General features: G+C 38.8%; 2 protein-coding genes across 35 annotated transcripts; both read left to right on the plus strand.

The window, feature by feature from the left end:
• Positions 1-752: 752 nt before the first annotated feature.
• On the plus strand, positions 753-35,257 carry CYP20A1 (cytochrome P450 family 20 subfamily A member 1). Its single transcript, XM_081096173.1, has 13 exons — positions 753-877; positions 4,142-4,191; positions 5,045-5,211; positions 9,210-9,352; positions 11,778-11,945; positions 14,692-14,770; positions 18,389-18,504; positions 19,500-19,554; positions 23,326-23,446; positions 28,085-28,196; positions 29,773-29,837; positions 33,692-33,781; positions 33,868-35,257. The coding sequence occupies exons 1-13, from the start codon at positions 806-808 to the stop codon at positions 34,013-34,015; spliced, it is 1,386 nt and encodes a 461-aa protein (XP_080952299.1). The 5' UTR covers positions 753-805; the 3' UTR covers positions 34,016-35,257.
• Positions 35,258-48,812: 13,555 nt separating this feature from the next.
• On the plus strand, positions 48,813-113,827 carry ABI2 (abl interactor 2; the record flags this gene model as incomplete). 34 transcript variants are annotated; one of them, XM_081096175.1, is made up of 12 exons in its annotated part: positions 48,813-49,169; positions 68,878-69,045; positions 74,437-74,613; positions 76,132-76,149; positions 82,274-82,371; positions 85,577-85,723; positions 86,426-86,550; positions 87,606-87,788; positions 94,748-94,906; positions 101,437-101,523; positions 104,864-105,037; positions 113,475-113,827. In XM_081096175.1, the coding sequence occupies 12 exons, from the start codon at positions 49,053-49,055 to the stop codon at positions 113,648-113,650; spliced, it is 1,629 nt and encodes a 542-aa protein (XP_080952301.1). In that variant the 3' UTR covers positions 113,651-113,827. The 34 variants fall into 34 exon arrangements, with proteins under 34 accessions (XP_080952301.1, XP_080952312.1, XP_080952329.1 ...); XM_081096186.1 differs by having other exon boundaries at positions 86,429-86,550; XM_081096203.1 differs by lacking the exon at positions 101,437-101,523.
• Positions 113,828-114,060: the final 233 nt, after the last annotated feature.

Raw genomic sequence — 114,060 nt, forward strand, 5'->3', positions numbered from 1 at the left:
ACTGTGAGAATCATTTGTTGTTCTAGAGCAGTGGTTCTCAACCTGTGGGTCGCGACCCCTTTGGGGGGGGTCCAAGGACCCTTTCACAGGGGTCGCCTAAGACCATCGGAAAACACATATATAATTACATATTGTTTTTGTGATTAATCACTATGCTTTAATTATGTTCAATTTGTAACAATGAAAATACATCCTGCATATCAGATATTTACATTACGATTTATAACAGTAGCAAAATTAGTTATGAAGTAGCAATGAAAATAATTTTATGGTTGGGTGTCACCACAGCATGAGGAACTGTATGAAAGGGTCGCGGCATTAGGAAGGTTGAGAACCACTGTTCTAGAGGCTCTAATCTTAAATCCACTGGAAAAAGTGTTGGTCAGGGCAGAGCGATGATAACTGCTAATGGTTTTCAGAAGCCTGGGCTCTGCTTTCCACAGGAACTCCGACCCTGCATCGTGGGCGTGTCCTGAAGTCCTGGCGGTACCCCCGCCTGGGGTTGCGCTTCAGCTCCCGCCGTCACCCCTTCACAATCCACCGCCCTTTCCGCCAGCCCTGGCCAGGCCTTGACCACGCCCCCACCAGGCCCTGGTCCCGCCCCTTTCGCCCCCGCCAGGCCTTAACCACGCCCCACCAGGCCCGGGCCTTGCCCCTCCCGCCCCGCCCCCGCCAGGCCTTAACCACGCCCCCGCCAGGCCCTGGCCCCGCCCCTGCTACCCATTCGCTCCTTCCTCAGGTCCGCCCTGGCCGAGGCGCGGCTGCGGGAGCTGGGGACCCGAGACGTGGCTCCGGGCGGAAGACCATGTTGGACTTCGCGATCTTCGCCGTTACCTTCTTGCTGGCGCTGGTGGCAGCGGTGCTCTACCTCTACCCGGTAACCGCTTCTCGGCCTCCAGGGCTCCGGCCGCCGCCCCCGGCGCAGTGTGCCCGCGTCCACTTTATTCTGCCCGCGCTGGCCTCCGGGGGCGGGCGCGGCGCGCGCAGCGGGACTGGGGAGTGCGGCGCGGGCCCGGCCAGTTCTCAGGCCCCGGGAAGCGCGGGCCGGGGCGCCGGGGAGCCGAGGGAAAGCCGCGGGGCCGGGGGCGGCGGGTGTTGCGGGCTGGTCCTCGGGTCCTTGTGACGGGGCGGGTCTCAGGTTCTTTGGGTGGCTCCTCGCAGGGACTCTGTCAACCGCAAATTTCATTTTCTGGTTGGGTCTGGGAGGAAACTCCGGGGCTCGCCCCTCCCTCCTTTCCTTTCCCGAGGATTCTTCCGCCGTGTGTGTGTGTGTGTGTGTGTGTGTGTGTGTGTGTGTGTGTGTGTGTGTGTGTGTTCCCCGCCTTTCGGTGCCTTTTGAAGCGTTTGAGCTTGACTTGGGCACTGCCCTCTGTCTCGGGGCCTCCTGCCCGTCTTACCGCTCTACTTGCCCCTGTCACCCTCGGAGGGTGGCCCCGAAAGCCAAGGAGGAATCGTCTCTGAAACGTGCTCTGCAGACAAGATAACGGTGTGGAGTAGCTGCTCAGCACCAGATACACCACTGGGGATGGGGGCACCGCAGACAGTGCCCATCTGGCAAATAGGCTGGAATAGTGCAACTGCACAAGCTGGAATTTCCGGTGTATCTTTTTAAAAATACATTTTTAAAAAATTGATTTCAGAGAGGAAGGGAGAGGGGGGAGAGAGAGAAACAGCTGTGATGAGAGAGAATCACTGATCGGCTCGCCCCCACTGGGGGTCCAGCAGAACCCGGTGGGAGCCCTGACCCGGAATGGAGCGTGACCTCCTGGTTCAGAGTGGACACTGAGCCACGCTGCGGGCTCCTCTGTACCCTGTTTTCTCCTCTTTTTATTTCTTCACTTTCATTTTAATGGGATTTCAGAAGCAAGAATAGATGAATGCTACCAATCTATAATGTTTAAAGGGAAGTCAGGAAACTTGCTTCAGTGATTAATAATTTCAGCCTCGCTCCAGCCGGTTTGGCTCAGTGGATAAAGCCTTGGCCTGCAGACTGAAGGGTCCTGGGTTCGATTCTGGTCAAGGGCACATGGCCGGGTTGCGGGCTCGGTCCCCAGTAGGGGGTGAGGGAGGCAGCCAATCAATGATTCTCTCTCATCATTGATGTTTCTATCCTTCTCTTCCTCTCTGAAATCAATAAAAACATATTTAAAAAGTAGTAATTTCAGCCTAGAAAATAAAAATAGGATTTTAAAAATATTCTCACCAGAGGATATGTTTTTCATTGATGCTAGAGGGAAGGGAAGGATGAGGGAGAGAGAGAGACCGAAAAAACATCTATCATTACCTCCGGTAATCGCCTAGACCGGGGATCGGATCTACAACTTGGGTGGGTATATGACCTGACTGGGAATCAGACCTGTGACCCTTCCCAGCACAGGACCCGGGACACTCTAACCATCTGTGCCACACCGGCCAGGGCAATAATAAGACTTTTTATGTCACTGACTATCTTTTTCAAGTTACAGGGTTTCTTCCATCCTTTTCCCCACCATTTATAATAACTTTGAAAAATATTTATTATTGATGAGACGATTACAAAATTATACATTGTAGGTTTCATTGTTACCCGTTAAATGCAAGGTACACACACTATTGTCTAGATCAGTGATGGCGAACCTTTTGAGCTCGGCGTGTCAGCATTTTGAAAAACCCTAACTTAACTCTGGTGCCGTGTCACATATAGAAATTTGTTGATATTTGCAACCATAGTAAAACAAAGACTTAGATTTTTGATATTTATTTTATATATTTAAATGCCATTTAACACAGAAAAATCAACCAAAAAAATGAGTTCGCGTGTCACCTCTGACACACGTGTCATAGGTTCGCCATCACTGGTCTAGATAGCATTCTTGTAGTAATTAGTAGAAACTATAAAACTCTTTAGTTAGTACCCTTTTACCTAGTATTTGTCTTTTGGCATACATACCCCAAAGGAGAAAAAATAAAGTTGTACAAAGATTTTCATAGCACTATGTGTAATAATGAGAAAACTAAAGAAAGAAAAGAGCCCAGATATTTTACGACAGTAGAGTAGGAAAATGAACAAGCAATTCTGGCTCCATGAGGGAACATAGTTTTCCTTTACATGTTCAAATAAATAAACAAGATTCTTTTATTTACATAATGTTAAGTAGAATATGCCAAGTAGATAAACTCTGATTAGTACTACTGAAAATCATTGACAACATTCAGAATTGATTCTGGAATTGAATATTTTAGGTTTATTTTTTTCTATAAACATTTAGTTTATTTAAAAAGTATTTTAGCCCTGACTGGTTTGGCTCAGTGGATAGAGCGTCGGTCTGCGGACTGAGATGTCCCGGGTTCGATTCCGGTCAAGGGCATGTACCTTGGTTGCAGGCACATCCCCAGTAGGAGCTGTGCAGGAGGCAGCTGATCGATGTTTCTCTCTCATCGATGTTTCTATTCCTCTCCCTTCCTCTCTGTAAAAAAAATCAATAAAATATGTTTAAAAAAATATTTTATAAAAGTCTTATTATAATAGTGATATGCTGGTTGTAAAATTAGAAAAAACACTGACCCCAAGCACAGCAACCATAAACCTGATTCAAAATTAAAGAAAATTAAAATTCCCCAATGACATTGATTTATTTTTTAAGCCAAGCCAGTTGGGACCATATATAAAAACTGAACAAAGAAAAATGTACTTGTTTATGTATTAATTTATGTAGAAGGGATGTTAAATCTTCAAACCCCTTAGATTAATTGGCACAGAGGAAGACAAATGTCCTTTTAAATGACAAAGAACCCGGTTTTTGTATTTAACATAGGAATAATTCCTGAGATTCAACCAAATTGGAAAGCCATTATTTTTTTAATATATATATTTTATTGATTTTTTACAGAGAGGAAGAAATGTTTTATTGAGACATCGATCAGTTGCCTTCTGCACACCTCCCACTGGGGATGTGTCCGCAACCAAGGCACATGGCCCTGACTGGAATCGAACCTGGGACCTCTCAGTCCGCAGGCCGACGCTCTATCCACTCAGCCAAACCGGTTAGGCCCGAAAGCCATTATTTAAGGTCCTGCAGATGTCTTAGCAAAACACATCTGACTTATGGGATGTATGATAATTCATTATACTAAATAAACTATTGCAAAATTTTTCTTTAAGGCTTCCAGACAAGCTGCAGGAATTCCAGGGATTACTCCAACAGATGAAAAGTGAGTAATTACTTTTTTGGAATCAAGTAGAGTCAATTCTTAATTTTTGGTATGGAGACTAAGTCAAATTTTTAGAATACTAGCTCATTTAATTCCTTTATTTACTCTTTTTTTTTAAAATCCTCACCTAAGGATATTTTTTTGGCATTGATTTCTTGTAGAGAGAGTGGAAGGGAGGGAGAAGAGGGAGAGAGAAAGAGGAATATCGATGTATATCATTTGCTGCATGTTGATTGGTTGCCTCATGCACGAGCCCCAACAGGCTGGGGATTGAACCTGCAACCAAGATAATTGCCCTTGACCTGGAATCGAACCTGAGACCCTTTGGTCTGCAGGCTGATGTTCTAACCACGGGGAAAACCAGCCAGGGCTCCTTTATTTACCTTTAACTTACCTCTTAGCATACAACCTAAACTTCATTAAGAACAGAAAGGAGGGCTGTATAAATAAAAACCTTCCATTTCTTTCGCTTTCCCTTAATTAGAGAAAGTTGACAATAGAAAGACAGGACTAAGATAGAATGGTGAAAAATTGCCATAGCTAGTCTGATGTTTTTCATCAGTCTCTGATGATGTTCATTGCTGTCTCAGAATGAGGTGCTGCAAAAAAAATTTTTTTTCCAGTTTCAAAATCAGATGTTTCTTACTTGGTTTGAAGTATTATGAACTCTAAAAATATCAGACAAATCTATGTCTAAATACATCTTTAGAAAGCAAGAAGTCAAATATAATTGAGTTTTGGGGTTTGCAGTAATTGAATTTCTTATACCTTTGGTTTCATCTCTTGACACAGTTATTTTTCTGATTCTTCCAAGTTAATTTGATTATTTTGTTCAATGTTGCTCTTTTCTCAGAGATGGTAATCTTCCAGATATTGTGAACAATGGAAGTTTGCATGAGTTCCTGGTAAATTTGCATGAGAGATATGGGCCTGTGGTCTCCTTCTGGTTTGGCAGGCGCCCAGTGGTTAGCTTGGGCACTGTCAATGTGCTGAAGCAGCATATCAACCCCAATAAGACATGTAAGTTTAATTTTTTTTCTAATTAGCTGATCCATATCTTTTAAGAATAACTGTCTTTAAATAAAGAGCTATACACTGTTTTTTTTTTTAAATATATTTTATTGATTTTTTACAGAGAGGAAGGGAGAAAGATAGAGAGTCAGAAACATCGATGAGAGAGAAACATCGATCAGCTGCCTCCTGCACATCCCCCACTGGGGATGTGCCCGCAACCCAGGAACATGCCCTTGACCGGAATCGAACCTGGGACCTTTCAGTCCGCAGGCCGACGCTCTATCCACTGAGCCAAACCGGTTTTGGCCTATACATTGTTTTTGAATAGGAATAGCTAACATTTGTTGAATGCTTTATACTATGGGCCAAGCATTGTGCTGAAGTTTTTATATTTATTACCTGATTTAAGACACAATATTATAAAATGATTATTTTTTCACATATATATTAATTATATGTTTCTCTATATAAATTCTATATAATAAAAGCCTAATATGATAAGTGTTCGGTCGTCCGTTCAACCAATCAAAGCATAATATGCTAAGGCCGCTCAACCGCTTGCTATGATGTGCACTGACCACCAGGGGGCAGTAATTTGACCGGTCGACCAGTTGCTATGATGTGCACTGACCACCGGGGGCAGATGCTCCGACTGGTAGGTTAGCTTGCTGCTGGGGTCTGGCTGATCGGGACTGAGGGTGACGGGCCGGACACACCCTGGTGCCCTCCCGTGGTCCCCCCCAGCTGGCCAACCTCCCATGTCCCTCCCTGGTCCTGATCGTGCACTGGTGAGGTCCCTCGGCCTGGCCTGCACCCTCTTGCAATCCGGGACTCCTCCGGATGTCAGAGAGCTGGTTTCGGCCCGATCCTGCTCAGCGCAGGAGCTGCCCTCTGGTGGACAGTGCGCTCCCACAAGGGGGAGTGCTGCTTAGTCAGAAGCTGGGCTCATGGTTGGTGAGCGCTGCAACGTTGGCCGTCAGTCGGACATCCCCTGAGGGCTCCCAGACTGCGAGAGGGCGCAGGCCAGGCTGAGCGCCCTCCTCCAAGTGCACAAATTTCATGCACTGGGCCTCTAGTACATATATAATTAAATCCTAATGTAAATTTTTTGGGGAACCTGAAAAAATAGTTCCAGGGTACATCTGGAAGAATGGATGTACATGAGCAGCCAAGAAATATCTAGAAGAGAACATTAATGAGGGGAATACCTCTACCATCAGACAGAACAGTGTATCATATAGCTAGATTAATTTAAAGAATCTTGTACTGTGATAGGACTAGACAGACCAATGGAATAGAGTAATTAGTCCAGTAGACAAACCAAGTATACATGATAAAAATAGCATTTTATGATAAAAGGAAAGCTAATAAATGATATTGGGAAAACTGGTTAGCTATTTGGGAGGAAAATCTGCTTTATTCTTTATCAAAGAAAATTCCAAATGATTAAAATATGGAGTCATGAAAGTAATAGAAAAAAATAGCTAAATATTAAATTTTGCGGGTGGTGTTGATGAACATCCTTTTCTTACCATGACATGAGATCTAGGACCCATCAAACACAAATTGGATAAATCTGTCTACATAAAAATGAAAAATTTTATTATAATAGAAACCTTGAAAAAGTATGAAAAAGAGAGAAATGGAAAAATGCTGGCCACTCATTACTATACATAGTGTGTATTAGTTAATGACTATCCTATATAATAAAAGGCTAATATGCAAATTGTCCCCTTAACCAGAGTTTGAACAGGGGTAGGGCTGGTCTGCCAACCGCCTGGGGTCCCTCTCCCTGACCAGCCCTGCCCCCGATCAGCCCCCCACACCCCGATCAGGGGCGGGGCCAGCCAGCCAACCTCCCATGTTCCCTGCCCTCTCTGCCCCCATGGGGGGGGGAGGGCCTGCCGGATCCCACCCCTGCACGAATTTGTGCACTGGGCCTCTAGTATTTTTATAAAATAGAAAAGAATGAAAAAGTTTAAAAGAAATGGGAAAACTATTTCCCACCCATATATTTATAAAGTAAATAAAAACAAATAAGAAAGCCTGGGTTGGTGGTTCAGTTGGTTGGAGCATTGATCTGTACTCTAAAAAGTTTGTGGGTTCAGTTCTGGTCAGGGCACATACCTAGGTTATAGGGACACATACTGGAGGCAACCGATTGATGCTTCTCTCTCAACCATCAATGTTTCTCCATTCCTCTCTCAAACCAATAAACATATCCTCAGGCCAGGATTAAAAATAAATTGTTAAAGTAAATAAAATTTTTTAAAAAACCTAATAAGAAAAAAATAAAATGCAATTGTAGAAAAATGGGTAAAAACAAGGTAATTATAAATGGCCAATAAGCAAATTTCAACCTCACTGATAATCAGTAGTATGCAAATAAAAATGAGATTTTTCCCTCTCTGACTAAAGAGATGAAAAATATTGACCAACTCATTATTGATGAAGGAATGGAGAAACATGGAGTATAAATGGTTTACAAACCTTCTGGAGAGAAGGTTGGCAGTAACATTTGACTTAGCAATTATAATCTTTGAGAATTTATCATGAATTGCTAATCACATAAATGAGAAAAGACATTAGCATTATTTATAATGAAAATTTGAAGCAAGGATATACTTACCAATGGCTATATAAAAGAATACTTTTAATATTACTTTCAGGCCTTAATATGATGATACAGATGTATTTTATTTTGTTTACCAAATACTTGTATAGCAATTACTATATGCCAGCAATTTATTCTAAACCTTTTATAAGTGTTAAATCATTTAATTCTCAGAACAACCTTATGAAATAGGTATTATGGTTATTTCTATTTAACAGAAGACAAAATTGAGGTTAAGAGAAGTTAAATTATTTGCCCAGGGTCACACCACTAATTAATGATGGAGCTGGGACTTGAAGCAAGGCTGTCTGGCCTGAGTTCATGGCCTTAATTACTGAGCTTTCCACATCATAGAAAGATGGCTCTGCCAGGAAATACATTGCTGAGTAAAACCAGATGTGGTCTCTGTCCTGTGGAGATTATAGGTTAGTGTTGGGGACGGGGGAGCATGTAAACACCGAGGAAATGATCACACTAATGAACTGAGACACGTGCTCTGAAAGAAGGGGCTGTAGTTCTTTGTGAAGTCTGACAGAATGTTCTCTCTCTTAAGAAATGGTAACAGCTCTAAAAAAGATCTCTAAAATGTTTACCTGGGTATCTCTGTGGTGAGATTTAGATGTATTTTACTTTCTTTTTTCATTGTTTACCATGACAGTGTATTTTTGTATGTATGTGAAAACAAAGTTATTAAAGAAACACTTCAAATAATGGATAAAGGAGAAAATAATTTTTTTTGAACTCAGCTAAATAATTTTAACTCAAACACTTGACCATTACACAGAATCATCAAATTTGCTTTAAAATCAGTGGCATGAGCTTTGTTGTTGTTGTTGGTAATCCTCACCCAAGGATATTTTTCCCATTGATTTTTAAAGAGGGAGTGGAAGGGAGAGAGGGAGGTGGGAGAGAGAGAGAGAGAGAGAGAGAGAGAGAGAGAGAGAGAGAGAGAGACAGACATTCAGACAGACATTGATTGGTTGCCTCCCACACATGCCCCGACCTGGGCCAGGAAAAGAACCTGCAACCCAGGTACCCTTGCTTGACTGGGAATTGAACCTGAGACCCTTTGGTCCACAGGTTGACGCTCTACCCCTGAGAACACCAGCTAGGGCATGAGGGTTTTTTTTAGAAGTCAAAGATATTGTTGTCATGTAGGTAGAAAGTGTATGCATGTATTAATGGTTTATGGTGGAATTCCCAGTCAGGATATTGTACTTATTCTTGACCATTTTCATTGCTTCTTCAGGGAGTTGTGGGGGGGAAAAGTTGCCATGCTTTCCGTTACAATCCCATAATTCCCTGATCTCTATGTCCTTTTGCTGGAAGTTTTGTTGTTGTTGTTTGAGTGATTACTTTGACTTTGAAATGTTTAATTTGTCTGTTTCAGTGGACCCTTTTGAAACGATGCTCAAGTCATTGTTAAGGTATCAATCTGGTGGTGGGAATGCGAGTGAAAACTACACAAGAAAAAAATCGTATGAAAATGGTGTGACTGATTCTCTGCAGAGTAATTTTGCTCTCCTGCTAAAGGTAAGGTGACAAGTAGTTTGGCCTGGAGTTCTCAATTCAGATAACATATTTTTTAACTGTTGTGTGTTGTTTTCTTGCTACTTTTTTCTTACTTGTCTGTCTAAGCTGATCTTTATTGTCCTGAAATTCTAAAACAAAACAAACAAAAACAAAACAAAAAACTGAACACCCGGACTCCCTATATAAATGGAAATTAGGGGAGTGGAGAGAACCTGAAATTTTTTTCTGTGTCAGTAGATTTGTCCTTTGTTTTCAGGCCAGACTTTAAACCACTGTTTCCTAAAACATGGTCTACGTTTAGCTGAAACTCTCTCTTGTTAAATTTGTAGATTACTTGGAATCTACTGGGATGAATTGAATCACTGGGAAGGGAGCTGACCTTTTGGGGGAGGGGTGGATCTGACATTTTTAAGGAGCTCCACAAATGATTTACAGAGTGTGAAAATAATACTTATTGATACCATTTCCTTTTTGTCTGTAAAAGGGACCCTGTGTGCTTTCTGTTAGTTCTCTGTGTCCTCATCGGATTGTTCCAAACCTTCACCCTTAAAGTAGTATTGCTAGTCCTACCCACCCTTTTTGTTTGCTATGGCTGTCCTTGCCTCCTGCTTTGCTGAGACAATAGAGCCCCTTTCATGTGACTGAAGAATACTGCTGTCTATACCAGTGGTTTTCTTTAAGAGAATAGCTGCTACCTAGAGTTATCACCCCGAATTAAGTTGTATATTTCATGTTGACTTACTAAACCTTTTGCCTTTATTTTTTTGGAGGGGGCAGGTCCAGATCTGAGTTCTGTTCTGACTCTTCTCTCATCTTCACAAACCTCATCCCGTGTGTTCTGACTCCTTCCTGTCTTGACTGTCTCTGTTCCAAGGCTGAGTGTAAACCTCCACTTTAATTCTGTGAGTGTAACTTCTCTCTTCTGTGTGCTTTAATCTAATATTATGCTGTGACTTTGAGTCTAAATTTTGATTTAACAAGTACTTCTGGATTTTAGAATTTATGACTATCCTTTTAATTGACAGCTTAGTGATAATATTAATAGCCAAAATTATTGAGTTCATTGGTTCAATAGCTTCATGAGCTCATTTAATCCTCATAAGAACTTTATAGGTATGTATTGTTATTTCTCTCTTTTTAGATGAAGAAACTGAAGCACAGAGTGGTTAAGTTACTTGTCCAAGGACATATAGCTAGTAAATAGTAGGACTAGGATTTGATCCCAGTCAGTCTGGCACTTTGCTGCTCTATAGCTTGATTCTGCTACCCTGGAATGTAGTTTTGCTTGGCTAGCCATTTTTTCTTCTTCTTTTTAAAAACCTTTTTGAGTATTCTAGTCACAGTAATATCTTAATGTAAGGTGGAATTAAAAAGAATTTGCTTTCTCTGAAATTCTAATATTTTTGCAATAATTACTGATTAATTACCTAAAAACTTTTTTCAAAAAGAAAGTTTGTATTCTTTCAGAAAACTGATATATACTCTAAAATCTTATCTTTTGAATTGTAAGTCAGCTTCTAGGTAGACTGACTTGTTTTCTCTAATATAATTTTATGTTACTTGAAATTAATATGGTATTTTAACATGAACATTCTGAAGAAGTAAGTTATTGTGTATCATGTGTCCTTATTCAGGATAAATGATAAGATTAATAGCATATATTTTTATGGTCTTTATAGTTATGTATCATATATATGTAATTTATTTATCATATAAATATAGCTAGTAAAAGAATATTCCAGCATAAACACATTCTTGTTATTCAACCACATGGTAGTTTTTCATATAAATATACATATATCACACATGGCAAAATTAGAAAGGATATTTTAAAAAGAAATGTATTATGAATGAAATTTGGACATTTCTACCAATAATAAGTTAACAATAATAAGTTAACATATAACACAGATCTGACTATCAAATGAAGCTCATCAACAGATTGAATTCCCACCTAATATAAACTAGTCAAGATTCACATAATCCTCTAACAGAAGATCTAGACGTGTTTGCCTAGAGAAAAATCCTGTATGAGTCATTTATAGTATTTGAATTGATTTAGAGAATAAGGTGCAAAACAAGTGGATTAAGCCATGAGCAAGTCAAAATTCAGTTATGTGATGCAAGTGACAGTATTGGTAACAAGATTTTTATGGTCATAGCTATTTTTAATTAGATACTAAGAATTTAGCCTCTTAATTTCCATTAGCCTTAAGATTTTACCAGCCTTTGAACTTTTAAAATATATATTTTGTTGTTGTGGTGGTGGTCCTGGTTCTGTTTTGTTTCGCAAACCAACCCTTTGAATCTGAACCACTGAGGATGTAATTTTAGGTGGAGCCAGTTAGCCTGACAAATTAACCAATCACTTGAATGCTTATTCAGAAGAGAACAATAAATCATGTGGGCTTCTGTTCTCTTTCAGCTTTCAGAAGAATTATTAAATAAATGGCTTTCCTACCCAGAGTCCCAGCACATACCCCTTTGCCAGCATATGCTTGGTTTTGCTATGAAGTCTGTTACACAGATGGTAATGGGTAGTACATTTGAAGATGACCAGGAAGTCATTCGCTTCCAGAAGAATCATGGCACAGTAAGTCCAGGACCAAATTTAAAATTATTCTCTCATCAAATTAGATAGTTAAATAATGTAGATTTTGCCTCTCAAGAATAAGGTTTAGCCCTAGACAGTTTCGCTGAGTGGATAGAGCGTCAGCCTGTGAACTGAAAGGTCCCAGGTTCGATTCCGGTCAAGGGCACATGCCCAGGTTATGGGCTCAATCCCTAGTGGGGGGCTTGCAGGAAGCAGCCGATCAATGATTCTCTCTCATCACTGATGTTTCTATCTCTCTCTCTCTCCCTTCCTCTCTGAAATCAATAAAAATATATTTTTAAAAAAGAATAATGTTTAAGGTTCTATAGTATAGAATTTCACTGTTCGGGGTTAAAAACAACAATGTAAGTGAAGATAATTGTTGTCTCTTTAGAAAATTTAAATATTACTTTTGAAATTTAAAAATTAGATAACTAAATAAATTTTCTTTTAATACCACATATATTATGAAATAATACTGAATTCTAGAATAAAGAAAAAACTATATTTAATAGTACTAGACTATGTCCTATGTAGAAAGGAATTAAAGCTAATGAGCAAAATAATGCTAATGGGATTAATATGATTTAAAGAAGGGCTAATTCAGTTTAAAATTGATTTACTAGTGCCCTTTCTAGATTCACATATGGAATTGATTTTTCTCTATTTTTTTAAAAAATATATATTTTTATTGGTTTTAGAGAGGAAGAGAGAGGAAGAGAGAGAGATAGAAACATCAATGATGAGAGAGAATCATTGATCGGCTGCCTCCTGTTTGCCCTCCACTAGGCATGTGCCCTGATCAGGAATCGAACCGTGATCTTCTGGTTCATAGGTTGACACTCAACCACTGAACCACATTGACCAGGCAGAAATGTATATTTCTTAACATTAGTAGAAGTTGTCAAAGAAAAGTTTTCAGACTATAAATGTTGGAGGCAGTAGGAAGGGCACCAGGTGTGTTAGACCAGTGGTGTCAGATCAGACCTGGGTTTAGCAATCTCAGTACTTGAGTGTAGCTAGGAAAGAATTCAGAGCCAAGACTCAAACTATAAGAGAACATTTATTTGGAAAAATCACAGAGGTAGAAGTAATTCATAGAAGAAATGGGATTAGGAAACAAGTTATAGAGGCAAAGGAGGGGCCCTTAGCGCTTAGAAGTGAGGAAGGTCAAGGTGATGCACCTGTGGGGAGGAAGAGAGGAGATGAGAGGTGGGGGAGGACAGGTGAAGGGGTGCTCTGGGAGGAGAGTGCACTGGATCCTCTATCTTAAGGGTTTTAAGGGTAGAGATTCAGGGGAGATCCCAGGGGAAGGTTTCAATAGAATATTCAGCAGCTTTCCAGGTGTGTCCTTTCAGGGTCCAGGTCTCCACAGATTGATTGGTCAGTGCCAGGGCAGGGGGTCATTATCCAATGCAGCTTGTCCTGAGGTCAGCCTTAGTGTCACTTGTCTGGTTTTGCTGCTTTTCTGGGCCTGGAGCTGAAATATAGCTGAGGCCTAGATGTTATCTCTAGGGAGGAAAGGCCAGGGTATCCAAACCCCATGCATGACCAGGGAGAAGCTAGTGGAGGAAGAGCCACCCTGAGGGTGAGGTCCCACCCTACATTTGTCCTTTGCTAGGCATTCGAGACTTTTCACCCTGGTGACCTTCTATATCTAGCCGGTCCTCCCTACTCTGGCCGTGTCTGTCTAACTGCCTACCACATAAACATGACTTGAAATCCTACCTCAAATGATCTTCCAATGTTTGAAACACCAAGGGGTGCATGTCACCGGGAATAATAACCACGTTGTGAATGCAGAGGTGATAACAACTTCATCATGACCACTTCGTGGCTGACAGCAGCTGGGAGCCAGCCTCAGTTGTGAGGTGCATACCGATTGCACAGATGTTGAGTGTGAAAAATGTACACCTCACATTCAGTCGCTGACTGTGTTTCTCCAGAAACATTGTCCCAGTTATTTTCTCACCAACATTAGTGTGCTCTTTCCGTGTGCTTTTGACGTTTAGAATTATTGGTCCTTTAAATATTTGCCTACTTAATTGTTCAGAAATGATTTCATGATTAAAATATATACTTATTCTATTGTTTGTGAGGTTACACATTTTTTAATATTTTTGTTGAATACTTGTGTTGTTTTTTTGTGGGGTGCTTTTTCATGTCTTTTGCCCATATTTCTTTCTTTCTTTTTTGTTTTTTATTATTAATCCTTACTGAAGGATATTGTTGCCATTGATTTTTAGAGAGAGTGGATGGGTGGGAGAGACAAAGAGAGGGAGGGAGGAAAGAAGCGCACGCGAGAGAGAGAGAAAGAGAGAGAGAGAGAGAGAGAAAGAGCGAGAGAGAAAGATAGAGAGAAACATCGATTAGTTGCCTCCCGCACACACCCCAACCGGGATTGAACCCGAAACCTGGGTATGTGCCCTGACCCAGAATAGAACCAAACTGGCAAGCTTTGGGTGCACAGCATAATGCTCAGCCACCTGAGCCACACCGGCGAGGGCAGAAAAGGAACTTTGGACTTTTCAGTTATAATTAATTTGAAAGTTTCTTGTTGAAAATTATTAAAATATATTTGTCCTATTCTCATAGACTATGGAGTAAATGATTATGTAGCTTATTTAAAAGTGAGAGCTTCATTATAAGTTCTGTTCGTGAGGCTGGAGTTCAATTATTAGCTTAGATTGTTTTATTATTTAGAAAATCTACATATTAGATAGTAGGTATGTTTTTCTATTTTTAGGTTTGGTCTGAGATCGGGAAAGGCTTTCTAGATGGATCACTTGATAAAAGTACAACTCGGAAAAAACAATATGAAGATGGTAAGTTTTGCCACTCTCAATTTCTAGTGAGGATAAAAGGATATGTGCTTTATTTTAATAGGGCTATTTCGGAACAATGAAATTATAGATCATGGGGTTTTTTTCTCTCTCTTCCCCCCCCCCCCCCTACATTTCCCATAATGGAAGTTCTTAAACAAACGAGAGGAAAAAGCAGTGAATTTATAAATGGAATTCTAGCATTCACTGCAGAATGAGAATACTGTAGCGTTGAATAGCCTACAGGATTAATGGAGAGTGTAAGGGTACAACCCTAGGAAAGCATTTTGATGACACATGGTAAGATTGATAAATGATGGCTCAAATTACCTAGCAAGAGAAAAATATTTCTTGAATATTTCTGTCCCTGCTGTTTCTGCAAGTAGAAAACCAGAAACAATATAAATGTCCAACAACATAGGAATTGTTAAGAAAATCATATCAATATAATTGAATATTTTGTAATATTTGTAAAAAATGTTAGCAACATAAAAATTATTGCCATTATAACATATGTAATTTTGAAAACAATATTTTCAAAAATGTTTGGCATTGGTTGCAACTTTGTAAACTCAGAAAAATAGCAGTTTTAGTTTAAGATGGCTCCCCCAAGTTATTCTCCCCCTTTTTATTTTATTTTACATATTCTGTCAATAATTTAATGATTGTATTGCTTTCATACCTGTATTCTGAGCTGCTTCAGTCCCTTTTGGAGGTAGGCTGGGGTAAGTTAAATCCATAGACTGCATTGGAACAATGGGTTGTTTTCCATATAACAGTATTGCTCCTCGGGATTCTCTTCCTTTATTCTTCCAACGAATGTTTACTGAGGCCCATATGTGCTGGGCCCTCTGCTTTGTATAGAAGACAATAATCCCTGTCCTCACGGGGCTGACCATTTCAGTGATTCCTTTGATGTCCAGACTAAGTCCAGAAAAGCCAATTTAATTGATATGTTTTCTGCTATCTAGTTTTTGTAACCATTCTGATTATCTCGATGGATGCATTTAGAGTACTCCCCTTAATAAAAAATTTATTTCACAAACATTGATTCAATTAATATAAATGGAAATGAATAACTTATAATTTTTTAGATTCTAAATAAAGTAGATTGTATAACAAAGCAAACACAAATTCCTGTCTTTGTGGCAGCACATTCTAGTGGAAAGAGGCAGACAATAATCTAAATAAATAAACGCAATAGTGTGTTAAAAATGCAAAGTGCTACGGAGAAAATTAAGTCAGGAAGCGGGATAGGGAGTTCTAGAGGTGAGGAGGTTACAATTTTAAATAAGGCCATTAGGAAAGGCCTCACCAAGTTAGGTGACCTTTGAGCAAACAGTTGTAAGAGGTAAGGTAACTGTCATGTGGACATCCTATGTCCAAGGAAAGAATATTCCTTTTAGAGGAAAAGTAATTGCCAAGTCCTTGAGGTGGGATTCTCCGTGGTGTATTTGAGATATAACAGGGTGTGTCTGTGGTGAAGTGAGTCAGAGAGGAATAGGAGATGAGTCTAGAATGACTGGGGATAGGGACAGATTTTGTCTGGTTTGTAGATCATTGTGTGAATAGGTTCTTACTATGAGATAGGAAGCCACTGGAAGGTTTTGAGCAGAGTTATGATCTGAATTATGTTTTTTAAAAAAATTTTTTATTGATTCCAGAGAGGAAGGGAGAGGGAGAGAGAGATAGAAACATCAATGATGAGAGAGAACCATTTAACAGCTGCCTCCCACATGCCCCCCACTGGGGATCAAGCCCGCAACCCGGGCATGTGCCCTTGACCGAAATCAAACCCAGGACCCTTCAGACCACAGGCCGACGCTCTATCCACTGAGCCAAACCAGCCAGGGCTGAATTCTGTTTTTAAAGGATCTCTCTGGTTGCTATGATAGGTTGGAGGTACCCAGAACAGAAGTGGGAAGACTACTTAGGGAGCTATTGCAATAAACCAGGCCAGAGAAATAATGTGGTGTGGACTCAGTGTCAGGCAACAAAAAATATAGCAAGAAAAAAAATAAGGGAGAATAATTCTGTATTTGGAAGACAGACCCACCAACATGGGCTGACAGATTAGATGTGGGATATAAGTGAGAAGGAGGATACCCAGATTCTAGGCCAGTGATGGTGAACCTATGACACGCGTGTCAGAGGTGACACGCAAGCTCCTTTTTTTGGTTGATTTTTCTTTGTTAAATGGTATTTAAATATATAAAATAAATATCAAAAATATAAGTCTTTGTTTTACTATGGTTGCAAATATCAACAAATTTCTATATGTGACACGGCACCAGAGTTAAGTTAGGGTTTTTCAAAATGCTGACACGCCGAGCTCAAAAGGTTCGCCATCACTGTTCTAGGCCTAAGTCATTGGAAATTAAAGCTATTGGGAAATAAGATGGACAGACTGGGAAGATCAGCTTTGAGGGGAAAGATCAAGGGTCGGTTTTGGATATGGTATGTTTAATATGTTTCAGACAGCCAAGAGGAGATGCTGAGATGGCTATAAGATACATGAGTCTGGAGTTCAGGGGCAAGGTCCTGACTGGAAATATAAATTTGCGAGTGTTAAGTACATAGATTGTATTTAAAGCCTTGGGGCTGGTGATCACCAATCTAACTGAATGTAAATAGCAACATGGAAGAGTTCCAAAAACTGATATGTGACCTTGGACATTCTACCATGAAAAAATTCTAGAGATGAGAAGGAATTAACAAAGGAGACTGAGAATGGGCAGGTAGGAGAGTGGGAGGAAAGCGTGGAGTCTGGGAGAGTGTGAATCCTGGAAGCCAAATGACCAAGTGTTTCCTGCAAGTAAGTGGTTGACATCATCAAGTGCTGTGATAGGCCAAGTAAGATGGGAACTGAGAAATGACCTTTGGATAATTCTTTTGATTGTTGGATATCAGCTACTCTATATCTTTTAGGTTTTAGGAGTTTTCTTTATATATATATATATATATATATATATATATATATATATATATATATATATTTCAGAGAAGAAGGGAGAGGGACAGAAAGATAGAAACATCGATGATGAGAGTCATTGATAGGCTGCCTCCTGCACGCCCCTCACTGGGGATCGAGCCTGCATCCTGGGCCTGTGCCCTGACTGGGAATCCAACCATGACCTCCTGGTTCATAGGTCAACATTCAGCCATCGAGGCATGCTGGCTGGGTCCTTTTCTTGTTATTTCACATCTGTTTCTGTCCCTAAACTGGGTGATGCCTAATTTGAGAGAAGAATAAAGTTAAGAGGACAGAAATTAGAAGTGAGGTGGATAATATCAGTGGAGAGGTATATGTGTGTGGAGGCCTCTAAGGTGCTGGCATTGTCCTACTTCTTGACCTGGGTGGCAATATTATGGGTGTTTGCTTTGTAATTATTCCTTAGATGGTGCATATATATCTTATGTACTTTTTTGTACACGTATAAAATTTAGTGAAGAGAAGGAAAAGAAAGTAGATGAATTTAAACATAAATTAGCTTTTTAAAAATTGTTGGTTACTACTTTACCTTTGAAAATTTTATTCTGTAGTAATAGCATTGTACAGAAATGTTTTAAAGTTTAATCTTTACAAGTGCATATATTCTAAATTTTTTTTTCTTCACTAAGCCCTTATGCAACTGGAATCTATTTTGAAGAAAATCATAAAAGAACGAAAAGGAAAGAACATTAGTCAACGCATTTTCATTGACTCCTTAGTACAGGGAAACCTTAATGACCAACAGGTAATGTAATTGTTAAACATTTTTCAAATAAAACATAATCACACATGTATAGAGTGTGGTTTTTATTCATTTAATCTAGATGACCTCCAAAATCCAATGGCTTTCTTTTACTGTACATCATACATAAACAGTATTCGTATTTAGTCTCCTGTTATTTAGCTCTTTGAAGCAGCTGTTTATTATTTAATAACTAGAGGCCCAGTGCACGAAATTCATACACTCGAGGCGGGTGGGGGTTCTCTCAGCCCGGCCTGTGCCCACCCATGGGGAGTGGGCCTAAGTTATTAGTTGGATATCCCCCAGTGGGTTCCTTAGCACTGCTGCGGAGGTGGGAGAGGCTCCCGCCAGCTGTGAGCCCGGCTCTGGCTGAGCATTGTTCCCCCTCTGGGAGCACACTGACCACCAGGGGGCAGCTCCTGCATTGAGCATCTGATCCCTCGTGGTCAGTGCACATCATAGCGACCAGTCATTGTGCCTTTTGGTCGATTTGCGTATTAGCCTATTATTATATAAGACCTGGAAGCAAATATTGAGCCAAAAATCTCTGATCATAAAATAGGAGGGCCTCTATAAGCCTTTATTGACTAAGCTGCTCTGCCTGCATGACCAGATGTGCAGCTTGGCTTGTTTCAGTGTGTGTCTGTTCCCCCCAAGCACACCTATGGTGTTGTCAGGCAAAAGACAGGAGGGGAGCCATTTTTGCCACACCCTTTTATTCCGCACATGCAAGTCTTCCTAGTCAGAAGTGGCTTTTTGGTGTGTGTGTGAGTGCAGGCATTGAATCAGGCTCCCAAGACAGTGAGTGGCAGGCTTTCCGTGGTTCCTGAGGCTTCATTGCTGCACCAGGCCAAGCCAGAAAGGGAGGACTTAGTTATGAAACATAATATAGACTTTTCCCCTTACCTTGACCCCTATTACAGAATAGGTCATTTTAGTAGGGCCTGATACAGGCCACCTTGCATTTCATATTTTCTAAACTTCACTTTGTTTTCTAGATCCTAGAAGACAGTATGATATTTTCTCTGGCAAGTTGCATAATAACTGCAAAATGTAAGTATTCCTTGAATCCTTCTGGAGATAGAGTATAAAATATACAAGGCTAAAGCTATTCTAAAATAAAGGAAACACTCTTTATAATTTCCCCCTCTTCTTTTTTATTCTTGTTTGCAATACTTGATTCACACAGTTACATTTTTAAAAACCCCAGGTGTTCTATGCCACCTTTGAACAGTGTCATAAAAATTTTGACACAGTTTATGGATTGTGAATTCTAGTTAGTGCTTTAAAAATGAACTGCTATTGACACCTTTCCAACCGAGCAGTGAGCTTTTCAGTTTCCTGCTGGGGCATTTCACTTTGACTCCGTTTGGGCTGCTATTACTAAGGTTTACCAGCAGAAGAGATGGGCCACAGGAATCATGATTCAGAAGCACTCTTTTGTCAGATTGAAGGTGCTTTTCTTTCAAAATCTAAAATGGTTGTGATATGTTTCTAAGTTTCCTTACTGAATTTTAGTTTAGCAGAGTACCATTCATTCATACGGTATTTATAAAAATTTGTGTATATCTATAAAAATATAATAACATAAAATGTTAAAGGAAGTATTAAAATATTAGTTTAAAACCCAAAAAATTCATGTTCACTTGAAGGATTCATTTACAACTCATTCTGTTGAAGGACCTTTTCTTAAAAACAAAGACTACAAATACAAACTCCCCATCAGTTTTTCTTGCTGTAAAATTTTCAATATTAAGAGAGGTCCAGATGTTATAAATTAAATGGAATTAAGGTAAGCTTGTGTAAATATGATGTATTGAACCTTTTTATTTTTAATCCTCACCTGAGGATATATTTTTATTGATTTTTCATTTTTAGAGTGACAGAGAAAGAGCGAGAGAGAGAGACAGACAGACAGACAGAGACAGACATCAGTTGCCTCCTGTATGAGCCCCAACTGGGGATCCTGAAACCTAGGAATGTGCCCTGACCAGGAATTGAACCCAAAACCTTTTGGTGTAGGAGACAATGCTCTAACCAACTGAGCCACCCAGGCAGGGCTGTATGGGATCTTTTTAAAAAATGCTTAAACTTGTTTTAACATTTTATTGCATTAAAATATATTTTTGCTAAAGTCCTTAAAATAAATCTGAATCAGTTGTCCTTTAGATATCATAAAAAGTGATAATTTCCAAGGTTGAGTTAACATTTTAATCTGATTTGCTGTTTTTAAGAGAAATTTTCAGAGGATTATTTATTTGCATTGGGCTCGTTATTTTATTTTATTTTTTCATATATTTTATTGATTTTTTTACAGAGAGAAAGGGAGAGCGATAGAGAGTCAGAAACATCGATGAGAGAGAAACATCGATCAGCTGCCTCCTGCACACCCCTCCTGGGGATGTGCCTGCAACCAAGGTACATGTCCTTGACTGGAATCGAACCTGGGACCTTTCAGTCCGCAGGCCGACGCTCTATCCACTGAGCCAAACCAGTCAGGGCGGGCTGGTTATTTTTAAGTCACTTCTGAAGTTTTTGAGAGGCAAGATAGGCAGGAAACCATCAAGTTCCTTCTCTGCTGCTGACTTAGCCTTGAACCAAGGTACTTACCTCTGCATTTTCTCCTTTTCTAAAATAAGGATTTAGCTGTGGACGACCTCCAAGGTATCCTCTAACTATAAAATTGTATCTTGGTTCAGTAGTATAATTAAAGAATGTTCAATGGCTTAAAATCACACTTTAAGCTGTCTCCATTCATACTTTATTTTTAATAGAGCTCTGCAAAAGAACCAATGTTGAAATTATGAAGCTTGTACAGTGATGTTAATTTTTAAATGATCATTTAGTCAAGCTGGGTGTACATGTGCCTACTATATTAAAATTTTTGTGTTAAATCTTTCAGTTTTTTACTATGCAAGTTTGTAAAATTGCATACATATACATATTTTACACTATCTGCACTAGTTTTCATGTCACTCGTCTTTTTTTCATCTTAAAATCATTTTTATTTTTCAGTTACAGTTGACATACATTATTATGTTAGTTTCAGGTGCACACCCCAGTGATTAGACATTATATAAGTTACTAATTTTTTTTTAAATATATTTTATTGATTTTTTACAGAGAGGAAGGGAGAGAGATAGAGAGTTAGAAACATCGATGAGAGAGAATCATCGATCAGCTGCCTTCTGCACATCTCTTACTGGTGATATGCCCGCAACCCAGGTACATGCCCTTGACCAGAATCGAACCCGGGACCTCTCAGTCCGCAGGCCGACGCTCTATCCACTGAGCCAGACCGGTTTCGGCATAAGTTACTAATTTAGTTTAGCAGAGTACCATTCATTCACACAGTATTTGATAAATCTTGCACCCATCTGATACCATACATCGTTATTAGAATATTTTTGACTGTATTCCCTATGCTGTGCTTTACATCCCCATGACTATTCTGTAACAACCAATTTGTTCTTCTTAATTTCTTCACCTTTTTCACCATACCCTCACCCCCCTCCCATCTGGCAACTGTCAAAATGTTCTCTGTGTCTGTGAGTCTGTTTTTGTTCTGCTTCTTCATTTATTTTGTGAAACAGAAAGTCTGCAGTTCACTCAAAAGCCATAAGAAGGAAGCATATGTAGGAAAAAGTTAAGGACAGGCAGTTACTCATCATGTGCCTTTTTTGAACTCTAGATGTGAGCAATTATCAAAATAATTGAGGACCAGGTAGCTATTGATTTTATTAGTAATATTTAGTACAGAAAGTGAATTCTGTCTTTTCTAAGCATGGGAATTGAATAATATGTGAGTTAACATTTAAATTTGAGACAAATTTATAGCAGCCCTTACTAGCTCAGGAAAGAAATATTAAGTAGAGGTACAAATTAGTAAATGTATTTTGAAAAGTATTTGACATAGAAAAAGTACAGCTGAGTCAAACATAATCTAGGGAAAGAAGTACTATATAATGTGGATGGTTTAATTCTTTGAATAGTTGTAATCCAAGTGGATTAATAAAGAAAATCTAACTACTTTATTTTCTCTGTTTTATGTTCATCATGTAATTTTCTTACCTTTTCATTGCCGCAGTGAATATAATCCATAAACCATTTTAACCAAAAGTAAGCCATACGCTAGTGATTTTCCAATTTTGGTGTTCATGAAAATAATTGTGGTATTTGTTAGATGCTTCGATCCTACCCTAAACCTACTAAATCAGAATCTGTGGGTGTGAGGGGATTTTTGTGAACCACTGTCCTAAGCAATAACCAGTCCCAGTTCTTAAGCCAGTGTATCTACTCTTACAAGTGAAAATTTAGAATATTGACTTGTAGGTAAAGCTCCTGTTACTTTGATTTGTATGAGTCATTTCATTAGGGCTCTTGAGTGAACTGATAAATCAGTATTTTATTTTACAAGGGTGAGTGAACCAGACAATTGACAACAGTGTGGAGATTGCGGGGGGCAGAGGTGGGGGGAGCGGGTGGAGGTGGAAGAAGGTATAGAGGGGATAAATGGTGATTGAAAAAATAAAGTAAAATAGTTTAAGAAGTGGCTTTAATTGTTTGCCAGTTTAAGAAAGAAATCTTCCAGGTTGCCTTATTTCTTTTGGGGAGTATTCTGTAGATATTTATGTTTTGTTCAGTGAAATATAAATCCTGTGAACAGTCTTGCTTTACTTTTTTGTTTTTGGTAGCATTTATTTATCTTTGTATTAAGGGGGGGGGGGAGGAAAATACAAAAAAATAAAGGTTTTTTTTTTCTTATTCTGCACCCAAACTGTGAGGTAGCTATTTTCATTGTTATTAATGTAAATCTTCACTTAGTGTGCACCTGGGCAATCTGTTTTTTAACCACCTCTGAAGAAGTACAGAAAAAACTATATGAAGAGATAGACCAAGTTTTTGGGAAGGGTCCTATTACTCCAGAGAAAATGGAGCAGCTCAGGTAAGAACACAATAAAAGGAAGAGGAGATCATTAAAAGGTAAATTTGAGCAGTTTGACTATCTCATTTAAAGCTAATGGCTAATATCTTGGAAAGCTATCTATCTTTATAGGACTTGAAATATTCACATAAGATTTTAATAAATTAATTTACTTTCTAAAACCATTCTGGGTAGTTCTGGGAAAGCTTTACATTGGCCTGTATAAAATAGTAGCAGTGATGTCGATCAAGTAAGTGGAACATTCATACCTTGGTGGTGGGAATGGAAAATGGAACAGTCCTGTAGGAAAACAGTGTGGCAGGACCTTAGAGAGTTAAACAAATGCTTACCATTTGACCCAGCAATTCTTTGCCTAGGCATTCACCAGAGAAATAAAAATAAATGGGCACACAAACCTGTTTGCAAATGTTCAAAAGCAATAGTATTTATAATAGCAAAAAACTGGAAGCAGTCCAAATGTTCGTGAACTGGTGAATAAACAAATTGTATTATATTTGTACTATGGAATATTACCAAGTAATAAAGAGTAACCCAGTAATTTGAAAGGAAGTGTAAATTTTTCACTGGTCAAACATCTAATAAAGCAGAGAAATTGATTGTTGGAATACTTTAACCACTGTCTTAGGAGTGATGGGAGGGTCAGATAAAATACAAACTAGGGTTACTTTTTCATGTTAATGTTTGACAATTTGAGAAGCAGATTTCATCAGATCAAGAACAGCCTTACAGATATTATATCAGAAGTGTATACCTGGAATAAACTTTTGTCCTTCTGGGGATACAGCACTGAAGTTAAGCCGCCCACTTATCACTAACGGGAAGTCTTAGGCGTTGAGGTGGCCACACTGTCCTGGGCTGGCCTCTGTACAGACGATTCTCACCCTCTGCACATGTCATTGAACTGCATTTCTTCAGTGGTTTGATTACTCTAAAGAAAAACTTTTTATTTCTACCACATAATTTGACACTAAAAATTATTTAACGGAATTTAACAAAACCAAAGCCAGTAGGAAAAACCAATGTGTTGTGGTATGTATCATTTTTATGTTGGGGACCGGTTTTATTATTTTTGGAACTATTACAAGACTTCTGTTAAACATGTTGAGTGTTAAGAGGAAACAGACTCTTGGCAAATATGGAAAACCAATTACAGAGAAGGTCTCTGCTAGAGCTTCAAGAAACACCAGGGAGGCACAGAAGCTTGTCCTCCCTCCTCTAACTCCCAAAACAGGAGGAGCCGCCTTGGAGAAAAATAGGACAGTTACCCTGTTGTCCTTATTGTTATATTTACAGGAAAAAGACCATGAAATTATACTTCTCAGTTAAATCTACTTATAATGTGGTAGAACACAACATAGAATTACGTTTTTAAAGACAAATCTGATGTAAGGAAATTGATATTTTTAAAATAAAAAGTAACGCAGTATCAATACACACATAATGGAAATCTCATTATGCTAAGTGAAAGAAGTCAAACACAAAGATTGCCTACAGTATAATTTCACTCAGGTGAAATTAGAGAAAAGGCAAAGCTAGGGTCATAGAAAGCAGATCCGTGCTTGTTTGGGGCAAGGAATGTGGATGGGATAAACTATGAAGGAGCGGAAGTAAAGGTTTTTGGGTGAGGGAAGTGTTCTTGTTCTGTGTTTTGCTTGTAGTTTTGGTTACACAATTGTATAAACTCATCAAATTATACAACTGGAAAAAAAAAATAAAAAAAAAAACAAAAAAAAAACATTTATGCAAGTAACCAAAAAAAAAAAAAAATTATACAACTGAAATAAATGAAAAATATTTTAGATTCCACATATAATTGAAATCAGAAACTAATAACGTATGTCAATTATAATTGAAAAATAAAAATTATTTTTAAAAAGATGAATTTTTTACATGTAATAATTTAAAAGATTTTTAAAAATAGTGGCTGTGACTGCTTAGGAATGGATTGGAAGTCTGAGTCTGGGTAACAAACAGCCCTATCTTGGAGCATCTTTCAACCCTAGAAACGAAGATAGGCAGACAGCCATTGGCAAAAACTTGAAGCCATGGACTTCTCAGGGAGGCTTCTGTTACAGAGTCTTCAAAGTGGTGGGAGTTTTATCTATTACACTGAATGTAGCTATTTTTAATTTTAAGAGTAATACATGCTTGTCTTTTGAAATTTTTATAATTCAGAAGTGTGTGAAATAGAAGTTGTAGAAGGTACATTCTTTATAAATGTACCTTTAAGGATAAAAATTGTTAACCATTTTACAATTTTTTTTCAGATTTTTCTATGCACATATACTTACGTATTTAAAACAAAAAAAATTTAAAAACATTAAAAAATATATAACATATAACTCTTCTGTAAATTCCATTTTTTTCTCTAAATATTTTATGGATAGTATTCTTCAATGTAGTAACTCCCAACACAACCAATCAGTGATCAAATTTTATTGATTCTGCTTTCCAAACAACTTCAGTTGGAAGTTTAGTTTTAGTTCTTGTCTGGGACATTTCAACAGTCTTAGATCTTGCTCCCCTCCAATTCATTCTTGAAATTACTACTGGAGCCTGTAAGTCACCTCAGGTGCTTTAAAAATACAGATAACCTGGGAACAGTCCAGAGACAACAAGCTCTGTCATTGGTGGTTTTCAACAGCCTCTCAGATTATTGTAATGTGTAGCCAAAGTTGAGAGTCACTGAGCTAGTGATCTTTATATATATGGGGAGTAACATCTGATTAGATGACTGTCCACTTTAAAATCCTTCAGCGACTTCTGGTTGCCGTTAAGATAAAATTTAAACTCATGAGGCATTTCATGAGCTTCTGAGGCATTTCAATAGCTTAGCTTTGCATTCCTCTTCTACCTTATCTCTTATTACTTGTGCCTCTTCATACTCTTGGATTCAGCTGTACTGAAATTCTTTTGTTTCTTCAAAGGTACAGCACTCTTTCATATCTTCTGGGTTTTGCAGACTGTTTTTTTTTTGGTCTAGATTCTTTCTTTCTCTCTCTTCTAGCTACCTCCTGTTTTTTCCTGAGGGTCTCAGCCCGAGTGTTTACTTTTCTGCATAGTCCTCTCCAGTTAGGTGCTCCTGCCATGTGTTCCCCAATTCCCTGAATTTTCTTTATCATAACAGTTACTGTGCTTTTGTAATTGTTCATCCTTGATGTCCCCACTTTTCTCCCTTCCCCTGTCAACTAGACTTTGAGTCCCTTTGGAGGTATCTGTCTTGTTCACTGCTTTAGCTAAGTATCTAACACAGAACTTCTAATGCAGGACGTACCCAATAAATATTTGTTCAAAGAGGAAAGGATGTTTCCTCTTTTGTTGTTTTTAGATATTATAAACAAAATTAGTATTCCTATGCTTACCTCTTTGCTAATATTTCTAATTGTTTCTAATAATAAATAATGAGATTAGTATTTAAGGATATATGCAATAGTATAGTGCCTCATTAAATTCTTTTTTAATCTGTAAAATTAAAATAATAATGGGATCCTTGAGGTTCTTTTAAGGATCAAAAGAGATACTGCATAGCCCTGCCAGTTGGCTCTGTGGATAGAGTGTTAGCCCAGGGACTGAAGGGTCCTGGGCTGGATTCCAGTCAAGGGCGTGTACCTGGGTTTCAGGTTCCCCGGCCTTGGTCAGGGTGCATGCAGGAAGCAACCAATTTGTGTGTCTCTCTCACATCGATGTTTCTCTCTGTCTCTACCTCTCCCTTCCACTCTCTCTAAAAATCAATGTAAAAATATCCTCAGGTGAGGATTAACAACAACAACAAAGAGATACTCCATAGAAACTATTTAACAGAATGGTTTCGTGGCAAGATTTCAATACATTTTCTTCTCATTGTGATGCATACTTAATATTCTTATACTGTATGTTGCCAAATTATCCTTCAGAAAGGTTATACCAATTTATATTTCCACCAATTGACTATCAATGTCTTTCCCCCATTATTATTATTATTGCCTAATGTTATTCTTTTTCATCTTGGCAAATTTGCCAAGTAAAAAAAATTGCTCTGATTGGCTGTCTTTCCATTGTTGATGAGATTATCATTTCATGTGTTTTCAGGCCATTTGTATTTATTTTGTTAATTGCTTTTCTGTATACTCTGTTCACATATCTGTTGGGGTGTTTAATTATTTTAATTATGAAGTTTTAAAGAGCTTTGATACATTAAATATATATTTACTGTAAATATTTTTTCTAGTCTTTTAAAATTTTTTTCTAGTTGTCTTAATTTTATGTATGATGATTATAAATATATAAAAAATTCCATAATCAGATTGTGTTTTTCGTTATGGTTTCTGTCATTGTGTCAATATTTATATAATTTTTTATTAGCAAAGTCCTTTATTAAAATTTTTATTAATTTCTTTATTAAAAATATAGGATTTTTCTACTAAAAAATTATAAAAATATTGCTTTGAATTTTCTTTGGTACTTTTAAAGATGTTTTTATTTGTTTAAACCTTTACCCACATGGACTTTATATATTTATATAACATATCTTCAACCAATAAAGAATCATCATGTGACTATTTCAAGTTATGAAAGTTGTTGAATGACATTTTGAAATATTTCTACATTTCAAACTGTCTCTCTCATAGTAAAGATCTCAAAAAAAATTTTTTTAAACAGATATTGTCGGCAAGTGCTTTGTGAGACTGTTCGGACTGCCAAACTGACCCCAGTTTCTGCCCGGCTTCAAGATATTGAAGGAAAGATCGACAAATTCATTATTCCTAGAGAGGTAGGAAACATTTAGTATACTTAACTCATTCAGTTATTCTTTTCAACTCTTTTAGTGTGTATTTTTAAATTTTATTGTTTAAAGTGTCCAAAAAATGCTACCTATTATAAAATCAAAGGCACAGTCATTTAAAATGACAAAATAATATATGCCTGTTCTAAAGTTCAAACTATATAAAAGAAAAGCTCTCTTGCCCATTGGTACTACTGTTAATAGTTTAATGTGTATTTTTTTCTTTATTTTATTTTTTTCCATCACCATTTCCCTCCCGATGCCCTCCTCCACTTCCACCCACCACCACACCCCCGCAGTCACCACACTACTGTCCATGTCCATGAGTTCTTTCTCTTTAGTGTATATTTTTATAGATCTTTTTCTGTGTGTGTATATTATTCTGTGTATGTATATACACATAGATATGTGTATATGTTTTAAAAACTGAATTTATATGTAAAAGGTTACTCTTTATATATTGTTCTTTAATTTTCTTTTATTGCGTGTATCATGACTACTAGTACAGCTGGCACTTGATACAGATCCAACTCATTATTATTATTTTTAAAATATATTTTTATTGATTTCAGAGAGGAAGGGAGAGGGAGAGAGAGATAGAAACATCAATGATGAGAGAGAGTCATTGATCGGCTGCCTCCTGTACGCCCCAACTGGAGATCAAGCCCATAACCTGAGTATGTGCCCTTGACTGGAATCACACCCGGGGCCCTTCAGTCCACAGGCCAACACGCTATCCAAACCGGCTAGGGCCAACTCATTTTTAATGGCTGCATAGTAATCCATTACCACGATTTATTTAAGCAGTTCTCAGAGATGGAAATTAGATCTATTTTTTTATTATTTCAAATGATATACTTGGACAGATATTGGATAGAGCTGTAGAAATGGAGTTTTTTGGGTCAAAGTGCATATGTATGTTGAATTTAAATTGTTACCTAAAAGACAATTTATATTGTTAGCAATAAGGTATGAAAAAGCTTTTTGTCTCCATGTCATCACCACCTATAGATTTATAAATTGTTTATATTTTGTGAATTTTATATGAAAAACTGTCTTATGATTTTAATTTGCTTTTCCCTAATTTTTGGAGAGATTGAACAGCTTTTCATATATAAACAGTGTGTATTTCTTGTCTTGTGAATTATCTGCTTGTAACTCACTGTTCTTTCTAGTGAGCTTATATATCTTTTTGTATATTATACATGCTTTTTTGTATATTATACATTTTGTATATTGTACATGACTTTTTGTATATTATACAAGTATTTTTTCTTTCTATTTGATATGGTTTGGTATTTTTTTTGTTTTGACAGGATGCAGTTTTTAAAATTTTTATATAATTAAATCTGTTATTACTTTATGGCTTTTGTGACAGGCTTAGGAATGCCTTCCTCACTGTAAGATTACCAAAGTCATGGCCTCTGCTTTCTTCTGTTGTTTTATATTTTTATTTTCTATTCATTGTCTACATTAAAAGAGCAATTAGGATGAGTTGGCTTTCTGGGAGTCGCTTGCTTTGTTAGGCCTTGACTAACTAGAAGACATTTATGTTTGTTTGCAGACCCTTGTTCTTTATGCCCTTGGTGTGGTACTTCAAGATCCCAGTACTTGGCCATCACCATACAAGTATGAAATATCTGTCACTGTCATTGTGATGATTGATTTTTATGTGTTTTTATGTGTTGCATTACTTTTCTAATTTTTGAGGAGAAAACAGTATGTGACAGTGATACATTTATATCTTCCCTTTGTATCTTCTGCTCACTCACTACTTTTCCTTTCATGAATCTGCTGTCTGCTACTCTATGTGTCTCTCCTGTTACCACTTCCATCCTAAGATCTGTTTAACTACCTGATCTCTACATCTATCTTTCAATTTCAGTGAAATTTTGGAATTTTTTTTTTTTTTGATTAAGTTGTCTCAACTATTAAGTGTTTTAGTCAAATTCAGAAAATAGGTTTTGTGTGTATAAATGTTATATGTGAGAATGGTGAGGAAGGGAAAAGCTGAAGAACAGCTGCTTTTGTCTGCCTCTTAAATAGGCATCTAATAAAATCCTAAGGAAATGGTTAGGATTTACTGTCCTAGAAGAAGGTTATATATCGAGTTGATTGAGAGTAAAACAACTGTGTGAAAATCAGGAGGCAGGGTTGGTGGCATGGTAGAAGTACTAGGAAACCTTCTTTTGGAGGATAAGGATAGAACATATTAAGTGTTTCTACCATTTTGGCTTTTAATATTATAATGATATTAAAGGAAATCTTACCTAATAATAGACAAACATGTAAATTGACCATACCTTCACTATGCTAACCAGCCAATCAGGAGAGTATGCAAATTAACCTAACAAAGATGGCAGTTAATTTGCATACATAGGCTCGAAGCATTGGAGCAAAAGCCTCACGGCCACGGGGCCAGCTCTGGCTGGAGCCCGGCCAGAGCGAAGGCCTGGGTGCCGGGTGCTACAGGAAAACCGGTGCCAGCAACCAGGGGAAAGGAAGGCCTATTGCACGAATCTCTTCATGCAACAGGCCTCTAGTCTATTAATAAATGAAATAGCAATCCTTTGAAATATGCTATAAGTAAAAATTAAGTAAATTTTTATATTCCAAGTGGCTTTTATAGCAAAAGTAAAGATGTGCATTGGTAGATCAGAAAATGTAGGTTGCAAATTGAAAAACAGAGAAAGAAATTGAGGATGTGGAGAAAAGGGAGCACTCGTGCACTGCTGGTGGGAATGCAGACTGGTGCAGCCACTATGGAAGACAGTATGGAGTTTCCTCAGAAAGTTAAAAATGGAACTCCCATTTGACCCAGTGATCCCACTTCTAGGAATATATCCCAAGAAACCAGAAACACCAATCAGAAAGGATATATGCACCCCTATGTTCATATAAGCACAATTTACCATAGCTAAGATTTGGAAACAGCCTAAGTGCCCATCAGCAGATGAGTGAATTAAAAAACTGTGGTACATTTACACAATGGAATACTATGCTGCTGTAAAAAAGAAGGAACTCTTGCCTTTTGCAACAGCATGGATGGAACTGGAGACCATTATGCTAAGTGAAATAAGCCAGCAAATGAAAGAAAAATAACACATGATCTCACTCATTTATGGATAATAAAGACCATTATAAACTGATGGACAAAAATAGATGCAGAGGCAGAGCAGCATGGAACAGACTGTCAAACTACAGTGGGAAGCCCGGGGAGGGTTGGGGTGGGGGGAGGTAAGAGATCAGCCAAAGGACTTGTATGCATGCATATAAGCATAACCAATGGACACAAGACACTGGGGGGCAGGGGAGGCTGGGGGAAGGTCAAGGGGGGTGGGGGAAGGAGACATATGTAATACTCTTTGTAATACTTTAAGCAATAATACAAAATTTAAAAAAAGAAATATATGCTAAATGTAGAGATCATTTTTAGGAATCAAATGTAATTAAATTTAGGAAATGTTAGTGTTACTGTTGTATGCTAAGGAAAAGCTTTCTGAAGTTTGATACCTCCTTATCCATCCCTTTTGAAAAATCCAGAGGTACATTCTTTTTAAAAATATATTTTTATTGATTTCAGAGTGGAAGGGAGAGGGAGAGAAGAGAAACATCAACGATGAGAGCGAATCATTGATCGGTTGCCTTCTGCACTCCCACACTGGGGAGCTAGCCCAAAACTCGGGCATATGCCCTGACCAGGAATTGAACCTTGATCTCCTGATTTATAGGTCAACGCTCAACCACTGAGCCATGCTGGCTGGGCCATTCGTGGATATTTAACCAATCATGCACCCCAGGAATGAATACCACTTGATCATAGTGTGTGATCTTTTTTTTTTTTTATATTTTTATTGATTTTTTACAGAGAGGAAGGGAGAGAGATAGAGAGCTAGAAACATCGATGAGAGAGAAACATCGATCAGCTGCCTCCTGCACATCTCCTACTGGGGATGTGCCTGCTACCCAGGTACATGCCCTTGACTGGAATCGAACCTGGGACCTTTCAGTCCGCAGGCCAACGCTCTATCCACTGAGCCAAACCGGTTTTGGCGGTGTGTGATCTTTTTAATGAATTGCTCAATTCAGTTTGCTAATACTTTGTTGAGGATTTTAGCATCTCTGTTCATTAGAGATACTGGTCTATAATTTTCTTTCTTTGTAGTGTCTTTATCAGTTTTTGGAATTAGGATAATGCTGGCCTCACAAAATGAGCTTTGGAGTATTTTCTCCTCTTGAATTTTTTGGTTAGCTGTTAGTTTTTTAAATGTTTATGGACCATACAATTCACATCCAGTCCAAGACTTATTTGTTGGGAGTTTTTAGATTACTGCTTCTATTTCTTTTGTTGTAATTGATCTGTTCAGGTTTTGTTTCTTCTTGATTCATTCTTGAAATATTTTATGTTTCTAGAAATTTATCTATTTTTTTCAGTTACCCAATATATTGGCATATAGTTGTTCATTATATTGTTTTATAATCCTTTGTATTTCTGTAGTGTCAGTTGTTACTTCTCTGCTTCAATACTAATTTTATTTATTAGGGTCCTCTCTCTTTTTCCTTTTTGAGTCTAGTTAAGTATTTATCAATTTTGTTGATCTTTTCAAAGAAACATTTCTTTTTAAGACAAAATTTTATGATCTATTTGTTTTGTTTAGTATACCCATTTTCCCTGCAATTTTTTACAGAGTGAAATTGTATACAATAAAAAAACCTTAGCCTCCTTATTTCCTTCAGTTATTAGTAAGTCTGAGTGTAACATAATTGATGAATATAAGTTTTTAAGTCTGATGTCTCCAATTTTAAGCAATAAATTTAATTGAAAAGGCAATGTAGAATACCTTACATATTGATCAGATGGTCTCATGTAACAGATATGTTGAAGACACTTAAATGTAAATATTTACTATGTGGTTTTGTATGATTTATCTTTATATCTCATACAATGATGTAAACTTGTGTCAAAATCTTATTCATTATTGGTTCCAGAGAAAAGTATTTTGCATCTATTATTTTAGTAGTAATGGGGAGCCTTTTTTCTGCCAAGGGCCATTTGGATATTTATAACATCATTCACAGCCATACAAAATTATCAGCTTAAAAATTAGCCTGCTGTATTTGGTCAGACATTTAATTAACACCTCTAATGTTTTGGCAGGGCCAGACCAGATGATTTCTCAGGTCTTATACAGCCGTAAGCCAGATGTTCTCCACCCCTGGTATAGAAGAATAAAATAAGCAGAAAGAGACTAAAGATATATGTTGAATAATTTAGGAACATAGTAATAGGTGGAATTTAAATATAATGTGACAGCAGTTTTTATTTTCAGTAGTTTTTAAAACATTATTTATCTGTGCTCTTACAGTGGAAATATGTAAAAGGCCAATGGCGTTCTATTGTAATTAGCCCCCAAACTTCTTTTTTTAAAAATTAAATATACTGGGATGACTTTTTAAAAATTAAATACCAATCTTCTTTTTAGGTTTGATCCAGACCGGTTTAATGATGAATCAGTAATGAATACTTTCTCCTTGCTTGGATTCTCAGGCACACAGGAATGCTCAGAGTTAAGGTGAGATGATAAAGTGAGAGGAAAGATGTCAGATATAATTAAAGTGTAATTGTTAATAGTAACCAGTCAACTTTCTCCCTGACTAGATTTGCGTATATGGTGACCACAGTACTTCTGAGTGTGTTGGTGAGGAGACTGCACCTGCTGCCTGTGGAGGGTCAAGTTATTGAAACTAAGTATGAACTGGTAACATCCTCCAAGGAAGAAGCTTGGATCACTGTCTCAAAGAGATAGTAAAAATTTTACATTACACTTTGGTGAGGAAAACGCCCACTTAGAAAATTTATATTGAATTCTTTTACAAACCAAGTAACATTGTGGAAAATAATACAGTTCTTTTTTTATGCATTTTGTAATTTCCCTTCTAAGTGACAAACTAAAATTGAGGCTTGTTTGTCCTTCTGTTTTGCTGGAATTCTTTTTTTTTAAAATATTTTTAAATTTATTTTAAAGAGGAAAGGAGAAGGAGAGAGAGATAGAAACATCAATGATGAGAGAGAATCACTGATTGGCTGCCTCCTGCATGATCAGGGATCACGCAGGCAACCTGGGTATGTGCCTTGACCGGGAATCGAACTGTGACCTTCTGGTTCATAGGTCGACACTCAACCACTGAGGCACCATGGCTGGGCTGGAATTCTTATTAGCACTAAATTACTCTACTAATTCTCAATTGTGGAAAAAACAGAATTTCTAAATTTATTTATTATGTCATATACTTAACATAATGAATTTATTGTTAAGAAATGAGAGAGCACTATTCAAAATCCAAACCAAATTAAGAAGAAAACAAAGATGGGTGAAAATAATTGCAAAATATAGGATAGAAAGGGATAATAACTATATTACTTATAAAGAGCTTATACAGATTGGTAAGAAAACATACAATTGATAAATGGATAAAGAACATGAATAGCAGCTTTTATAGGAAAAAATAGCTAGTAAACTTTTAGAAAAATGGTCAATCTCACTAAGCAAAGAAATATTGGAGCTTTTTCAAAAACAAATTAAGTATCTTTTAACATTAACACTTTAGTACTGATAAGTTTTATATTTAATTCTTTTTATTGATAGCATTGTATTTAATCCACTTTTTTTGTTTATGCTGTTCTTAAAGATTTTTTTAAAACGCATTTTTCCTTCAGTCAACTGAAGGAAATGTGCCAAGTACAGATAGCGAGAAAGGAAGAAAAATGAAAAGTGTTGCAGGTGAGCTTATTTTTGACACCCCTGAATTTCATTTGTAAATTTAGTTCCAAGAATGTACCCTAGCTATTATTATTTTATGCTGTGTTTATGGTTAAATAGCTAACATTTTAGACCTAGTTATGAGTGATGAACGTAGAATTTAATTAGATGCAGGCTTTATTTCTGACAACACATTTAACTTCTAGACTAATTTAAATTTTAAAACTTTAAGTCAAATTTAAGTATTCATAGCTCCTAGCACCATGTTTCTAAAAAAAATAAATTGTTAAATTTATTCCCACCCCACCTGTCATTTTCTATGGTTTTGTGTAGGTAGCACATCTTCCTTTGTTTTCCAAGTACCTTAATTGGTTGGAAATTAGCAGTAAAAGGTAAGAGTGGGCAATAGATATGTAAACCAAGTGTCAGTAAAATTAGATGAGATAAATGTAATTTTTTTTAATCCTCACTCGAGGATATTTTCCCATTGATTTTTAGAGAGTGTGGTAGAGAGAGGGGAAAGACAGAGAAATATCGATGTGAGAGAAACACATCAAATGGTTTCCTCCTGCACATGCCCTTGACCAGAATCAAACTCGGAACCCTGGGGTCCGCCCGCAGGCCAACACTCTATCTACTGAGCCAAATTGGTTAGGGCAGTGGTCGGCAAATTCATTAGTCAACAGAGCCAAATATTAACAGTACAACAATTGAAATTTCTTTTGAGAGCCAAATTTTTTAAACTTAAACTATATAGGTAGGTACATTGTTATTAACTTAATTAGGGTACACCTAAGGCTTAAGAAGAGCCACACTCAAGGGGTCAAAGAGCCGCATGTGGGGTTAGGGTGATAAGTGGAAATTTAAAGCAATGATCAAGGCAAAAACAGAGTAGCTGAACTAGAGTCAGGGAGTAGGCATGTACCCAATAAATGAGGACCTATATAATTACTAATAATGATTGACATCAAGGAAAATAGAGGCTAGAAGAATCAGCTCAATAAGCACATGTTATTCACAGTTACATGACTAACTTAAAACATTAAAAAATCATCTTCAAGAGGATTAAAACAATAAAAATAATGTTAATCATGTATAAAATAAGTTGTCCATTAACTGTTGTCTTATTTTGCCCTTTATCAAATGACTGAAACTTTAGTAGCCACAGTGTCACTGATGGCTCATAGCATAACTCTTGCAGGCCTCTTAAGTTTTGTAGCTTTTTGTTTTTTTAAAACTCTTTGTTCACTGACTGTGATCTGCATTCTTTTTTTTTTTTGCATTCTTTTTGATAGTTCAGAAGTGTATTGTTCAAGGCATTAGCACAACACATTTTTATGGAATGGGAGAGCTCTTCTACACTTTGTGCTCATAACATTCAATATAACATTAGTTCTGTGCATGTCTTTGGGAAAAATGGAAGACTCACATGATGTTTATTTGGCCCACAAATGTGCATTTTCTTTTATTTTTATTTTTTAAATAAATAGATTCTAGCCAAAACCGGTTTGGCTCAGTGGATATAGCGTCGGCCTGCGGACTCAAGGGTCCCAGGTTCGATTCCGGTCAAGGGCATGTGCCTGGGTTGCGGGCACTTCCCCAGTGGGGGATGTGCAGGAGGCAGCTGATCGATGTTTCTCTCTCATCGATGTTTCTGGCTCTCTCTCTCCCTTCTCTCTGTAAAAAATCAATAAAATATATTTAAAAAAAATAGATTCTATTTTATTTATAGACCCAATGTCAAAATTTATTTTTCTTTATCTTAAAAAAGTTTATATTTTAAAAACAAAATGTTCTGTTTGTTTGTTTTTAATATGTTTTTATTGATTTTAGAGAGGAATATATAGAGAGAAAAATATCAATTCTAGAGAAACCTCAATCGGCTGCCTCCTTCATGCCCCTCCCTGGGAATCGAGCCCGAAACCTGGGCATGTGCCCTGATCAAGAATTGAAACAGTGACCTCTGGGGGGCAGGGGGTTAAGAGATCAACCAAAGGACTTGTATGCATGCATATAAGCATAAACCATGGACACAGACAGTAGGGGGTTTAGGGCATGTGCTGGGGGTGGGAATGGGTGGGGAGAGGTCAATGGGAGACAAAGGAGACATGTAATACTTTAAACAATAAAGATTTAAATTTAAAAAAAAAAGAAAAAGGCAAATCACACATAACAAAAAAAAAAAAAAGAAACAGTGACCTCTTGGTGCATGGGACCACATTTAACCAACTGAGCCACACTGGCCTGCCAGAATGTTCTGTTTGTTTTTTTTTATGAAAACTAGAGGCCCGGTGCATGAAATTTATGCATGGGTAGGATTCCTAGGCCTGGCTGGCGATCAGGGTCAATCTGTGAGGTGACTGGCGGGGCGATCAGGGGGTGGTCCCTCTGGCACCCTCCTTGGCTTGTCTGGCGCCGCCTGCTCTCCGGCCCTGCCACCGCCGCTGGTCACCTCCCTCTGTGGGGTGACCAGGGGGCCCCCGCTGGCTGGCCTGGGGCCTGTGGGCTGTGGGCAGCTCCTTTGTGGAGCGTCTGCCCCCTGGTGGTCAGTGCATGTCATAGTAACCAGTCGTTGTGCTGTTCGGTCAATTTGAATATTAGGCTTTTATTATATAGGACTAGAGGCCCGATGCACAAAATTTGTGCAAGAGTAGGCTGCCGGCATGGGCTTCCCTCTGGCACCTGGGACCTGGGCTTTGCTCTGGCCGCCAGCAGGCACCCAGGACCCGGGCTTCCCTCGCAGCCCCGGCTTCGTCCAGAAGGACATCGGTCTAATTAGCATATTACGCTTTTATTATTATAGATTATTTCTATTTGTTGTAGAAAAATCTAGGAAATACAGAAACACAAAAATAGCAAACTCAGTGATAGTCCTACTGCAGTGGGGCCTTGACTTACGAGTGTCCCGACTAATGAGTTTTTCAAGATACGAGCTTTGAGTTGCGAGCTAAAATTCGGGTTACAAGCCAGCTTCAGATACCCCACCGCTAGTTGGCGCAGTGAATGTCACAGTGAACGCCACAACATCAGCCCAGCATCACGTGTCTCACTCGTTCACTTTAAGTTACGAACCCCATCACGGAACGAATTAAACTCGTAAGTCAAGGCCCCACTGTACTTGAAGTTAGCCAGTGTTAAGTTTATGAGATAGATCCTTTTACTCTCTTTTGTATCCACATATTTCTACAGACATATCTACTGTTCTCTTCATTTAGTATATTGTGAGCACTAGCATTTCTAACAATTGGAATATTAGTATTCCTTTTTTTTCCAGGTTTTTTTAAAAAATATTTTACTGATTTTTTTTTTACAGAGAGGAAGGGAGAGGGATAGAGAATTAGAAACATCAATGAGAGAAACATCGATCAGCTGCCTCCTGCACACCCGCTACTGGGGATGAGCCCACAACCAAGGTACATGCCCTTGACCAGAATCGAACCCGGGACCTTTCAATCCGCAGGCCGATGCTCTATCTACTGAGCCAAACCGGCTAGGGCGGAATATTAGTATTCTTTTCACACAGAGTGTAAGCACAGATTTTTGGCACGCTTACTTTTCTCCTCAGATATTTTTATTCTTTTCAACTTTAAAAATATTCTTTCTTCTCCATCCATTCTAACAAAACAGTTATATATTTGTACATCTAAGTTGCTAAAGTCATAGAAGAATGTAAAATGAACAGTTGTTGGCCCCAGCCGGTTGCTCAGTGGTTAGCGTGTCGGTCCACAGACCAAAGGGTCAAAGGTTCCATTTCTGGTCAAGGGCATGTACCTCGGTTGCAGGTCCCCCAGCCCTGGTAGGAGTGCAGGTGGGAAGCAACCAATCAATGTGTCTCTCTTGCAATGATGTTCCTCGCTCACTCTCCCACCCTTCCACTCTCTGTATAAATCAATGGAAAAAATATGCTCAGGTGAGGATTTTAAAAAAATGAAATTACTCTGTTGTCCTAAGGAAAAGTTCAAATGAGAAGGCATTTCATCTTTTAAGAGGAAATCATAAGCATCTTTGTTACTGTGTTTGGGCTCGGCAAACAGGTTAAGATTCTTCTCTGAAGACACCTTTATTTTTTCCCCCCAAATTCATAAAAAGCACTGTTAACCTATAACATTTTTTTTAACATGTGATTATGTTGACAGATTGAAAACGGCTTAAAAACGCAATTATGTGCAAAACTGAGGACATGACTAGTAGCAGCACCAAGGAGTAGCTTAGTAGTTGTGAGAAGATGGCTGTGGGAAAAGGACACTATTTGCAAGGGCAAGTTTGTATAATGTCAGCAGATGGACACCATGGCCTCATTTTTCTTCCTTCTTAGCTAGTGCTCTGCCTGTTTCCGGAGTTTCTAATCAGTGAATGATTAAGGCAGAGGGGTGGCGCTGGGAGAGGGGCTATGACAGCAAAGCAGTGACTGTTACTGCAGAAGTCAGAGGAAGTCAGCACAGCCCAAAGGCTTCTTACAGTGTTGCTTTGGAAGGTTGGGAGTGACCTGCAGTGATTAAAAGGAGTGAGACTGAAACTTGGATTAATAGTTAAGCTGAAAGTAGAACGGGACTGGAAGGGCATTTGTTACAAACCAAATACTTTATATACCTATCTCATTTAGTCCTTGGGGCATAACATGCGGTTCAGTGACAAACTAAAATAGTTTTTCATTCTTGCTAGAAGAAATACTATAAAGACTGGGGGAATCTAGCTAAAAAATGAAGTAAGAGATCTAAACTTCAACTTATCTTCATATCTTCAGTGGGGCTTATTGGTGTATTTGTTATTATTTAAAAGGGAATCAGGGAGTAGTTTTAAATGATGTCCTATTCATAATAAATACAGAAAACGATTACACCCTGGCAGGGTAGCTCAGTGGGTCAGAGCATTGTCCCAAAGCCAGTGCTATGGGTTGAACACTAGTCAGGGCACAGACAAGAAGCAACCAATGATTGCATAAATAAGTGGAACAACAAATCTCTCTCTCTCTCTCTCTCTTTCTCTTTCTCTCTCTCTCTCTCTCTCTCTCTCTCTCTCTCTCTCTCTCTCCTCCCTTCTCTTACTCTATAATCTATAAATTAATTTTTAAAAATTTTTAGAAGAAAATGATTAAAAGAGTACTGTAACAGCAGTATTAAAATAAATCATTAAAAAAAACCCCCAAAACTAATGCTGCCCTAGCTGGTTTGGCTTGGTGGATAGAATATCACCCTGTGGACTGAAAGGTACCTGGTTCAATTCCAGTCAAGGGCATAGGCCCGGGTTGTGGGCTCAATCCCCAAGTAGGGGGCATGCAGGAAGCAGCCGATCAGTGATTCTTTCTCATCATTAATGTTTCTATCTCTCCCTCCGTTCCTCTATGAAATCAATAAAAATATATTTTAAAAAAACTAATGCTGCAAACTCAACCAAATTGTTTAAATTTTTTCCTGTTTACACATACATATTTTTACCTATTGCAATTATAACAATATGGTTTACTTTTCACTTAGTGAATTTTAAACATTTTCCTTTGTTACTTTTGCAAGGGTTTCAAGGAATAGATAGATGTTTTTGGGGGGTGAATAAACATTTAAAATAGAAATCAATTTAGTGTTTAATTTATAAAATTTTATGACAGAATGAATGGATAATTGTAAAATTTGAATTGGGAACCATTTTGTAAAACATCCAGGCAATAAACAAAAGTCAGGAAATGACATTTCTTATTCAAGTAGCATTCCCCAAATAATTGGTTTACAGTTTTGTGGCCATTTTTCTAGAGATTGGGAATGGCTCTTGTTAGAACCTGTGATAAAATGCCATGAGCAAATAAGTCACAAATATATCCTGTTGAGTAATTTTAAAAGATACACATTTATTTACATCTAAAATACTTGCAAATTCTTGTTTTAATTTTTAACAAATGATAGTAATGAATGAAACTGTGCTACCTCACCACTGTAACTACTTCACAGATAAAACTGTTAAGTGCCTGTCTACAAAAAGACAATACATATTTTTCAATAAATGAGTGAAATATTTGTTGAGGTTTTCTATGCATGTAGAATAAAGTAAAATTTTTTAAAAATTATTTTACTGCTTTGAGAGAGAAACATCAATTTGTTGTTCCACTTATTTATGTATTCTCTGGTTGATTCGTGTATGTGTCCTGACCAGGGATTGAGCCCACAACCTTGGCATATCGGGACAACACTCTAACCAACTGAGCTACCTGGCCAGGGGAAATTATTGAAGTTACTAAATAGTTGAAAGATTTCCAGATAGCGAAACTACCTCTACTGCTAATAGTACTTTGTGATATGCTAAGTATCTCATTACTGGACGTATTCAAGATGTTATGTGGACACCGTTCAGTGATGCCTGTGTTAGGTATGACTATCTATATGTAAAAGGCTAATATGCTAAGTGTCCGACCATCTGACCAGTTGCTATGATACGCACTGACCACCAGAGGGCAGATGCTCAATGCAGGAGCTGCCGTGATGCACACTGGCCATTTACAGAGAAACAGCACCACGGACCTGGCGCCGACAAAGCAACACTTGGTTTCCCCCAAGTAGGACACAGGCCCCACCACCACCCTGTAGCGACACCCCACCAAATCACAGCCAACGCTGCCAAGACCCCATGGCACAAAATGCGGCCCACAGCCCAGCCCAGCCCAGAAACAGTGGCTCTGGGCGCCGGGTAATGACGTCATGTAGCAACGGTCGGCTTCCTCTCCTTAGCAACTAGCCTTCTTGGAGTTTCTTCAGTCAGGAACACGAGTTGCTTTATAGCCAGGTGCAAACATTTTACAGTTTAACCAAATGTCTGTGAAGCATTTTCCTGTGCCTCATCTCATTTGATCCTCATAGAAGTCCTGGAGTAGGTAGATAGGAGACTCAGTGGAATCCTATTTTCTTTTCATTAGCTGGAAAATGGAGATTTAGAAAGTTTAGAAACTTGACCCAACTGAAAAGAAGTAAGACATGGTGGACCTTGAAAATGACTTCAGGTTTTCTCATTGCGCAGAATATAGTCAAACACTGTTACAATTAAATATTTTACCCTTTGTTCTCCCTGTGTGATCTACAATAATAATGTGCTTCGTGTTGATATTTACTGCTGTGTTGCTGACAATTACCTGAAAGAGAAGTTGGAGTGCTTCACTGGGCTGGAAAAAGTTCAGCTAAATCAGAAAGCAGGTCTAATTAAGCAAGTTTATATGTATAAAGCTTTTGCTGGTGCCAATTCCACACATGTGTTTCCATGTGTCATTGTCGATCATGAACTTGGTTGACACTTCTATTATAGAGAAAGGGTGAATAGCGATATTAAAATATTTCTTCTAATTAATTTCCTTTCAATGTGCACGAATTCCTGCACTGGCCCTCTAGTAGGTTTATAATAGGTGGTAGTTATTAAAAATATCAACCAGAACGGTTAAGTAAGTACTTCTTTGTTCCTTCTATATCATCAGATCATCATTAAACCAAGAAATGTTTAAGAATCAGGTGGTGTTTTTTTTTCCAGTTTATCTTGAGAGTATTACAGATGTCCCCCATTACCTGCCTTCCCCTGGCTCTGAGAGAGCATTATTTCCCAAGGTATGTCTCATGGAATACTATCCTGTGAGTCACTCTGAGAAAAAAATTCCTGGATCATATTCATATTCATTCATACTCAGATTCTCCCTACTAAGTTCTTCCTCAGCTGTGTGTGTGTGTGTGTGTGTTGCATATTAATATATTGGTAGTACTAAGAAGTTCTAGTGTAAAGAAACCTATTTTAGTGCTTGGTTTAACACTTAATGTTCCAAGTGTATTTGATGAAGATATCCCTTTTTTCAGGCATACCTATTACCCTATAAAACCAATGTTTCATAGAAGTCATATTTTATAGCAGCGATTTCCAACCAGTGTGCTGCACGGATTTTTAAAATGTTCAATACCTGATTATTAATTTAGGGGCACTGACCTTGTTTTCCTTAGATTGGCAAAAAAAATGACAACAGCCAACACAACAGTAGCCATCCAGTGTGAATGAATCAAAATTATACCTCACTTTTTGTCAGATTGGTAAAAGTATAATTTTGGATGTGATGTAGAATTTTAGTAATTAGTTCACGTGTGCCATGAGAGGGAAAAGGTTGAAAAATCACTGTTCTAGGGAACAGAACTCATTTTGTCTGATCTAGAGACAAATAAGAATCTCAAGGTTAACACCTGTCCTAGCTAGATCCTCCAATTGTACATGGTCCAGAGATTCTCCAGAGTAGGAGTGACCACAGTCTTAGAACCAACCACCCGAATTCCATGTTCTCTCGCTCCCTTCCCTCCACCTGTTTGATCTGCCAGAGCACAGCATCCTGTAGCTCTACTGACTCCCTCCTCTACCCCTGTCCTGACTTCCAAGGAAATGGGACCTATTCAGTCCAGCAGCAGGGTTTTTGTTTTTGTTTTCTTATTGAGCACTTAATGCGAGTCAGCTCTTATGCTAGGCACTGGGGATACAGCAGTGAACAAAACACGTGGTAGTATTATGGTGTTCTCTCTCTCCTATGCTTCACCAGGAGGGAGAACCCAAAATTCTTTTTTTTTTAATTTATTTTTATTTTTTTTATTATTAGTTAAGGTATTACAAATGTGTCCTCATCCCCCCCCCCCCCATTAGCCCCCAACCTCCCTCCCACACACAAACTCATGCTCCCATCCCCCTGTTGTCCATGTCCATTGGTTTGGCTTATATACATGTATACAAGTCCTTTGGTTGATCTCTTCCCCTTACCCCCGCCCTCCCCTACTTTCCTTCTGGGGATTGGTAGCCTGATTGCTGTTTCTCAGTCTTTGGGTCTGTCCCTTTTCATCAGTCTATGTTGTTCTCTATAATCCACAAATGAGTGAGATCATGTGGTATTTATCTTTCTCTGACTGGCTTATTTCACTTAGCATAATGCTCTCCAGTTCCATCCATGCTGTTGCAAAAGGCAAGAGTTCCTTTTTTTTTTTTTTACCGCAGCATAGTATTCCATTGTGTAGATGTACCACAGTTTTCTAATCCACTCATCTGCTGATGGGCACTTAGGCTGTTTCCAAATCTTAGCTATGGTGAATTGTGCTGCTATGAACATAGGGGTGCATATATCCTTTCTGATTGGCGTTTCTGGTTTCTTGGGATATATTCCTAGTAGTGGGATCACTGGGTCAAATGGGAGTTCCATTTTTAGTCTTCTGAGGTAGCTCCATACTGGAGAACCCAAAATTCTTATGTCCCAAAGCTTAATAGCACTCAGAGCTCGCTAGGTCCAGGGTTTGGGGTTTGGAAGCACCTCAAGGACCCTTTAGGTTAGTGCCCAAAAAGGAAGTAACTTGCAGTTAGCTACTAGTATATGATAAAGAACAGGAAGTCTTCTGTTACGGGCTGTAGTTGGGGAAGACGCAGAAGAAACTGTTTGGAATCAAACCATTATTTTTAGTGTATGAGCAAGGTAATGAAACTAGGTATCTTATCAAGGAAAACTTAACATTGATGCTAAATAGAAATATTGGAGAACTTTCAGATGGAGAACAAATAAAGCCAAGAATTGGTTTGATGGCGAACCTTTTGAGCTTGGTGTGTCAGCATTTTGAAAAACCCTAACTTAACTTTGGTGCCATGTCACATATAGAAATTTTTTGATATTTGCAACCATAGTAAAACAAAGACATAGGTTTGATATTTATTTTATATATTTAAATGCCATTTAACAAAGAATCAACCAAAAAAATGAGTTCGCGTGTCACCTCTGACAGGCGTGTCGTAGGTTCGCCATCACTGGACTAGGTTCAAGAGCAATATTTATTACCGCCATTTGTATGAATTGTTTATTTTTATTAATCTTCTCCTGAGGATATTTTTCCATTGATTTTTAGAGAGAGTGGAAGAGAGAGGGAAAGACAGAAATATCAATGTGAAAGAAACACATTGATTGGTTGCCTCCTGCATGTCCCTGAGTAGGGCCTGGCCTGGGAGGAGCCTACAATCCAGGCATGTGCCCTTGACCAGAATTGAACCCGGGACCCTTTGGTCTACGGGCTGACACTCTATCCACTAAGCAAAACTGGCTAGGGCTGAATTGTTTAATTTTATGGCAGCACTTGGTGTGTTCAACTTTCACGATTTGCTGCTTGTACTGGCAAGGTCATCTGCTAATAGATAACTGATTTTTCGAGCTTGAAAGGATCTTGTAAGGATTATATGGCATAGCCTGCTCACAATCTAAAAATTTAGACTCGAGGGAGAAGCTTGGGACTTCTGGGAGTAGTAGCATTATTAGGCTTTTGCTTTGGATTTTTCTCATATCCTTTTGAAAATATGTGCTTCAATCTATGCTGCTATTATATTTATAGAATTTTGTTGTGTTCAAGAAGGTGTCGATTCAGAAGGAATTGGGGAATTTAAAAAATACATGTTCTTGATACAGAACCTTTGAGGAAGATGCAAATGTGTTTTGAATGTTTAATTTGCTTAGATTTAAAAATACATATCTTCAAGCAAAGTTGCCATGACAACCTTTCGTAATGTGTGTATACATTTTATGTCTGTCTCCGAGGTTTTCATCTTTCCCAATACATGGTTTAATCACAAGAATTGGTCACTGTGGTCTATTTCTATCTGCATGGTGCCCTGTTGGAATTACATAATTTTGGAAAATGCAAATCGAGCAATAGAGCAATTCTGTAGCACAGTGATTCCAACAAGATAAATGCCATCCTGTCTCCATGATCAGAGACTGATCTGGTTTCAAATCCAAGATGACATTTTAGACAGAAGTAGAACCATGAGTTTGTTCTGCGTTTCTGTTTTTTCTTATTCAGAGGACTTATAGGAGGGTCCTAGGAAATTTGGGAAATTCTGGATTAAATCTCTTAGCCCCAGAACTGATCCAGCCTCCTGGGATCATCTAATACACTAAAAATCTCATTTGTAGACCCCTTTTCACTGAGGGAACTCTTACTTTCCGGTATTTTAATCGTCATTGCCGAAGATTTTTCTGTTGGAAGGTAAAATGGTATTTTCCCCTGAAATACCATCATAAAACCTTATATTTCAGTGATATGAGTCATTCACTTATTCATCTGGGTAGACATTTAGATAATAGAAGTAGCTAACAGAAGTCTGTGAGAAATATATTGTTAATTCCTGTGGAGGAGGAAGGAAGAAATCCTACTGATGTATTTTTAATGTAGTTAAATTCAGCATTCCCGGCCATTTTAAAATATCAAAATTATTCTGTTTTGCTCCTTTCTTTCCAAGAGGCTACATAAAATTTCTTTGACAAAGAAAATAATGAATCTTTTTTTTTCTGTTAACCTCTTCTACGTTCCGTTTTATGAACACAGCAAAGAATAGCCTTGTTCTTACCAACCTTGTACTTACTACACAAGTAAAACTTATTAGCATGCACTATGGTGTTTAGTTAGCAATCTTGTCCAAGTGTAACCTTTTTGCAATATTACTGAAACTGACAAGAAACAGATTGTTATAAAAAAAAAGTGGCAGTTGCCAAAACCGGTTTGGCTTGGTGGATAGAGCGTTGGCCTGCGGACTCAAGGGTCACAGGTTCGATTCTGGCCAAGGGCATGTACCTTGGTTGCAGGCACATCCACATCCCCGGTGGGAGGTGTGCAGGAGGCAGCTGGTCAATGTTTCTCTCTTGTCGATGTTTCTAACTCTCTATCCCTCTCCCTTCCTCTCTGTAAAAAATCAATAAAAATATATTTTCTTTAAAAAGTGGCAGTTGTGGGAATCATACATGCTGTAGGTAAGTTAGTTTTCAGCATACAAGTTCTAATGGTATTAATGTACAATCAGAAAAACTGGTACATTTCAAACTCTTCGCAATTCATATTATTATGTAAAAGAAAAGTTTGCTTGGTCCAATATGTTTTATTCGCTTGATTATTCATAAGTGTCTTATTCCCTGAAGCAAGTTTATGTGCTATTTAAGTCACCACTACCGCATTCCATCACTCTGCTCTCTAATGAATCTCTGGAGAGGGATCCTGAAGCTTTCATTTTTAAACAAGCTCATCGCACTGAAGTTAGATAGTCACTAATACAGAAGATGTTTAACGTGATTAAGAGTAAAACTGGTTGGACTGGACCAACATTTTCAGTGTCTTTTCATTTGGGTTCCACAGTGAAAACTCAAAACACTTTGCTAACATGTTTATCATTAAGCCAATATAGTAACATCAGAGATTGCTCCAGAAATCTGTAGTGGTAAGTCATTGAAATAATTTTTTGAGAAAGTATAATATAGTTTCCTCATTATCTGGGGAAAAAAAGGGGGCGGTGCAGGGAATCACTGTAGAAGGAATAAGAGATCACAAAAGTGAGAACAAGAGTTGAAATAACGGATCTTGTTCTAAACTACAACCTTGACTTTACACGGTACAAAAAAGGTCACAGACTTTATAAAAAGCTCAGTGGTTGTCAGGAATTTAATTTAAAGAATAGTCAGACTTATGGAAAAGATACAGCATTGGGAGAATAAGAACAAAACTGCAAGATCAAAATGATCTACCTTGACTTTTTCTAGCATTTAACGTTTTTCAAGGTGCTTTCACCTAAACTCGTATTTTATTCATGTAACAGCCCTGTGAGGAAGGAAATTAGTACGGTTTCCAAGACTTTACTGAATCTGGTGGGCAGCTAGACACACATGAGCAGAGTAAGGACTGTGGGCCAAGCACGGAAGTCACTGGGGCATCAAGCCCTGGGTGCCCAGCCAAGGACCACTGTGGGGTCCCTTCCCTCCCCTAGCTGCTGGCATTTTGCTGGCCACGTGGTTTGGACCCTCGGACCTTTCTTACCTCGGGATAACATCTGGGCCTCAGTTGTATTTCAGCTCCAGGCCTAGAAAGGCAGCAAAACCAGATAAAAGCAACAACAAGCCCCCGCTGACCTCAGGACCAGCTGCACTGACTAATGACCCAGCTGGTGCCTGCCAGTCCGTCAGTGGAGACCCAGCCCCGGGCGGACACACCTGGAAAGCTGCTGCCTGTTCTATTGAGATCCCCCTGGGTCCTCCCCTGAAACCTCCTCCCTTAGAGCCCGTCGGAAGGAGGACCTGGCATGCTCTCCTGGGAGCAGTCCTGCCTTTCCCTCCCGCTCCCCCTCTCCCCAGACAGGTGGCCTTGACCTTGGTCACGCCTAAGCTCTAAGGGCCCTTCCTTCGCCGCTGTAACTTATCTTCTATCTCCTAAGCCCTTTTCTTCTATGAATTTCCTCCTCTACGACTGACTCTGTGACTTGATAAATGTTCTCTTATGGCTCTGAATTTTTTCCTATTTAGATTCCAATACTGAGGCTGCTGAACCCAGGCCTGGTCTGACCCCACTGGACTAACACCTGGAGCCCTTCTCAAGGCCCGCCCCCCCCCCCCCCCCAAATCAAGGAAGAAACGTGGAGAGAACCAGAGAGATGGCAGAAGAGGTGGTCAGAGAGGGAGCGAGTCGGAGGGCAAGCACGAAAGGCTGAGGTCCAGGGGACGGGCAGAGCAGCTTCGGCGATAAAGCGCAAAAGAAGCTGGAGCGCGGGAAAGGCGGGGTTAGGAACCGGGAGGCGGTTACGCACCCCCGAGAGGACAGCTGAGGTCGAGGATGAAGAGGAGATGCAGAGTCGGGCGCGCTCCGAGCTGCATGGAAGTTTGTGGGCGGACATCCCGCAGGCCAATGGCCGCGGCTTTCGTCTCCGAGCCGCGCCACCTGCGGGGGCCCAAGGGTTAACCGCGCGCGCCTCCCGCCTGCATCCCGGCCCCGCTCGCCGTCGCTAGGAGACGCCGGAAGTGGGGGCGGGGCGCGGTGGGAATCCTGGCCCGGCGCCCGGCGCAGGGAGGAGCGCGCGTGCGCGCGCCCGGCCGGCAGTCGCCCGGGTGACCGTCCGCGGAGGCCGTGGGCTCGCGGCTCGCGCCCCGCCCCCGTCCCCGCGGCCCCCTCCCCCGTCGCTCCCGCCGGGTGTCCTCGCTCCTCCCGAGCGGCCGCCGCTCCTCCGCTGCCAGGCGCGGGCTTCCCGGCGCTGCGGCCGCCGCTGCCTCCGCGGTCTGCGCGAGGAGGAGGAGGAGGATGTGAAGATGGCGGAGCTGCAGATGCTGCTGGAAGAGGAGATCCCGGGGGGCCGCCGGGCCCTCTTCGACAGCTACACGAACCTGGAGCGGGTGGCCGACTACTGCGAGAACAACTACATCCAGGTGAGGCTCCGGCCCGGCTCGCGGCGGGCGGGCGGACGGGCGGGGGGCCCCGGGCCGGGGGCGCAGGGCGCTCGGGGCGAGGCCGGGCGGGGACGCGGCCCACGGAGCCCGCGATGGCGTGGGGGAGGGTGGCCGCGGGGGCTGGGGCGGGCGAGAACCCTCCGGTTGGAGGACAGTGTAGCTTTAAAAGCCACGTTTAAAAGCCACGAACTGGGGGTGTGTGGTGTCCCCGCCTCGTCGCTCCTCTGCCCTCGGTCGCCCCCGCACGCGGTGCCGGTCCGTGTGCCGGGGGCGGAGGGAGGAGCGGACGGTGGCATTTTCTGTTGACAGAATCCTGCTCCCCTGGGCGGCAGGGGTGTCGGGAGTGATGGGTCCCCCCAGCCCCCAGGCCCTGGAGGACGTTTTAAAAGGAGCGATGCCGTTGCCAAGCGAAGTGCCTCCGTTTTCTATTGATGTGAATGCCTCTGCGTGCGTGTGCGTGTGTGTGTGTTGGGGGGTGCGTGTGTGTGTGTTGGGGGTGCTGTGTGTTGGGGTGTGTGTTGGGAGGGGTGCTGTGTGTCCGCTTCTCGTCGGGATGCAGGAAGAGCGGTAGTCTCCTGTTGGAAGTTGTGCTGCTTCCCTCCCTGCGGCGCCGCGGAGCTGCGGGGCCCCCACCCCGCCCCCACCCCGCCCCCACCCCGCTGGACTGGGACCCCCTCCCCGCCCCCACCCCGCTGGACTGGGACCCCCTCCCCGCCCCCACCCCGCTGGACTGGGACCCCCTCCCCGCCCCCTCCCCGCCCCCACCCCGCTGGACTGGGACCCCCTCCCCGCCCCCACCCCGCTGGACTGGGACCCCCTCCCCGCCCCCACCCCGCTGGACTGGGACCCCCTCCCCGCCCCCACCCCGCTGGACTGGGACCCCCTCCCCGCCCCCACCCCGCTGGACTCGGTCACTGGTGTTCCGGTGGGAACGGGAGTGACTGGCTGAGCCTCGGGATGGTCCTCAGGCTTCCTTCCCCGGGGGCGCCGGGCCGGCGCAGGGACCCTGTGCAGCGCTGTGTCTGCGGCTCGGAGGCCAGGGCTGCTGAGTGCGATGAGGCGCAGCTGCGCCTGGGTGAGGCCAGCGACTCTGGGGGTTAAAAAAAAAATCCTTTGAAAATTATTTGAAAGAATAGGTTAAAACGCACAGGTTAGAAATTCAGCATCTTTTGTTTTCTTTATGGCTGTTTCTGAATCACAGGGTCTACCTCCATTTTTTCCCCTTCCCACTTAAATTCACTTGGCATGAAGGTGGAAATGGAAGAAGTAGGTTAAATTGTTCCTACACTAGGGTCTGTTTTCCCCTCCTGCCCCCATCCCCATTTCTCCTTTTTAACATCAGATATTGGGACGCATTCTCAAGTCTTAGTTTAAATTTTAAAAAAAGGTGTTAAAATGTATAGGTTCATAAATTTCATAAGGACCACGTGGTTAATCAAGGATGGTATTGTGAGATTTTACTTGCAATGCAATGAACTCTGTATTATCTTGTAGGGAATATTTTTTTTTAAATATATTTTATTGATTTTTTACAGAGAGGAAGGGAGAGAGATAGAGAGTTAGAAACATCGGTGAGAGAGAAACATCGATCAGCTGCCTCCTGCACATCCCCCACTGGGGATGTGCCCGCAACCCAGGTACATGCCCTTGACCGGAATCGAACCTGGGACCCTTCAGTCCGCAGGCTGACGCTCTATCCACTGAGCCAAACCGGTTTCGGCTTGTAGGGAATATTTTTATTGTAGAATGAACCAGGCACAATCCAAAGAGGCAGTTGAAAGTATGGCTGGTGCTCTGACCCAAGAATATTTCTTGGGTCAGAGATTCATACAAAAAATACAGTTGTCCATGTTTGTAGGGTGCTTTTCTGATACTGAGTGGGGTAGTAGAGATTCAAAGGTTCAGTTGCTTAATTTCCACCAAATGTAGTCAGAAGTGTTCTATGGCCTACGGCCTGGCCCTGTGTCAAGGGTTGATAGGCACCTGTGTCTGCAGAATTGCATAGGGCAGTTAGTAGGAGAAGCTGCTCTGTGAGCTAGTGAACACTGTATGCCATGCCAGCTTATGCTCTGTGATGGACTTCAGGTGGGAGGAGGATTGGAAGCAGCTGTGCTGTCTCAGGGAATTCACATCCTCCAGGAGAGACAGAAGGGGTCATCCTATTGCCGTGGGCAGCGAGCTACAGGAAAGAGTTAAAGGTCAGAAAGAAATCAGGGTGGGCAACAGTTTGTAGTTGCGCTTAATTGTCTGTGTGTAAAGAGAAGAAACAGATTTGTCTCTCTTTGGAAGATAATTTTAATTGTAATTTCAAGGTATACTTCCTCGTAGGTTACAGTTGTTACATAAAGGTGCAAGTACCTGGACTAACAAAGCTGAGAGGTGAGAGAGATCAGTGATGGTTGTCTTTCTATACCTACACACCCTGTCTCAGCAGGGGGACTCAAAATTTAGTGGTGGCATTTTGAAATTCAAAGTATAAATATTGATTAATAGAAGTGGATTTGGATTTTAAAATATTTGTTCAGTTTTAGCATCTAAAAAAGATTTTACTTTTTTTTTTTAATATATTTTATTGATTTTTTACAGAGAGGAAGGGAGAGAGATAGAGAGTTAGAAACATCGATCAGCTGTCTCCTGCACATCTCCCACTGGGGATGTGCCCGCAACCCAGGTACATGCCCTTGACCGGAATCGATCCTGGGACCCTTCAGTCCACAGGCCGACGCTCTATCCACTGAGCCAAACCGGTTCCGGCAGATTTTACATTTTTACCTTAGATTCTCATCTGTTGTAGGATCCAGAGGGTATATTATTGGTGTTCTTTCCAGATGGCAGCTCTTACATGAACTGTTGTAGTAAAGTTGATAAATAGAACATGATGATAGTGATTTGTGCTGACCTAGCTGCACATTTGGCCGGCTCTCCTTGCAATCCAAAGAATTGACCAGCAGGGGTTTTGATGCTGCCTCTGACCCTGCAATAGATGAAAGTTAATTGGTGGGATCAGTGACCAAGTGGTTAATTTAGCCTTATAGCATCATGCCCTAACCACTAGTTTAAGTTAAGTAACCCGACACGGATTTTATTTTGTATAATGTAATTTTTGCTTGTAAAGTAGAAAAAGGACAGATCTGTTGATCATATGTAACAAAAGGTAAGGGGGGTTTTTTTGCTCAGTATTTTTAACATTGCGGGCGGATCATGGGCATTCTCGTGTTTTCATATTACACAGTGTTTTACATAAATGTGAAAGGCACGCCTTAAAATCAAATACCCGTTGCATTTTGAAGTTATTTATTACATGTTCTTACAAGCTAATATCTTTTTAAAGTATGATCTTTTGTAAAATGTTTTTTTGGACTCGTTCCATAGAAACTTATCTGGCCACTGGGCAATAAAACTACTGGTGCACAATGTGTTAAGTAGCTGGTTTTATGCAAAGGGGTATCCAAAATTTAAGAAAAATAAGTATGTTCTAAATGTGGGTTGTATTGTGTGAAATTGACAAAGGAGGGAAATAATTGTGTAGTCTTTCTAAAAACCATTGTACTCTTTAAATTGTTTCTGTGTTATAAAAATATCCTGCAGATATATTATCAGCATTAGAAGTGAACAGATATTGTCTGTATGAGCACACAACATCTACAGGTAAAGCAGAGCTGGATTGTAAGTAGTAGTTGTCCATGTTGCTAATGTGGTTAACAGAAACTTAAAAATCATCTGTAGTAAAATTTTAGATTTTTGTTTTATTCAATCTCTAGAAACAATTTTTTCTAAAATGTGATGATAGAAAGTTATGACTACAATTTGCTGATACTTACCTGATTATAAAAAAGAACTTAGTAATCCTTAAGGATTTTTTTTGAGATACATGTAAGACCAATGTTTCTTTTCTTCATTTATTAATGTAAATACCTATGCCTAATCTAGGAAGTGTCCAGAAATTTAAAAAAAACTACACACATTTTTGATTAACTTGGAATCTACAGCTTTACAAATAGAAGAATTTTATTTTTTAATTTATTTATTGTTTCTTAGAGAGAGAGAGAGAGACATCGATTCAAACATCCATTCATTGTCCCACTTATGTATGCGTTCCTTGGCTGATTCTTATGCCCTGTCTGGGCATCAAATCTACAACCTTGCAAATTTGGATGACACTCTGACCAACTGAGCTACCCACTAGGGCGAAGAATTTTATATTTGCTTTAATATTTTGGTAGATGAAATACATTTATAGTTGTTACTTTCCTTAATTAAGACTGAAAAACCATCTTGTTTGTATTTACATTTTTTTCCTATTTTTAGATAAAAGGAAGTTACTGATTTTTGTGAGTGATAATTCACATACATAGTAAAATTCCATGGCTCATTATTTGGATATGAAGCAAAATTATCCAATAACATGAATTTGTTCAGAACAGAAATTAGGAACTTACCTTAATAGTTTATATGAATTATTTCTCTTTTGAATACCAGGAGAACTATCATTAATGGCTTCCTTTTTTTTTTCTTTCTATCAACAAAGATATTCCAGAAATCATTAAAAATTGCATTGAAAGGTTTATAAGGAGATAATAGAGTCATGGCTTATTCCCAGCTAGTTTCATAAAAATGTAATCACTGAAATTATATTAAGATTTAAAACTCTTATTTAATAAAAGCCATAGGATACATGCGCATTGTTGAAAGATTATTAGAAAATACAAAGAAACTTAAAATTGTCTAATCATTTTGAATATATATCTGGTATTTATACTTTTAAACCTTTTTGATATATACAACATACAGTATATATCTTTTTTATTAACTTTTTTGAGAGAGAGAGAGAGAGAGAGAGAAAGAGAGAGAGAGAGAGGAGGGAGATCCAGACATTGATTTGTTGTTCCACTTATTTATGCTTTCATTAGTTGACTTTTATATGTGCCCTGCCTGGGAATTGAACCCTCAACCTGGTGCGTCAGGATGATGCTCTAACCAACTGAGCTACTGGCCAGGGCTAAAAATCTAAGCCAGATCATGTCACCTTTCTGTTCAGAACACTCAAGACTTCATATTGCCTACAGGCTGCAAGTGTTGTAGCTTCTACTTCTTTCCTCTCCCACACTCACTCTGCTGCAGCCACTTAACCTTTTTTTCTTGAACATACCAGGCATACTTCTGCCTCAGGACCTTGTTACTTGGCATTGCCTATGTCTTCTGCCAGAAGCACTCATTCCCAGATAGTAGTTGTATGACTGGATCTTTACCTCCTTCAGGCTTTTTCTCAAATGTCGCCGTCTTGATGACCCCTTTTTGATCTATGCAGAGTAGTAACATACTCCTGCCCTTTGTTCACTCTCTTCTTTGCTTGTACTTTTATTTAACATGACATTTATTTCTGTGCCTATCTCCTTCCCCTGGTATATGAGCTCCATGAGGGCAGGGAGTTTTTGTCTCTTCATTGCTAGCACCTGGAACAGTGCCTGGGCCAAAACAGGCATTCAGTAAATATTTGTTAAATGAATAAATAGGTACTTTTTAGTAAGCAGTAGAAAATATCTACTTGAAAACCATGAAGTAGTTTTCCAAATTTGAAGAGTTTGTAGGTTTATGTATAGGTAAATGAAGTAGTTCAATGCTTTTTACTTGTTCAGTATATTTAATGTAGATGCTACTGACAATTGACAGTCCTGTTTCACAAATGGCAGATCAGTTACTTTCACTTAGAGCAGGATGCTCATCAATTGCCTGAGCTGATCTGCAGCTTCTTAGGAAGTGAGCAAGGGAGATTTCCTGTTTTAAAAAAATCAGATAAGAGCGCTTCCGGGGATGGTGTCTTCAGGCATTCACAGGGTCCAGCATTTGACATATTGTCCAAGGCTGTCCTCCAGTACAACCTCTAACAAAAACTAGGCTGTCCTGAAACCCTGGTTAGTAGAATTGCTTATCTTTATACCAGGAAGGTTGGGAGAGCACCAGAATCTGCATGGGGCCTGTGCCCAGGCTGAGTTCGAGGAATTCCTGTGGTGAGACCTGGAGTTCTAATGCTGTTGTCTAAAATGAAAACACATGCCAGCAGCGCCTATGGTGGGTCCACTGTGCTAAATGTGACAGGGTCAAGTGTGCTTTCCTCGTTGAGGGGCAGAAAATTGCTGAAAGTATGGAAGGCTAGGTTCACAGAAAGACTTTGAGTTACTTAGCTTGATAAATGGCACTGCTTTTGAGAGGAAGTTTAAACTTAATTGACATTAAGTTTACATTGTTTCAAGGCTTTTATCACTTATACATTTGTTTATAATGTTAATATGTATAGTTATGAATTTTATTCATGTGTAAGTAAAATGTACACATAATATACCTTTAATGTTAGCAGTTTTATATGTTTTAAACATTATGTACATACTAGAGGCCCGGTGCACAACATTTATGCACTGTGTGTGTGTGTGTGTGTGTGTGTGTGTGTGTGTGGGGGGGGGTGTCCCTCAGCCCGGCCTGCGCCCTGTCACAGTCTGGTACCCCTCAGGGGATGTCTGCCTGCTGGGTTAGGCCCGCTTCCCCCAAGCCAGCAGGCGGACATCCTCCGAGGGGTACTTAGTGCTGCTGTGGAGGCACGAGAGGTTCCCGCCTCCGCTGCTGTGCTCCCTAGCCATGAGCCTGGCTTCTGGCTAAGTGGCGCTCCCCCTATGGGAGTTCACTGACCACCAGGGGGCAGCTCCTGCATTGAGCGTCTGCCCCCTGGTGGTCAGTGCGTGTCATAGCAACCGGTCATTCTGCTGTTCAGTCAATTTGCATATTAACCTTTTATTATATAGGACTAGTGTCCTGGTGCACGGATTGATGCACACTCAAAGGAAATTAATTAGAAGAAATATTTTAATATCGCTATTCGCCCTTTCTCTATAATAGTAGTGTCAACAAAATTCATGATCAACAATGACAGATTGAAACACACATGTGCGATTGGCGCCAGTGAGCGCTTTATATGTATTGCGCATGCGCAAGTCAAATTAGCCTTTTATATATATATATATATATATATATATATATATATATATATATATGTAGATATAGATAAACTTGCTTAATTAGACCTACTTTCTGATTTAGCTAAACTTTTCCAGCCTGGGCAAGAGGTACCCCAACTTCTCTTTCAGATAATTGTAAGCAACACAGCAGTAAATGTCAACACGAAGCACATTATTATTGTAGATCACGCAGGGGGAACAAAGGGTGAAATATTTAACTGCAACAGTGTTTGATTATATTCTGCACAGTGAGAAAACCTGAAGTCATTTTCAAGGTCCACCATTTCTTCTTTTCAGTCAGGTCAAGTTTCTAAACTTTCTAAACTTTCTAAATCTCCTTGTCTTGCTAATGAAAAGAAAATTGGATTCTACTAATTCTCCCATCTACCTATTCCAGGACTTATGTGAGGATCAAATGAGATGAGGCACAGGAAAACGCTTCACAAACATTTGGTTGAACTGTAAAATGTTTGCACCTGGCTATAAAGCAAGTCAGGTTCCTGGCTGAAGAAACTCCAAGGAGGCTAGTTGCTAGGGAGAGGAAGCCGGGTGTTGCTACTTGATGTCATTACCCGGCACCACCCACAGCGACCGTTTCTGGGCTGGGCTGTGGGCTGTATTTTGCGCCTTGGGGTCTTGGCAGCGTTGGCTGTGATTTGGTGGGGTGTTGCTCCCAAGTAGTGGCAGGGCCTGTGTCCCACTTGGGGAAAGCCAAGTGTTGATTTGTCAGCACCAGGTTCGTGGTGCCGTTTCTTTGTAAATGACCATTGGGCATCTGCCCCCTGGTGGTCAATGTGTGTTATAGTGACCAGTCGGAGGGAAGGACAGACACTTAGCCTTTTGTCTATATCAGAGGTTCTCAACCTGTGGGTCGCGCCCACAGGAAAACACATATAGCATATCAGATATTTACATGACGATTCATAACAGTAGCAAAATTACAGTTACGAAGTAGCAACGAAAATAATTTTATGGTTGGGGGTCACCACAACATGAGGAACTGTATTAAAGGATTGCGGCATTAGGAAGGTTGAGAACCACTGATAATGACAAGGCTTTATATATACCCCAGCCTTTTCTTCTTTTTATGATTGATTTAAGACTGTATCTCTAGCATTATTAATATGATTTTTAAAAAATAGTTTAAAATTTGATTAATTCAGTTTGTTATTTAATTTTATTTGGACATAGGCTCTTTTGACTCAAAATATATCAATTAAATCAGGGCCTCTTTGGCTACTACTCTAATCCTGGTCTGGTCCCCTCTCTACCTTTCCAAAGTAACAATTGTTATTTCAGTGTTTAAAATTTGTTTTTTTAAATTTAGGAAACATTTATATAACATAGAACTTAAAATTTTACATTTTAAAGTGTAAAGTCCAGTGGTTTTTAATATATTTGCAGTTGTGCAACCATTACCAAATCACAGTTTTGTTTTTAATTTTTAAAAAAATATATTTTATTGATTTTTTTACAGGGAGGAAAGGAGAGAGAGAGTTAGAAACATTGATGAGAGAGAAACATCGATCAGCTGCCTCCTGCACACCCCCTACTGGGGATGTGCCCACAACCAAGGTACATGCCCTTGACTGGAATCGAACTTGGGACCCTTCAGTCCGCAGGCCGACGTTCTATCCACTGAGTCAAACTGGCTAGGGCTGTTTTTAATTTTTTGAGGAAACTTCATACTGTTTTCCATAATGGCTGCACCAATCTGCATTCCCACTTGCATTGTATTAGTGTTTCCTTTTTTCCAAATCTTCACCAGTGATTTATTGATGGGAGGTGATACCTCATTATAGTTTTAATTTGCATCTTTCTGATGATTAGTGAAGTTGAACATTTTTTTCAGGTCTATTGGACAAGTGTTTATTCAGGTCCTATGCCCATTAAAAATTTTTTTTTAATTGATTTCAGAGAGAGAGGAAGGGAGATGGAGTGAAACATCAATTGGTTGCCTTCTGTATGAACCCTGACCGGGAATTGAACCTACAACCTAGGTATGTGCCTTCACAGGGAATTGAACCTGCAGCCTTTTGATGTATCGGATGACACTCCAAGCAACTGAGCCACCTGGCCATGGCTGTGGCACTGTTTTTTATAACTGAATTTTGTCTGGTATACACCCCTGGTGTATATTTAGTGTAATATGTGCCATTTAACTGAATTTCCATTGTGTTTTTTCCTTGCCTCTGTACATGTTGTAATACTTACGTTACTATTAAGACATTTGGGTATATAGAGAAACTATGATGCATTTATGTACTACTGCTTATTTCTTTATTATTGAGATATAATTGACATATAAATTATGTTATTTTAGGTACAATGTAATGATTGATATTTGTATATACTGAAAAATTATCACCATAATAAGTCGAGTTAATGTGGCCCTAGCTGGTTTGGCTTAGTAGTTAGTCAGCCCACACGCTAAAGGGTCACAGGTTCAATTGTGGTCAAGGGCATGCACCTCGGTTTTAGGCTAGATCCCCAGCCAGGGCTTGCACGGGAGGCAACCAATTGATGTGTCTCTCATATTGATGTCTGTCTGTCTGTCTGTCTGTTTCTCTCTTCCTCCTTCCCTCGCCCTCCTTTCCACTCTCTAAAAATCAATGGGAAAAATAACTTCCCGGAAGATTAACTGCCGGGAGCCGGTCCATCCTTGCTGTTTCAAGGGACCTGGCGTATATGGCATACTGTTCTTAATATGTTTGCTCACCTTCTTGGCACTATGTGTTTTAACCAAGGTCTCTGAGAAAGGTTGTTTCCCCAGGTAGGGATTTTCCCCTGAAGTTAGGGAGGGAATAAAACCTCTTAACTAAGTGCCAGGCGGGTAATTAATCACTTTAACTACGAACAATCATGCTTAAGCTACATAATCTTTACTCCCTGGAATGGAGATAAGAAACGCCCTAACCTTTGAAATAGAGATTGATAGGATTGGAATCAACTGGTATAAATACAGATGTAAGAAGACAGAACAGAGAGAGACAGAACCTAGGCACAGAACCTACACAAAACGTTCTCTAGAGACAGAAGAACTTCGCTGGAGAGAACATGGCGAAAGATCCTGGACAGAAACTGGCCTCAGAACCTAGAGACAGAACCTAGCGAGAGAACATGGCAAAAGATCCTGGACTGAACCTGACTACAGAAATTGGCAAGAGAGCCTGACTAGAACCTGGTGACTGAACCTGGCTGGAGAACCCGGACAGAACCTGGCTGGAGAACCTAGCGAGGGAACATGGCTACAGAACCTGGCTGGAGAACCTGGAGAACCTGCCTGGAGAACCTAGCAAGAGAACATGGACACAGAACTTCACTGGAGATCCAGACCAGAACTTGGCAGGAGATCCTGGCTAGAGATCCTGGATAGGCTGCTGATCAACTGAAGGCTGCCTCCGTGTCATTCCTTCTTTGCCGACTCCGTCCACACCTTTTGGGACCCCTGGACCTGCTGGGGCTGGACCCCGGCAATTAACAAAAAAAAAAATTGAGTTAATGTGTGTCAACATATAGTTACAAAATTTTCTTTCTTGTGATAACTTTTAAGATCTCTGTTAGCAACTTTTGTATATGCAATACGGTATTATTAACTACTAGAGGCCCGGTGCACAAAAATTTGTGCACTCGGGGGGGAGGGGGAGTCCCTCAGCCTGGCCTGTTCCCTCTTGTAGTCTGGGACCCCTTGGGAGATAACGACCTGCTGGCTTAGGCCTGCTCCCGGGTGGCAGAGGGCAGGCCCAATCCCTAGGTGCAGCCCCTGGTTGGGCTCAGAGCGGGGCCGATTGGGGAGTTGGGGCACCGCCCCCTGTCATGCACAGAGCAGGGCGGATTGGGAGGTTGCGATGCCACCCTCAGTCACGCTCAGGGTAGGGCTGATAGGGGAGTTGGGGCACCACCCCCTGTCACACACAGAGCAGGGCGGATCAGGGGGTTGGGGTGCCGCCCTCTATCACCCACAGAGCAGGGCCGATCAGGGAGTTGGGGCGCCGCCACTCTCACACTCAGGGCAGGACCGATGGGGAGGTTATGGCTCTACCCCGTCACACACAGAGCAGGGCCCGTGCGGTGGGAGGGGTTGGGGCGCCACACCCTGTCACACACAGAGCCGCAGGGCGATCAGGAGTTTGGGGAGCTCCCCCCTATCAGGCACAGAGCAGGGCCGATCAGGGGGTTGGGGCGCCTTCCCCTGTCAGGAACAGAGCCGGGCAGATAGGGAGGTTGTGGCCCCGCCCCCGTCACACACAGAGCTGCAGGGCGATCAGGGGGTTTGGGCGCTGCCCCCTGTCATGCTGATCCCGGTGCTGGGAGGCATATTGCCCTTTTGCTATATAGGATAGAGGCCTGGTGCACGTGTGGGGGCCAGCTGGTTTGCCCTGAAGGGTGTCCTGGATCAGAGTGGGGGTCCCCACTGGGGTGCCTGGCCAGCCTGGGAGAGGGGATGATGATGGCTGTTTGCAGCTGGTCACACACCCTTCAGGGTGGGGGTCCCCACTGGGGTGCCTGGCCAGCCTGGGTGAGGGGATGATGGCTGTTTGCAGCTGGTCACACACCCTTCAGGGTGGGGGTCCCCACTGGGGTGCCTGGCCAGTTTGGGTGAAGGGCTGAGGGCTGTTTTCAGGCTGGGACTGAAGCTCCCAACTGCTCCTTTTTTTCTTTTTTCTTTTTTTATTCTGGGCCAGCTTTAGCTCTGAGGCTCCAGCTCTGAGGCCTCTGCTGCTGAAAGAAGGTATCTGGTTTGTTTAGGTTCTATAATCGAAACTCTGTATCAATTCCAGCTCTGAGATCCCGGGCTCACTGAAAGCAGGTTTCTGGGGTTTTGTTTAGCTTTTATATTTGTTACAATGTTTTTTAAACTGCAAGCTCAGAGGCCGGCAAGGCAGGTGGGGAACGTTGATTTCCTCCGTCACTGAAGCAATCAAGCCTCATGTTAGTTTCAAGCTGCCTGGCTACCGGCCGCCATCTTGGCTGGCAGTTAATTTGCATATCTCGCTGATTAGCCAATGGGAAGAAGGGTAGCAGCCGTACGCCAATTACCATGTTTCTCTTTTATTAGATAGGATAGTTGCCATGATCTCTCTTTAGGACATATATGCTACTGCTTATTGAACTCTAATATCTCTTGCCTTTGAATTAGAATATAGTATCATTGGGTTTCTTTCTTCTGTAAGGCAGAGGTGCAGGAGCACAGCTGAAAGGCCTCCGATGTCTTACCTAGGCTGTGGGGGTTTCTAACCTAAATTTTTATCTGTGCTTTAACATTTTTCCTCATTATGGATACTTTGTATATAGAAAAATGTAAACATGAGAAGGGAAGTCAATTAGTAAATGTTCCAGTGTTTATAATTTTAGTTAAAAGTATTTCAGAATTGTGGAGAAAATACATAGATTCTCAAATGGCCTTATTTTGTTAGATTTTCGAGTTTAATATTTTCAGATTTTTTTTTTGCCTTTTCTTACTTTTAACATCAATTTGATGCTGAATTTTCCAGGCCATAAGTTTTGTTTGTTTAGTTTCTTCTGGGATATCTTTTTCTTCCTGTGCAGCCTCCTCTTATGATTTAGGAACAGTTTGCTCTTTTTCAGTTAAGTATCATCTCAGTGTGGCAGAGAGAGCTCATGTATGGTTTAATCCGCCCATGGCCCTGTGAGTTCTGAGCTACATCTTGGGAATTTTGTTCATCTGAATGTGTTCAGTGACCAGAGAATCTACCTCTAAACCCCAAGTTCAACATTACTCTCTGTATTTTTCAGAACGTGCAGCAAAAATTCAGCATTTAAAAAAAAATCTTCATTGTTGAAAGTATTACATATATCCCCTTTTTTCTCCCATTGACCCCTTATAGTCCCCTTTCCCCCACACCCCAGGCCTCCGCCACCTCACAGTCTGTATCCATGGGTTATGCATATATGCATACAAGTTCTTTGGGTGATCTCTTCCCATCCATCCACCTACCCACCTACCCCCGCACCCCCGCCTTCCGTCTGAGATTCCACTGTCTGTTCAAGCACTCTTTTTGGCTCACCCATCCTGTGCTCAGCCCACTGTTTAGGCCTGGGCACACCTACCAACTAACCATTGTAACAACGAATGGCACAGACTGCTTCTGTAAAATGACATCCTCAGATACTTGGTGCTTTTTGGATATACATTCCTTTGATAGTCTGGGCAGTTTTACGAATGCTCTTAAAGTGAACACAAGGATTTGAATCTCTTGATTTGCATGATTTTGTGAGGTTTTCTGCATCAAGTGCACAGCGCGAACCATTTTCAGAGGTCACCTCATGCTGCTTATGGGAAGAGCAGATTTTTGTTCATCTATAAATAAAGAATTTAGAGGTATTTCTAATTTCCTGTGTCTTGAAATGCCAAATGTTACTGTTGACTTATACTTTTCCAGATGCGCTTAAGCTTTGTTTAGAAAGAATCTTACTTGGGAGCATAAAGTTACCATCTTGTATTTATAAGCAAAGACTGTAGTGAATATTATTCATAGAAGGGGAACTTAATCTTCAATGATAATTTAAAAGAGCCCCAACTGTGCCAGTCATTGCTTTTAAGTGGCAAAAGTATATTCCAATGAAAACTAAAGAACAGTGTAATTTTTTATAATTTTAATTTTTTAATAAGAAGGTATTGCTTGTAATAAAAGTTTGCTCGTAATGTAACTGTATGGACTTTCAAATAAGATTTCAGAATACGAAGCTCCTTCCCAACTACTTAAATCTGAGAAATTTAGTGTTTCTGACATGAACAAACCAGGGGAGTCTGCTAAATGCTGTTTTTGTATTTGGCATCTTTTTCATTTTGTGCTAATAAAAAAGAATACTGTATTGAATCTTTGAGGAAATATTTCAGTTTGGGGAAATAAGCCACTTAGTGTCTTTGACCAGTGTGTATAATATCATGTTGCTGGCTAGATGAACACATCAACTGAAGGAAAGTGAGGAATTGAGAAATAGTTATCTGCTATATTTCAGGTTTATCCATTATTGGAGCTGTTATAAATACAGCATATTTGTTATTTTTTAATTCCTAAAGTCTTTGACTCTTCTGTCTCCTTTTTATTTTCTTAGGTTAAGTTAAATTCGTTTGTGAACTTGTGCTCTTTTTATCCTCATCCCATTTTTCTGTTATCTTTTTTATTTTATTTTTAAAAATATTTTTTATTGATTTCATAGAGGGAGGAAGGAGGAGGGAGGGATAAAAACATCAACGACAAGAGAGAATCATTGATTGGCTGCCCCACACTGGGGATTGAGCTCTCAATCTGGGCATGTGCCCTGACCTGGAATCGAACCTTGACCTCGTTCAAGGGTTGATGCTCAACCACTGAGCCACACCTGTTGGGCCTGTTATCTTTTTTAGTTAACATCTTGCCTTTGAGGGAAGTGATACTGACCTGAAAGTAGGAAAAGATGATGAGCTAGTTTACTCCTTTAGGAGAGCAGGTATACAATAGTAAACCTTTGGCGGTTAGGAGGGCATGTAGCATGAAGTGTCACTCCTTTATATTTTCATCTTCTACTCTTGTAGTATTAGATTATAAAATTGACCCATTTAGTGCCCTTGGTTTTGCTACCCCACTTCTTATGGTACAGTGAATTAAAAATTTTTTTCAGTCATTTATTATTTACTGAGCCTGAATTTGCATTATTTTTTTATAGTTTTTTTTTTTTTTTTACTTAGGTAATATTTTATTTCTCTTGAGTATCAAATGGAATTCTGTTCTTTTTTTACAGAGAGGAAGGGAGAGGGATAGAGAGTTAGAAACATCAACGAGAGAGAAACATTGATTAGCTGCCTCCTGCACACTCCCTACTGGGGATGTGCCCGCAACCAAGGTACATGCCCTTGACCGGAATTAAACCTGGGACCCTTCAGTCCGCAGACTGACGCCCTATCCACTGAGCCAAACCGGTTAGGGCTGGAGTTCCGTTCTTTAAATCCAAGGTATACATCATGTACTTTTGTTGTTCATTTGCTTAGAGGCATTGCATGTCTCAGAGAGTAATGAGTCATCACATAGAATACAAAAAAGTGATGGGTTGGTTCATGGCCAAACCATAGAAGTTAGTTGAGTGGAAAGCTTTTTTTTTAGTATAAATATCATGAGATCTGAACTTGAATTCTGCAGTTTTGCATCTAGTAATTCATTTGTTATTTTTTGCTCTTTTCTTCTGAAAATGGGATGGATGTTATGCTGACTCTAATTTTATTCCAGTTTTGTTCATAGATCAAAGGTGCACTGGTTTCAACTAATACTCTTTTGTGTGAGATTTGGTGGCTTGGGAAATTAAAAAGAAGTCAGTAAACTCTTGACTCCTGTTCTCAAGATGCATCTAGGCCTATGGAAAGAAGATCAGTATGCAGATAACCATAACTTCTAAGTGGCATAGTGAGATTATTTTCCAAGGAAAAAGTGCAGTGGGACGTGGAAGGCCAACTCAGCAGACATTCGTTGACCTCCACCATGTGCTAGCTTTCTGGTCAGCTGAGAGAACAGACATAAAAACAGTAGTTCCTATTTTAGAGAGCTGGGAATAGAAATTATATATGGATTGTGGTGATACTTTAAAAGTACTCTAGGTCTATTCTTAAACTTTGTCTAAAACCAGACAGTTGTGTCAGAGCATTCACATATAGGAGTTATTTTTTTTTACAATGTTTTCAGACTGTGCAACTTGGATGCTTTCTTGATATTTAAAATTTGGTCATTAACCATGTGATCATATATAAGATGAAGAGAAATGATTTGAAAGAGAAAAGATTTAGCATTTGCATCTTAAGTAAGAATAAATGTAATTAAGGTTCAGTATAGTACTTTCAAGTGTATTCATTCCTGGTGAATAACAGTCTCCACATTAAACATGAAAAGTTCTTTAAAACTCAATCATTATTTTAATTGGTATGAAGCATTCAGAAGGTAATTAGCTTGAGAAGAATGGTTAAAAATGCATAATTTATAAGCAAACCTTTTATATGAAGAAGTGACTGAAGTATATTTTTTATGTGCTTAATTATGTTTTGACAGGATAATTAAAAGTTGGGTGTTAGTAGATTTATGAGCAAAATTTAATTATGATGAAATCTTAAGTTACTGAAGACTTTTTCTCAATTTTTAAAACTCACAGCAATTTATTATCACCCATCTAGATGAAGTAAGGGGTTTCTTTTAGTTTTATTTAAAATTAAAGAACTTCTTGTTTTCTGAACCATTTGGAAATAAGTTTGCTGATGTCCCATCACTGCTTAACACTTTGTGTTTTTTCTAGAAATAACAATATTTTCCTGGTTAATCACAAAATAGCCAACAAGCATAGGAATTAATACTGATATATTTTTACTATTAAATCCTCATATCCCTATTTGAGTTTTACTAACTTTCCTGATGTACTTTATTAAAGAATCCAGTTCAGAAATACGTTGTATTTAGTTGTTATGACTCTTGGTCTCCTCCAGTCTGGAATAGTTCCTTATTTCCTCATTTTTCTTTGGTTTTCATGATCGTAACACTTTTAAGGATTACAGGCAGTATTTTTTTTTAATAGTATCCTTAAATGTTTGATGTTTCTGCATGACTAGATTCAAGTTAATGTATTTTTGGCAGTAATATCAGAAATGATGCTTGTTATTTTCCTTCTTCCTATCAAGTTCTGATTTCAATTTGTTCCATTACTGATGAGTCAGTTTGCCCCGTTACTGATGATACTCATTTTGTTCACTTGATTACAATTGTGTCTGACAAGTTTTTTCACTGGTGAAGTTATTCTTGAAATATTCCTTGTTGTAATTAATAAGTACCTGTTGGGAAGGTACTGATACTATGCATATATCCTATTCCTTATTAAACTTGTAGCCCATTTTATTCATTGGGTTATAATCCATTTTATCAGTGTGATATGAGGAGTGCCAGGTGGTAGCTGCACATGCATTGGCTTATATTATTGAGAAGCAGCCTGAATTTAGGGAATCTGAATCTTTTGTTTTGATAAGCATGCCTGCCCTTTGTTCCAGAGGGAGATGCTCTTCCCGGCTTCGAAGACTAGTTTCTGTACAGACATCCTGGACAGTCTGGAACAAGCAGCCAGTGCCTCTGTTTACACAATGTCAAGAAATGCAACACACCCGTGGAGAATTGTCTCTCAGTATCAGTTTCATTTCTTCCTACAGGACACGTATATCTTCCATGTTGCCATCTCCTCCAATCTGGATTGTCCGCATTATTGACATTTTAGTCTACAGCACAGCTGTCACCTCAGAAATTTCCTTTGCAGCCAGTCTTGGACTTCCCTTTGGTGGGCCTGCCTCTCTTGTGGATCCTGTTTTTTGTTTCCCATGCCTCCTTCTTCCTGAGCTTTTTGTTTTGATGATGCACATCCTCTGGTGCTTCCTGAAGAAAAATAACTTGGAAAGTTTTAAAAAATTGACATTTTATGTGCTGAAAATCTTACTCAACTTTCACCAGATTAATAGTTTGACTAGATAGATATAGAATTATAGGTTGGAAGTAATTGTGAAAGTATTCTTCAGATTTCTTCATCTTCTACTAGTCTTCCGTATTGCTTTTAAGAGGTCAAGTGCCATTTTGCTTCCTGATTCTTTGTATAGGATACCCCCCCCCACCCCCCCTTCCTGTCTGGAAGCTTGTTGAAGCTTTTATTCCTCCTGATGTTCTTTGCTATGGGTCTTCTGTCAGTGACTGTACTGATCATTTAATGAGCACACTTAGTGGATATTTATATTCGTTAGCTCTGCAAAATTAACTTGTTTCTGCTGTTTTCTCTTTCTTGTATTTTGATTAGTCAGATTTGGACCTTTTATTTTATTTTTATTTTTTTAAATATATTTTATTGATTTTTTACAGAGAGGAATGGAGAGGGATAGAGAGTTAGAAACATCGATGAGAGAGAAACATCGATCAGCTGCCTCCTGCACATCTCCTACTGGGGATGTGCCCACAACCCAGGTACATGCCCTTGACTGGAATCGAACCTGGTACCCTTCAGTCCGCAGGCCGACGCTCTATCCACTGAGCCAAACCGGTTTCGGCCAGATTTGGACCTTTTAGATTACACCTCTATTTGTGTGGTTTTGTTTCCATTTAAAATGTCTCTTTATTGTTATTTTAATGGGGGATGTATGTGTGTGTGTGTCATTAACCTAAGCATAAATGTGATTAATTTGCTATGTTTTAGAACATATTTTAAAATGCAGTTATTTAAAAAATTTTTAATCTTATTTGCCAGGTAGTAGGACAGCACTAGAAAGATTGCAAGAGTTTTTAAAAATACATACATACATATATATATATATGTTTTTTAAAAATACATTTTTATTGATTTTAGAGAGGAATTGAATGGGAGAGAGCAACATCAATAATGACAGTCATTGATTAGTTCTTGCACGCCCCACACTGGGGATAGAGGTTGCAATTCTGGCTCCTGGTTCATAGGTCAACGCTCAACCACTGAGCCAGATTGCAAGAGTTTTTGTGCTTACATTCTGCCTGTTTTTTGCAGGGATGGGGAGGCATCTGGAATACTTTTTAAAATTCTCGCCCAAGGATATGTTTTTATTGATTTGAGAGAGAGAGAAGGAGAAACCTCAATGTGAGTGATAAATATTAATTGCACCCTGACCAGGGAATGAACCTGTAACCTTTTCATATACAGGACGATGCTCCAACCAATTGAACCACCTGGCCAGGGTCATCTGGAATGTTGTTAAGAGGTGAATGAGGCCTTAGCCAGTTTGGTCAGTGGTTAGAGCAGCAGCCTGCCTGACTGAAGGGCAGGTTCTATTACCTGTCAAGGGCAGGTACCACAGTTGATCCACTCTCTAAAAATCAGTGGAAAAGATATCCTCGGGTGAGGAGTTAAAAAAAGGCAATGAGTAAAGGTGAGCTTGTCTGCCTTTAAAAAGCAAGTTTCATGTCAGATTTACCAAATGGACTCACTCATTTTTTCCTAATCTAAAGTAGGTACTATTAGAAAACTTACGATTTGTCACAGTTCAGTCTAAAATGGCCTACTTTCAAATTATGTTCCAAATAAGAATCATGGTATTTTATAGCTGAAACTGACATCTAATCTGGTATTTTCATTGTAACGTGTAGTAGCTGAGTCCTTTAGACGGTAATTGACTTACTGACAGCCAGATAAGATGGCAGAGTTAGAGTAAGAACCCAGATGCTCTATCTTTTCTATTCTCATTATTTTCTAGAAACTCCACTTTGGCTTTAGCAATATAGGTTTTCGCAAAATAGTCAGCCATAGTCTCAGCAAATAACTCTTTTCTGAATCTCAAACAGATTCGTCTATGATCACTTGTCTTATTCCTAAAGTAACCTTTCCCCCTCTGATTTTCCTCTGACACTTTAGATGTGGAGGTGAATATCAAGTTTATTGCCTCCCTTGTTTCCAGTTAGCCCATAGGTAGCTTGTCTAGGTAGATGACATAGCAGCGTGACTATCTTAAAGGTGCCATGTTATTGAGAACTGAAGCCAGTATACATTATACTACTAAAAAGATTTACATCAGATGATAACTAGTTTTCAGAACATTATTAGCTAGTATGTGTAGGTTCAGCAACAGAATTGTTTTGATGTGTGTCTTTGCTGATTAGATTGATAGACTAGGTTATCTTTGATTAATGATTGTTTCTCTTTCCTAGTCAGCAGATAAGCAGCGAGCCCTAGAAGAAACCAAAGCCTACACCACCCAGTCCTTAGCAAGTGTTGCCTACCTGATAAACACCTTGGCCAACAATGTCCTGCAGATGCTGGACATCCAGGCATCCCAGCTGCGAAGGATGGAGTCGTCAATCAATCATATTTCACAAGTGAGACCATACTGTTCTTCTGTATTGTTATGAGGAACACTTAATAAACACAGGCGATCTGTGATGTTGGCAGTGTTTATTATGTGAGTTACCTCATGTATGATTTGGAAAATACAAACTCAGTATTCAAAATAAGTATTTTTTATTCTTTTTTTTTTTTTTTAATCTTCACCTGAGGACATGCTTTTATTGATTTTAGAGAGAGAGAAAGGGAGAGAGAGAGAGAAAGAGAAACATGGTTGTGAGAGTGAAATATTGATGGGTTGCCTCCCATACAAGGTTCCCCTACTGTGGATTGAACCTGCAATTTGGGTATGTACCCTGACTGGGAATCGAACCCACAACCTTTCAGTGTAAGGGACAATTTTCCAACCAACTGAGCCACACTGTATCTTTTTGTGGAGTGATTTTCTACTCTGTGATTTTGTTAGGGAAGTAAATTTTAATGGTTCATTAAAACTCAGTTGTCATGTTAAAATTATCAGCCTTCAAGTGAAATTTGTCTGTTTCTTCCATCTTTTACCAAATCACACATTTTATCTTTTGAAAAATATAAATGTGATAGCTGCTTGTAGGATTTTTGTTTACCAGGATGGTACCATACCTTAACAGAAAGAGTAATCTAAGTGACCTTAGAAAATTATCTTTATATAGAACTTGAAAAAAAATTAGAGGAATATCTTATTTAATATTATTTAACCTTAAATCTGAATTTTCCACTATAAGTGTTTCTTCCCATCCTATATGAACTTCTGTAGACATTAAATGATTTATTGTATGTTGTACTTTTGTGTCTCTTAAACTAAAAACAAACAAAAAAATCCAGCAACAACAAGAATTTTAATGAATGAGAGAGAACATTTATTCTGAAAAGACCTAGTGGAAATAGTCAATGGCATTTAAAAATTTTTTTTTATTGATTTTAGAGAGAGAGGAAGGGAGAAGGATAGAGAGATAGAAACATTGATGAGAGAGAAACATCGATTGGTTTCCTCTAGCACACACTCACTGGGGATCGAGCCTGCAATCCGGGCATGTGCCCTGACTGCGAATCAAACTGGTGACCCCTTGGTTCATGGGTCAATGATCAACCACTGAGCCACACCGGCTGGGCAGTCAGTGGCATTTTAAATTATTAAGTATATGATTAAATGATTTTCTATAGAAGGAGGGATGTTGATTAATAATCTGATATAGAATTTGTAAGTTATACTTGGGAGACTTAAAGTTTTGGCAAGTTTGCAGTCTTAGCAAAGGATCTAAAAAGAAAGTAAGAAGAAAGTGCAAATGCAAAAGATAGGTTAATACATTAGAGTTTCTAAAAACGAGGTACAACTTTCTATAGTTTGTAGGAGTAGGAGAGATTGTGTAGGTAGGTAGATGATGACAACAAGCAAATGAGAGTGAACTATAATAATCTGTTTTCTGATTAGAATTCTGTAGTTCTTTGGTAGAGAAGAGTAGCAGCCTTAAAGAGGAAGGTGAATAAGTCTACTCTAGGTTGTAATTACATACATATATTAAGTCATTCAATGAGAACATTTACTTTTGAGAATCACATAAATTTATATTTAATTTATGTGGTCTAATTAATACTATCTTTTAAAGTTATCCTAATGGAATAAGTAAAACATAGGAGAGATGAATGGATAGAGATGAGAGGGTCAGAAAAAACAGGGGCCTCAGTCAGAGCTGTCAAGCCTGTGTTAACTGTCCTCATTTGGACTTGAGTGTGTGGAGGGCAATACCTGAAGGAGTGTGGGACCTGCAGGTGTAGCAGCTGTTAAATTTACACAGAATATGTTGGATGAAGGTTTGAGTAGGAAAAGTGGTCAGATGGAGGCTATATCTGTGAAATAAGAGTAAATTTTTGAAAAATTACATTTTTAGCAATTTTTTTAAGGATTAAATTTCAATTATGTTTAATGTATAGGTAGAGTTCTTTGGTTTATTATTGATTGATTGATTGATTGATTGATTTTAGAGAGGAAGGGAGGGAGAGACAGACTTATCAATTTGTTGTTCAGCTGTTCCACTTATTTAGGCATTCATTGGTTGATTTCTTGTATGTGCCCTAATGGGGAATCAAAGCCACAACCTTGGTCTATGGGGTCAGTGCTCTAACCAACTGAGCTAGAGTTCTTTCTTTTAAAAGTTAACTGAACATCAGAACTATTTGATGCTCCTTAGACTAAAAGATTATTCTATAGTTTAAGAGAAAATGTTTTCTGTTTACAAAGCAAATTCTCAGTAAATATTCAAGGATTGGCAAACTTTTTCTATAAAACGCCAGATATTTTAGGCTTTTTGGGCCACAAATGGTCTCAGTCTCATATTGTTCTTTGTATGTGTATGTTTTTAAACAACTATTTAAAATGTAAAAATTACTCTTAGCTTCTGGGCCATATAAAAGCAGGCTTGGGCCAGATTTGGCATTTAGGCTGTAGTTTCCAAGCCCTTACTCTAAAATACTTCCTCCCCAAATGTTTGGTATTTAAAATTTATTGTTAATGCTTTATTAAAAATATTATGTTTTTAGAGGGAACCAGATGTTTTAAGATACCTTGAGACCAGATTTTTTTTTTTTTTTTTTGCAATTTGGGCAAAAATACTAGGTTTGGAGAATTTGTAGAGAAGATTGAAGAGGCAAAGAAGTGGAGCTGCAGTCAGGTCAAAGATTAGGATCACATGATGCCTGGAATGGTAGTAGGTGTCAAGAGTTATATAAGGGTTGTCTGATAGATTGGTTTAGGACCAGCCGATATCATATATCTGAGCTATTTGATTTCTTTCCTCATCAATATCTTTTTTCTGTCTCCTGGGTAAGAACCTTATCATTTTTCAGTCTCCTAGTGCTCTAGCTCTTTCCTCCATTTTAGTGGAAATGAACACTTGAGTAGGATTGGGAGGGGGGAAGGTAGGGGATCTAGGTTTCATCTTGGTTCTTTGGCTGACTTGTGTGACATTTGGTTTCTTTGAACTTTACTTTTCTTACTTGTAAAATGATAGGACTGATTAGATTATTTCTGAGCTATCTTTCATCTTGAATTCTTTATTCTTCTGAGATTCCCCAAAATGATACTTGATTTGTATTTGCTTTTCTCTCTTTTTATTCTGTTGTTTCTGCTATTTATTTCACTCTGTGCCCCAAATCACTCTGAATTTGAACCTAAGGATTAGAATTCCATTGACTCTATCAACTATGTATCAGGGAGAAATACTTTAAAAAAACAACAACAAAGTAATAACCCATTCTCTAAATGTCAAACATTTTTAAATGCAAGACAGAATTATATTTAGTATTAGACACCTTATTTTTCACTAAGAGGACAACGTAGTATTAGATAGTGTACTAATGTATACCACACTCTGCATATCTATAAGGAAGTACAGGCATACCTTGTTTTATTGCACTTTATTGCTTTTTAAAAAATATATTTTATTGATTTTACAGAGAAGAAGGGAGAGGGATAGAGAGTTAGAAACATCGATGAGAGAGAAACATCGATTAGCTGCCTCCTGCCTGCCCCCTACTGGGGATTGCCTGCAACCAAGGTACATGCACTTGACCGGAATCGAATCTGGGACCCTTCAGTCCGCAGGCCGACGCTCTATCCACTGAGCCAAACCAGTTAGGGCATTGCTTTCTCTTATTTAAATCCCACGTCAAGGAAATCTGTCGGTGCCATTTTCCCACCAGGTTTAGGTGATGATTAGTATTTTTTTCAGCAATAAAGTATTTTTTAACTAAGGTATATATAATTGTTTATAGACATAATGCTGTTGCACATTTAGCAGTAAAGTGCAAACATAACTTTTATATGAACTGGGAAACCAAAACATTTATGTGACTCATTTTATTGCGATACTCGCTTTCTGTGGTGGTCTGGAACCGAACCTGTAATATTTCTGAGATATGCCTGTATTAGGATAGGTTCTTGATGTGGTTTACCTTAGGTAATTTAAGGATGATAAATTTTTAAGAAATTCCATCTCTATCTTCCTTGCTGTTCTCTCAAATCCTTGGAAGTATATTTTAAAAAAGCTAAAAAATGTTAATCTTCAAACTGAGATTAGGATTTAAATTAACATTAAATATTTTCAAGAAAATATAGTTATCAGAAAAAACATTTAATTTTATTGATACTTGTACAAGTACATATAACTACTTTTTAAGTCAGTGTAGCATTATGTGTAAGAATGAATGCTGTTTACTGTGTCCATTTCTGGTAAGTTTATAAGAAAGGTTTATAGAACATTATTCAAACTAAAATTCTTATAAACTAAAATTTTTTTAAGCCATTCCTATCTCTTCTCTCAACTACTGAAAACAGCTGGTACCGTCTGCTTTAGTTTTTCGTGTCTTAAAAAATCACGAGAGATTAAAAGGCAATGTGAATGAAAAGGTAGTGTTTCTCCAGTCTGCCCAAGAGCTAAAACGTACTGGGCTTGGTGTTCAAGTAGTTAGTCGAAAGCAAGTAAAGGAGATAGAAAATAATGGTATAAAATAATAGCAGAATGGAGGTAATTCCAAAGTTAGTTACTAACAGAGAGTGGAAAATCTAAACCCTAAGAAACTCACCATGTAAGATAGTATTTTCTTTAAAAAACTCTCCCTCTTGTTTAAAAATTCCAAAATTAAGGAAATCCCAAAGGTTATCAGTATGCATGGAAAGTAGGATTTATACAGTTCCTAATTAATTTCATATGTGTAGTTTACATCATTTTATAAAAAATGAATAACTGAAATTACCCAGTTCAGTTTGTTAGTAACTAACTGTTTTATGAAAGGTGAATAATTTAAACCGTGTTTGTAATTTGAATAATTAAAGGCTTAGTTGAAATATTAATTTACTAATGAAGAAACACACATTTAAAGTATTTTTTATTTTATTTATTTATCTATCTATTTATTTAGAGGGAGGGAAAGGGGTTGGCAAACTTTTTCTGTAAAGCCCCAGCTAATATTTTACACTTTGCAGGCCACAAGGTCTCTGCTATAACTGGTCATCTCTGCCATTGTAGTTTGAAAATACTTAAGCAAGTAGAATGGCTGGGTTCCAATAAAATTTTATTTATGAAAACTGAAATTTGAATTTTACATTATTTTCATACATCACAACATTATTTTTTCAATCATTAAAAATGTAAACACCATTCTTAGCTTTTGGGTTGTAGAAAAAGATGGCGGGTGGTATTTGGTTTGTCAGTCATGGTCTGCCAAACCTTGCTTTAGCCTAAAACTGGAGAAAGTCAGTATTGGTGCAGAGTAGCAAATTTAACAGTTGTGGTTAAAAATATGAATAACGATGTTAAATTTCTAAACATTTATATTTGATTTTTTTGGATATTAGAGCTATATATTTTTTTGTTTGTATTTAAATTTTGCAGACCGTTGATATTCATAAAGAGAAAGTTGCAAGAAGAGAAATTGGTATTTTGACTACCAATAAAAACACTTCAAGGACACATAAGATTATTGCTCCAGCCAATCTTGAAAGACCAGTTCGTTATATTAGAAAACCTATTGACTATACAATTCTAGATGATATTGGACATGGAGTAAAGGTAAGTATAATTTTTGTCAAACTTTTTAAAACAATAGCCCATGATGGAACTAACTCTAGAAAATTAAGCTTTTATCTTTCCTTTTCTAGAGAACCAAGTCTTATCTTAGCCCAGTTGTGGTTCTGAAGGGTCCTTGCTGCTTTAAACTATTTTAACTTCTTGCTTCTTCTTAGTGCTATGTTCTCAAGTTTTAAATAATTATCTTTGAATGAATTGCATTTGCTTGATCAGTTAATGATAATACCTCATATATATGATAAATAAATGTGGTATAATCTTATTTACCTTTTAATGATTTAATATGACTGATTAAAATCATTCATTATGTTTTTAAGTATTAATCTTAAAATTTTTACGATAAAAATTTATTAGCAAACTTTGGGCATTAGTTTTCAGAAAGAACATAAATCAACAAAAAATGCACTTTGATTTTTCTAAAATAATTTTATCTTAACATTTTGGGTGAGAATAATTTAGATAAAAGTAATATGTGAATTAATATCTCCACTGCTTTTGCATATATGGTCATTGTATTTTTTGGCTATCTTCTAAGATTCATTTGAGTGCCTGCTATGTATATAAAGTACCATGATCAAAACTTGACAGGTATATAAATTTTATTTAAATTGGTGTTTGTACTTAAGAAAGTATTCAGAATTTTAACTAAGTATTAAGTCATTTAAAGTTTGCATCTCACCAATGATTTTAAAGTCAATAACTTATGAAATGTGACTTGAATAAATATATATGCTTATAAGTGAAACTGTATAGTTTATGCAGTTGATTTATGACTATAAGCAAATTTAAATTAAAAAATACTCTGCTATTTGGCTAGTATGTGCATGAAAATGTACAATGTAAATTTAAAAACTTTTTCTTCCTCAGAATTTTGATAAGCACTATTTGGAATTTGATATTTAATTTTATAATCGACACCTACATATATTTGGATTACTGTATTAGAACATGTTAATATAGGATGTGTAATTGGATAGATAATTAATAACTGAAATTTATTTCAGCTTGGGAAAACCTTTTGAGATTTATTCAAGACTAGCAACTGCTAATAGAAAATTTTAGGGTACTGCCAGAATCTAATGACAAAAAGGCACTTTGAATATAAAACTATTTGTACTTGCTCACTTATATAATAAAATGGTGATTCTCTGCTTCAATGCTCGTTTAATTCTTGAAGTAAAATGTTATTGTTTTAGGAGTGTGCAGTCCCTTTCAATTGTTTGGACTTTTAGTTGTTAGGGTCACTAATTTGAAGAAATCTTTAATAAAGTTAAGGTTTTGAATAAAACAGTGTCATATAATTTCATCAAAAAATTCTTGTTCATGACACATTCTGCTTTAACCACTCTTTCTATGATCTACTGAAACATTATTTTTTAATGCTGAATGCTTAACTTGTTTTTTCTTTGTTTTTCCCTTTCTCTTTACATCCTGAAGTTCCAACTAACCTTTCAATGCTTTTTTCCTTACCTCTTTCATTTGCTCCATTTATGCATTAAGTGGTTGCTTAGATTTAAGGTAAGATTCCAGGGCTGGATTTCCATTCTCTGTTCTTATGTAGAACATTACATATGGGGAGTGAAGAGATATTTGGCAGTTGGCCTTTTTAAACCAAATAATTCCTGTTTTTATTTATTTTTATTTTTGTCATGCAACTTTGTGGTGTCTTCATGTTCCATGAGGGCAGTTATTTTTGTATATTCATTGCCCTATCTTGTGTGCCTAGACTAGTGCCTGACTCTTCATTAGGTGCTTAGTAAATATTTATTCAATAAATGGTTAATATATTCTGTGAAACTGAAATGTAAGTTACCCTATCATAAACTGTTATTATGAAATAAAATTAGCTGGATTATGTAAATGTAGAAATTTTGTTAAGGGTTGGAGAGCCAACTAATGTGCTTTGTTTAACCCTCCCCCTGTGTAATAGCCTTTTTATTCTATAAATGGTGTGCTGTGTTATATACCTTGTGGCCACTATATCATTATCTCTTGATTCTTAATGTAAAGAAATTGAGAAGCAGAAAATATTCAGTGTTACAGGGTGTGTTTTTTAAGTTGCAGTATCATGTATTTTGCAAAAAAAGAAAATTAGTCTTTTTCTTCAAATTGCTATGTAAAATATATGCTTCAATATAAAATCACTTTGAGTTTCCAAGCCGAGGATTAATTATATACAAAACATCAAAAGTGCATGATAGTGTTTAACAAAATACAAGTTAAGAATTAGAAATACTTTCTTTGGTTATTTGTTTTAGTAATATTTTAATATTTTGGAGAATTAATGGTAAAAGACACTCTAGTTACAAGAAGCCTATCAAATAGTACATTACTAAAATTATTTCACCAAATTGAGCTTGCATTTTCTTTTTTTTCTTTTTTCCTTAGGTGAATTTTATAATTTATTTTCAAATACATATTCTTTCTAATACCTAGTTGTTTGCCATGTCTTCAGTGTAGAAAGTGATAGCAAGAAGACAAAATCACTGAGATCTGAATTATTAACTAGCTACGCACCATGTGGCCACAGAAATTTCAATAGATTGTGGCAGGGAGATGCGATTAGAGGAGCCAGGCAAATGCACTTCCTGTGCTAGTGATCATGCTGGCTCCCTGCTCTCAGGCTTGGTGAGTGAGGCTTGTGAAACTGTGAGGAGATTTCCTTTGTATCAAACAGGTAGAGCCAGACCCAAAATAGTGTGTGGCTACCTTGGCTCTCTCTCTAAAGTCTGTGTTCAGATTTTGGCTATTGATATGTTAATCTTCAAAATAAATGAAATACACAGAGATTAACAAGGAAAAACACAGAAATGAACAAAATGGATCAATTCTTTTCCTTTAAAGTTTAGACCAGCTTGCCTAAGCTACTATCCCATGCTCATTTCCTCCAAACCTACTATGATTTCTTCTTGACCTTTCTGGATTCAGGATCTTCATGTGGAAGATCGGGCAGAATGAGTGGGAAATGAGAGACTCCTTGAAAGAAAGATCTAATATGGAAACATCACACTTGGATAAGATTCCGTAACATCTTTGTACCAGATAGCTCCTCTCCCCAGTACAGTGGCTCTGTACAGTGTAGCTGTTTCTACTGTACCTGCGTGGAGTTGACAGGGTGAGAAGAGTCCCCTGAGGTTACTCTAGGATCTAGAGTGCACCAATGCTGTCTTTTCTTTCTTCCTATTCCTCTTTGAATATGTCTGTCCGCTATATAAACTTGGGGCACATTAAGAATTTTGGGTGAACCAAAACAAAGAGTGAAAAATTAAGCATATAGCAAATCATTTCTCTTTTCATGGTGGAAAAAAAGATTAGTGGTTTTGGAAGGGTGATTAATGGAATAATAGAACATATTGAGGTAGAGAATAGAATTAAAGGAAAAAAGATTAAAGTTGTAAGGGACTACAAATAACTAACTAGTCCCATAGTTTTCCAGCTGAGCTTCTTGGTGACCTGTGGATTTTATCAGGTGCCAGGGAAGTCTGATATTTGGTGGTGTTATCTGCTGTTTTGATTTCTCCTCAGCTCTTCTTCCGCTCTGTTTTGCTCTCATTGCTGTCAGATTTGATGCCTTTGGGATAGACTCTAAACGAAGTTAGTACTTTGGGATCAGACACATGGGAATTGACTCAAAAGAGACTTCCATGCTTTAAAGTTTAATTTTAAACTTTTTAACTGCATATTCTGATGTGTGTTTTAAATTTTATTTTTATTGTTGAGGTTATTACAGATGTCCCACATTTTTCCCACCTACATCCAGCTCCTGCCCTACCTCAGGCCTTCACCACATTATGGTCTGTATCCATGGCTGAAGTTCTTTGGCTAATCTCTCCCTGCCTCCATTTCCCCACCCCTCCACCCTGAGATCTGTCAGTCTGTTCCATGCTTCCATGTCTCTGGACCTATTTGTTGGTTAGTTTATTTTGTTCATTATATTCCACATATAAGTGAGATCATGTGAAACTTGTCTTTCTCTGACTAGCTTATTTCACCTTAGCATAAAAATCTCCAGGTCCATCCATGATGACTCAAAGGGTAAGAAATCCTTCTTTTTTGTAGCTGCATAGTATTTCATTGTGTAAATGTACCACAGCTGTTTTATCCACTCATCTATTGGTGGGTACTTGGGCTGTTGCTAGATCTTAACTATTGTAAAAAACACTGCTGTGAACAGAGGCGTACATATATTCTTTCTGATTGGTGTTTCCAGATTCTTTGGATATGTTCCTAGAAGTGGGATTGCTGGGTCAAAGGGGGGGTTCCATATTTAATTTTTTTAGGAAACACCATACTGTTTTCCATAATGGCTACAACAATCTGCATTCCCACCAGCAGTGTGCTAGGGTTCCCTTTCCCCACATCCTTGCCAGCACTTGTTGTTTGTTGATTTACTGATGGTAGCCATTCTGGCAGCTGTGAGGTGTTATTGCCATTTTAGTTTGTGTGATTAGTAATGCCGAGCATTTTTTCATGTCTCTTGGCCATCTGTATGCCCTCCTTGGAGAAGTGTCTATTTAAGTCGTTTGCCCATTTTTTAAATTGGATTGTTTGTCTTTCTTTTGTTGAGTTGTATGTGTTCTTTATATATTTTGGAAACGAACCCCTTATTGGATGTATCATTGGCAAATATTTTCCCATACAGTGGATTTCCTTTTCATTTTGTGGATGGTTTCTTTTGCTGTGCAGAAACTTTTTATTTTGATGTAGTCCCATTTGCTTATTTTTTACTTTGTTTCTCTTGCCCTAGGACATGTATCAGCGAAAATTCTGCTACATGAGATGTCTGAGGTTTTACTGCCTATGTTTTCTTCTAGGACTTTTATAGTTTCGTGACTGACATTAAAGTTTTTAATCCATTTTGAGTTTATTCATGCGTATGGTGTAAGTTGGTCTAGTTTCATTATTTTTGCATGTACCTGTCCAATTTTCCCAAAATCATTTGTTGAGAGACTGTTTTTATTCCATTGTATGCTCTTGCCTCCTTTATCAAATTCTGGGATCTCTGTTCTGTTTTATTGTTCTATATGCCTGTTCTTATGCCAGTACCAGGCTGTTTTGATTACAGTGGCTTTGTAATATAGTTGATAGCTGATATTGTGATCCCTTCAACTGTGGTGTTCTTCCTCAAGATTACTGCGGCTATCAGGGTCTTCTGATAGTGTTTAAAGCAGGGGTCCTCAAACTGTGGCCCGCCGAAAACATTTATCCGGCCCGCCGGGTGTTTTTGCCGCCGCTGTGTGCATAGGAATTTGTTCGTAGTTTTTTTTAAAACTATAGTCCGGCCCTCCAACAGTCTGAGGGACAGTGAACTGGCCCCCTGTTTAAAAAGTTTGAGGACCCCTGGTTTAAAGGTTCTTTTCATCTGTAATTTGGGTTGTTTTTTCTTCAGTCGACTGAGGAAAACAAGTTGTAGAGTTTAATTTATAAACCCTTTGAACACAAAACATTGAAAAACCCTTTTTGTTTATTGTAAAGGTAGTACAGGATCAGTGACGTATAAATTACAGATTTTTCCAACATTCCGTAGGGACTCTGATTTCTTAAGTGGTTTAAGTTACTCATCCAAACCTCATAATCCAAACAAATACAAACATGATGATTCTACAGATCATAAAATGTACCAAGTTTTATTTATAGAAATTTCCACCAGATTTTAATTTATATATTGTTTATTTTATATTTTGGTTGGTGGAGTAAAAGACCTAAAGAAGATACTGCAATTTAAATGAAAACACCTTACATACCAAAAACTTAAATCAGAGTTGGAAAGCTGATTTCATGTATTTTAACTATTCCATGTATAGAATAAAATTTTCCTTTACTCTTTTTCTATCCCTGCTCCTTTTCCTTCCTTTATAGCAAATTGCTGTAGTTTAGTATTTGGTTCACTGACTTCTCCTTCATCATTTAAAGTAACTTTGGGGTCTGTGTTGTTTAAGGTTGAGCTTAAAGGACTTTGGTTACTATTTTTAAAAAATCTTGTCATAAATTAAAATTTATAGTTTTAAAAGCTATTAGTTATTTGTCATGTTACTTCTAAAATTTTCAACAAATGTGGATTGATTTTTAAAAAAAACTACTGGCATTTTCATTTTAAGATATGATTAGTATACTCTCTGCTTATTGATAATGGGGAGAACAAGGATAAGTTAATCTTTATTTTATTCTTACTTGGTAACCAGTTTGTCTTACATTGTTTAAAAGCAACAACAAAAGGATTATTGATAAATGCTTCACTTTAAAAATACTGACATTTCAAAGGTATCATTTGTCATTAAAGATTGTTTTATCATCACACACAACTTGTTCACTGGGCTATTCATTTGAAGAGTTTGCTTCTTGTTCTATTATTTCTTGCCTATTCACATGACAGTTAGTGTTTTAGGATTTTAAAAAATTCCATTTAGTTTTGATAGCCTCAGTACTCTGTATACAATTATGATTTATTTTCTTAAACTTTATTTTTGAAATTACATATTTAAATGTATTCTGATTCCAGCGGTGTAATGTCTTGAAGTTTCATTTTACTCATGTAATTTGAATACTATACACATTCTTATTAGAAAAGTTAAGATTCTCTTTTGAAGTGTTTAGCAATCCAAAATACCAGGGGCTTAAGATAGCGTTAGGCATGAGCCTATATGGTGAATATTACACTGTTAAAAATCTCAAACAATTTGAGATTGCACTTGAATTACATTTGTGAATGACTTTTCTCAGCTCCTTAAAACATCCCGATTTCTGGGGCTGGCTGTGTAAGTGCTGACATACTCCTTTTGTGTTTTCTATTGTTCCCATTTTACCCAGCTTTTCTGCACTTACATTTTTAGTTGGGGATAGGATAGTGAGGAGTCAGGCCCCAGCTCTGATTCAGGACCGTGTTGCTGACATCTTTTCCGTGACTGAATTAATCTTCATTTTGGGCCTGAGTGGGTCTCATTCCCACTGGAACAAGGACATTGCCTGTGGTCCCTGTACTGCTCACAGTTGAAGGGGATATCTCAGCCCTAACTTTCTAGTTCAGATGTTTAGGCACATGCCTTAACTTCTGGCAGCGTATAGGTAGGTGATTCCTTCATAAGAGAAGTGAAAGAAATCTGAATTGTAAGGCTGATCCACTATTAAAAAACTAAAATTTTATCTGTATATCATGCAATTGAACTTTATTTTGCGTTCTCTAGTTACTGGATCAAAACTATAGTTGTATATTTTATTTGAGAAGCGTATTTTGTTTTGTATGATATACTTACTATCTAAAAAACAAGGAATTGTTTAAGGGTGTCATTGTATCTGATTGAGTTTATTCTTTATTAAAACTGAAGTTTTTATAGTTATCCTATTTAATTTCAATTGAGTGTAGTATCAAATGGTCCAACCAGTGATCTGTTGGTGTGATGGCCTAATGGCAAATAAAGTCTTTGCATACAAGTTTACAATCATTTGAAAATTTCACATTAGGAAGAGTCCTTTGAGTACAACTGTAGAATAATAGTGGAGTAGAAATTGCGATTGAAATGCATGGCCTCCAATTCTTTTCCCTATTTAAACCTTCCCCTTCTTTGTTAAATAGCATAACATTATTTCCCCAAAATACTACTTTGTTTCACTGCATACAAATTGAATTTTCCTCAAAACTTTTTAGGTGAGTACCCAGAATATGAAGATGGGTGGGCTGCCACGTACAACACCTCCAACTCAGAAACCTCCCAGCCCCCCTATGTCAGGGAAAGGGACACTTGGGTGAGTATGTAACTAAGTAATAAGAAAATGATTTCATGTAGTGTTGTGGGAAACTAAACACTACATATATTTAATTTATTTTTGAAGATTTGAAAAGATAACATTTTCCTTCCTAGCATTATCTTTTTGTGATAATTTTCCCTTTTCTTGGGAAACATTTTAATACTTTAAAAAGATTTTCTTTAGAATTTATTTTTCTAATGAATTTTACATTTAAGATGAAATCCTAACTAAAGTTCCTGGGTTATTATAAATTGCACTCTAATTCTTATTTTCATAAAAGTTTTAGTCTTTTGTATTATAGTTGCTATCCTTATTTAGACTATTCCTCTGAAGAGTACTATGTAGATGATAAAATTCTATATTCTCAAGTTATGAGAATATTGAGCTTTAATTTGATCCTACAGAAGTGGGCTCTGGATTTGACTTTTGGCAGAAATGTTCAATTAATAGAAAAGCTTGACTTTTTTCTTCTGTAGCATCGCAGTATAAAAACTTGGTTTATCGTGGAGATTTGTGATCAGGTAGGCATAATACACCTCAGAAGTCAGATGACTAAGATTGTGATCCAGCCTTGCTCCTGTTCTGTGGTCTGATATCGTCAGCCTCTTAGTAAATTGTTTTTTCATCTGTAAAAGGGGGTAATATTTGTCATTTATCAATTTTTCAGAGTCACTACCATGAATTGGATTTTTTTAAAAAATATATAAAACAAATTGCTTTGACAACCATTGTCTTTATGATATATGCTTAAACATTTTTAATTGACAATCTTGTTTTGGGCCCCCTCACCAAAAAAAAACCCAAAAACACACACACACAAAACAAACAAAACAAAACAAATGAAAACCAAAAACACACAGAAAATCATAATGAAGCAATGTGAATCAGAAGACAAAGATGAATTGGGATATAAAAAAGGATGATGTTGGAAATTATAATTAGGACAGTGGGAAACAAAAGAATAAAAATTCCAGCCAGAAATAGGATTTTATTTAGGTAGACAAAAAAAAAAATTCTGATGAATTCCAGCCAGGAATAGGATTTCATTTAGGTAAACAACAAAAAAATTCTGCTTAGATTAGAGAGGAACAAATCTAGTAGATCAAATAAGATTTACTCCTCAGGCTAGGATGTAGACGACATGGTGGAGTATAACTTTGCAGAGGAAAGAGTCAAATCAAGAGGAAGTGCTTGCTTTATTTTCCTGTGAACATGTACAGTTCTGTCATGTATAGTACCTATGGATTTTGTTAGGTTTTAAATCAAGATTATTAGCAAGGTAACCCACTGTAGTCACTAGTAAAATAAATTTTCTGTTGCTCTCAAGTTCTGACGGTTTACTCATATACCAATACTTGTTCTACTCGTGTGTTAACAAGGATTCTGCAGGGTCCTCAGTCTCTGGGCACCATGAACTGGTTGAGGGTCATAGCCTGGCCATCATGCAGTCTTTGTCTAGCCACCACATTTTGTTCCTCCGTCCCTTGTTTTTTACCTTGTTTTTGTCATTGCCTTCACTGTATAGTTCTTAGTCAGCAAAAGTATTTTTCTTGCTTGAAACAGAATGTTTTTGTTGTCTGGGAAAAATTGTCTGGAAATCAGATGTTTGGAAATTAATCAGTTTTCTATTATGGTTTTTCATATTTATGCATAGTTTCAGAGATGCCTAAACTTTTTAGTATTTTAAGTGCAAAGTCCTGACATTCCTTCCCCCCCCCCCCTTTAACCCAGTATCTCATCTAGTGCCCCTTATTTATTTTTCGTTATAAATGTACGTATGTATTTATGCAAGGAGATTTTGAGGGTAGCGGAGTGGCTGGGGTCTTCCAAAGTGATCTCATCCCAAATCGGTGAACCATGATGTGAGTAACCCAAGAGAGCAGAACTGAAAGGAAACTTGGGAGCTTTGGAGGCGAGAATTGAGACATTCGTAAGTTAAGTGGGCAGCATCATTTCAGGAAAAGAAAGTTTAATTTTCACATCTTGAGATCCCACTTTTTATACTTTAAAAAAAATAATTTCAGAGAGGAAGGGAGGGGGAGAAAGAGATAGAAACATCAATGATGAGAGAGAATCATTGATCGGCTGCCTCCTGCATGCCTCACTGGGGATCGAGCCCACAACCCAGGCATGAGCCCTGACTGGGAATTGAACCGTGACCACCTGATTCATAGGTTGACGCTCAACCACTGAACCACGCCGGCCGGGCCCAATTTTTTTCTTTTAAAGATCAGAATCTCATCTACAAAATGTTAGTTGAGAATTTATCATTGTCTTAAAAAATTTGGAAACCATACTCTGAACACATGTAACTAATACAAAATAATATTGAATGTAAACTGTGATTGAAAAATAAACAATTAAAAATATATCTAAATGTTAACACACACACCAAAAAATAATTTGGAAACTGTATTTCCTTTCTTATTCTTTTCATTCTCTTCCTTTAAAAGCAAATTAAGACACATATGTAATACCTTAATCAATAAAGGAAAAAAAAAGGGTAATATGTTAATAGAATCCAATTTGTTTTGTACTTTATAGTTCAGAATAAATAAGGTAGAAAGACTTAGGCCTTTTTCTACCTCCCTCCTTCCTTTTAAATGTTGAACTCTGAGGGAGGGTCAGAGGTAGAGAGATCAAGGTGAAAGTTAGAGGAGGAAGTGAGGAGAATGGAAGGAGATGAGATTAAATTGTTTGTTTTAGTGTATGGATATAGTGTAATTGCTATGTAGTCACTGTATAGAAAAGGAAATATAGGGTTATAGTTGCTACTGATCTTCAATGTGGGGTTGTGGAGCCTGTCTCTGTGTATCTTTGGTTAGGGAGAGAGGGGTGAGGAAGATAATTGCTGCATTCATGCAGTGCAGTTGGGAGACTTGGACATGGTACTAAAATAATTTGAACTCATCCAAGAAGAGTCTGAAACATTGGCTTATCTGGTGGGAGAACCTTGTGCTCACTGAGGATGAATGAACAAAATTGCATTAGCACAGGGAAATGAGGTTGGAGACTAAAAAATAGCAATACTCATCACAATGATGGAGAAATTTTACTTACGGAAAGACTGAAATGGTACCTGGGTTATGTAAACACATTTTTCTATCTCTCAGTACAAATTGTATTTCACTACTGGCAATTCTTTGAATTTATTGTGCCGAAACTTGCTGATCACACAATACATCCGCTCTTCTTTTTGTAGGCGGCACTCCCCCTATCGCACACTGGAGCCAGTGCGTCCTCCAGTGGTACCCAATGATTACGTACCTAGCCCAACCCGTAATATGGCTCCCTCGCAGCAGAGCCCTGTGAGGACAGCTTCTGTGAATCAAAGAAATCGAACTTACAGGTATTTTCTCTACCTCAGTGCAGAATGTGGTGGCCACAGTACCATTATTTGTGCGGATCACTTCAGTTAAGTCTCTCATTTTCCAAGCACTAAGTTCTTTTCCTCACTCTGCTCTCCCAAACCTCATCTAATTCCACCTCTCTCTCCTCATGTTCTGATGCAACTTTGCGCAGTCAGGAAGTTGGGGGGAGGGGGGAGGGGGTAGACATATTAAAGTATAAACTTCTCTGCAAAATTAATAGTTATAATTGACCTTAAAAAAATATAGACCAGATATGGGAAATTTCAAGTTGTTTTTTGGTGGAACTTTACAGATGAAAAACTACATGCAGTAAAACATTAATATGAGATAGTATATCAAGATACTATGACAAATAAAATTAATCAAATAGTCTGTTCAGAAGTTTCTTCAGACAGGCAATAAACTGGAGTAAAAGAAAGTCTTTTTTTTATGTTTTGAGCCCCTTCATTTATTATTTATGTTTATAAAATTTTTTTTCCTTTAATATATGCTTAATAAACAGTGGTCAAAACAAGTTTCTTGAATTCTGCTTTTTCCTCTACTAATTAAGAAACTCATATTTGAAGTAAAAGGCTTGAATTATTTTTATTGTTACTGTATTCATCAGAAAATGCTGGGAAGTGCTGGAGATCCCTCACTGCATATAAGTACTCATGTCTTGGTGGCTCCTGTTTCTTTAGCAGCAGTGGGAGTAGTGGAGGAAGCCACCCCAGTAGTCGGAGCAGCAGCCGGGAGAACAGTGGAAGTGGGAGTGTAGGCGTTCCCATCGCTGTTCCTACTCCCTCTCCTCCCAGTGTCTTTCCAGGTAAAACATGAATGATGCTTCATCTTCACTTGTCCTTTCTGAGTTTAAATTCAGTTTCTGATTTCATTACAGTGGGCTTTCTTCATAATCACGATTTGTATTTCCTTTAGGACTCCATAAATGTTGGGAAATCTTTATTGTGCTTTTGTTATTTTTAACCAAGTAATTTGCCAGTTGATGCTCACACACTTCTCTGTACTTTGGTTTTACGTCTTCGGTGCCGCAGGCTCTGTGGGTGCTTCGAGGTTTCAGGCCCCACCTTGGTGTATTGTATGTTCCATTCCAGCTGTGTGATGGCAGTGCATGCCTCAGGACACAGGAGACTCAGTGTGAGAAATCATATTTATAACAAAGGGTTGGACAAATATCGCAGTAATTTTGACAGTTAAATTTAGTGGAGTGTTGGAATTGAATAGTTTCTGAAATGCTACCCTCTTTTCTCTGAAACAGAAAAATGTTTTTATTTAATCTGAGGACACCAAAGTTAAAATTCAGTTTTAAAAGCATGACACAAAAGACATAGGGATAGACTATCACATAATTAATTTACTAATTTAACTTACTTATCTTAATAACAAATAGATACTACCTTTTAAAAAAACGATGGAAAAGAGAGATTTGTGTTTTTCTGAATGTTTTTTTTACCTGATAAGATATTTATGTCTGGAACATATGCTTGTTTTCTGATTTGGGTAATTCGGTCTGGAATGCTGTTGTTTCTTAGTATTTAGTGTTGTATATCACTTACAGAATATTATGCTAAAGATTACAATATGAAGGGAACATTTTTCTTACAGAATAGTGGCTGTCAGGTAAAAAGGAATGCTTGTTTCTTAATGAATTAAAGAATTCATTTAATTGTGTCTTGAATTATTTGCTGCACATCTAATAATCCTTTAACATAAGTTTTATTCATTTTGCTTTTTAACGTCCTCTTCTATTCTTTGGTTAGTGTTGAGCACTGAATATCTAACTTTAAGTCCTCTTATGCCTTACTCCTCCTGCCTAATCGGATTGCCTCATTAATGCTGCCTCTTACTCCTCTTTCCCCTCAGCCCCTGCTGGCTCTGCTGGTACTCCTCCCCTTCCTGCTACTTCCGCATCTGCCCCTGTCCCTATTGTTCCTGCTACTGTCCCTTCCTCCACTGCCCCAGACGCAGCTTCTGGGGGTGCCCAGGCCCTTGCTGATGGCTTCGCTTCTCCAACTCCCCCTGTTGTTTCTTCTACTCCCCCTACAGGTGAGTATTGGCTTATTCCTTGGCAGGCACACTCCAGTCATCTGGCTCTCTTATTACTTGGAACTCTGGCTTCGTGATGTTTGTTTGTTTGTGCTTTGTATATATAAGAATAATTTACTAACTAACTGGAAAATGGCACATGACCAAAATAAAATATTCTAAAGAAATTAGGGTAAAGTTTCTCATATATTTTTTCCAATAGAGCAGCACAAATAGCAATTTTTTATTGCCTGAATTTCATTTACTAGAGATTTATGAATTTATTATGGAGATGTCTTATAAACAGTCTTGGAAAGTTGTCATTTAGAAATACTGTCTGTTACAGGCTAGGTTATTTAAAAAAATCTATGACTAATTCTAAGGTATATTTTATAGGAGATATTTGATATAGCTGTAAGTCTCTTATTAGTCTTTTATAACAAAATCTGTTGCTTATTATAGCAGCATTGGAAACATAGACAATGGACTTTTAAAGAATTTCAGGTTTACTTAAGTTTTATTTAAGGTTGACTGTGTTTTGTTGTTTTAAAATTATAACCTAAAATCTGTTTTTTGATGGGGAAGGAGAAAAGGGCTCAATTGCTACAAAATATATTTGCAAAGATAATAATGATGCTGGTGAGTAAATAAGTTCTTATCTGTGGTAAAAATGTATGTGTTTGGTTACACATCGCCTTAGTTTGCCAAGAACTTCATAGCCTATATAATAAAGAGGTAATACGCAAATTGACCGCCACGCCCTTGCGCAAAGATGGCAGCTCCCATGTGGGTACAAGATGGCCGGCGGGGAGGCCAGTTAGGGGCGACCAGGCCTGCAGGGGAGGGCAGTTGTGGGCGACCAGGCCAGCAGGGGAGGGCAATTGGAGGTGACCAGGCCGGCTGGGGAACAGTTAGGGGTGATCAGGCAGGCAGGCAGGCGAGCAATTGGGAGCCAGCCATCCCAGATTGTGAGAGGGATGTCCGACTACCGGTTTAGGCCCGATCCCACAGGGTCCCAGATTGGAGAGGGTGCAGACTGGGCTGAGGGACACCCTCCCTCAAACCCCCAGTGCATGAATTTTGTGCACCGGGCATCTAGTAGTATATATTTGGCTCTGCTGCTATGAGCAGATATTTAAATGTGTTAAAAGACACTTTTAGTTAAGATGGATTATGGATGGTGTTCAATGGGATAAGTTCTTTAATAGCATTTTTTTAGAAAAGCTTCCTACAGTGTTCAGACGTAAACATGGGCTGTTCTCTGATCTGCAAACAGCTCTATTTGGCCAGACTGGCAAGTTAACTATGGGAATTTTGTTGTGCCCCTGCATTGATAAGGGTAAATGATACATCCTGCAATCATTGTAGGCCCAGAAAGGACAAATTACCCCACCTGGGAGTCAACATTTTTATAATTTAATAACAGATGCTGGTTCATAGTCTGCACTGAGTAAGCATTTTGTATGAGTGCATAATTACAGGTTTTTTAAAAACAAAAAGCAAGGTAGTAAATGCTTCAATAACAATTTATATAGACTAAATCTTTTTTTATACTGTGTCTTCAAATCCCAAGTACTTTTTTTTCTTTTTATTAAGGTATAGTTTATGTATAGTAAAATTTATCCTTTTTAATGTGTATTTCTGCTAGTTTTGAATTGTATGCATTGATATAACTACAACTACCGTCAGGATGTAGAAACAGTCTTAACACCTTCTGATTTCCTCCATGCCCTCGTGTAGTCAGTCCTTCACTTTCACTCCAAGCCCCTGACAACCAGGTGATCTGTTTTTTTTTGTGTTTATTTTGTCTCTAAAGTATTGCCTTTGTAAGAATATCATGTAAATGGAAGCATATGGTATATAGCCTTTTGGGGTCTGGCTTTTCGGCACATTGCATTTGATATTTATCCATGTTGTTGCATGTTTCATTATTTTGTTCCTTTTTATTACTGAATAGTGTTCTGTATGGATGAACACAATTTGTTTATACCTTTCCTATTTGAGGGACATTTGGATTATTTCCTGTTTTGGGTGATGATGACTAAAACTGCCGTAAACATTTACACACAGGTTTTTGTGTGAGCTTAGGTTTTCACTTCATTTTATTTCTTTTGTGGATTGTGCTTTTGGTGTCATATTTACAAACTCTTTACCTTGCATATAATTATAAAGATTTTGTCCTGTTTTCTTCTAGAGGTCATTTTAGGTTTTACAGTTAGGATTATGGTCACTAACTGTGGTTTTGTTTTGGTTTTCAACCCAAAGCAAAGTAAATGCCTTAGTAATGGTATGCACGGTCTCTTTCATTTAGTGTCTCTGAGTCATGGAGGACTTACCACATGTGGGACTTCAGACTGTATCTAACTATACAGATTTCATAATGGTGTGAATTATCAGATGTGTTTAACTTGATCCTAGGCTTGTTTTAGTTTGTTCCATATTAACTACTAAAATGCCAATAATGTATTTGTATCTGGTGATTCCAATGATAGAATGTACCTGTTAAATAATAGTTATTTTTTTATTTTTTATCATGGTTACAGTGAGTTAACAGTGGATTATGTTTAAGCTTTCATACTCAAGATTTTTATACAATAGAATTGATTTTTAGGTTTCAATACTGTCATATGTAAAAAGAGGCATAGCAAATCTTTTTTAAATTATTATTAATACGGTATTTATTTGTGTTCCCTCTGTCAAACTCTGAGCCAGCCACTTTCCCCAGGCTGCCCAGGAGGTCTAGGAAAAGAACATACAGGGCAGACCAGACACGGAAGAAAGAGCTATGGGAGGTGGAGACAGCCCCTTCCCATGGCGAAGAGGATGAGAAAGGCCCATCAGGCAAAGCGTCCCGTGGCCTCTGAGAGGGCTCAGCCCAGAGCACAGGAGAAGCGCTGTTGTTTCCTGGCAGAACCAGTGATGAGGCTCCCTAACCCAGCCCCAGCCCCCGCCCCACAGCCTGCCACCCTCCTGTGGCAGCCCGGCCCCCATGAACCTCGCTGCTCTCTCAGTGTCTCTTGAAATGATACTGGTTTAGAAGCTGCGGCTAGAAATAAGTGAGGTCCGGGGCACGGGGCTGCCAAGCTGCTGAGGCTCTCACCTGCCAGTGTCCAGTTCGGCACCACTGCAGACAGTGACCAGCTCAGCAGCTAAAAGGCCCTCCCGACCAAGGACGGGGTGGAGACCACTTGGTACAGGTGTATGTTTTCAGGGGATGAGAGGTATGGCAGCAGAGCTGCTCCCAGTGCAAAAAGACAAGTTACAGCAGATCTTGAGTGCACTTATGATAGTCTTTATATGAGTCCATGAGTCCAGGTTTGATAAATCTATGGAGTTCCTGAAGACTGATTTTTATCATGTAAGACCATTTTACAATCACGGATAACATCAAAAAATGTGTCTTGTCTTTCTTTTCTCCTTTCACTTTCCCTTCTTTCCTCACTTACCCTTTTTCATTTCCTTTCCCTTCCTTCTTTCTCTTCCCCTTATCCTCTCTCCTTCCCTCCTCTTTTCTTCCCCTGTACTTCACTCCTTCTCTCCCTTTTCTCCCTCCCCTTCCCTCTCTTCTTCTCTTTTCCCCCTCCTAATTTTATTTTTAGAGAGAGTGAGAGAAACGTCGATTTGCTGTTCCACTTATTTATGCATTCCTTGGTTGGTTGCTTCTTGTATGTGCCCTGACTGGAGGTGAACCTGCAGCCTTGGTGTGTGGGGATGACATGGAACCAACTGAGCAATCCAGCAGGGCCCTCTCTGCCTCTTGCCTGCTGGAGTGGTCTCTCTGGGTGCTCGAGTGCTTTGTCTGTCTGGACCAGTACGCCCCAGCCAAATCGTTTTGAGAGGGAGTGAAGACAAAATTTAGGAACTGGTTTGCATGAGGAAATTGGATGGTTAGGAAAGACTGTCTTCAGTTGGCATTAGTTATTGAAGTGCTCTCAGAGATCAAAATACAGTGAAATTGCCGAAAAATAGGTTAACGGATGTTATTAAAAATAAGGTATATTTTGATTTGCTTTTAGTTTTTTCTTATAACTGTAATTCTTTTTTTTCTAATTTTTTTAAAAATTGTTTTATTGCTTAAAGTATTGCAAAGAGTATTACATATGTCTCCTTTTTTTCCCGCCCTTGAAAATCCCCTGGCCTCTCTACCCCCCAGTGTCTTATGTCCATTGGTTATGCTTATATGCATGCATACAAGTCCTTTGGTTGATCTCTTATCCCCCCCTCTCCCCCCCCTAACCCTCCCTGGCCTTCCTGCTGTAGTTTGACAGTCTGTTCGAGGCTGCTCTGCCTCTGTATCTATTTTTGTTCATAAGTTTATAATGGTCTTTATTATCTATAAATGAGTGAGATCATGTGGTATTTTTCCTTCTTTGACTGGCTTATTTCACTTAGCATAATGCTCTCCAGTTCCATCCATGCCGTTGCAAATGGTAAGAGTTCCTTCTTTTTTACAGCAGCTTAGTATTCCATCGTGTAGATGTACCACAGTTTTCTAATCCATTCATCTACTGATGGGCACTTAGGCTGTTTCCAGATCTTAGCTATGGTGAATTGTACTGCTGTGAACATAGGGGTGCATAGATGCTTTCTGATTGGTGTTTCTGGTTTCTTGGGATATATTCCTAGAAGTGGGATCACAGGGTCAAACGGGAGTTCCATTTTCAGTTTTTTGAGGAAGCTCCATACTGTCTTCTATAGTGGCTGCACCAGTCTGCATTCCCACCAGCAGTGCACAAGTGTTCCTTTTTCTCCACATCCTCTCCAGCACTTGTCGTTTGTTGATTTGTTGATGATAGCCAGTCTGACAGGTGTGAGATGGTACCTCATTGTTGTTTTGATTTGCATCTCTCGGATGATTAGTGACTTTGAGCATGTTTTCATATGTCTCTTGGCTTTCTGAATGTCCTCTTTTGAAAAGTCTATTTAGGTCCTTTGCCCATTTTTTATTGGATTGTTTATCTTCCTTTTGTTAAGTTGTGTGAGTTCCCTATAAATTTTGGAGATTAAACCCTTATCGGTGATAACATTGGCAAATATGTTTTCCCACGCAGTGGGCTTTCTTGTTGTTTTGTTGATGGTTTCTTTTGCTGTGCAGAAGCTTTTTATTTTGATGTAGTCCCATTTGTTAATTTTCTCTTTACTTTCCAATGCCCTAGGAGCTGTATCGGTGAAGAAATTGCTTTGGCATATGTCTGAGATTTTGTTGCCTTTGGATTCTTCCAGTATTTTTATGGTTTCCTGTCGTACATTTAAGTCCTTTATCCATTTTGAGTTTATTTTTGTGTATGGTGTAAGTCGGTGGTCTAGTTTCATTTTTTTTGCATGTATCTGTCCAATTTTCCCAACACCATTTATTGAAGAGACTATCTTGACTCCATTGTATATTCTTGCCTCCTTTGTCAAATATTAATTGAGCATATTGGTTTGGGTCAATTTCTGGGCTCTCTATTCTATTCCATTGATCTATATGTCTGTTCTTGTGCCAGTACCAGGCAGTTTTGAGAACAGTGGCTTTGTAATACAGCTTGATATCTGGTATTGAGATCCCACCTACTTTGTTCTTTTTCAGGATCGCTGCAGCTATTCGGGGTCTTTTTTTTATTCCAGATGAATTTTTGGAGAGTTCGTTCTAGGTCTGTGAAATATGCCTGGTATTTTAATGGGAAGTGTGTTGAATTTATAGATTGCTTTGGGTAGTATGGACATTTTAATGATGTTGATTCTACCAATCCAAGAACATGGTGTGTTCTTCCATCAGTTTATGTTTTCCTCTATCTCTTTTTTCAACGTCCTGTAGTTTTCTGAGTAGAGGTCTTTTACCTCTTTAGTTAAGTTTATTCCTAGGTAGCTTAATTTTTTTGGTGCGATGGTAAATGGGATTTTTTTTTAGTCTCTCTTTCTGTAAGTTCACTATTGGTGTATAGAAATGCCATAGATTTCTTGGCATTAATTTTGTATCCTGCTACTTTGTCAAATTCATTTATTAAGTCTAATAGTTTTTTGATGGAGTCTTTAGGGTTTTTTTATGTATAATATCATGTCATCTGCAAATAAGGACAGTTTTACTTCCTTTTTTCCAATTTGGATGCCTTTTATTTCTTCTTCTTGTCTAATTGCAATGGCTAACACTTCCAGGACTATGTTGAACAGGAGTGGTGAGAGTGGGCATCCCTGTCTTGTTCCTGTTCCTAGGGGAAATGGTGTTAGTTTTTGTCCATTGAGTATGATGTTGACTGTGGGTTTGTCATATATGGCTTTTATCATGTTGAGGTATGATCCTTCTATTCCCACCTTCCTGAGAATTTTTATCAAAAATGGGTGTTGGATTTTGTCAAATGCTTTTTCTGCATCAACTGATATGAGTATGTGGTTTTTTTCTTTCAGTTATAACTGTAATTTCTTAAACTGTAATTTTAATACAACAATGTAGTTTTAGAGATGAATGTCTTTGAATAAAGATGTGTTTGATTTAATTATGTCAATTGACCTTTTGCAAAAATATTTTGTTTCCCTTTAATTGCTTTGCTACCTTACAGTTATTATTATTATTTTGGAATAAGTGTGTGTCAAACTTTTTTTCTTTTGTTTTCCCAAATGGCTTTCTTATCTTATTGAGTTTTAATTTTCAGTATTTTTAGTGGATTTGGGGGTGGGGGGAGTGGGCCGAGGAAGTGAGCCATAAATTTTAATTAATTGTGATGATTTTGAAACCCTTTACAATTATTAATTTAATACAATTAAAATATTAATTAATAATCTAGTTACATGTAGCTTTTCCAAGCCTAATCATGAATCTACTCTCCTGTTTTTTCACTTTAGTATGTCTGCTGAGCAGTAACTGTTACCTTGCATTGTTTGTCAGATAACTAATTAGCTAAACTCTCATTTTCCATTATATTAAGATTCAAGCATACCTGAAGTACTTCATTGCCTGAGATAATTTTCTTTTAATGGCATATGTACGTTCTTTCCTTTTCCAGGTCATCCTGTTCAGTTCTATAGCATGAACAGACCTGCCTCTCGCCATACTCCCCCAACAGTAGGGGGCTCGTTGCCCTATCGACGCCCTCCTTCCATCACCTCACAAACAAGCCTTCAGACTCAGATGAATGGAGGACCTTTCTATAGCCAGAATCCAGGTTAGATTTTCTTTTGCAAATTATAGAACATACCTGGTTAAAAATCTTCAATCACAGAGAGAAAAAACCCTTATTTACAAGCCATTAGCACATGCTAGGTGGTTAGTACTAGTTTTTTGAATAAATGGAGAAATGAATACAAGGTTACTAATACTGTATTTTCCATTTCCTTTTTTTTAACTCAATAATGGTTTCCATGTAAAGTTGTAGAACTTAAATTTTTGAACAGAATCTTTTTGAATGTGCTAGTGATTTTTGCTTTTAAAAATAATAGTGCGGTAAACAATATTTTCTTCATATTTAATCAGATATCCTTGCTCTATGAATAGCAGGTAATGAAAATTGAGTGTACATGGACAGAGTTTATAAGTGGTGAAGTAAAAGGGACATTTTTGAATCTGCTTTGTGCAAGGGAGTTGTACTCTCTTATTCACTTCTCCTATCAAGCCTATGGAAAACAGACTTGGACAGATTGATTCAGATAGAGCAGTCACCTTTCAGTTGCATGCATACAGAAAACGTAATCTCACATGTATTTAATAGTATATGTCATAATTTTTACTTCTTCTCCAGAGAGGGTAAGAGCACATCTTAGACTTTATGACTGTTGTGGACATGGTATGTCAGCCTACTATGTTCTTCTGGATTTTTGTCAAGAGGCCAGTCAGGCTCTAGCTCAGGGGTCCTCAAACTTTTTAAACAGGCGGCCAGTTCACCGTCCCTCAGACCGTTGGAGGGCCGGAGTTGGAGAGTGCGGTGCACATTCCACACATGCGCACTGCGGGCCCAGGAGAGTCTGCTGCTAAGCAACAGGCAGCAGCGGGTGTTGTTGGCAGGCCGCACGTGGCCCGTGGGCTGTGGTTTGAGGACCCCTGCTCTAGCTGGTTTGGCTCAGTGGCTAGAGTGTTGGCCTGCGGACTGAAGGATCTCAGGTTCAATTCCGGTCAAGGGCATATGCCCGGGTTGCAGGCTTGATCCCCCAAGTAGGGGGTGTGCAGGAGGCAGCTGATCAGTGATTCTCTCTCAGTGATTCTCTCTCATCATTGATGTTTCTCTCTCTCTCTCTCTCTCTCTCTCTCTCTCTCTCTCTCTCTCTCTCTCTCTCTGTCTCTCACACCCCCCCCTCTATGAAATCAATATGTATATAAATAAAATGAGGCCAATCAGTTCATTCCATATTTGATAAACCCTGAATTTAAAATTATAGCCTAAATTTTATGGAGTGGAAATCTGTCTCCTATGGCTTCTACCTTTTGGTGAAACTTTGTTGCATTTGGAGTCATGTAGAAGAAATATGCTCCCCCTTCATAAATGCAGTTTAAGTAATACTTTTATACTTATCATTTGATTCTTATAATTATGTGATCATTTTCATCTGTATTTTCACAGGTGAGGAAACTAAGATTGAAGTGATGATCAGGTTAGGATTTGAATTTAGGTTATCTGATTCCATGTTTTTTCTGTTTTAACTATGCTACCTACCTTTAGATTAAAAAACAATCCTTTGCCCGACCAGTGTTGCTCAGTGGTTGAGTGTTGACCTATGAACCACGAGGTCATGGTTAGAGTCCCGATCAAGCCAGATGCCTGGGTTGTAGGCTCGATCTTCAGGGTGGGGCATGCAGGAGGTAGCCAATCAATGATACTCTCTCATCATTGATGTTTCTATCTCTCTCCCTTCCTCTCTGAAATCAGTAAAATAAAAAAAAACACAAAAAAATCCTTCTCTTACCCTCTCATTGTGTTCTCTTTTGTCTGGAGGAAGATGTCCACCGTGTAAAGTGCATCAGAGCCTGAGACCTTGCCATTCTTTTATACAGTTACTAGAGGCCCGATGCACGAAATTCATGCAAGAGTAGGCCTTCCTTCCCCTGCTGCCGGCACCAGCTTCCCTATGGCACCCAGGACCGGGCTTCCCTCGCAGCCCCAGCTTTGTCCGGAAGGCCATTGGTCTACTTAGCATATTACGCTTTTATTATTATAGACTAGAGGCCCGATGCAAGAAATTTGTGCAAGGGGCTCACACCTTGCAGCTGCGGTGGCTTGCCTTGGCCCTTGCAGCCCCAGCTTCGTCTGGAAGGTTGTCTGGAAGGACATTAGGCTGTCCAGTCTAATTAGCATATTAAGCTTTTATTATTATAGATATCCTGGGATAGTGCTCAGTAACTACTTGTTAAATGTAGAATGAGTCCCTTGTCCCTTTATTCGAATCTCTTTACTGGTTTGGGTTTCTCTTGTAGATTAAATGCCAAATTTATAGACTAATTATAGTGTGCCCTGTAGTGTGATTACCAACTGCCTTACTTGAAATATAATATTTATCTTACTGCTATCTTTGATCACGCTTATTGATTTTGGCTGCACCATTCTTTTTAACTCATTTTGAGCTTAATTTTGACAAATCTGCCTGTCCTTTCATCCATTCTCTTAAGTCATAGTGTCCCAAATCCATATTTGAATAGGAGATATTTTGTACCTCAATGCATTTTTATTTTTAACTTGTAGTTTGTTAGATGTGGTTTATTTCATAGTTCTGAAGGTAAGCTCTCTCCCTGGCCCTCTGTACTGGCGCCAAGATGCTTCCCTGTTACAGCTTGGGACCAACTGTGCACAATGCACAGAACGTATACTGTACGCAAGGGTATTGTGTGCTGTGCACATAATAGGGGAAGTTATTTGAAGGCTGTTTAAGCACATTTATACATGGTTTAAATTCTTATTTTAATACTTTTCTTTATAAGTCTGATTTTGATATACTTGAAAGAATATGTTAAAGTAGAAGAATACCTTACTCTATGGAATAATGTTAATGAAAGTATTGTTTATGCTCATGAAAGTACAGTGAGTTGAGATTATGAGCCTTCAGCGTAATGTGTGAGACAATTTAGTTGGCTGTTTTGTTCCTGTCCTCTGTGTTAATTTCTGCCTTTCTACTCCAGGATTTGGTAACGATTTACAGAGGGTAGCTACAGCTTTGCTAGCTGATTAATCAGTGCTTTTTCTAAATGAAAAAAAAAAAAATTGTTTTTCCTAAAACATGTTCTTTGAAAAACATTTTTTTGCAAGACTTAATATCTTGCAAACCAGTGTTGAAGGCTATTAGCTGCTTCTTTATTTAATTTGCTTTAGCATGTCATTTAATCTCATGTATTCCTCCGCTGGTCTTACAGTGGTCCTTGTTTTTTCATATTTAAAATGAGAAAATTTGTTGTGATTTTTCAAGAAGCTAATAACCTGATTTAACAAAATGATCCCAGATATGTGTTATATGAGCTTTTTTTGTGTGCATTTGGAGACTTGACATGAATGCATGCTTCTGAAGAAGTGAGCTGACAGTCTGGGATTCATGTGAATATTCACTGGGGTTTTCTATGAGATGTAACTCTAGCATCACTGTTACTACATTTGGCTTGCGTTTGGAAGGGATTATAACATAGGAATTAAAATCCAGAACACCCAATGTCTGGAGTCTAGTCTTAGGAGCACAGTAATTTTTTTTCTAATGAGATTATTTCAGAAACAAGTTGATGAAAGTAACTTTCAGGGCCTAATTTAAACCCTTTGGTTCTCATTGTTTCTTAATCTAATCCAGCCAAAGAAATTGCAGCACCAATTTATCATTCATCTTGTCAGCATTAAGTAGGGTCATTGAAACAAATAGGACTAATCACAAGTTAACAGTTTTTACTTTACTTTAAATATAAATATGAAGCACCTTGGTGTTACAAAGGAATAAATATGTATACTTATTTGTAGACATTTATTTGTATAAACCTAGTTTGGTAAGTGCCTCAGGCGCCATAACAGAGTCCAGAGACCAGGTGGCTTATAAACGAGAGACTGCCCACTGCCCTGGAAGCTGGGAGTTGGAGGTCAGGGCGCTGACATGGCGCTCTGCGAGAAGCCCTCCAGCTGCAGACTGCGGTCTTCATGTTGTGTCCTGCAGCCTTTCTTCTATGTGAGTCCTAATTCTGTTCGTGAGGGCTGCACCCATGACTTAATCTTATCTCCCAAAGGCCCCATCTCCAAATACCATTAGGAATTAGGATTTCAATGTATGAATTTTGAGGGAACATAAACATTCAGTCCACTCTCTCTGAAAATCAATGGAAAAAATATCCTAAGAAAAGAAAAGTGCTAAACAGCCAGCCTACTTACAAAAAGACTGTTGTGAGTTAAGCACCTAATCATTCCTTTTTTTGGAGTACCAGAAGGTCTTTTTTTGTTTGTTTTTGATTTGGAGGAGAGACAATGACTGAAGTGGGAAATGTCCTGCCTTCCTGTTACAGGGAGGTTGGGACAGGTGCTGACAGAAGAGGAACTTTTCACCTTATTTGATATGAACATTTATGTAATTGCACTTTCCTAATGCCAGTTGCTGTCTGCTGCTGTTTCTCAGTGTTATCTGCTGCCTTGTCTGTTCACTGACTCTCCTTCTTACCCCCGTTTGGGAAGCAGGGCAATGCGAACATACCCACAATTGTTTCAGAGGGGAGGAGACAGCATGCAGCTTAAGGATTTATTACCAAGAAATACGACTTTAGGGAAAAACCTAACCAAAAGATATCTTTTGAAGAAAGGTATCGATTTCTAAGGTTCTACTACTCTGCCCCTTAAATCTAGATAGGCTTATGATTATCTGCTTAACTCTTGTCTGCATAGTACATATGTTCTCCCTGCATTTACCCACAGCATGTCATCTCTCTACTGAGCTCTCCTAGCTCTTTACCTCTCAATTTTTCTCACATACTTAACCCAAGCTTTCCAGTTGCCTCCCAGATCTATGCCCACATCACTTTCATGCATCCTAGTTATCACATCTCCCTGACCTGCTTCCTCACCAGCCCTTTCCCTGTACTACCTACCAAGGTTAATGTGGTTAAATGGCACCTCCACCTTCATAGTTATGAAAACTAAAAAAATCTAGGAATCATCTTTAGCTGTTGTCTTTAGCTGTGATCTCCTTCATGTACTAGCCAATCCTTGTACGTATTCTTCCTCCACACTGTGTTACTAAGTTCTCTCCTTCCTATTTTTTTTTTTTTTTGGTGCCAGGCTTTCTGCATACATTTTTTGTTTTGGAAATTTTATTTGCAACCACTCTGTAAAGTAGGTTGCATTATCTATCTTTTAAAATATCACATTTATGGAATAGGCACAAAGAAGCTAATTAACTTGCTGTTCCAACATCAAGGAAATGGTGAATCAGGTTAATAGATGTTCGGTGACATTAAAGTCCGGTCTCTTTCCACTGAGAAGTTTTTCACCTAACGTACGAGGTCTCTCACTGTAACATCGGGTGGATGTTAAAGTTCTCTTTCTGTGCTTCCTGCTTCTCTCTGGGGTATCTTATGCTAGCCGTGCGGAACAGCTCCGGGCCTGCGAGCTGCTCACCTCTCCAAATACCATTCCTCTGTCCTCACCTGGTTCTCAGCTTGTCTTTCTCAGCTCTTGTCTGCTTGTCAGTCCAGCTCCATTTCCTCAAGTCACATCTAGTCTTCCTCCCTGCTACCCCTCCACTAACACTACCACGTCTCACCAACCATCACCACCTGCAGGAAATTGCTACAAGTAATTGTTGGGTTAACATTGCTATTTTGTTTATATGCCCAGTTAGAATGTGATCTCTTTGAGGGTGGTGACTATTCATTTTTTAAGTTTTATTAGTCTTAACTGTAGTTTGGAGTTATTAAAGATATTCTCTCTTCATAAGAAGATGCTTGCCATACTTTATACCCATTCTGAAGGAAACTATAACTGTAGAGTTAATCCTGGGAAATTGTTGGGCACATACCTGGCTTATCTGTGTGTTTACATATGTGAGACATTTGTGGCAGGCTTACTAGTGCTAGACACTGTACCAGGTGTTTGAGATAAGGAAAAGGCACCGAGAGGAGAGGAGAATGACTGGAATGAGGCCAACACTTTTCTGCAGGGTCAGGGAGAAAAATGTTCCCGCTTGAGCAGGTGGTATGAATTGGGACTATGAAAAATTTTAATGACACAGACCTGACTCTCAGAGAATGGTTTTGGTATTGGTCTCTTAGTGGAGTGCTTGCCACTTAGTAGGAAGTCAGTAAATATTCATTTAATTAATGAGTAAAGAACTAATTTATTTGCCTGTTAATGTAATGAAATATAACTTTAGAATGTTGGTATGTAATGGGTTTTTCCCTTCTACTGACAAATAGTTAAATTTGTAACCATCAAGGTAATTTAAACCCAAATTATTCATTGTAGTCTGAAGAAATCCTTTTATTTGAGAAGCCTGTTATTGGTATGAAGAGCTCAGTTTGCCATTACATGTTAGAGCAGGCCCGTGTGGATGGATGACTGCTTCCTGTTGTAATCCTAATACTTGGTTTTGTGTGCTGACGAATTGTCCCTCCAAAGAGGACCCTTAGTGTATCTGATAACATGTTCGTGCATAGTGGTTTCCCTCCTTACATGTTCGTTTTATTGTATTATCCTTTTCTTTTAATGTAACTCGCCCTTACCCCTTATCCTCCGCACCTTTTTTGTTTTTACAGTATCTCTTGCTCCTCCTCCTCCCTCCATCCTACAGGTAACTCCTCAGTTACCTTTAATGGGATTTGTGGCCAGAGTCCAAGAAAATAGTAAGTTTATGTCTTCTTTATGCTGTAGATCAGATTGTAGGCATAAAATGTCATTTATGTATGATTGGCTAAGTATTCATTTGCTGATACCTCAAGTATTTGAATATTATAAATAAGTCACTATATGAGCAGCTAGTAGGATGATAAAATAATTAAGATGAAATTCTCTACTTTCAAATAACTTAAAATCTGGTAGTGAAAAAAAATTTAAATAAGGCACATGTAAGAAAAGAAAGATCACATCTGAGATGTTCTTTAATCACTAGCTAGCCCATTTTTTTCCCCTCTGGGATGCTCAAACAAGTAGCCTAGTGTTTTATCACTGGAATTTAGGGTTTTGTGGCTGGCCTGAGAATTTTCCTTTGGTCCTGTGATTTCAGGTGTAAAAATGGCCAGGCCATGGTAGGTCTCAGGGGACCAAATTGCCTCTCTATTTCCTAAGAGGCCTCATAGATCGGCAATGAATTACCATTGGCCTGTGGTCTGGTGTTGAGCTATGCAGGATCACGTAACTAATTTTATTGACAAATTGAGTCTTCTCCGAGGGAAGTATTAGGGAATCTCAGGAGACTGATGTCTGCAAAGCAGGAGGCCTGTATCAACATTCAGTGATGAATTGTACAGAGACCAGTGAACGTAGTCTGACTGGGTGATGACTCCTCTGCAAGCAGTCTGCCTGAGGAATTATATTGTCATCAGAAGGTGCTTGGTGGGCATGGAATCTGAACAAGGGAAATGGCATTAAAGGAAGACTTAGTGTTGTCAGGCTGAAGTAGCCCATTGGCATCTAGTAACAGGGATGGCCTCACCAATGGGACAGAAGATGTGCACGCTGTTGCTTAGGACTCCTGCTCCTTCGGACGTGGGCATTGCCAGTGATAGAATGTAAGCGCTTTGAGAGCAGGGACTTCCGCTTGTTTTGTTCATGGGCTGTTTCCCCAGCACTTAGGAAAGCATCTGACACATAGCAAACACTTTTAGTCCCTCCTTTTTTGTGCTTCCCTAGTGAATTAAAGCCCCGTTTTTATTGACACATTTCTTCTTGTATTTTAACTGATGATAATCCAGTTTTACTAGTGTGAGGGCTCAATCTCTCTTCCAGGTGCCTTTGCACCTCTACTTGCTAGTTTCTGAAAATAGCTTATGTTACTTGAGTGCATTGGAGGGTATTCCATGACACCTGCAGTGTTTACCACAACGTGCCTCTGGGTTCTCTTTTCTAATTTCTTTCCATAGTCATAAACATTTCTCACCTACACAATGTATAAAAATAAGAAGCTTTCTGTGTGAGGTGTGCTGTGGTTGATTTAAAGACATAGTTGGACTTATACATTCAAATGAATGTTGTCCTCTTCAAAACATTCACCTTGGAAAGATACATACCTATCTTTTGGGATTATCTTCATAGCTTTCAAATACATTATTTTGAAGTCACTCTGTATTAAGATTGATGTTTGAAAGAAGTTTGGAATTATTTGGAACCAGTTCTGTGCTAAGTATTGTAGCAATGATCCCGTTATTCTTCTTAAAACCCTTCCATGGCTCCCCCTTGCTCTTTGGATAAAGTTCAAACTGTTGCAAGGCCCTTTCTGCTTAGTCCTCTTTAGCTTCCTCACGCCTCTTTCTGCCGAACTTTGGTCAGTTCTTTGCTTTCTTACCTTTGCATTTGTTTTTCCCTTTACATCTGACACGAAATATCCACGCCCACTCCATTCCACCCCCTAGACATTAACTCTTACTCATTCTTTCAGGTTTCAGAAACCCATGTAAGAGGGTTAGTCTATTGCTGTATTTTCCATAACGACTTAAAGCACTGACTGCACTTAATTATAAACAGAAGTTTGGCTGTCCCTGTGTCCAAGACTTTGGCTCACTGCTCTATTCCCAGTGCTGAGTGTAGTAAGTACCTAACCATAGTGGCTTTCAGTTGATGTTTGTTGAGGGAAAAATAATGAAACTTTACCTTACAGTTAGTGTGTTTATCTTATCCCATAGTATTATAAGCTTTTAAGATAATAAACATTGGCGTTCCAATTTCTGCTCTTCCACTTAATTCTGTAGGCATGAAAGCCAGTTTTCACATTCATAAATTGGCCCTCGGGGGTTATTAGAAAAGGTAAAAATGAGCAGTGGCAGCATTTTTGAGTAATTTGGTAATTAATTTCTCAAGGTGATTGTTTTGAAAGACAGAGTTCATTTGGATGTATGTTTTTGTGGAATTGTTTAAATGCAAACAGGATATATTGTTGATTCTTACCCCAACTACATATAATTTGTCATAAACTTTATGTTAAAAATCACATACTTATATGTTTTGTTTATTAAAAAAACACATTAGGACTAAAAGAAACACTTGTAATGGGTAAAGTTTTAAAGTTCATAAAGTAGATGCGTTAATAAGGAGAGTGGCCCAGCAGATGGGAAGAATACTGGGATAGGGGAGAGTATGAAGTTGATATTCCTCACCAGGCCGGCAGTCTTGTAAAATCCATTTGATTCCATCAGTAGGTTTAGAGAAAAAAATAGAAAATAAACAGATTGCTCAGAGAATTTCACAGAAACAATACTGGTACTTCATAAATAAGACTTTGTGCTGTTGATGAAAATGGGACAGCTGATCAATGCAACGTTCTTTATTTGGTTTATTCTGTTGAGCTGTGCTCATGTATATCAAGCATTTTAAAAGCTTTGAGTTCCTGAGTTTGGAGATAATATTTTAAACATTACTATATGTTGACACCTGAGCTGTGGAAGCAGATCTCAATAAAGAGATATTTAAAATATTTTAAATCACTCTTATATATTTACCTTGGAGAAATTCTGAAATAACCAAACTAAACACAAACATCTTCATGGATGAAGTTACCCAAAATTGTTTGTGATTTCTGTCCTGCTGATTTGGTAAGGTGCTATATTTAAGAAATTCATTGAGAGAAAGTAGCAGATTATTAAAATTTGACTTTTCATTGGAGTCATTCTAATTTTTATAAACTAAATATGGTTATAAGTATCCAAATTATTAATATTTCTGATAACCACTTCTTGGATAGCATATAAAGCCAAACTATATTATATTAGCATAAACAGGTTCCAAGGCTCAGTTAATTATTTTGGCTAAACTTTATTTAGCATCCATACACACTAACCCATGGGAAGGAGAAAGCCATGCTTGGAGATTGGAAACATTATAGTTGGTGGAGGAATTCTCTTGCCCACTCATTTTTTTAAAGGTTATTTTCAAGTGTAGGTTTATAGTTCATGAACATAGAAGCTTAGCTTAGATAAGAAATACAGAACTTTGCATTAGGTGTAGTTTGTTATCAGCTTGGTACCTTCTTAGTTTCAGACACACCACCCCCCCCACCACCTGCGGAAGAGCCAGTCTTTGACGAATCCCCACCCCCACCCCCTCCTCCAGAAGATTACGAAGAGGAGGAGGCCGCCGTGGTGGAGTACAGTGACCCATACGCTGAGGAGGACCCGCCCTGGGCTCCAAGGTCTTATTTGGAAAAGGGTAAGTTTCCGGGGGCTGTCTGGAGGGATGGGAAGAAATCTGTACATAGGAATGACATTCACTGATACTAAAGAGAATTTTTTGTTTTACTGATGAGAAAAGTTTCGTTTATATTACGTGTATATTCTTACTTAGTTTACAGGTTTTATGGTTTTGAAAGCATGCAAGTTATATTCTGTGACTGTTTGATTTTTTATTGATAGTTAACAGATTTTTCCTGTTGAGCATGCGCTTTATGAATGGTTTCTGTGAGATAAAAGTAAAAAAAAAAACAAAAACGGATTTTTCTGGAATGCCTCAGGAAGAGGAGGATTTCTTCAAATTATTAGTTGTTTCTGCCCCCATGGTTTATAAAGCTTTCTTTTGTGGCATCTTTTATCAGATATTTCAGTTTAAGTATCTCCATATGAAACTTCCTTCCAAAGAAGAATGGTTTCTTCGTTTCTTTACAAAGTAGTATTGGGCATTTCTTTCATTGAAAGTTTCTCTGGCCGAAACCGGTTTGGCTCAGTGGACAGAGCGTTGGCTTGCGGACTGGGGGGTCCCAGGTTCGATTCCGGTCAAGGGCATGTACCTGGGTTGTGGGCACATCCCCAGTGGGAGATGTGCAGGAGGCAGCTGATCGATGTTTCTCTCTCATTGATGTTTCTAGCTATCTATCTCTCTCCCTTCCTCTCTGCAAAAAATCAATAAAATATATTGGGGAAAAAAAAAGAATTTAAAAAAAAAGAAAGTTTCTCTGAATATACTAGCAAGCCATGCCATGGTGTTTTTGGGACACAAACTTCCAAATCTTATCAGCACTAATCAGCTCAGGAAAAAGGGTGCTGTCGGGCAGGAAGTTTTAAGGAAATTAAAGCTACTCACTGATTTCAAAACTGACCCCACATTTGGAATCACCTGGGGAACTTATATTAAGAAATGGTAGACTTGCACTTCTGGTCAAAATAGAGCAACAGTAATTCGATTTACCCTCTCCCCTAAAACAGGAACCCAGAAAAAATTAAGGTAATGGTTGTGAATCAGTAGACAGGGTGGGCAAACTTTTTGACTTGAGGGCCACAATGGGTTCTTAAACTGGACCGGAGGGCCGGGACAAAAGCATGGATGGAGTGTTTGTGTGAACTAATATAAATTCAAAGTAAACATCATTACATAAAAGGGTACGGTCTTTTTTTTCAATAGTTTTATTCATTTCAAACGGGCTGGATCCGCGGGCTGTAGTTTGCCCACGGCTGCACTAGGCAGTGGTGGACTCTGACCACAGAGAGAAGGAGCTCAAGGTGAGCCTGAGGCCCTGGCTTGCTACCTAGAGGCAGTTTCCAGGCCGTAGTGCAAGGAGGATGTAACCAAACGGAGTGTGGGCGTTGACTTGTGTAGAGAAGGTAGAGATGAGAGTTTTTGGAGGCCACAGAGGACAGAGCTCAGGAGACTTCCGGAAGGTCCTGTTGAGTCTAACTGAGCACTGATTTGTACATGTGTGTGAAGAAACGACCTGATATATTGAAAGAACAAAACCAGAAAGGACTAGGCAGAAAAATTACTGCACATGACACAGGCCTGGAAATAGTTCGTGTTCCCAAACCCATCAGAATAGAAAGATGTGTAATACACAGGCTTAGAGAAGAGGCCTCAAAAGTGTGTCCCCTTAGTAATGGGGGCAGATTAGCCCTAGACGGGAGTGGCTGTGGACCGCCCTCACAGAGCTTACCGCAGACCTTTGAAAGATCCAACTGATTCCAAGTAACTTAACTGAGCTCCAGGACAAAATTCAATACTGTTCAACAAAAGTCAGGATTACAGTGTCCAACGGCTATTCAATTGCAAGCCATGTAAAAAAGCAGGAAAATATGTAAGTTATAACTAAAAGAAAAGACAGTTAATGGAAATAGACCAGAAATGACCAAGATAATAGGATTACCTGATAAGGATGTAATATAGCTATTATAAATGCCACATATGTTCAAGAAGATAAAGGAAAACATGAACATAAGAGAAAACGAATGCATTTTTAAAGAAGAAAAACTCACTTTTTTGGAGATAAAAAATACAGTATCCGAAGTGACACTTCAGAAGAAAAGATCAGCAACCTTGGCGGTATGACAATATAAACTATTCAAAATGAGGCATGAGAAAAAAACAAATACTAAACACAGTAACAGATATGTGAGATAATATCAAAGAGTCTTTTTTTGCAGAAGATCTCATTTAGGAAATCCTAAGCAATCTGCAAAAAGCTGGTAGAACTAAAGAGGTTGCAAGGTCAATGTATAAAATTAATTGCCTTTTTATACATCAGCAACAAACAGTTGGAGATTGAAATTTATAAAACTTTTGTAATAACATACTAAATACTTAGGGATAAATTGAATGAAATATATGAAAGACTTGCATGATGAAAACTAAAACATTAAGAGAAATTAATAAAAGTCTTAAAAAAATTTGAGAACTGGATGATGCTCTTTGATCATTATTGTTGAGACTGGTTTTCCCCAAAATGGTATACCAATAAAAATCCAGAAGTCTTATAGAAATTGACAGGCTGATTCTAAAAGTTATATGGAAATGCAAATGACCTAGTATAGTCAAAACAATCTGAAAAGAAGTCTAATGTTGGAGGAATTACACTACCTGACTTCAGAGTTCTAGTGGAAAGCTGCAGTGTTCAAGACTGGTGCTGGTGTAAGAATAGGAATATAAATCAATAGACTAGAATATATAGAACCCAAATAATTCGGTGAGGAAAGGATAGTGTTTTCAACAAATAATGTTGAACAATTGGATATCCATATGCAAAACATGAACTTCCACCCTTACCTCACAATACACATAAGTTAATTTGAAATGTATTTTGGATCTGAATGTAAAACCTAAACTATAAAAATTCTGGGGGAAAATGTAGGAGAAAAACTTTTATGTTCTGGGGTCAGGAAAAAATCTTGTGGAGACTACATAAAAATACATGAAACTTAAACAGAAAAGAATTGATAAATTGAATTTCATTAATTAAACTTTTCTTCAAAGACACTGTGAAGAAATGACAAGGCAAGCCATATTAGCCTGGGAAAAATATTTGCAAAATAATTCACTAAGGTGACAACTGGTAGGGAAAAAAACTTGAACACATTTTACCAAACAGACACATGAATTGCAAATAAGCACATGAAAAGATGCTCAGTATTAAAATACGCTTTTTATTGATTTCAGAGAGAGCAAGAGAGAGGGGGAGAGAGAGATAGAAACATCACTGATAAGAGAGAATCATTGATTGGCTGCCTCCTGCACACCCCCTACTGGGGATTGAGCCTGAAACTTGGGCATCTGCCCTGGCCTGGAATTGAACCCTGACCTCATGGTTCATAGGTCGACTCTCAACCACTGAGCCACACTGGCCAGGCAAGATACTCAGTGTTAGTTCTGAGGGAAATGCAAGTTAAAGTCACTGTGAACCAAACTCAGTACCACTACACACCCCTTTGAATGGCTACAATTAAAAACGCTGACAACACCAAGTGGGAGAGAGCGCGGTGCAATGGGAGCTCTTACACATGGTTGGTAAGAATGCACCACGTCTCAGTCACTTTGGAAAACAGTTGGCAGTTTCTTATGAGGCCGGACATACACCTACCAGCTGATCTGGCCTCCTTCCTGTAGTGGTTACTTACGAGGAGTGACGATTGTGTTCACACACAGACTTGAATGTTCATAGTTGCCAAAACCTGGAAACAACCCAAATGTTTTTAAACTGGTGAATAAATTAATTGTGGGATATATCCATCTATTCAATGAAATACTGTTCAGTGAAAAGGAACTCCTGTTATAAGCAACAATGTGGACAGATTTCAAGTGTTACCCTAATGAAAAAGGCCAAAAAGACTCTTACTTTATGACTCCATCTACATGAAATCTAGATCAGTGGCTTTCAGGGACCGGTGCTGGTGGATGAAGGAATTCACACCGGGGCATAAGGAAATTGGGGGGTGATGGGCTTGTTGTATCTGATGATTGTGGTCGTCGTTATACATTTATCATATATACAGGTGCATACATTTGTGAAAACTCATTGAATTCTGCAATTAAATGCGTGTGTTTTGTATCTAAATTAATACCTCAGTAAAGCTGTTTTTTAAGGGGGGAGAAAAGAGCCCAAGGTACTAAACTAGGCTGTGGCCTTAGGCATTGACATGTTTTACAGATTCCTTAGCTGATTTTAACACTGTCCTAGACAAAGTAATACCATTCCAGCCGTGGAAAACTACCTCAGTTATTCCTTAAGAGAAGAGCGCGATGCAGTTTTGCTTTCTAAAAATTGACTCTTCAGTGAACATGTTGTAAAAATCTGGAGAGATTTGTGAGAAGAAAGTAAGTTTGTTTTGAGTCTAAGGAACCCTGTAAAGTTGTAAAGAACATGCCTGAATTGTTCCCTAAACTGTTTTTAAAGGTTTGGCTTATTTCTGTTAAGTTCAAATCTTTCAAAACATGAAAACCAAATAAGCTCTTCCTTACTCTTTCTGGCAAAACAAAAACATAACCAACCGTGTTCAGCTTATGATGGCTCTTTTGCTTGTGTGTGTGTGAATGTTAAGGTGTTGCCTACTGACTCGTTTTGCTATCTTAGACCTTAGGACCCGGTCTTAACCCTGCCTGCACATGTGAGTCACGGATCGAGTGTTTAATACGTCTGCCCCTCCAGGCCTATTAAATCAGAATCGGTGGGACTGTGTCAGAATTTTTAGAAATTCCTCAGGTAATTCCAGGGTTGAGAGCCACAGCCATAGGAGGCTTATTGTAACCCTTGATTACTGCCCGTCATGTGCCTGGCATAATGTAAGACTTAACCACACATGTAAGATAGTTTCCCCATCTTGCAGACTAGAAAATGATGTTAAAAGGTAATTTGTTATAGAATATAACAGAAAATGTTAGTGCCAGAGAAAAGACAGTATATCTTAATAGTTACTAATGATAATAAAAGCTAACGTTTCTATGGCTGTTTAACATACAGTCTCCAGGCTGGGTGTTGTACGTGCATTGCCGCATTAATAGAACAGTGCTTCGAGGTGTTAGCACTACGCTCGTTTCCATTATACAAGTGAGGAAAAAGTTTAGGGCCGTTCATGTGTTCTGTGAGCTAACAACTGGTAGAGCTGGATCTGGCCTCGGTGGTCTGACTGCAGAGCACACGTTCTTAGCCTTTCCTAGCGGGGCTGTGGCAGACCTGGGATCGATGGAGTCTTGGCTCTGCAGTTCACTAGCATTAAATTCTTCTGTCCCTTCCAAGCCATCTGTTCTTGTATTCCTCCAGCTCAGTGATATAACTTCTTGGTAGAAGTATCAACAATGTATGGTCATTTATCAGATTACATTTCTGTCCTCATAAGACTATGACCGTTTGTCTTGTTCATCTTCCTATCTCTAAAAATCAGCATGAATGCTCCATTAACGATTGTCAGAAAATGAAGATTCCATTCATTCTGTCTGGGGATCCCAGGAAGCTTGTCAGAGGACCTGGCATTTGTGATGTGCCCTGAATATGAAGATTTTCTCAGGCAGAGAGGGGAGCAAGCAAGGGCCTCCAGGCCGAGGGGTCCTAAGTGAAGGCATGGCTGTTTAGCATGGTGAGCGGTGCCATGTGCAAGAGGACGTGGGTGGGTGTAGGGAGAGAGGGCCTGGGTGTGCGTGTAGGAAGGTGTAATTGGGAAGGAAGTCCTCGAGTACCATGCTGAGATGTTTGAATCTTTTTCCTTTTTTAAAAAATCTGATAGAAAATTGTGGAAGATTTTTACGCAGGTTAATGATAAGTTCCCATGTATTATATCCTAACTTAAAAACAATTACCTGATGACAGTGTAGAGTACATTAGAAAGGAAAGCAGGGCCCTGGCCGGTGTGGCTCAGTTGGTTGGAGCTTCGTCCTGTACACCAGAAGGTTGTGGGCTTGATGCCCAGTTGGGACATGTGCGAGAGGCAACTGATCAATGTTTCTTGCTCACATCGATGTTTCTTTCTCTTTTTTACTCCCTTCCTCTCTCTAAGATCAATTAAAATTTTTTAAATGAAAGAAAAGAAGCAAGTAGGAGTTGGAAGACCAAGTTGGATACCTTTCTAAGGAAGAGCTGAGGACCTTAGCTACAGCAGTGTGCTGAAAACCTTGTTCCCATTCATAAGTTGATACAAATGGAAGCATTTTCTCATGTGGCACTGTCACTCAATTCTTTTACCTCCTTCTGAGTTACTTGCCAAAAGTAAAATAATGTTCCATCTTTAAACATGTTTTACATGTCAGCTGATAACTCCATTAGTCTTAATGTTTGTCTAAAGCAGCGGTTCTCAACCTGTGGGTCGCGACCCCTTTGGGGGTCGAACGACCCTTTCACAGGGGTCGCCTAAGACCATCGGAAAACACATATATAATTACATATTGTTTTTGTGATTAATCACTATGCTTTAATTATGTTCCATTTGTAACAATGAAATTGGGGGTCACCACAACATGAGGAACTGTAGTAAAGGGTCGCGGCACTAGGAAGGTTGAGAACCACTGGTCTAAAGGAATGGAGCCACCTAACTTTCACTTGCAAAAGTTGGGTTACTCAGTGGAGTAATTCTTTTTCAATATCACACGAAGATTTTGAGTTGTTTCTTTGACACCCAGAAGTCTCTTATACTTTAACACAGTACACTGAACTAACAAGGAGGAGAATGATAGAGAGGAAATGAGAACTTTTGTGACTGATGCCTGGCTGAGGTATCATCTCAGGTCAGTTTTGGAAGCAATATTTATACTTGGGACTCTAGAAGGAGTTTCCCCTAAGCATCTGACACTCATACTGCATGGAAAGTCTTCAGGTCCCCCTGGGTTAGGTATATTCCATAAGAAGACAGCTGCTGACGGACGGGCAGCGAGCGTGACGCTGGAGATGATGCAGGTGTTGGTTTTGAGCTTTAGGAGGTGGAATTAGCAGGACTTAGGGACAGTCTCATTTGAATTATTTTTTCATTGGGTTTGCATGTTGGTAAGCATCGAGTGTTAACTAAGAGTGACAAAGATTAGGTTGACTAGAAATAGTAAAGGCTTTACATATCTTGTTTTCTTTTACTTTTATAGTTAAACTTTTTTGTCATTTAATATATATTTGTGTTTAGGGGTTTGGTTATGTTTTGAGAAATACACACTAATTTCCTCCTAGGCCTCTCTGAAGTATTTTCTGACATTTAACAGATCACGCTAATGGCAAAAACTCAGAGTTTAACAAAGCCATTTAGTTCTAAAGTAGGCCAGACACACAAATGAACTGGGGCAAGTTGCACTATATCATAAACTCCTATTGTAGTTTGTTTCTTATTTGAGGTTTAAAGTTACATGAGAAACAAAGTCAGTATATGCTTCTCAGAATGATGGGTAGATGGAGATTGTTGTTGAGTGAAATTCTGAGTGATATAAAAAGATACAGAGGATCTCTTTACAGAAAAGAGAAATCTGCCAGTCCAGCATAGCTCAGTGGTTGAGCATCAACCTGTGAACCAGGAGGTCATGGTTCAATTCCCAGGCAAGGCACGTGCCTGGATTACAGGCTCCATCCCCACTGGGGGGTGTGCAGGAGGCAGCCAGAGAATGATTCACTCTCCATCATTGATGATTCTATCTCTCTGTTTCTCCCTTCCTCTCTGAAATAAGAAACAATATATTTTTTTAAAAAAGGTAAATCTTCAAGTGGATTTGAGCACTAGGCTCTCCCAGTTTAAATAAACTGTTGAGGTAGATGCAACAGGAGACTGAGGCTTTCCCAGATAACACCTAAAGGCCCCAGTTACCAAATTATTTAACCAAGAAAAGTTTCAGGAGAGCTTACAGGTACCTTGGTTTCCATGACACTTTTAGTGTATTATGGGGATGTGTTAAATTGGTGGCATAATACCCCATGTGTTTGGAAAGAGTACATATATAACGGACCCCCAGCATTCGCACATAGAACCTGTGGGAACTCAACCACTATTGTACTCAGTGACTGGGCGTGGACTCCCGTATCCCTTTCGTTCATCTCATCGTCTCACTTGCCTCTCACGGTGTGCCTCAATGCACTAGATAATTCTAATGTTGAAAGACGTGTTTTGACACAACAAGCTCGAGTGAATAGTCATCTTTCCCGATTCTGGGATTGTCGCGCCTCAGTGAGGTATTTCTCCATCGGCTGCTGAAAGGTAACTTCACGGATTTTTTTTTTTTTTTGCCATTTAAACTGCTTGGAGCCTACCCTCCCCAAGAAGATGGGATCCCGTTACACAGGACTGGGTATCAGGAAAAGAAGGGGTTTTGGTCTGTGTTTAGAAAGTCACTGTTTGAAGTGCTGTAAAAGTTGGGAAAGGATGGATATTCATTTGTTTGGTTCTATCTTTGTAGGAATATTACTTTTCACATCCTGTTTTTCCCCCTCTAGTTGTGGCAATTTATGATTATACAAAAGACAAGGAAGACGAGCTGTCTTTTCAGGAAGGAGCCATCATTTATGTCATCAAGAAGAACGACGATGGCTGGTATGAGGGAGTTATGAATGGAGTGACGGGGCTCTTCCCGGGGAATTACGTCGAGTCCATCATGCATTATTCTGAGTGAAGCTCCGCCGCCGTTTCCCCCCCAGGAATAGGCAGGACTTCCCAGACCATCCCAAGGCCCTGGCCTTCCCCTCAGTGAAGTGAATGAAGGATACAAATGATAAAAACTACGTATGTGTTGTTGTTTTCAGTTTATCCCCCGGTATTAAAGCAAAAAGCAAACCTAATTGTGAACAAATGGATCTTTCTGTCATCATTTGTACTATGCTGAGCTGTCTGGATTGAAATAAAGTGACCATTTCTGAATATGTCGAGGAATAACAGCATAACTGTAAAACAAATCAGGTTAAGACTGATTCAGAGCAAAATCTGGGATCTTTCTCAGGAATACTGTACACCATGGGATATCTTCTGCAGAACCTGTGGCACTGGCTGTTCTTCAGTGCCTGTGCCAAAGGGTTAGCCTGTGGC

This window comes from Myotis nattereri, assembly GCF_964212035.1.
Source record: "Myotis nattereri genome assembly, chromosome: 7".
In the NCBI taxonomy this organism is placed as follows: Eukaryota; Metazoa; Chordata; class Mammalia; order Chiroptera; family Vespertilionidae; genus Myotis; species Myotis nattereri.

What these genes read in the sequence shown, in the direction of transcription:
- CYP20A1 (XM_081096173.1), top strand. Translation starts at nt 806, where the DNA reads ATGTTGGACTTCGCGATCTTCGCCGTTACCTTCTTGCTGGCGCTGGTG. An exon ending in TATCAACCCCAATAAGACAT is followed by an intron (nt 5,212 to 9,209) that starts GTAAGTTTAATT and finishes TGTCTGTTTCAG; the next exon opens with TGGACCCTTTTGAAACGATG. An exon ending in ATTTTGCTCTCCTGCTAAAG is followed by an intron (nt 9,353 to 11,777) that starts GTAAGGTGACAA and finishes GTTCTCTTTCAG; the next exon opens with CTTTCAGAAGAATTATTAAA.